Genomic DNA, 123,846 nt, shown 5'->3' with positions numbered 1-123,846 from the left:
AGGGGACATCATCCTTCGGGCATGCCTTGTTCAGATCCGTGAAATCTATACACATTCTCCACTTTCCATTCTTTTTCTTGACAGGCACAGTGTTTGCCAGCCAAGTGGGATACTTAACCTCCCGGATAACCTTCGCGCCCAGGAGGCGTTGCACCTCCGCTTTGACTGCGGCGGCTTTCTCATCGGACATTTTCCGAGGCTTCTGCTTTTTGGGTTTTACACCTGGTTTGATGTCGAGGCGGTGCTCGACAATGTCTCTGCTGACGCCCCGAAGGTCGCTTGCTGACTAGGCGAACACATCTTTGTTTTTGTTCAAGAACTCTAAAAGCTCTTTTTCTTCTTCTTCGGACAGTGTTGCACTGATTGTGACAACTTTGTCCGGTAAGTGCTTGTCCAAGGGTACCCTTTTAACTTCGCAACCCTCATCGAAGGTTACTTTTTCTTTGTTTGGCTTCCATTCAGCCTCGAGGGTGTGGACATTTTTCTGCCCCGGAGCTACTCCTCTCTCTATGTCTCTTGCAAGCTGTTGGTTGCCACAGACAGTGATAATGCCTTTCGAGGCTGGCATTTTCATGCAGAGGTAAAGTTGGTGCACGACAGCCTCAAACTTGTTGATGAGCCCCCTGCCGAAGATGGCAAGGTAGGGGTAGTTCATTTCGACAACGTCGAAGGTTACGTGCTCCGTTCTTGGGTTGGCAGTGTCGCCAAAGGAGACTGGGAGTGAAATTTTTCCAAGAGCTTCGACTCTTTTTCCTCCAAAGCCAATCAGCGGGATTTCAGCTGGCTAGAGTAGTTTTCGGTCTAGGTTCATTCTGTCGAAGGTGCTTGAGAAAATGATGTCAGCGGAGCTTCCGGTGTCAACTAATATTTTTCCTATGGTCCAGCCATGAATGTTGGCCTCAATGACCAATGCATCTGTGTGCGGATATCTGTTGAGGCTCATGTCCTCCTCTGAAAAGGTTATTGGCATGTTGAAAGCATCTAGGCCCCTAATTCGAGTTTTGGTAATTAATGACAACGGTTTGTGGATTAACGAATTCATTTGAGATAATGAGTATAGGTTGATCCACGAGTGAAAGAGATTTGGTTGTGAACGTATGGAGTTTTGGAGATGATAAGCAAAGCTCGGACTCAAGGCAAAGGTATAAAATAGGGCTTTTGCGTTTTACCGGTCACAAGGCGTTTAGTGGATGAAAAGTGACCGGATTTGTTGGATAGATAGCCGTCCTATCAAGAGGGGTTGCGTACTCATGCTTGACGGGTCTTTAGTGCCATTTTGCTCAAAATGTCTAGTTGCATGCATGAGGGCTAACGGCGTTTTGAAAAGTTTTGAAATAGACTAAGTTCGAGAGCTGACTGAGTAACGGCGGACAGTCCGCGCCTGAGGGGCAGACAGTCCGCGACCGTTCCAGAGAGCTTGCAGAGGCTCTGGTGGGCTGGCGGACAGTCCGGCCCAGGTGGGCGGACGGTCCGCCACTGTATTTCAAATTTGTACCAGAAAGGGTGTCTAACTGGTGTGGGCTTCAAAGTTGAACGGCGGACAGTCCGGCCATGGTGCGCGGACGGTTCGCTGGCTAATTTCAAACTTGTACCAGAGAGGTTGTTTCTCTGGTTTGGGCAGAAAAGTTAAACTGCGGACGGTCCGCTCCTGAGGCGCGGACGGTCCGCAGGCTAATCTCAAAGTTGTTCCAGAGACGTTGTTAGTCTCTGGTAGGTTGGAACTCTTAACTGCGGACGGTCCGCCACTGGGGCGCGGACGGTCCGCCAGGGCTTAACGGCTAGTTCTGACACGCATTAAATGCACTCTGACTCACTGGTTTATAATGGCGGACAGTCCGGTTTTTGAACCGCGGACGGTCCGCGACTTCGCAGAAAAGAGTGTAACGGCTAGTTTTTGAAGGGGTGTCTATATATACCCAATGCCCGGCCATTTGGTGGCTCTCTTGGCCATTTGGATAGCATTCTTGACATATTAGAGCTAAGGCATCCCTCTCTCACACACACTTGCTTAGAGATTGCATTTTTGAGAGTGTGAGAGCTTCCTAGTGCATTGCATCAAGAGGTTGAGCTTTGTGGCATTAGGGATACTTCAAGCAAGCGTCATCAACTTGTTACTCTTGGGAGTTGCCGCTCCCTAGACGGCTTGGAGAAGTGGATTTCGTGGAGCTCCTCCAAGGAGATTGTTGAGGAGCCCCGATTTCGGTTGTGAGAGGTTTTGTGCTCACCTCACCGGAGTGGTGAAGAGCAACTCTAGTGGAATCGAGGTGTGGAGAGGTTCCTTGATTCAAGCCGGCTCAAGATCAAAAGGTTCTTGATAGAGGAGCGGTTGATTCTTGGAATCCACCTCAACGTGAATTAGGGGTGACCGGCAAGTCATCGACACCACGGGATAATTTCTTGTGTCAAGCTTGGTTACTTCTCTTGCTCTCTTTAATACTTGCTTTTACTTTGAGCAATTTACTTTACTAGAGCTTGATTCGTGTCTTGTCACCCTAGGTTGCAAACCCATCTAGAGATAGTAATAGCATGACATAGGGCTTTCCTTTGTTACTAATTAAATTTCTCTAGTGTTATTGGTTTTAGATTTTAAACCGCCTATTCATCCCCCTCTAGTCGGTGTTCTTGATCCTACAAGTGGTACCAGAGCTAAGTACTCCATTAATTAAGGATTTAACCATCTTGGAGTAGAACAATGACTAGTGATCATGGGATTCATGTTGGGAAGCCACCGTTCTTTGATGGGAACAATTATGATTATTGGAAGACTAGGATGTCGGCTCATCTCAAAGCCATGAGTAGAAAGCTATGGAGAGTAGTAAATGATGGATATGTCATTTTGGACCCAAAGAGTTTGACACCCCTAGATGAGGAAAATGAGACACTAAATGATCAAGGGGTTAATGTGCTCTTTAGTGCTCTTGATGAATTTAATAGAGTCAAGAGCCTCACAAATGCAAATGACATATGGAAGAAGCTCATGGAAATTCATGAGGGTACATCAACGGTGAAAGAGGCCAAGCTATACTTGCTTAAAGGAAATTTTAGTGAATTTACCATGAAGAAGGATGAGAGCATAGCCGAGATGTTCAACCGGCTAAATGACATTGTAAATGATCTCAAGGGACTTGGATTTGAGGTACCGGATGGGGATTTCAACCACAAGTTTCTTAGATGTCTTCCGGAAATATATGACACAATTGTGACCTTACTTGTAAGGTCAAATGTGAAGACCGCAACTCCCACACAAATATTGGGAGAAATTCTCACCCATGACATGTTCAAGAAATCTCAAGATGAAGCTCATGGTGGAGAAATTGATATGAAAAAGAATAGTGTGGCATTCAAAGCTCAAGATAGCAAAAATGAAGAAGAAAGTGGATGCCAAGAAGAAGAATCGGATGAGGAGATGGCTCTCTTTGTCAAGAGATTCAATAGAATGATGAGCAAGAAGAGCTTTGGCAAGAGAGGCCAATCATCAAGAAAAAATTCTTTTGTTTACAAGACTTGCTTCAATTGTGGTGAAGTAGGTCATATCATTGTCAATTGTCCAAATAAGAAAAAGGACAAGAAAAATGATGAAAAGAAGAAGAAGAAGTTCATCAAGAAGAAGAAGAATGGCCAAGCTTATTTTGTTGAATGGGATTCCGATGCAAGCTCCGATGATGATGATGATGATGATGACAAGCCATCCAAGGGAGTTGCCGGGATCGCCATCAAGGAGGCTCCATCACTCTTCTCTACACCACATTGTCTTATGGCAAAGGGTGGTGCAAAGGTACAACAAGATGGTGAACTTAATGAATTTTCATATGATGATCTTGTTGAAATGCTTAATGATGCCGATGAATTCATGACAAAGGAAAAGGCTAAGTTGAAGGACTTGAAGTTGAAGTTTACTTCTCTTCAAAATTCCTATGAGGGGCTAAAGACTTCTCATGAGAATCTCAAAGAAACTCATGAGAAGCTTGAGGAAGCTCACAACACCTTGCTTAGTCATGAAAGAAAAGCAACATTGAGCATTGGTGTTAGTTGTGATTTAATTGATGATAAATCTTGTGGCTCTAGCTCTACTAGTTCTTTGTGCACTAAAATTGATAACCCTTCTTGCAATGAATCTCTCATTATGGAAAATGATTTATTAAAGAAAGAGGTTACTTGCTTGACTAATGATTTGAGAAAATGCTATGATAGTAGAGCAAAGTTTAATCATTGTTGGGCAAGCCAAAAGTTCACCTTGAACAAGCAAGGGTTTGGATATATTCCTAAGAAAGGGAAGAAGGCTTTTGTGCAAACTAAAACTACTTTTGTGAAGAGTAGTGGCAAGCTATATTGTGAGAAATGCAAGAAGGTTGGCCATGTTGAGAAGAATTGCACCAACAAGAAAGTCATATCCTTTGATTCAAGTTACATGCTTATGAAAAATTCAAATGGCAATATTAGTGCAAAATTTGTTGGTATACCTATAAATGGTGCTAAAAAGAATGCCATTTGGGTGCCAAAAGTCTTGGTCACTAATGTGGTCACTAACGTTCAAGGACCCAAGAAAGTTTGGGTACCTAAAAGAGTTACTTCCTCTTTGTAGGTAAATTACAAGTCCGGAGGAAGACATTGGGTGCTTAATAGTGGATGCACTCAACACATGACCGGAGATCAAATGATGTTTTCCTCTCTAGATGAGAATGTTGGTGGCTATAGTGACATCATCTTTGGTGACAATAGCCGGGGCAAAGTCAAAGGAGTTGGTACAATTCCTATCTCAAGCAATCATTCTCTCTCAAATGTATTGTTAGTTGATTCTCTCAAGTTTAATCTCTTAGCGGTCACTCAACTTTGTAATTTTGGATATAAGTGTAGTTTCACTAAAGATGATGTTGTAGTGACTAGCTTGGATGGAAAAGATCACATCTTTACGGGATTTAGACATGAGGATGTATATCTTGTGGATTTTGCAACTAAAGAGGCAAATTTGTCTACTTGCTTATTCACTCAATCATCCTTGGGTTGGTTATGGCATAGAAGGCTTGGTCATGTTGGCATGAAACAACTCAACCGACTTTTGAAGTATGATTTAGTAGTTGGCTTGAAGAATGTGAAGTTTTATAAAGATAAGCTTTGTAGTGCATGTCAAGCCGGAATGCAAGTTGCAAATACTCATCCCACTAAGAGTGTCATGTCAACCGAGAGACCATTGGAATTATTGCATATGGATTTATTTGGTCCTACAACATATAGAAGTATTGGTGGAAATTGCTATTGTCTTGTGGTAGTGGATGATTACTTAAGATATACATGAGTTTTCTATCTTCATGACAAGGCCGATACATATGACACATTCAAGAAATTCTTTACAAGGGCCGAAAATGAATTTGAGCTCAAGGTGAAGAAAGTAAGGAGTGACAATGGAAGTGAGTTTAGAAACACAAGAGTTGAGGAATGGTGTGATGTGAACGGAATCAAGTTTGGGATTTAGTTGAGAGGCCCAAGAATTATAATGTTATTGGCACTAAATGGGTCTTTAGAAACAAGCAAAATGAAGATGGAATGGTTGTGAGAAACAAGGCAAGATTGGTTGCTCAAGGCTTCACTCAAGTCGAAGGTTTGGATTTCGGTGAAACTTTTGCTCCCGTTGCTAGATTAGAAGCTATTAGAATTTTATTAGCTTATGCTTGCTCTCACAACATAAAACTTTTTCAAATAGACGTGAAAAGTGCTTTCTTGAATGGCAAAATTAGTGAACTTGTTTTTGTTGAGCAACCTCCCGGTTTTGAAGATCCCAAGAAGCCAAATCATGTATACAAGCTCTCTAAAGCTCTTTATGGTCTTAAGCAAGCTCCACGAGCTTGGTATGAAAGATTGAGGGATTTTCTTATCTCTAAGGGCTTCAAAATTGGTAAGGTTGACACTACTTTGTTCACTAAAGATATTGGTAAAGATTTGTTTGTTTGTCAAATTTATGTTGATGATATTATCTTTGGTTCAACTAACCCAAGTTTTTGTGAGGAATTTGGTGAAATGATGTCTAGGGAATTTGAGATGTCCATGATTGGTGAATTGAGTTTCTTTCTTGGACTTCAAATCAAGCAACTCAAGGAAGGCACCTTTGTGTGTCAATCAAAATATGTAAAGGATATCTTGAAGAAATTTGGTATGGAAGATGCAAAACCAATTAAGACACCTATGGCCACCAATGGGCATCTCGACCTAGACGAGGGAGGTAACCCGGTTGACCAAAAGCTTTATCATTCTATGATTGGTAGTTTGCTTTATTTGACCGCATCTAGGCCCGACATCATGTTTAGTGTTTGCATGTGTGCACGATTTCAAGCCGCACCTAGAGAATGTCATTTGACCGCCGTCAAAAGGATCTTGAGATACTTGAAATATTCTCCTAATATTGGTTTATGGTATCCCAAGGGTGCTCATTTTGATTTGGTTGGATTCTCGGATTCGGATTATGCGGGGTGCAAGGTTGATAGGAAGAGCACTTCCGGTGGTTGTCAATTTCTTGGAAGATCTCTTGTATCATGGTCATCAAAGAAACAAAATTCCGTGGCTCTTTCAACCGCCGAAGCGGAATATATCTCGGCCGGAAGTTGTTGTGCTCAATTATTATGGATGAAGCAAACTCTTCTAGATTATGGTGTGAAATTTGATGAAATTCTCTTGTTATGTGATAATGAAAGTGCCGTGAAGATTGCCTCTAATCCGGTTCAACATTCAAGAACCAAGCATATTGATATCCGCCATCATTTTCTTAGAGATCATGTGAACAAGGGTGATATCAAGATTGATGGTATTGGCACGGATGATCAATTAGCCGATATCTTTACCAAGCCTTTAGATGAATCTCGGTTTTGCAAGTTAAGAAATGAGTTAAATATCATTGACTTCTCAAATGTGGCTTGAAAACTAGCACATGTGGCATATGGTTCTTTCATGCACTTCTTGTTTCATTTTTATGAATTTTTGAGGTATTTTTGAGCCATTTATGAGTTTTCATGATTCTACTCGATTTATTTTTGAATTCTTGTTGAAACTTGCTCATATAAGTCATTTGAAGGTTTTCATGCAATATTTGAGATTTTTGGATTTTTATATGAGCAATGATCCCAAATTGGAGTTGGAATTGAGAAAATTGGCAGAATTCAGACTTGTCAGATTTTTGGTAGCGCGGACGGTCCGCGGGTAAGGGTCCGACAGTCCGCAGTTCATGGGACTTGTTCACCAGAGGCTCTGCAGAGAAGTTCTTAACCGCAGAAATACACTGCAGACGGTCCGCCAAAGGACCGCGGACGGTCCGCCAGAGGCTGTGCAGAATTCAACAGAGGCAGTTTCAGTCGGGCTGCAGTGTAAAGATTCAAAGGCGGACGGTCCGCCGGGATATCGCGGACAGTCCGCGAATGGACAGAAAGGTTGGGTCGGCCAGACTTGATTTATAAGAGGTGTCCCTCTCACTCTCCCCCACCAAACCACACATATCCTCCAAAAAGCTCTCTCTCTTTCTCTCTCAAGCACGTGGGGGAGACGACAAGGTCAAGCCTTTTTGGAGTGGTTCCCGGACGATCCGAGCACATCCCCGGACTCTTCTCAAGATAGTGCATCATGTCCTCTCGGTATTTCAATGAATCCCTAACTCTTGTTCTTGGATTTCTTTATTGGAAAGAGTTAGGGTTAGATGCTCCGATCTATTTTCTGACCATGGATTCGTGCAAATACTTGGGGGATCTTATTCCTAGTGATGAGGAGTTGCTAGAGTTAAAATTTGGTTGGTTGATTTGAATCAAAACTCAAAATGTGGATGAATCAAAGATGAGGGCGATTTTGTGTTCCTGTGCAGAACAGATGGGTCGCGGACAGTCCGCCTGCTGGACGCGGACGGTCCGCCGTGGTAGTTCATGAACCGCGGACGGTCCGCGTTCAGAAGTGCGGACGGTCCGCTAGTATCAGATTTTTCAGATCAGTGCTGAATTGAGTTATATCATTAAGGATTGATTCTATAACTTTAGTAATTGTTCTTATGGTTAAATCTTGATCTCAGGCCACCCCGGAAGATCATCAAGGCCACTGCTTCAAAAATTAAGAAGGCAATGACTTCCAAGAGACAAAGGGACAGTGATGACTCGGATGATGTGGACTATGCTCCAAATTTTAGTGAGATGGCTGCTGCATCTTCAGTGGGAGATATTGGTGATGAGTCTTCAGAGGAAGATACTGAGGGGGTTGACAATGATGTTACAGATTTGATGGGGCTAGATCTACCTAGCCGACAGTGGACTGCAGAAAGCTATGCAAATGCAAGAGCAGTGGATCAGTTCAGCTTGCCTCGTGACACCAACATTCTCTTCTTCAAAACCGAGGTACAAAAAGATGTTTACTTTGGTCATCTAGTTAAGAAAAATGTATTCAAACATCAGACCATTGACCTAGGCTATATGAGACAACATCAAGTCATGTCTGATCTAGTGGATAGATTTCAGCAAATGGGGATAGCTAATTTTCTGCAGCATAGATGTGATTGGAATGAAACAGTGATACGCCAGTTCTATGCCACTCTAGAGATAAACATGGTTGAGGAAACATTTAGGTGGACAACTGGCAAAAGAACTTCGTACTCGGTGGTGTTGTTTGTCGAAGGTGTCGACTGATCGAAGCTTAGACAGGCCGCGTATCTTATTTTTGCTCCCGAAGGTGAAGTGAGGATTGCTGCAATCCCGACACCCTCATTTTGCCAGGCTCCGTCGCAGTGTACTGTCCAGGTTTCGATAGGTGTTTCCTCTCGGGGTTCGGGTGATGTCCAATCTACAATGAAGTCTGCCAAGACCTGAGACTTGATTGCCGTTCTCTTTTCGAAGTCTACCACCAGTTCTGATAGTTCTGATGCCCATTTCGAGATTCTGTGCGAAGCTTCTCTATTGTGAAATAAGTCGTGTAGTGGTTGATCTGGGATAGCGATAATCTTATGAGCTTCGAAATAATGCCGAAGCTTACGGGAGGCCATGATGACAGCATAAGCAATTTTTTCGAGCTCTAAGTAGTGCAGCTTGGAGCCAGCCAGTGCCTCTGATGCAAAGTACATAGGGCATTGTTTGCGAGCGCCATCGATTTCCCTCTCGGCGACGAGGGCTGCGCTGACAGCTTTTGGAGAAGCGGAGGTGTAGAGTAGGAGTTCTTCCTTTGGTTCTGGTGAGGTTAACTTGGTCATGTTCCGAAGGTATGCTTTAAGGGAGCTGAAAGCTTCTCTTTGCTGTTCCCCCCACTCGAACATCTAAGAGTTTCGGAGGACTTTGAAGAATGGTAAGCTTCGGTCCGCTGAGCACGGGATGAATCTGTTTAGTGCCGCAATTCTGCCTGTAAGTTTTTGGACGTCCTTTACTGACTGTGGCTCTTGCATGTTGTGAAGAGCTGCAATCTTGTCTGGATTAGCTTCAATGCCCTTGGTGGAGACCAGGCATCCTAAAACCTTGCCTTTGTGCACTCCAAACACACATTTCTCGGGATTAAGGCTTAGGTTGGCCTTTCGAAGGTTAGCGAAGGTCTCTGCAAGATTTGATATGTGATCTTGTCGAGCTGCGCTGATGACAACGATATCATCAACGTATGCGAGGATGTTTCTTCTTAATTGCAGTTCTAGGACCTTCGAGGTCATTCTTGAGAATGATTGTCCGGCATTTTTCAGACCTTCGGGCATTCTTATGAAACAGTAAGTGCCGAAGGGGGTAATGAAACTTGTTTTTTCCTCATCCTCCGCTCTCATCCAAATCTGGTGATAGCCGGAGAAGCAGTCCAGAAGTGACATCATCTGACTGTTCGCAGCGTCATCAACTATTTTGTCTATTCGAGGCAAGGGGACATCATCCTTCGGGCATGCCTTGTTCAGATCCGTGAAATCTATACACATTCTCCACTTTCCATTCTTTTTCTTGACAGGCACAGTGTTTGCCAGCCAAGTGGGATACTTAACCTCCCGGATAACCTTCGCGCCCAGGAGGCGTTGCACCTCCGCTTTGACTGCGGCGGCTTTCTCATCGGACATTTTCCGAGGCTTCTGCTTTTTGGGTTTTACACCTGGTTTGATGTCGAGGCGGTGCTCGACAATGTCTCTGCTGACGCCCCGAAGGTCGCTTGCTGACTAGGCGAACACATCTTTGTTTTTGTTCAAGAACTCTAAAAGCTCTTTTTCTTCTTCTTCGGACAGTGTTGCACTGATTGTGACAACTTTGTCCGGTAAGTGCTTGTCCAAGGGTACCCTTTTAACTTCGCAACCCTCATCGAAGGTTACTTTTTCTTTGTTTGGCTTCCATTCAGCCTCGAGGGTGTGGACATTTTTCTGCCCCGGAGCTACTCCTCTCTCTATGTCTCTTGCAAGCTGTTGGTTGCCACGGACAGTGATAATGCCTTTCGAGGCTGGCATTTTCATGCAGAGGTAAAGTTGGTGCACGACAGCCTCAAACTTGTTGATGAGCCCCCTGCCGAAGATGGCAAGGTAGGGGTAGTTCATTTCGACAACGTCGAAGGTTACGTGCTCCGTTCTTGGGTTGGCAGTGTCGCCAAAGGAGACTGGGAGTGAAATTTTTCCAAGAGCTTCGACTCTTTTTCCTCCAAAGCCAATCAGCGGGATTTCAGCTGGCTAGAGTAGTTTTCGGTCTAGGTTCATTCTGTCGAAGGTGCTTGAGAAAATGATGTCAGCGGAGCTTCCGGTGTCAACTAATATTTTTCCTATGGTCCAGCCATGAATGTTGGCCTCAATGACCAATGCATCTGTGTGCGGATATCTGTTGAGGCTCATGTCCTCCTCTGAAAAGGTTATTGGCATGTTGAAAGCATCTAGGCCCCTAATTCGAGTTTTGGTAATTAATGACAACGGTTTGTGGATTAACGAATTCATTTGAGATAATGAGTATAGGTTGATCCACGAGTGAAAGAGATTTGGTTGTGAACGTATGGAGTTTTGGAGATGATAAGCAAAGCTCGGACTCAAGGCAAAGGTATAAAATAGGGCTTTTGCGTTTTACCGGTCACAAGGCGTTTAGTGGATGAAAAGTGACCGGATTTGTTGGATAGATAGCCGTCCTATCAAGAGGGGTTGCGTACTCATGCTTGACGGGTCTTTAGTGCCATTTTGCTCAAAATGTCTAGTTGCATGCATGAGGGCTAACGGCGTTTTGAAAAGTTTTGAAATAGACTAAGTTCGAGAGCTGACTGAGTAACGGCGGACAGTCCGCGCCTGAGGGGCGGACAGTCCGCGACCGTTCCAGAGAGCTTGCAGAGGCTCTGGTGGGCTGGCGGACAGTCCGGCCCAGGTGGGCGGACGGTCCGCCACTGTATTTCAAATTTGTACCAGAAAGGGTGTCTAACTGGTGTGGGCTTCAAAGTTGAACAGCGGACAGTCCGGCCATGGTGCGCGGACGGTTCGCCGGCTAATTTCAAACTTGTACCAGAGAGGTTGTTTCTCTGGTTTGGGCAGAAAAGTTAAACTGCGGACGGTCCGCTCCTGAGGCGCGGACGGTCCGCAGGCTAATCTCAAAGTTGTTCCAGAGACGTTGTTAGTCTCTGGTAGGTTGGAACTCTTAACTGCGGACGGTCCGCCACTGGGGCGCGGACGGTCCGCCAGGGCTTAACGGCTAGTTCTGACACGCATTAAATGCACTCTGACTCACTGGTTTATAATGGCGGACAGTCCGGTTTTTGAACCGCGGACGGTCCGCGACTTCGCAGAAAAGAGTGTAACGGCTAGTTTTTGAAGGGGTGTCTATATATACCCAATGCCCGGCCATTGGGTGGCTCTCTTGGCCATTTGGATAGCATTCTTGACACATTAGAGCTAAGGCATCCCTCTCTCACACACACTTGCTTAGAGATTGCATTTTTGAGAGTGTGAGAGCTTCCTAGTGCATTGCATCAAGAGGTTGAGCTTTGTGGCATTAGGGATACTTCAAGCAAGCGTCATCAACTTGTTACTCTTGGGAGTTGCCGCTCCCTAGACGGCTTGGAGAAGTGGATTTCGTGGAGCTCCTCCAAGGAGATTGTTGAGGAGCCCCGATTTCGGTTGTGAGAGGTTTTGTGCTCACCTCACCGGAGTGGTGAAGAGCAACTCTAGTGGAATCGAGGTGTGGAGAGGTTCCTTGATTCAAGCCGGCTCAAGATCAAAAGGTTCTTGATAGAGGAGCGGTTGATTCTTGGAATCCACCTCAACGTGGATTAGGGGTGACCGGCAAGTCATCGACACCACGGGATAATTTCTTGTGTCAAGCTTGGTTACTTCTCTTGCTCTCTTTAATACTTGCTTTTACTTTGAGCAATTTACTTTACTAGAGCTTGATTCGTGTCTTGTCACCCTAGGTTGCAAACCCATCTAGAGATAGTAATAGCATGACATAGGGCTTTCCTTTGTTACTAATTAAATTTCTCTAGTGTTATTGGTTTTAGATTTTAAACCGCCTATTCACCCCCCCCCTCTAGTCGGTGTTCTTGATCCTACACATGTGGGACTAGGGAGTTTTTTTTGCAGGACCCTCGACAAGGATGCTGTGAACCTGTCTGAAATAGTCTCTGCGTTGTTTCTTGTTTTGGAACTCCAGGGTGGAGCCCCCAGAGATGGGCATAATCGTGCCGAAGGATGGCAAAGTAGAAGACTGCGAAGCTTGTGAGCTTTGTGGTTCTTGCTTTGGGGGGTGGGCCTGGGGGTGGCGGAGGTAGCTCCTCCTGATCTTGTTGATGGCTTAGGGGCGGTGGTAAGGACAGCTGTTTTGGGAAAGCTTGTGGCTGGGGTGGCCAGTTGTTTGGGAAAGGGTTGTATGTGAAAGCTGGAGTAGGTTGGAAGATTGGGTTGTAGAGGGTTGCCGTAGGTGGGCAAGGTTGAGTTTGGTTGTAAAGGTTTGCCACTGGCGGGCAGGGTGGTGCCGAAGGTCCCGACCACGAAGTGTGGCTGACCAGCATGGCTTTTTTCTCCTCTTCCATTCGGTCGAAGGGTTTTCTTTTTCTCCGGACAGAAGTTAGTTGTGTGGTCTGAGTCTGTGCCATGGAAATGGCAGAAAAGCTTCCTGGGTCCATTTGTAGGTCCACGACCCTTTCCGCGGCCACGGCCGCGGCCTCGGCCTCTGTGACCTGGGTGACTGCGACCCTGATTGTTGTTCTGACCTTCGGGTGCTTTGTCTGGTGGCTTCATGAATGGATCCTGTTCCTGATCAGTGCTATTTTCCTGTGAAGGTTCCATAGGGAAAACGTACTGTGGGTTTTGGTTCTGGTAACTCCAGTTGTTTTTCTCTGCTTGTCTCATGATCCTTCACTTCTCGACTCTTCGCCTGTGGTCTGCGTCTGACCTGGCATATTTTTCAGCTTCGGTGTAAAGCTCGTTCAGTGTTCTAGGTGGCTCCCTGGACAGGTGTGAGGCCAGCTGCCCGGGAGAGACCTGCGATGCACTTGGTAATCACGTCTTTCTCTGGGAAGTTTGGTATCAAAGCTTTCTTCTGAACGAATCTTCGGAAGTAATCGTAGAGTGGTTCCTTGGCCCCTTGGAGGCATTGGAAGTTCTCGATGGTGTTTGCATTGAGTCGGCCGAAGCCCTGGAAATCTTGCCGGAGCTTCGCCTTGAGTTGAGGCCAGCTTGTGATGGAGCCCGGAGGTTGGTGGGCGTACCAGTTTGCTAGGGGATCTTCGCAAGCCATGATGAAGGATTTTGCCATGATGGTGCTGTCACCTCCGGCCGAAGCTATGGTAGCTTCGTAAGCCATGATGAACTGGGTTGGATCCCCAGACCCATTGTATCTGGGGAGCTGGGTTGGTTTGTAGCCCATAGGCCAAGGAGTGTGTTGCAGCGCTGCTGAGAGCGGCGAGTTTGGGTCGAAAGTGCCAGCGAGAGGTTGGACATAGTTTTCCTGGAAGTTGTTGTTTGTGTGGATGTTGTGTATCTCACGGTGTTGATTGTCTCTCGGCGGAGGTTGTAGCTCGTGGTTGGTCTGACTGGCTGCGCACTCTTTTTCCATCCTGTGAATTTCGGCCTGCATGGCTGCAACTTTGCGCCTAGCTTCGGCCAACTGGTTTGCGCGGTTCAGCGTGTTCTGCTGGATTTCCAGCTGCTTGGCGAGGGTCTCTTTCTGCTTTTCGAGGGCCCTAAGCTGAAGGCTGAGGGTGGTGAACTCATCCTGATTGGAGCCCGAGGGTTCTGTGATCTCGGGAGCTCCGCTGGGTGGCTGAGTGTCACTTGGTGGAGGTTGCGTGGTGTTGGCTCCCTCGATGGTTCGAGAACCATTCTGGGTGTCTTCCGTGGAGAGCTCGTTGTTCTCTCTCTTGGCTGGTGCCATCGGGGTTGGTTTTCAGGCTGAGAACACGGTGGGCGCCTTTGTTGGGATCGAGTTCTCTTAGTAGCCCAAACAATGTGCATACACGAAGGTAAACCAAACTGCAAACTAGCAGGGTCTTGCCTTTATGTTATAACACGTGTCGAGTACAGGTTGGTTAGGGGGTATTTATACCCCCAACCTTTGTTACATAGTGACAGTAATACCCCTACCTACCCAGAATATTCCTTGAATATTCTGGGCCGGAGGTCTTTTACAGGTTGGAATATACAATTTGTCTACTCTATCCGATTCGTGATCGGTACACTTCCCCGAATGTCCTATTTGACCTTCGGCGTAGCGCAGAACCTCCGGAGGCTTCCTCGGACCTTCAGCAGACCCCTGGTGCTTGAAACCTTTGGGTCATCCTTCGGGTGCCCCGAACCTTCGGTGGGCTTGGCGAACCTCCGGGCATGCCTCTCTATCTCTGGCGTGCTGCACTACTTGGAGCTTTTCGGTTCACCTTCCGCTTGTCACTGCTTCGCGGTGCACCAAGTGGGGGAACAAAATCCGATCCTCTGCAGTACTGCATGCTGCAGTTGGGGTCACTAACAATAGGAATCCGGCCTCACACCTAGTATCACTACACTACTGCAGAGGAACCACTTCCAAGTGGGGATCCTCTCGTATTTCCCCAAACACTGTCTCAATGACCAAGTAATATAATTTGATGGCATCAGTCTCCCATTTCTATTTTTTCAGTGTCTCTTCGCATATGGTGACAAGGACGCACGCCCCATATCCAAATTTGTTTACTTTTGTGCTTTGTCCGTGTGTGCCGCAAAAACAAACTTCTATGGGCGTCGGAAAGCGTCCGCCAGCAGGCGACGGTATCCTGGCGTTGCCGGAAACAGAAGCCACGGTCACACCCAACACCAACAGCAGCAACCACAACCGGCAGCTCAGCCAGCTCTCTCCGTCAGCGTCACAAGTTAGGCCTGAACATGTCTCTGTTTTTGCTGCAACTTGGGGAAGGAAGGCCCCTACGCATGCCCCAAAGGCCAGCCGGCTCACCGGGTAGCTCGCGTGATAGCGTGCTCCCTTGGACCGCCAATAATGCAGAAACTCGGATCAACAACAGACTCCTTTTAACAAAGACAAGCTGCAAAGCCATGACGTTACCTGTCACTCGTCAAGAAACAGCTGCGGGCGAGCCTTGTAGCTTGCACAAGAGAACGTGGAAAGGTTCAAGGATCACATCTAATTTAGCCACACAAAAAAAAGAGTATCCAGCCGAGCTCAAGAGAAAAAGAATTAGCGGAAACCGAAGTGTGCTGATGATTGCAATTCACATGATTCGCAGAAGTCCAGATCGTAAGGGCATCGTGGCCATGGAAATTTCAAGGATAATGTATCCCATTACCACCATCTCGTGCTGATAATACTATGAGCTTGGCTAGTTCAACCTTCGGGTCGATCAAAATATGTGAACTATATATACTAACAAGTAAATACCAAAATCTGGCCAAGAACTGGTGAGAGGAACAAGAATAACTTCAGGGAAAGCTCGTGCTAGCTCTCATCCAAGCACCACACACGATATTTTGATGGCCCATGCTCTAATCTACACTTATCTAGTAAGACAAGATTCCCTTGGCTCTTACCGACTGTCACCATTGACAATCAAGCATTATTGTTCAGCAACAGCTGTTACCTCCCCTTGCAAGCTTTGAGCCTAACCTGCACAACGTTAAAACAGAAGTCAATAAATATTCACAATCCAGGTCCATGGAGTGCAAATTGTATCGAAATGGAGACTCATATAATAATGGCATCTTCTCAGCAGTGAAAAACTTACTAAGTACTAATGTTCCAGTGTACAATATCACATTAGATCAGGGCGCCTGACTCCGGCAACTTTGTCCCATTCATCTGGGGAGAGCATGTCAGCCATGTACTTTTCCTGACCGCGCCAAAGGATCTGACAATCACACAACCTTAAGAATCTACTCATTTGGACAGACCAAGAGTCTGTATGTAGGCTATTAGACGCTTGTCTTCTAATAGGGGAAAAATGAATCATAATTACATATTATGCAAACGTGTAGTGCTGCCTAAACAACAACTAACAACTATCTGTCCACATTTCAGATATGCCAAGAACTAGAAGATGAAGATTAGAGAAATAACTGACAAAGAGATAAGATTACCTTGTCAATGACCCCAAACTCCTTTGCCTTCAAGGAGTCCATGTAAAACGGTCCTCTCATTACCTTGTCTATTTTCTCTGGCGGCTGTTACAAATAAAAATTATGTCCCAACTGACAGAAACATACAGTAATACAGATACAGAATAGCATAAGAAATACACAACAAGCTATACATACATTTCCTGTATGCCTAGCTAAAAGTTTGACCAACGTGTTCCTGTTGTGCACGACCTACAAGAGGCAGATAAGAACGTAAAGATTAGGTTATGATTAAAAAAGGCGTTTACCTTTCACAGAGCTGTAAGTAATAAAAGTAATCATGCGCAGATTGAATGTATGGATACATAAATGATTAGCATACACTACAATAGGAAATAGCATTCAAGAATGCTAGCTAATAAGAAGCAAAAAATCACAGCCCATACCTCCTTAGCTCGAATAACAACATCTGATGCTTGCATCATCCCATAAGAAGGAATACGTGGCTGCTGAATCATAGCTGATATGCAAGCATAATCTCAAAAAATAGCAGGAAATGACCAGCAAAAGAGAGTATTTCTCAACAAACCCAACAGATGTGGAAGTGGACATGTTAATACCTTTGGCATGAGGGAACATATAGCGTTTTCCTTTCTTTCCGGCTGCAAGCACAAGACAAGCATGACCTGCTGCAGCTCCTATACAAAGTGTGTGGATCTGTACAACAAAAAAGTGACTTCATCAGGAGAACTATACATAAAAAAAATAGATAAAGTTTGAACAAAATTAAAACTGTAAATATTGTAAGCTCATTTGCTACTAACACCCCATCCTAATCTTGCATTGATAAAAACAGGGATATGCCCAGTTCAAATGTCATTTCCCAGTGCAAACCAAGGGTTTATGGGAAATGCAAGCCCACATGTATATGTGCATACATGGCTTATCTTGATCATCCATTCCTCCCCTATCATATACATCCAACCCCTAATTTTCACACCTACCACATGATTCTTTAAACCTACCCTCTCTGACACGAATTTTAAAGCAAAGCGAGTGGCCATGTGTGCACAGAGGCATGTGAAAAATTCGCGTTTCGGGTTTATGATCACTCTCTTGTTGAACAAATAATGCATAAAGAAGAGTGAATAGTTCATCTTCGCATGCTAACTACTAGACTACTACTAATCGCTACCAAACAAGACACAGCGAAACTCCAATATGGCATGCATGGTAAAACATTTACAAGGTACTATATAATCTTCGCAGGCAGTAAATGTTTTCAAGAGATTTTTAGTGCATGACAGTCTGTACCATATGATTTATATTGAACTAATGAGCTGCAGATAGTAAATGTATAGCACCTCAGCTTTCATACGCATCATTGCATCGTAGATCGCAAAACCTTCACTCTCCATCCCGACCTGACAAATGTAGATAAGAACATTAAGGAACAATTCAACTATCATAAAAATGAGTAAATACTCATTGAGACCTCATATTTCATCCCATTTACATGAATAAGCTGTGGTGTACAGGTAGTTAACCACAACAGTAGAGAGACTTGAGAGCAAGTCACCAACTTAACAATTTTGCTTACCGGCTCACCATCATCACGAGCTGTTCCTGTTGAGTTGATGTATATATAAACAGGCTCTTTACTGTTCATCCATTCAAGGTACATCAACTGAGCAACAACAAGCTCAGTCACTGCTGGCACCAACTAGAAAGCAACAAGACAATCATGTGAGGTTATGGAATAGGATGAAAGAATTACCCATCCTACTCTTACAGCATACTGCATAGAATTTTTGCATTATAATCATATCACTTTGTTTCATATTGAAGAAGAATTGGTATAAACTTATAACAGAATGAGTAGATGTACACTGAAAACAGAATTTATCCAACCATCAAAATCAGAGACCTTTAGCAAATGATTTGTAAATAAGCAAGGTTCTTCTGCAGTATTGAACTGGACATGCTTATCAGATGTGAACTAGAGCTGAGCTTAAAGTGACAGTAGACAAATAACATCTTTTTTTTTTGTCAAAGTATCAAACTGAAGGTATGTGCCCAATATCCCAATGTGAACTATGTGAAGGAAATGTTTCCTTGTACGAGTTACTAGTCACAACAATATGGTAGAAATATGCTACAAGCAATATGTATTCAGATATCAGAAGTATCCACTCTGGTGAATGGAGCACAGGTGAAAAATAGTGATAAGCATATGTTAGACATGTGGTCGCTATCATATCCGCACCATTGATTCATGTGCTGAAATGCATGTCAGGAGGGGCGGTTAAGGCAGCACAGAATCACAGTTCTCAATTCATCGGCCAAAGTTTGACAAGAAAATGTATACAGTATGACTGAGGAGTTTTGCTTGCCAAAACTTCTGGTAGCCAACGCCAACAATTCAAATAGGTCCCAACTGCCAAACTTCTTGGGGCTTGCCCAATTTTGGCAGGGTTGGTTTCAACACAAACCAAACAACAGCGACCTTTTAGTGGCAGTGGCAAGTAAATTATAGCAAAGGTTTCTTAGCATGCTGCCAGATTTATGCTGGTACCAATCTGAACCTTTGACACCTAATTAAGTAATATAAAAAGGGTTAATTGGAAAAATACCATTACAATTTTTGCAATTTGGAGAAATGCCATTACAATTCACGTATTTTGAAACATGTCATTGCAATTCGATCATGCACTGAGATTTGCCATTTTATACGTCTTCGGCGACATTGGGCCCACTTACAGGCGTAGGTGTCAAGTGCTAAGACAGAATTACCCTGTCCCTTCGTCGGCTTGCTCCACCACTCGCCACCGTCGACCTCTCACCGGTGAGCCCCTCCCCAGGCCGACCCATCTCCCGAGCTCGGCATGGTGCGCCGCCCCCGTAGCCACCTCTCCCGAGCTCGATAGGTAAGCTCGCCCAGACCATGGCTAAAGGAAGGGGAGGAGATCTCCTCGGCGAAGGACGGCGAGGAGGAATCCCGCCACCGCCATCGCGCCCTCGACTGGCTTCGCGCGGCTCGCCGTCGATGCGCCTCAACGGGCCTCGCGAGAAGGGGAATATTCGTGTCTAATCTCTTTTTTCTATGGTGAACGAACAGATGAAACCTTTCCTCAATTTCGGCCATTGGGACCAAGCTCCGCCTCCTCCTGCAATTCCCCCAATCCGGTGAGCAAGAACTCGATTCCTCCGAGGCACAGCTTGCTAACTGTGTTGCGCATCCATTTGATCCCTTTTCAACAAAGATTAACACCTCACTTCATCGGATTTTGAAGCCATGGCAAGGTCGTTCGTAGCAAAATGGAACTGGCATGTCAACGAGAGGGACCTTCTGCAGTGCGTCAACGTCTCAACGAGATGGAGCAGGGCGACGCTTCAACAGGGCGGTGACAATACCTGGACTGGACGGGGAGAGGACGACATCGCGATTTGGACTAGAGCGGGACTGCGGGAGAGGACGATGTCGAGTTCTTGGCAGCGGCCATGGCGGGTGGCTCCCCTGGCACCAGTCCGGCGCGCGGCGCGCGGTGCGCTTTCCAACAAAGAGACGGCCTCCGCTGGAGCACGCCCCTGTCGCTGGACCCGCTGCTACCCTCCGCTGACTGGGGACGATGAGAAGGAACCCTATGGTGGCTGCATTAAGCTGCTGCCAGCCGTGGAGCTCGAGCTCATGGCCACGGGCCCCTCAATCCGCCGCGGTCGCGTCCTTGTTGCTGCGTCGCCGCCGAATCTTCCCTCGCCGCCATGGGCTGGCCACCGAGCAGCGTTGGGGGCTTAGCGCCGCCACGAGCAGCGTTGGGGGCTTAGCACCGGCGTTCTGCTTGCGCCGCCGCGAGCAGCGTTGGGGGCTTAGCGCCGCCCGTCTCGGTGGTGCTGAGAAAGAAGAAGTAAGCAGGGGCAAACGAGGTAATACGAAAATACGTACGTCTGCAAGTGGTCCCAATGTCGCCAGAGACGTACAAAATGGCAAATCTCAGTGTATGATCGAATTGCAATGGCATGTTTCAAAATACGTGAATTGTAATGGCATTTCTCCAAATCGCGAAAATTGTAATGGTATTTTTCCAATTAACCCATATAAACAACCCTTAACAAATGACATCTTGTTGTAATACAAAATGATGGTATGAGAAAACATTGTTGATGATTACTAGTGGCCAGCTTTGCCCATGGCACCGCACCGCACTTTCCCTTGCTTATATGTTGAGTGTGGAATGAGGTAAAGCTCAAACTACGAACTATAATTGGTCATAATAATGCACTGTCAGGTGCAACCAAGTTTTTTTTTTGGTTTTACAGCTCAGAATTTGGCACTGAGTCAGATTGTTTAACCAGTCTAATAGAGCTCCGTACAGTTTGTTGTCTTTGGAAGTGGCAGATGCAAAGAAATGAAATGATATGAATAAAAAGCTTCCTACTGAGAAGTGACCATGGTGCAAATGCATACCGGCATTCCAATATAAACAATTCGACCATGAAGAAGCAATGAAGGCAAATCTGGTGGAGGCCTTCTAGGTCTGTGTTGACTGTAAGAACTGCTAGAACGCTCCACCTATCAATTACAAAGCATAGGTGAGAGATTATATAAGTAAATTGTGGCTTATAATTAACTACAAACTCCAAAGATCAAGATGCATATAGCAAATATTGTGCATCACAACCATTTCAGAACCAAAGGGACATATGAAAATACAAGTGGTAAGGTTCATACTGTATATAACACGATTGGTATCTTCATATGGATAAGTTTATACTTCACAATAAGACCACCTTTCGGAACTATTGGGAAATACCCAACCTAATTTAAAATGTCAGCTGATGCTGAAACATAGCTGAGCAGATAAGTATTTTGCTTCGCATGTACGATTACAATCTTACGAAACAAGCAGAACAGACCGCTAAAACATTCTTATTTTGCTTCTAGAATAAGTACCCAACGAGCATCAGCGCCTCATACTCGAGCCATCGTTTATTACCCTTTGCAGAGACCTGCATCATACATCAGATAACAGCAGCTTCGTTTCCCCAGCCCAAACAAGCACGGCTGCACGGAACCCTCACCTGCGCGGGCGTGGCCATGAGCTTGGCGTTCTGGAAGATCTCGAGGAACGGCAGGTGGTCCTCACCGCGGCGCTCGCCACCAGCGGCGGCCGCAAGGTCCTCCGGTGAGGCAGCCGCGAGGGTGGACAGGAAAGGGTCGCCCCTGGGGTTGAAGAGCGGCGACGGAGCCCCTGGCGCCGCCCGCGCCACCAGAGCCGAGGACGCCGCCCCGCCCCGCGCCTGCCGGATCAGAGGCAGCGGGAGGGATGGAGAGGAAGCTGCGTGGGCAGGGGATGGGGTGGGGAGGCGCAGCGAGAGGAAGGTGGACGTGGAGGCCATGGCGGCGGCGGCGCTCCGCCGCGGCGTGCGTGCGAGCGAGCTCGGGGGAGTGGGGAGGCGGAGCGTGTGGATAATTTGGTCGGCAGATTGAGTCGAGTGCTGCCGTTTGTTTGTCGTGGGCTTTGGAGAGAGTGGGCCTCTTGGGCTTTACAATTGTTATCCCAGCGGCGGCGCGGGGGCCCACGGCCATGGCCCGGGCAGTACGGGTTCGTCTCCTCTCTAGATGGTCTGGCCTGCTTCGAATCGTGACCGAGGGCTGTGGATCGAACGGCTCCAGGTATCTTTGGGCTGGACGGTAAATGAAATACCGTCCACCCCTTGCCAGTGCCCGCGTCCATCTCCACCCGCCGCAGCGCCGGGAGATGGCGGCGGAAGCGGGTGGCGCAGCGACCATGGCTCAATGCCTGACTCTCGCAGGGCCGCGGCACCTGCAGACACCGCGGCCTCTGGCCGACTGGCCGGTGACCGGACGCAGGCCCGCGGCGTGCGCTTGGAGGAGCGCGCGACGCACGCCAGAAAGCAGCGCGACGCGCGATGCGGCGGCGGCGGCGTCTGCGTCTGGTCGCGCCGTGCTGGAACTGGAAGCTAATCGGTGGAGAACAGAGTAATTCGAAGGCGGTGATGCTGGAGGAGCGCAAAGATGGCGGATTCCGGGACCCGGGGCCGCGGAGCGGCGGCGGCGGCGGCGGCGGCGAGCGTGTTCATGTGGAGACGACAGGAAACTATCAGGACTCGGGAGATTCACGCCGGGAGGCGACAGAAGAAGCGGGAGGTGTGCGGTGCATATTTTCGTCCATGATGATGATCGATGCGCTTGGTGGTTCGTAAGATCGCACACTGCAGAACTCACTTCTTTATTAAACTGTCAGGTTTTCGCGTTGTTGATCAATTTTTTGTGTTAGACAACTACTAGGAATTCAGAGGAACGAGGTTCTAGGATAAATCTTAAGCTACGCTCTCCGCTGGCTTCCCTTTCCTTACATCGCCGGACGCCGGTGAGTTCGGCTCGGTTCAGTCCCTGACCTATCCATTTTCCGGTCAGCGAAACAAGTCATTCGAATCCTTTCCCAGTAATAACACTGCAAAATGCTCAATCACATCAACTTGGGGTACTTAACTACCATTCGGTTGGTTTTTAGTTATTATTCAATGCTTTTTGTTCCGCGGGAAAGAAATGGTTGGAAACATTCAGTTCGTAGTCAAATTATTTTTCGTGAATGTGCGTGAGCACGTAGTCAAATTATGAGGGGAACGAACCAGCAAAAGACAAATAAACAACTGGAAGTATGAGTTGAATTTTTTCCCCGGAGCACACAGAAACCGTCACTTGTGGAATAAAAAACCAAGCAAGATGAATAATACAGACAAATGCTACATGTATCACTGCGAGCGTGTCCTGCGTGATTCAGTCAGGAGAGGAATGAGCAGAAAAATTCAGTTCAGCGTATCACTCTAGTGGTGAACACTGAACAAAGACAGCCAAGAACAAATCGGGATGCTGATAGAACAGAAAAGGGACAACAAAGAAAAAGAGAGCTTCCAATCTATCTCATTTAATCAGTTTCTTCCATCCACGTAATAATATAAAGCGCATCAGCATTGCCCTTCAAAAAATAAGCGTATCAGCAGGGGTACTACAAATCTCTCCCAGTTTCTTCCCTTAGAGACAATGAGGCCATCAAGCAGATGACCGGAGAGAGAAGGAGAGCGAAGGGTACGGCAGCAGAAGACGGCGAGGCAGAGGAGCTAGCCGCGGCACTGGGTGATCTCGGAGCAGCCGCGCGTGTAGGGGTTGGCCTCGGCCCCCGGCTGGCAGTTGTAGTAGGACGCGCCGGGGATGGAGCACGGCACCGAGTCCCGCATCAGCGCGGCGTAGCTGATGTACTCCGCCGTCGGCAGCAGGTTCGCCGCGGTGTCCACGTCGTAGTACGCCGCGGCCTCCTGCAGCCGCAGCCGGGCCCTCGCCGCGGCGCCGGCGCCGCCGGCGCCGCGCTCGGCGTCCACGTCGTACACGACGGGGCATTCCTCCGGGGAGCCCCAGCACGAGTCGTCGCCGGACGCCCCCGCCGCCGACCACGCCCACTCCGCCGCCACGCGCGCGTGGAGGGCCGTGGTGAGCGTGAGCTCCCCCGCCGCGCCGCCGCCACCGCCACGCCCGCGAGGATGAAGAGGAGCAGCGGCGGCAGAGCGTGCCTGTGCTGCGCCATGTGTGGGCGCCGGGGTGGCTGCGCCTGTGCTTCGAGACGCGCGCTGCGGCGAGCCGGCGACAGGCCGGTGCACGGTGCGGGCGCGCGAGGCAAGTGAAGCGAGCAGCTTGGGCGGTGGAGGCGGGAACAGAAGGACGAGGCTTTAAACCGGAGGGAGTGCTGGAAGACTGGAGGTGGGTCAGTAGGAGATTACCATGTGGTGATGCAATTTACGTTGACCTTGCTCTTGGAGCATCGTTAGGGCAGAAATTTGCAGAAGAAAAAAAAAAGCCATGTAAACCTGCTTCTGGTATGCAACGAGACGCGACGGCCGACGGATGGGCATCGAGACTGCGTGGTCGCGTGGCGATGCACGAACATCTAGCACTCCCGCTGCTCCTGCGCGCGATTCTTGCTGCAGGTTGACCTAGAAATCTCCTCCCCCATTCCCCTTCTTCTAAACTGGTAAATCCACACCCACCCACCGCCTTGGGTCATTGCGACGCAATTAGCGGTAAATCCATAACCGCACGGTGATAATCTGCGTCCGTTCCCTGCAGAAGAAGCAGCACATGAACTCAAGAATCCCTTTCAATTTGCATCAAGAAGACCGATCCCCTTTTTTTTTGAAGAAAAAAAAAGCTGAGTACTGAGATCTCTGATCAGCTGTACTAATTTACAACTTGTGAGTTACAACATGATCGCCTGAGTTCGTGGATGCAAATGAAAAACGACGAAATGAGGGGCCATTCATTCCGGCCAGCATGCGGACTCCGAAGACGGCCAAGCCAGCTGCACGCCGGCACCAGCGTGGCCTGATGCAGGGCACTCGGAAGAATCAAAGCTACCATTAGTAAAAGGAAGCAGTTTCCATGCCAGATCTCAGTTTCTCTTCACCGTCTCCCAAGGCCGGTTAAAAGTGAAAACACCACATTGTTTAGTCAAGCACTGCAACAGGAACAGTCGTAAACAAACCAAATTGCCACGCATAACAGAGCCTCACAGCAGGTGATGATGAAAGGAAAGCTCCGCGGAGGTGTTGGAATATGGGAGAGAAAAAAGAATCGGCCACAAAATCCTTGATCCCTGAGGTTTGCAGCAACGCGATGATGGGCGCTGCACGTGCCCACGCGCACGGCACAAACACACATCAGTCATTGAACAAGTTGACGCCGGCTGGTTGTGCGCCCAAAAAGCATTGTTGGGAGTGTAGGCAAATTGCGAAGAAATCAGAAGTATGCTGGATAAAACGGTAGAAACGATAAACAGAACGCTTATGCGAATCAGAACAAATCGCCTTCGATGTTTTCCTACATTATGGAAAGAAATGGAAGTCACACACTCACACTGGATACAGAGAGCTGCTACTTTTTTATATGGCTGGGGAAAGTTAGTCAAAGTTGTAAACTCCTGCCCTACAGGAACTATGAAGAACCCTTAACCCACTACACTCTAGGCTGAAATGTTCCTACATGTTTCAGAATCAGCAGTTATCCTAAGTCCATGTAGTCTGCATATTTCAGAATCAGCAATTTTCCTCAGTCCATGTAGTGAGGTGTTGTTTGGACTAGAAGCTCCTCATCTTCATTGTCATCATCGTTATCATCAGCACCTACCCAGTTGCTCGGGTGATGCTGCGACCTTGGGATAGCACTGAGGACTTCTGCAACAAGATAAAAGCAAGTTATCAAAATATATAACTGATGACGTAATGGAAAGGATGATTTTGTTGTGATAATTAACCAGGATGCTCTTCCAAGTGATCCATCTGCATAGGCTGCATTCTGTGGTACAAGTTAATTAAGAAAACACAAAGGTAATAATAATACTCCAACATCTTATAGCTACTAACTTAAGATTACTAACAAATGAAAAGTCTGTCATCATCAAAACAAGTGCATGATCTATGTCTCTATGACTTCATTAAGTTGGTCTACCAATTCAGAATGTCGGATACACCAGACCACTTTTTCTCAGTAAGACAGTAACTATTTCCCCACATAATTATTGGCGATGCAAGTTTGTTATGGAATCAACACATCGTCTTAGAAAATTTCATTCATCAAACTCAGCGACTGTATATCAGCATAGCTTCTTCAATTAGGCCACTTAGCGCAACTATACAACTAACATGATGGTAGGTTCACTCCAACCATATAAGTTTGTCATTATCCAAAATGCTTCCAACAATTTTTCCTTTCGCAAGCCAGAAGTGTAACTTTAACTGGCTAATGCTAAATTAGCATAAGCACATTTACTCTGAGGAAGACAGGCATGCGCAGATAGAGGCTTTGCTCTGTCTAGATGAAAAAAACACAGGGCAGAAAGGTTCCATGTCGAGGGATGCTGATAATCCCAGATAAAGCATGCATAAAATTTTCAATGTCCTTAAGGTGCAGAAAACAGAGAAAAGCATGCCTTTTTAATGCGACTAATGAGCTATCAAAGTAGTGGTAGATTTACCTTAACAAAATATGCTGATTAGCTAATTGGAGGATTGGAAAGAAATACAACAAACTGAAAGTTGTCAGTCCATAATTTCAGGTGGCAAAAATTATAACATTGAATAGAACTTAGCAAGGATTAAGTGAAAGCAACTTATAGGATACATATTGTTTGCATTATCTGCAGCTGGTGGCTTCCGTGGAGCATTTGTAGCATTGGGCAAAACAGTGTCGTTCAGCATACTAGTGCCTGCATTGCTCTTCTTTGGGGCATGTGTTTCTCTGTTAGCTTCAAAGCTTTTGGGAGTATTGCCTGCTTAAGAAGGATTTGCTTATATTTAACTAGCCTGATGGTATAGCAACAAGACAGGAGGCGAAAGTAGTTTCACAGTCACTAATTAGTTTGATTACACCAAGGCATGCCATGGTCCATTCATTGTGGTCTGATACTGGCAATGCACCAAAAGTGGCCATTATGTTCTGTACAGGCCCTTTGGTTCTGCCATGGTTCCCATCAGACCACAATGGTGGTCATGCATGTAGTGTAACCATACCAATTGGTTACCTAAAAAGAACACTTGACTAGAAAGATACACACCTGAAAGCTCTGACCATATTTTAGTATGGTTTGAGACTGACGGTGTAGTGGCAGGCCTTGGTTCTCCATTGTGTTGTGCCGATGTAGCTGGCTGTTGGGCATCACTGCTGTCAACTAGTTGCGATACAGTCATAGTGGCCAGAACAAGTGTAGCTTCAAAATCAGAGGTTGATCCATCATCCAATCCAAATCTCGGAACCAAAAGAACAGGTCTGCAGTTCAAAAAAATGTCATGTGGATCAATTCGAAGAGATACCAAAATTCCATAAGCAAGGCAACTTACTCGCCAGTCTTCTCAAAAAACAGAAGAATGTCAACCTCACACCCTTCACAAAATGTCAAAAACGCCTAGAATAGAACAAAAATTGAGAAAGACATATGTGAAGACTCCATAATATTACTTGACATGAAAAGCAAAGCAATTATCAGCATCAAATATCAAACATGATTGATTTTTTTTCTCAAACAAATGAACAACAAAGTGTATGAACTTGCTAAGCATGCCATTTGTCATGAAGGAACATACTTCCAGCAACTAGAGCTACAAGCTAGGCAACCAAACACAATGTTTCCAATGAAGACTTCACTAACACAAGCAACCAAACACAGATCTCATACATTGCGCTAGGTTCCTAGCCAGGCCAAACTAGGCCACACAAACCAAACACACCCATAAGAACTAACAAACTTCTAGCAAGGAGAAATCTGTAGTCTAGAATGGCACTGAGTGGAGTTTTAACTTAGCTACTATGTTTATCATATTCACAATAGTGGGGAATTGAAAATGTAATGTATTACAAGAGCAAAAGATGGATCATGGATCACCTTTAGTTCTTTTACCCCAAAGGTGACATCCACCGGATCACCAGCATGGACATACTCCACGAACTCCTCAACAGGGTCGATCCACAGCTGCGTGTGCAGTCTAGTGTCACAGTCATCTGCAACTCCATGAACGATTCCAATTCACAACCCAATCACCACTCTAAACGCTTATCTCCATGATCAATCCAAGAACAATAAAAGAGAACTATGCTGCCACGCCACACCACACCAGAAGGAGCTACCTTTTGCAGGGTCATTGTAGCTCCGGAGCTCAACGGCCTTGCCCCCAACGTCCCCGCCGGCATCAGGCAGCCCTGCAGCAGGATCTGTGGCGATGATTGTGAGCTCCTGCAGCGAGGACTGGAAGTTGGAGAGCAGGCGCGCGAGCTCCCGGGGCCGGATGGTGAGGCGGCTCGGGAACCGCCCCCGGTCGAGCGCCAGCGACTGCACCTCGGGTTCCGCGCTGCATACGATCCAGTACGTCTTCCTGACACCTTAACAACGCAGCACCAGAAGATTTAGGGAGAAATTACACTTCAGCAATCAGCACAGCTACGAGTGGAAGAGGCACCCGCCAAAACCGTCAAAATGGCGGGAATGCAGAGAACGGCGGGCAGAGAGCACGAAATCCACAAAATTGGGGAAATGTTTCATGGTCGCAGAATTTCCTAGTTGAAACCTTAAGAGGCTAGATAGCCAGATAGATAGGGATCGCAGGATAGGGAGTGTATGCGCACCGTTGAGGCAGTGGAGGGTGAACTGGAGCTTGGGCGCGTCGGGTTCTGGGAGGGAGATAGCGAGGCGGTCGAGCGCGGCGTGCGGCGTGCGGAGGACGGCGAGCAGGGACTTGAGGAGGACGCTGCACTGCAGCGGCGTGGACGACGGCGCCGAAGCCGCGGCGTCGAGGTGGTAGCTGTCGAAGAAGTCGCGCGCGAGGGAGACCGAACCGTACGCCGACCGCGAGCTGTTGAGCGTGTGCAGCTCCAGCTGATGAAACGTCAGAGAAGAGAGCGCGTAAGAATCAGGTGGGGGAAAACCCCATGCGGCGGCCGGGAGGCGACGAGAGGGGAGTCGAACCTTGGCGGGGAGCGCCTGGAGGACGAGCTCGGATGCGACGCGCGCGAGGAAGGTGACGCACCGGCCGAAAGTCCGCAGCGAGCTGCCGCTCATCGACAGCTCCATGGCCGAATCGCCGCCGCGGCGTCCGCCTGCTCCCCTTCCGCCGCCGCCGCCTGCTCCGCTTTGGTTGGGGAGAGGGGAGGGAAACGGAACGGAACGGGAAGGGAAGGGAAGGGAAGGGAAGGTGGCGTGGGCCGTTTTCGCGTTTTAACTGGGCCAATTTTTTGATGTGCTAATTGGTCCAAAGGAATTTTTTATTTTTATATTATTTTTTTCGTTTTTTCAAAAATATATGGTGATATTATTTTTTTCAAAAATGTCACCTAGCCGCCGATTCATCCGGCGGAAGGTTGTTACCGCCGGAAGGCTCGTACCGCCGTTTGAATCGGTGGTAACCAGCCGGGCCCGTGGGCCGTGGTGGGCCGGATCTTACCGCCGGTTGAAACGGTGATAGGTGGAACTTACCGCCGGATGATCCGGCGGTAAGTACCTACCGCCGTTTCAACCGGCGGTACGGTCCGGCATATTAATGTCGTGCTCGGCCGCTCCCCCAGCGCCGCCGCCCGCCCGCTCCTCCAACGCCGCCGCCCGCGCGCTCGCTCGCCCGCTCGCTGCCCCGCGTCGCTGCCTGCCCGCTCCGCCGGCCGCGCGCCTCGTCAGGGCCGCCACCCCCCCCCCCCCCCCCCGCACGCACGCCCGGCCCCCGCGCACCGGGCTTTGGCCGGCGGCGCGGCTCGCAGGCGCTCGCCCGGCCGCCGCACCGAGGCGGCGCTCGCCACTCGGATCGCAGGTAAATTTTAAAATTTAATTTTAGTAATAATAGTTGGTAGATTAGGATTATAAATATTAGTGATTTGAATATAGTTTTAGGTGTAGAAATAGTTTTAATAAATATTAGTGATTTGAAAATAAGTTATTTTGATACAAAATCGTAGAACATGTAATTGAAAATATTAGTTTACATATGAGTATTATTTTACATATAAATATTAATAAGTTCAAATTGACATATTAGTGTCTTAGAAATATTATTAATTGATATTATATTACATAGAAAAGTTACGAATATATGACAGTAATAGAAATTCTAGAGAAATAATTAAGATAGATATAAAAATAGCAGAAATATTTATTAGCGTTCATTAAATTCTAAAGACGAGTAATTATTATCGTAAATGTTGGCAGACATGTCAGATGATTTGTATTTTCAAGTGTTCTATGGGTCAGGAGAAGTTAGATATGGTCCTGAAGGGGTAGATTTGTCAGAGTTTAGCTCGATCACAAAAAAAATACCCCGAGCTAGAGAGAGGACTTGGATTTCAATATCCAATTGGCTATTTAAAGATTTCGGTCTTAGTCGAGATGAACATGAGATCTCTGTCATGGCAGTGGTCAGTCGAAGAGAACCAGTGTTTTGGGAGCTATTGCCGCTTGAAGGGACGCAAAACTGGAGGAACTATGTCAATATAAGTAGTAGCCGAGGTTTACCGCTTGTGTTGTTTGCTCAAGCATTCGAGAAGATTAGTTTTAGTACTGAAGCGGGTGGGGATCATGAAGGGCAGGGAGACATAGTATTGGAAGATACTGAAACGATGCATGAACCTCATGACGAAGGTGGTGAAATCGAGATTTTAGAAGATGATAGACATGCTGCACACGAATCTCGTCAAGTAACTGGTCAGGCTGATGAAGGGGAAAACATTCCAGAGATAGTTGAAGAGTTTCAGAGGGAGGGTGAACAACAGCACAATGCAATGAATGATGACTCCTCGGATGATGATGATGGTGATTACCATATCCCACACAACTGGTCCGGTTATGATTTTTCAAAATTAAGTGTAAATGAAGGTGAAGCGGTTCCTTGAGAGTACAGGCAAAATGAGGTATGCATCGGTTCGGTGTATGCCAACAGTGACAATATGAAATAAACTATAAAACGTTGGTCGACTCTCTCTTTGCAAAGACAGTTCAAAGTTGTCAAGAGCAGTCCGAGAACATATGACGTGCATTATGTCAGAAGTGAATGCCCTTTTAGGGTGTACGCTTCTATGGGCAAGTGGCAGGATTTCTGCGAGGTCAAAAAAGTTGTGGAGCACACATGTCTGTTTGAGCAACTAGAACCACAGCACCGCAACCTGAGTGCAGGTTTCATAGCTAACTACATGTACCCTTTGATCGTTGACAATCCTAATTATGAACCTAAGTCAATTATTTGTGCTGTTGAGGAGGAGTTTAAATATAAAATTAGCTACAACAAAGCTTACAGAGCGAAGCAGAAAGTGCTGGAGATGTGGTGGGGGACGTATGAAGCTTCGTATCATAATATGCCGGCACTGCTGCACACCATATGTCTTAGAAATCCTGGTAGCTATTACGACTTGAAAACATATCCATGTGTCCAGAAACCTGGAAAGCAGGTACTCCAACGGTCGTTCTTGGCCTTGGGCGCTTGCATTGAGGCGTTTCCGCACTGCCGGCCAGTCATTTGCATAGATGGGACATTTTTGACAGGAATGCATAAAGGCACAATTCTCACAGCTGTTGCAGCTGATGGTAACAGGCAATTGGCATTTGGCATTTGCCTTCGTCGAGAAAGAATCTGGGGATACTTGGTATTGTTTTTTGCAGAGGGTGAAGCAGATGATTGTCAAAGATGTAGAAAACGTGTGTTTGATTCATGATCGGCACAAGGGTATATTACAGGCAATCGACGACATACAGAATGGTTCTACTGAGCATTGTAGGGCTGCACTTTGGCCGGATCTAAAGAGTAGGTGGTGCATGAGGCATATGGGGGCGAACTTTCATAGCCAATTCAAGAACAAAACACTTATGAAGTTGTTCAAGCGGTTATGCAGCCAGAATCAGGAAAGGAAATTCAACTTCCTATGGAAAAAGTTGGATGAGCTGACAAAAAAGCAGACGACAGAGCTAGCGAAGAGACCTGTCAATACAGAGGAGGACGACCAGGTGTCACTTGAAGACGTGGGCTTGGACGGTCCGAATGTCAGGCGCAAAAGGAGAAGGGCAATTAAGACATTCTCGGAGTGGATTGAGCATGAACCAAAAGAGAAATGAGCTTTACTATGTGATGATGGAGGTGCTATGTACGATTTAATTACTACGAACCTAGCCGAGGTATACAATTGGGTGCTGCGTGGTGTAAGATCATTGCCACTTGTTGGGATCGTCGAGTTCTTCTTGTACCACACTCGCGAGAACTTTAGAGACCGTTACGCTGTGGCACAGAAGGATATGACCGATAATCGCAAAGTTTACGGATATAAGATTACGGAGTATATAGAGGCGGCTTTTAAAAAGACCCATTTACACCGGGTGACTCTAGTTGGCTCTATGGAACGTCGGTACGAGGTGATGTGTAGGGACAAAGCCCGAATGGGGGGCCGACGTGAGAAGCATATGCAGGAGTGTGTTCTCCGTGCCGATGCTTGTATTTGCTCATGTCATAAGCCAAAGCTGCTGCACTTGCCGTGCACACATGTCATTGCTGCCTGTTTTGAAGCTAGTGTACTACAGTCTCGTATGTATGTCTCAAATTACTTCATGAAGGAAACCATTTGGATGACTTGGAGGCACGAGATTTATGGGTTCCGCATCCTGGGACACTTCATAACTGATCCTGGACACAATGCAACTTACATTCCGGACCCAGATCCAGAAATGTTTCAAGGGGTGGGCCGACGCAAGAAGAAACACATTCGGAATAACATGGATCGATCGGAGTTGGTCGAGACGTGCGCCTCTACTCGAAGTGCCATGAGACGGGTCATACGTACAAGGATTGTCTGGCATTGAGTTATGGTGGGCGAACAGATGGAGCGGGTCCATCAGAAGCTGCTCCAAATTCGGCAACGCAGCCAACGGGTCGTCGTGGCCGTCGTCCGAACAACGATGACCTTCTGTGATCGATGAAGATTGTCCTCTGTGTCATTCGCTATCGAATCATGCTCTATGTTTAATTATGTAATGTTAAGAACTATTATGTCATAAACTGATTTCGTCTTCGCGTACAAATATTTGTTGTAATGTGTGGCGCAATCGTATTTTCAAATTTGTTGCTGTAATTGTAAATTGAAGTTATATGATATGTATTTTGTTGTGCATCATTTATTAATTTATTATGTTACGGTTCATTTAGTATTTCATTTAGTATTTGTTGTATTATTTAATGTTATTATGCTTAATATTATTATTTATGTTCTGATATTTTTTCTAATAAATCCTATTATGCAGGTATGGTGCACGAGGAAGGAGCCACCCCTGAGTTGCTTGATGCTCTCGTCGACAAGCGCCACCGGTCGTACATGTCTGCGGTCCGTGGCATAAGCTTAGGGACGTTTTGGGCTCGTGTGCCCATGTCGACGATGCCGATACACTGTCGCTGGATTCTTAGGTATGAGATACATTTGTCAATAATTTTCATTGTTTCGGTAACCGTTTGTTATAACTTGATGTTTCATTTTCGCGCTGCAGGCTACGCGCTTCGGGTCTTCTCCCGATTGCGCGACTTGTGGAGGGAGATATGGCCGACCCAGCACGTCGACTTAGGGACAGGGCTCCACGGTTTCAATTCGACATGTCCCTCATCGCGGCACTTCAAGACCGTTGGCGTCCGGAGACGCACACGATTCACCTCACAGTCGGTGTGATGACCCCTACTCTTCAGGACGTGGCGATGCTTCTAGGCTTGCCATGTGCTAGACGAGCCGTGGGTGCAGAGGACGTGGGACTCTCGTGGCGCGACGACCTTTTGGCTCGGTTCGCCGGGGTTCAGCGCAACGACCTAGAGTTGCCGTACCGGCCCTTACCTGCGAACCACGCACACGGACCGACGAAGAGGTGGCTCCTACAGTTCAGTGTGAGTACCTAAATTTTTAATCTTTCCATAGTTATGTTTGTACGTATTTGCATTGATGACTCGTACCATTTTGAAGGCGGACTACATGAGGGCAGATGCAGGCGACTTTACGATTGCCGGGCACTTCGAGGCCTACTTACTGTGGCTGTTCGGTTGGGTCATGTTCTGCAGCTCCCAGGGTGACTCATGCCCCCAAACAGCTCATTCCTTTGGCGAGGTCGATAGCTGATGCTCCAGTCCACGAGGTCCCACAGTTCAGCTGGGCTTCTGCCGTTTTGGCTGCGACTTACAGAGGTCTTTGCTCAGGCGTGATGAAGGTCTCCTTAGAGGAGCCTATCTTTGTTGGGTGTCCTCTACTCTTACAGCTGTGGTCGTACGAGCGCTTCCCCGTCGGTAGGCCAGAGATGGACTTCGAGCCGTACGTCCAGTTGTCCCCAGATCACGACGACGTCGACAGACCTATGATAGGTTCGTTGTGGTGCCTCAGGAGGGTACGTTATATCGTTTGTTTTACTTATTGTTACATGTTCTCAGAACTGTACGATTTAGCGGTAAACATTTTTTTCATTATGCAGCCTTCTTGGGTTGGCGTGCAGATGTAAGGATCACCGGGGTGTCCGACCCTAGAGGGGGAGGGGGTGAATAGGGTCGCTAATCCCTTTTCTATCCTAGGGCTCAATCTAATTGCATAAGATAAACCTAACACGTCCTACACAAGCTAGTTATGACTAAGGTTTATCTATGCTACCCTCTACTTACCCCAAAAGACTTGCAACCTATAGCCAATCCTAATCAAACTAACTAGGAAAGTAAAGGAAGCAAGAAAGAGTAAATGCGGAAACGTAATGCGGTAAGTAAAGCGGTAAGGGAGAGGATATGCAAACTCCCGAGTAGACACGGTCATGTAACGTGGTTCGGCACAAACGCCTACGTCCACGGGACACCGAGGCTCTTCCGATCACCGTCTTGCACTACGCCACCAAGGCGATGCCGGCAAGCAAAGGCAAGTGCGCACAAGACACCGAGTCTAGTGCACCGCCACCGTCTCTCTCGGTCACCCGGCCGAAATCCACTACGGAGCTTCTCCACCAAGGAGGGGGCCTCCTCTTCCCCCGCACAAAGTGTCGTTGCCACTCCACACCAAGACGGAGGGTCACACGACGGATCACAAGTTGCTTGCCGCAGCAAGACTTCTCTCAAGGGAGCTCTCGCAAGAACTAATCCCTAAACAAGCACTAAGCACTCTCACAAGTGTGCTTAAGCCTATATGATGTACAATGAAGCTCTATGGTGGTTGGAGATGTTCTTGGGTGTGTATGGGATGTCTAGCAACTCCAGCACTCTTCAAATGGACGGGGTGAGGCGTATATATAGGCCACCAAGTCTTGTAGCCGTTGCTCCAACGGTCAGCTGAAAAACTGCGTATCACCGGAAGAACCGATGCATCTTGGTGGGGTAGCGTCGGTTCATCCGGTCACTCACAACATGAAGTAGCCGTTGAAGTCCTGACAGCTGACGCAGAGACCACCGGTTGAACCGATGCAATGCACCGATGCCTCACCGGTTCAACCGGTGCTGAAGGAATCTTCTCCTGGACGCTGACGTCATTACACCGGTGGTATGCACCGATGCACCGTCGGTTGAACCGGTGCTGAAGAAACTTCTCCTGGGCACTTGACATCGTCTCTGGTACAAAGGACGGCCAATGCACCGACGGTATGCTCCGATGCACCGTCGGTTGAACCGGTGCTGAAGAAACTTCTCCTGGGCGCTTGACATCGTCTCTGGTACATAGGACGCCCAATGCACCGATGCCCTATTTTGGACCGTCGGTTCAACCGGTGCCTATAGGCTGACTTGGCTTCGATTCCCTTCTGCACCAAGGTATTATGGCGTCGGTTCTTCCGACTACCACCGGATGCTCCGATGCCCTGGCGTCGGTTCTTCCGGTGCTCCTGAGAACCCCCGTAGGGGCGGCCCTTTGGGCCTAGCTACGCCTATCTTCTCTTTGTCATCACTTGAACCTAAAAGCCTGAGAATGGTCATCTTTAACAATCATATTAGTCCAAGTGTTGTGTGTGTCATCAATCGCCAAAACATTATATTGAAATATGGCACGAGAGGCCATTTTCGCTACAGCAGACGAGGAAGTCGTACCACGACTTCGTAGGACAGTTCGACGCTCTTGTGGACAGGGACGTGAGGTGGACTCCGTACACTGCAGCCGACATTTACGCCCGGGCACCGAGCGGTCTGTCTTCCTTATGCCGATACTTTACGACATCCACATCGAGGAGTACCACGTGAACCGGGTCATGAGGCAGTTCAGTCTGTACCAGGAGACCCCAGTCCCGGTTGTGCACTCAGTTGAGCCCCACGTCCACAGGTATCAAATATATAATTCTGTTAACAATTCATCTTTTTTTAACCTACCATGTAGCATAGATTGGCTCAATCTTTGTATTATAGGTGGACACGTCAGGGCCAGCCACCAGGCTCGCGGTAGGCCGACAAGATCCATCCTTACGCCGACTCCTGGGCCGCGGCCCTCGAGGACATCGTTTTCGAGGACCGGCCGCACAGCGACGAGGCATTCGCGGACTACCTACGGTGGTACTTGCCGAGGACGCACACACGGGTCGTGCACGTTCCACCAGATGCTCCGATCAAGGCCGCAGCGGTGTCCGAGACGTACCCCGTAGTTCGAGACCAGAACTTCGCCATAGCGGTACATTTCTATGATTGATTTTGCATTGTACAAAACCGATTGCATATGATGTTACTACTTTCACGGTACAGTATGATGTCATACGAGCGATTGAGTCCGAGGCTTCGTCGAGCATGGGCCACTACCATGACATGACGCCTGCGCAGCACCAGAGCACGCTGCAGAAGATCGTCGACATGTGCAAGCGGTTTCGGCGGGCTGTGACTTGTCGTGAGGATGACAGCTTGCTCCCACCTCGCACTTCGGGGCCGGTGCCTAGGGCCGGTCCATCGTCACGTTGGTCTGCACCCACTGCACAGTCCGGTCCACCGCCACCGCCACCCGTCACGATGGCAACACCTTCGGTTTCTGCAGCTCGGCCCACGTACGTGCCGCACCCAGCACAGCTGTACTCGACAGGTAAACCATACTCTAACCTCGTGTCGCTTATAATACTGTATCATGTAAAACCTTATTCATCAACTTATACTTGTTATTCGTGTAGTGCCCGGCTGGTCGCCGTTTCCGTCGATAGATCCGTACGGCGCCGGATCTTCCTCCCTTCGTCGTCCAATACACGATTTAGGTACGTCTAAGATGAGTTGTTAATTTATGATAACAAATACATACTTAATTGAACATTGATGGATAGTGGTTTGTGAATCAGAGTACCGGCAGGTGGGAGGGACAGACGATGATGAGGAGATTCAGGATGTGGACGACCTCGCGCAGACGGAGTGGGTGAACAGGTTCTTCTCTGCTGCACCGACGCAGGAGGTCGTCGGCACTTCACAACTTGTGGACGCCCCACCAGCGACGCAGGAGTACACCCAGGTGGAGCAGACGCCTATTCATGAGCCGGGTCGTCGGTCCACTCACGAGACCATCCCGCCGGAGCCACTGACGTACTCGCAGCAGCACACTAGGGCGGCCCAGGCTGCAAAGCGACGTGGCAAGAGGAGAGGGGGCAAGCGCGGACGCATTTAGTGTACATGTTGTAGCTTGTTTATTACTTTGTTCCGTCAGACTATGTTATGTAGGCCTGTGTAGACTATGATGGGATGTGTCCGTTATGTGCCATTATGACGAGCAGGTCGATGCAGTGTCAGTATGACTATTAGGTGTGTGCGATAGTACGCTCGATGGGATATGACATTGCACTGACAGTACGACGACTAGGCTGCATGCAATACAACTATGACCGGTGTCCGTTGATCCGAAGCCGCGGTGTCATCACCGCATATATGTCCACGGTTCGACACAATTTACATTATAATACAACGGTAATGAAACACACATCACACATGCAGTGGCATGGCAGAACCCGTTGCAAACAACGGTAAACAGATTCTGAACTAACCTAACATGCCTTTGGTAATTTTTAAAAAACACAACAAACACAACGATGCGGCATTTCACTAGCACTAGGGTACTCCTAGTAGCCGTACGCCCACATAGCAAACTGCGTTGAGCCTTCTCCGCAGTATCCACCCATTGCAGGTGGTGCAGGCGGTGTGGGCGGAGGTGCAGGGCTCTTCTTCTTGTGACAAGGGCAGTTGCAGTAAGGAATACTGCATGGTTCATCCTTTGAAGCGGTAGCATTACTGGTATCATCATCTTCGTCGTCTTTGTTACCCTCGCTCACTTCCTCATAATGGTTCACCTTGCATTCCAGATCTAAGATCTTTATCTGGAGGTACTCGATGAACTCCTGAACTGAATCAATTGGTGCAGGATCGACCCACCTAGTAAAACCACAGTTTTCTGGAGCATCGAAAGACTGCAAAATAAAATTCATGTAAGGTGTCTCAATGAAGATAAAGAAATGAAACAATCGAGTATTACCCATACGTGTGGGCATTTGAAGAAACGCCGACCACCATCCATCCCGTCCGTGCACATTTGCACTAAGCAGTCCTCACCATGTCTACATTTTGGCCACGGTTCTCTACGGTCATCGTATTGTCTAAGAGGAGTTTCATTGGTGAATTCACTCTTGTGCTGTGGCGGAAACTCAAACACTGGTTCCGGGAAGAAATCAGGTCCAAGAGGCCTCTCCCATATTATGGGTTCTCCCTTTCTTCCCCCTTTTCCTTTCCCAAAACCGTAGTAATTCTTCCCGCTAGACCCACCTCTAGACATTGAGTATACAATGACCTTCGGTGTTTGAGTGGTGCTGCGACTTCACAAACTTGGGAGTACTTATAGGCGCACAAATGTCTGATACCCGTAGTGTGGAGTATAAATGCCCCTGAGAAGCCTAGATGACAACATAGTGAAGATGATAGCTGACCGAACACTGAAAAGGCTAGATTCGATTCTCGAACTGACTACTCGTTGTATCTTTGTGCATGTAGAGCATCTAAGTGCATGCAGACTCATAACAATGCATCGCTGCCGCTCAGTCGATCGTGTCTAGATACCGCCTTCCCCACTACACAACACAGACCTTCGCTGTAGAACAACATGCCCCCCGTCCTCGCCGGAGTGTCGGCTTTGAAGGTGAGCTGGTGTGGTTCCCGTGTTGTCACATCTTGTTGAAATTGTGAAAAGGCACTGATATTGGGATGTCATCTTTTGTCACATCTGTCTGGGCAAACAATGGCACAAAAAGCTGTGGAGCGTGCGAGTGCTAAAGTGTGGACGACTGTGGAGCATTGAGAGGTCATGTCTGTGTTCAAAGTGCTTAGACGATGCTGGCAGGCCGGCGTGTATAAAAGATGAGCATGTGGTTGCCGACAACACAGGCTTGCAATTCAGGTTCCACGTATTTTTAGTTAGCCCAAACAAACGGCTATGAGCTCCTCATTCTCCCGAACAGCTTTCCGTCGGGAAATGGAGGCTAATTTAGGACCCTCTCCTAACGATCCCAATAGATGTATTATGGATTGTAAGGTATGGCCGAAAGGTGTAGAGCCACCCGATTGCTATTGCCAGATGCGTTGTGTTCCGAACATATCTCGTGATTACGAGACTTTTGGCCAGAGATATTGGTGTTGCAAGAATATCGAGGAAGTCCAAAAAAGAGGTGCAACATCACAGGTATAGATTAATTTTTAAGATGTTTGTCTAGTGATTTTGTTATTTTTAACAATTTTGAATCATTTCTTGTTTGCGAAAGTACGCTGGTGATGACACGCATACTCATTGGTGTCATTTCCATGAGTGGATTGACACGTGGATCATTCGTCGTGATCAACAATATATGGAGTGGTTGAAGAAGGTGGATGAAGATGTACGCAACTACGAGCGTGCGAAAGCAGACAGGGCGGGACGTGATAAGGGTACTGGCCGTGAATAATTGATGTTGTAGTGCTCCGTCTGAATAAGTAATGTGGCTGCCCGGCCAATGTTTTTATTGTCTATGTAATGTTATTTGTTAGAACTACCTAAGGCATGTTAGGTTTAGTTTAGGACCTCGTTACCGTAGCTTGCAAGAGGTCCTGACATGCCATGTCATGTGTTGTGTGCGGTGAATTGTGTGGACTACTACTTTGTTTGTGTTCAATGTATGAAGGATAATTGTTTTGTTTGTTTTTCTTGTGTGTAGTGGCCGATAGATGGCTCATAGAGTTGTCATATCTTGCTGATAAGCTGAGTACGCTACAGTATCCAGGTTGATCACGTCGATCTGAAAAGTTTACTTGTAGACCAATACTTCTGAAACGTCTAGTTCTACCTCATGTTTTATGAAACGGGTACTTGTAGTAGAAAGTATATAATGCAGATTAATTAGACACTGAAATTACACAGACAATTGCACTGGCATGTCCATGGAACACGCTAACGTCGTGTTCGAACTAAACCTAACATGCCTTAGGGAATATGAAATTCGGACATTAAATGATATTGATCTACTGAGTGCACTGAGGATACTTCCCCTTCCTAATAGCCTCCGGTCCCGCCTCCTTCGCACGACGGGCCCTCTCTCGCTTCCTCTCCCTATCAGCTTCACGCTCCTCCACCTGCCGACGTTCCACATCTGCGAACCTCTTCTGAATCTCTTCTTTATCTTTCTTGCGCTTCTCCTCCATTTTTCCTCTTGCAGCATTCGCTGCTACCTTTCCGCAGCCCACCTTTCTTCGTGCTCAACGTGTTCCTTAGCTTCGGTCGATTGCTCCGTGTCCAGCCACTGTATGAAATCACAAAGAGGTGGTGGACTCTATTTCCAAGCCGAGTTAGATTTAACTTACTGTACTCCGAATGCGCAAATTAGATAGTGCGAGGTGGTACCTTCGGTTTGTCCTTGCCGTAGCGCTTTGGCGGGTCGTACTCGTAGTTGTCACACATGAAGAAGCTCTTGCCGAAGTCATCGCCCAAAACTTTGGACTCCATCAGCTTGCACAACGAACCACAGAAGCACATTGGAACCTGCACTCCTTGAGGCACATGTTCTCTAACTTTGTTCCACAGAATGTAGGTAGAAACAGAGAAAGACATGGTGGTAGTGCGGGAATATCTAGTGGTTTCGTATGAGATGGGGTGATGTCCCTATTTATAAATGGAGATATTTGGTCTATAGGCATGGTTCACGTAACCCGAAAAGCGCGCAGCTGTCAATTGACGTACGAGTACATGCACACAGTGAACGAGTGGGGGTGCAGAAGAATTCGATGCAATCTGACAGGGCATCGAAATTGTAATTGGAACTCATGAAAATATCTCATTAAAAAATATTTTCACATTCTATTAGAGTTAAATTTATTAGAGTTAAATCTAATTTGTAGTAGTTTACGAAAAGTATTTTAATAAACTCTACTTGCTCTACTATTTTTTTGAAACTTATCTAAGCGTAATTAAAATAATTAGAGGTCAGGGAATTCAAAAATTAATTAGAAAAATCCCTCTGAGACTTATCGCCGTTTCAACCGGCGATAGGTTAAAGTTAGCTACAGGCCGGCTACAGACCGGCTGTAGCACGGCGGTAACACTTACCGCCGGATGAACCGGCGGAAGGTCGTTACCGGATGATCCGGCGGTAAGTTCTCAGGCCCACGGCCCATGTAACTTACCGCCGATTCATCCGGCGGTAACAACCTTCCGCCGGATGAGCCGACGGCTGGGTGATATTTTTGAAAAAAAATATCACCATATATTTTTGAAAAAATGAAAAAAAATAAAAAAAATAAAAAAAATTCGGTCCAAAGAAACGCGCACGGTGACACGGCCCAATATAAGGACCGGGACGCTGAAGGAGGGCCCAGAGGCAAACGCTAGGGTTTACGACCCGCCGTCTCCTATAAATTGCACCATCCCTCTCGCCCCGGACCCTCTCACGCCGCCGCCACAGCAGTCTTCGGTCTCCCGCGCATCCCTTCGAGAGATCAAGGTGCTCCTCCTGTCCTTCTCCCCGATTCCATGACGATCTGCTGCCTAGTCTCGTATTACTTTTCGTTCTCGCGAGCATGGCTGATTGTTAGTAAAGGGTTGTCTTTGGGATCTCCTCCTGGTTGTTTGCGAGGAATCGATGGTTTGTGTTTGCTGATAGCGTTTCAAGTAGAATGGTGTTACCATGTTTTGTTACTTCGATGGAAGGGATTAGTGAACCCTGTATATTTGGTGCTTTAGCTGCACGGATGAGTTTATTCCGATTACTTGCAAAGAAATGCCTTTTTCCGGATCCGATTAGTCCTGTATATTTAGGGAGTCCTAACTGGAGCGTATAGTGACGGACAAATCAGACTTTGGTCATAGTCCTAACTGGAGCGATGGACTAATAAGTTTTAGAGGTTCATTCGTACAGTTGGGATTGTTACAGCAGTGGAATCGATCCTCTTTTTTCTTCCTAATTATAAAGATATAGCAAGTGCATAGTGCTGTTATTTTGGTACGCATGTGGCTGATTGATTGTTGCTTTTCTTTGCTCTGCAGTTGCTGCTGCCGTAGTCCCACAACCGTCACCATGCAGAACGAGGAGGGTAAGATGGTGGACCTCTACGTCCCCAGGAAGTGGTACGTTTGCCTTGTTCAAATAGTGTTACTACTCTTTCTTTGTTGGTTATGTGGAATACTAAGCGTTTGACCTGTTCTTGCAGCTCCGCCACTAACAGGATCATCACAGCCAAGGATCATGCCTCTGTTCAGATCAACATTGGTCACTTGGATGCAAATGGCATGTATGATGGTCACTTTACCACATTCGCTCTCTCTGGGTTTGTGCGCGCTCAGGTGATTGTCAATATCCTTGCAGTCAAGTTTATTCTTATTGCGGTGTGTTTAGTCTATTGAATTCTGAGCTACAAAGTAATGCCTGGTTGCAACTTTCTACTGTGAATGAGCATAATATTCTGTGATTCAGATTGTTGGTCACCTGAATCCTTTAGTATTGGCCCTTTTTTCCGTAGCGCAGATTCATAATTTGTATTGAATATGCAATGTGTGGCTGTGTGGACCCAGATACACTGGAACACAATGATGTTTGTAACTTGGAGCTGTTGGTCGCTTCATTTTTCTCTTTATTTGTTTATCTGTCTGTAAATTGGATAACTGCCTACATGACTCAATATTTAAAGCAATATCCCCAACTAGAAACAACTGATACTGCTGAACTTTCTGAAATACTGAATCATCAACTAGAAAACAGATAACAATTAAGTTTTTTGGCATTAATTTCATAGTAATAATTTGCTTCTAACATTTCTGAGTGATGCCCACTAATTCAATCTCCTCATGGTTGTCATAATTTTATGTTCACACATAAGTAGCATAAGCAATCTATTTCTTAGCACTCTTGCTCAGCACTAAACAATCCCCAGTGAAGCTCGGTTCTCCTGATCTGATTCTCGCTCTCTGCTCTGGTTTCTTTCAGTTCAATTCTCGCTTGTTTTCCTTTCTGTTCCACTGTTTCTCTTGCTTTTTAGATTTGTTTGCTGATGGATTGACTGTTCTCCGATGATGATGTAAAAATTACTTTCGTTCTTCTGAAGTTGCAATGTTGAAGAACAATTTGGAGACATGAACTGAGGAGTTTCATACTTGATCTGCTTTTTTTTCTTTTGGATTGTTTTGGAAGGATCTGAGCTCTTGCAAGATCCCGATGAAGATGTGATGTTAAAGTAGTGGTCTGATTTACATCATTGATGAGCCGATTATTTATCACACAGAGGGATCTGAATTAATCATCAAGATTCATGGTGGTTCTATTTTTATCTTATTTAAAAAATAACTTTTTGTTTTTCCTTTTCACCCGATGAATGCACATGTTTTTAAGTTTCAGCCTTGTCTGAAAAACTATCAATCTGTTGATATTGTTCACCTTGTGTCTGAGGGTGCTCATTTTGCTTTTTTCTACTTTTATTAACTTATTGATCAAAGTTTTTTTAAAAAATCTTTTTGTCTTTGTCTCTGGTGATGATCAAAATGCATACTTTCGTTCTTCTGAATCGCCCTTCTCATGGCGCCGTGCGGAACCATCGAGACCTGAACTGAAGAGACAAAGCATGTTACGGTTTCATCTTGAATTATAGACAGACTACTAGCTTAGTTTTAGAAAATGTAGCTATGTTTATTATGTTGCTTCACGACTGGAAGAATGGCCTGATTTTCTATTGTCTGGTCATTCTGTAGAGGGAAGCATAGATTGAACACAAAGCCAGAATTAAACAGCATGATGTTTATTTCTCGGCATCCATGTTACCTGTCTCCTGGCACAATCCAAAGTACAGAATTTGCTTTTGTTTTTCCTCTTTTTGAATCATTTAACTTGTTTTAGATTGAGTAAAAATACTAAGTACCAGAGCTAACAGAGCTTTCACATTGACAGCTAAGGACTGGCCTGATAATAATCATGATTTAATTCTTAAGCTTTTGGATCTTAAGTTGTCCATGTAGATTCATAATTTTTATTGAATATGCAATGTGTGGTTGTGTGGACCCAGATACACTGGACCACAATACTATTATCATGTTTATAACTTAACGGTCATGGCATCTTTTGTTTTTTAATTATTTCTGTAAATTGAATAATTTGCTGGATTTAAAGATTTCCTGTATCCAACTTAGCCGGATGTATCCATGCTTCATATTTGGAGGTTCTGATTTGTTATTTTGTTTTGGCAGGGTGACGCTGACAGCTCGTTGGACAGGCTGTGGCAGAAGAGGAAGGCTGAGATCAAGCAGTAGATCTCGTTTGTAGTTTCACTAAGAATCGACTCTTGAGGGATCCTGCATTAGCTATGTTTTGATTTTATGTCTCCAGACCGTTGGGATACAATGCTGTGATTTCAGTTGGTATCTTAAATCTAAAGACTTAAATCGTCTGAGTTTTGATGTGTCCTGGTCTTGTTGTCAAATGAAAGTAGCTTAATTCCCTTAAGCGTCATGGCGTTACCAGATCTCAGAATTTATGATGATTGTGGATTCATTTTTTTTTTGTGCTAAACACAAGTGTGTTATCTCTTTTGCTGTTTGGTGTCATGACTCATGAAGTTTCTAGCAACGCACAGTTCATGTCAGATGCTTCTTTTGCAGCATCTAAGGCTTGGTAGTTGTTAGATGCAAGTACTTGGTTTTTGTTGATCTTTCGATCGGTTCGTGGTGAGCAGCAGGGAATTAAAAGGAGTTCAGTAAATAATTCTGAATAAACGTCATCCCGTTGACGATCCCCGGCAGTAAATACATCATCCTTTCATCCCTGAGCCGGGTGCCGATCCCCGAGTCGAATCGCCAGATCGAGCTGCCGACAGCTAGAACGTCCACAACGCCTTGGTGAACTACGTACATTCTACTTTGGTGTTTATGCCCGTCAGCTGGCTGGCTCTCTTCGTTACACACTGATTCACTGAACCACACAAACGAGTCGCATTTCTGTACATAATCATGCACCAATATTCTGCAACTTTTGCAAGTTCAACAAACCGTATCGAGTTGCAGCATTCTAGATCTTATCCGGTTATTCCTGCAATTATTTCGAGCTGGGCATAAACAGTGCAACATAACTACAACTTCAAATCTTCAATTCACATACCACAAACACAAATCAATCGCACACTACTCAAATCCACTTAGATTAAAATTACTCATCAATCATACTAAGCACCAAGAAGCTACCTAAGGGCTGGCAGCTCAGAGCTTTAGCTAGTTTTCAGGCGCTTCGTCAGCAACATGTGTGGTTTACTATTTGCCAAGAAACGACCTGGCGATCCTTCCGTTGGCTCCCTCCGGGTAGAACCCGCCGGGCATGTGCTCGTCGCCGGTGAGGTAGAGGGCCCTGAGCAGCTCGGCGGGCGTCCGGGCGTAGGAGAGCGAGTCCCTGTCGGCCGAGAGCACGTTGGTGCAGATGGCGCCCTCGGCGCCGAGCTCGCGGGGCACCGTGAGCCCCTCGTCCATCACCCCGCACCGCCCCAGCCGGTTGCGCAGCGCCGACACGCGGTCCGTGAACTCGGCCACCGTGATGTTCCCGTACGGTGGCACGACCTCGCCGAGGCGCTCGAAGAGGAGCCCCCGGAACACCGCGTCCTGCCCTGCCTCCACCCCAAGCAGCCCAGCTAGAAGCTGCACACACATTGCCCGCGCCATGTTTTTATCGAACATTGATGTGCGTTCTTGAAAGAAAAAAACAATGCTCAGAGATGTGACGATCATGGAATATGTTCTTCAGATGGTCACCTTCTTCGTCTCGTAGCCATCGATGATGGGGTTGGTGCCGACGTAACCGTTGAGGCCGAGGTAGGGGACCACGTAGGAGGCGAGCAGGAAGTTGAGGCTGTTGATGTAGGGGTCGAAGGGAGGGTTCAGACGGTACCCAAACGCTGCGTCCATGATCCTGGCGAAGTTGTGGGCGCCAAGGTCTATCAGTGGCCGAGGAATCCCGCCAACCGTGCGCTGGATAGCCCTGCAACAAAAGCAATACATTTTCAGCTGCTACTTGCAACTTTACCGTGTACTTTTTTAAAAAATGGACTTTACCGTGTACTTTAAAGTTATGATCGAAGGTACAGTACGGTGCATTATATCAGGTCCTCCTCACGAACCTGACGTGGCCAACTTCTTGGAGGCCAAACTCAGCTACGATGCGCCATGTCACCTCGTCGAGGTTGGCCTTCCTGGCGCCCATCGGCAGCGGGCCGCCCAGGGCCAGCTTCGGCGCGATCTCGTCGAGCCCCACGCCGTACGCCGCGTGCAGGAAGAACTCGGCCTCGGTGTACTCCAGGTTCAGCGCGAACTGCATCGGGTCGACGTCGTAGGGGAACACGGCCACCGGGATGTGCGGCGCTGGTGGCTGGCAGGACGGCTCGTTGTAGTCGGAGGACGTGGCCGCCGCTGATGGCCACTCCCGAGGGCAGGTCGGGTCGACGAGGTGACCGCCGGGCAATGCCTCACTGCAAGACCATAGTTGCAGGAGCAGCAAGAGCATGAACGAAGGGGAAGCATAGGATGCCATGGTCTAGCTGAAGCTTTGGCAGTGTCAGGAGGTAAACTGTTTGTTGCTTACCAGATATATAGTGGGAAGCATAATGTCGAGTCATCGGGCAGCTACTCTTCTCTTCTTTTCCTGAAGACCCACGCGAGCAGCTAGCTACCGTTCTTGGTGGTGATTGCTGCCAAGTTTTTCTGATCCTGCAAGATAAGACTGTGACATGCAGCTAAAATTGGATACTCGTACCTGAGAAGCAAGCCGTCCAAAGTCGAAGTGTGCTTAATTGTTGAAACAACTTTCTGCAAAGAGAGCTTGAAATTTGATTGCCCTGGCTCCATCATGAACTGACACATCAGCTTCTTCTTGGATGCTCTGCTACACACGCAAGCTGTAGCTGTGCCATGGCCAGGTGGAAGGCAGATAGGGCCTTCATTGTCATTTCTTCAAGATTCAGACCAGTTAGTCAAATTACCTGGCGATGATGCCATGATGGCTTCATATAGATTGTATGGTGTCTTCCCATATATATATATCATCATGGTAAGTGGTAGCCCCTCCAGGTTGGCACGAATGCCGTACCTAAACCTCCAGGATGGTCCGGATGGTGAATTTTTTTTTTAAAAAAAGAAAAAACTCTGCTTTGATTGAAAGCAATAATGGTGAAATTGATCGGTTGCTGTCAAGATGTCCTGAGAATGCAAGCTTTCCTTATTTTGAAGTCTCCCATTGGGATTTCCATTTCCTATATTGGGATTCTTAAGTTATCTAGCAACCGTGTCTGTAGCTCCAGTCGCATGCATGATGCATCAGCTAACTTGAGAACTAAATTTGAACGCGCAATTTAACACGAATTAGACTCATCAGGAGGTCCACTTTGGAAGATATGTGAAATAGGCGAGGTGCTGCACTTTACTAGCTGAAACAGTTCACAAATGTATTTATGATATGCTTATACAGTAATAATGAAAATATCATGGCACACCGTGTTTTCCACTCTCTAGTCATGCATGTTACACAGCTTTAGATGCAACCAGAAAAATAAGCAGGAGAGGAAATAAATGCTTGCACTGAATTATTGGAAAGAAATCATTAAATTTCTGTTTGTAAGTGCAAATCACTCCGTGCAATTATATGGCCTAGCGCTTTTGTTCTGCTAGGTAAGTCAAATTTCAATGTAGCTTCTGTTAGGTAAAGAAAGAAATATTACACACAAACTCCATATGAACTTTAGCTGGTAATAATATACCCATCTTGACGTAAAGTTTTGCAAAGCTAGCCACTAAGATAGTCAACGCACTCGCTAAACTTGTCTGTCCATGAAATGGGCCAGCCAGAGTTTTGATTCTAATTTGCATCTGTAAAAGGGAGATGAAATAAAAATGATGTATTACATTTTCAATATATATACTATCATCTGAAATTGCTAGCCAAGTTAGATTTTGTCCTATCGTACAATGGCCACTGATTTGCAGAACTTTGAGTTCAGTGAATTGTTACTGAACCTATCAAAGACATAGCACTAGCAGATATGTCCCTGAAAGAATTTTTTTTGGCAAACTTCTAATATGGTTATCCTAATATTAGCGTAAATACATTGATGACTATTGTTACAAATGAGCAAACTCAAGTATATTGCCATGCCCAAAGGGCTGATAAGGTCATGTACAATGTGCAAAGAGCACCCTATACTAGTGACTAAATACATAAGATGCATATACATCTAACACCCCCCCCCTCAAACTCATGGTGGGTCTACAAGACTGAGTTTGGAGAGGAAATAATCATGTTGCACCCTTGTTTGAGCCTTCGTGAAGAAATCTGCCAGCTGAAACTCCGAAGGGACATAGTGAAGGGCCACAACCTCATCATGCGCCTGCGATCGCATGTAGGAAGCATCAACCCCAATGTGCTTGGTGAGTTCATGCTTGACTGGATCACGCGCAATACTGATCGCACCAGTGCTGTCAGAAGATAGAGGAGTTGGTGTGGAAACCGTCACACCAAAGTCCTCAAGGAGCCATCGAAGCCAGGTGATCTCAGCTGTCACGGTCGCCATAGCCCTCAACTCAGCCTCAGCACTCGAACGGGAAACTGCTGTCTGCTTCTTGGTTTTCCAAGCAATCAAGGATGATCCAAGGAAGACACAATAGGCAGAAAGAGAACGACGATCAGAGTGGTCACTAGCCCAGGTCGCATCAGAGTACGCCTGAAGGTGGAGAGGGCTAGAGCGAGAAAAGAACAACCGGCGAGAAGTGGTGCCTTGAAGATACTGAAGAACACGAAGAAGGTGGGCGTAGTGGAGCTGGGTGGGAGCAGAGACAAACTGACTCAGTATATGGACAGCGTGAGAGATGTCAGGACGAGTGATCCCAAGATAGACAAGGCTACCAACAAGATGACGATAGCGAGTCGGATCAGCAAGGGGTTCACCATCCGTGACGCGCAAGTGAACACCCAGCTCCATGGGTGTATCAACAGTATGGTGATCTGTGAGAGCGGCACGAGAGAGAAGATCCTGAACATACTTCTCCTGGGAGAGGTAGATGCCCTCAGGCGTGGAAGAGACCTCAAGGCCAAGAAAGTAATGAAGAGGACCAAGATTAGACATCAAGAACTTATCACTGAGGCGCATCTTCACAAAATCAATGAACTGAGAGTCATCACCGGTGATGATCATGTCATCAACATAGAGAAGAAGAAGCGTGCGGCCACGAGAAGAAGTGTGGACAAAGAGGGCAGGATTGTGATCACTGGGCTTAAAGCCAGCATCAGTGATAACAGAGGAGAAGTGCTCAAACCAGGCCCGAGGGGCCTACTTGAGGCTGTAAAGAGATCGACGCAACCGGCAAACCATGCCAGCAGGAGCAGAATACCCCGGAGGTGGCTACATGTAGACCTCCTCACGCAACTCACCATTAAGGAAAGCATTCTTAACATCTAGCTGGGAGATGGACCACTGCCGCACAGAAGCAACAGCAAGGAGAGTCCGGACAGTGGTCATGTGAGCAACAGGAGCAAAGGTCTCATCATAGTCGCAACCATACTCCTGCTGAAAGCCGCGCGCTACAAGGCGAGCCTTGTAGTGCTCAAGAGAGCCATCAGATCGAGTCTTGATCTTATAGACCCACTTGCAAGTAATAGAAGTGGCGTGAGGCGGCAAGGGGACAAGATCCCAAGTACCGGTGCGCTCCAAGGCAGCAATCTCCTCAGACATGGCGTGCTGCCAGTCAGGGTGGGCAGCAGCCTCACGGTAAGTGGTCGGCTCAACAAGAGAAGCAACAGTGAAGCGATAGCGCTCTGTAGGGCGTAGAGCACCACGATCACGAAGTGCATATCGAGGCGACAACTCGGAAGGAGAGCCAAGAAGCGAGGGAGAGGACTCTGGTGAGGGTGGAGGTCTCGGGCGACGAGTGTAAACATGAGTAATCGTCCGAGGCGGCAGCACCACAGGAGGATGTCCAAGGATGGACGGGGAAGCGTCGGGTGGAGGTGAAAGAGGGGAAACTGGTGGTGGTGAAGACTCATGGGTAGGTGGAAGTGAGGAAGCTGGAGGAGCAAAAGGTGGGGAAGACTCGAGTGTAGGTGGAAGTAGAGAAGCTGGGGGACGAGCGGAAGGTGGGGGGACAGGTGGTGACGTGGAATGGGGCAACGGAAGAGGCACGTCAGGAAGAGTCAGGAAGGAGATAGACTCCACAGCAGTGGAAGAGGGGTTAGAGGGAGGACGAGGATAAAAAGGATGAGATTCATCAAAGGTGACATCCCGAGAGATCCTCATCCGACGAGCAACAGGGTCGTAGCAGCGGTAACCCTTGTGCTCCGTACTGTACCCAAGGAAAACACACTCAACTAACTGAGCAGTCAGCTTCGTGCGCTCACGAGGAGGAAGAAGAACAAAGCAGGCACACCCAAAGCATCGGAGGTGACTGTAGAGAGGAGGGTGACCAAAGAGGCACTCGTAGGGAGTGCAACCCTGTCGAACAGAGGAGGGCTGTCTGTTAATAAGAAAGATAGCCGTAGAGACAGCCTCAGCCCAGAAGTGAGGTGGAAGCTCAGAGGAAAGCAAAAGAGCACGAGAGGTCTCAAGAATATGACGATGCTTACGCTCAGCAACACCATTTTGAGCATGAGCACCAGGGCATGAGAACTGGGGAAGAGTGCCCTGTGTAGCAAGAAAACGACGATGTGCATCAGAGATGTACTCGCCAGCAGAATCAGCACGGAAAGCACGAATAGTCGAATCAAACTGAGTGCGAATCATGGTGGCAAACTGCTGATAGATAGACAAAAACTGACCACGAGAGGACATAAGATAGATCCAGGTAAACCGTGAATAATCATCAATAAATATGACATAGTAATGGTGGCCTCCTTTCGAAGCGAAGGGAGCGGGCCCCCATACATCAGAGTGAATGAGATCAAAAGGACGCTGGGACACAGAATCACTAGAGGGATATGGGAGTTGCAGCTGTTTGCCAAGCTTGCAACCCGTACAATGAAGAGCAGCGTCACCAGAAACAGGTCCTAAAACACCACTACCAACAAGAGTGGAAAGCCTGGAGCCGGAGAGATGTCCAAGACGGCGATGCCACTGAGCAAAAGTAGGAGCAGTGGAGGCAACTGACACGGAAGCAGTGGAGCTGGATGACGGAGAAGCGGGAGAACTTGAAGGAAGATGCAGCCAATCAAGCTCCCATAGACGCTGAGAGTCATGGCGTCTAGGTCCAGTCCCGACCAAGAGCCCCGTGCGGAGATCCTGAACAGTGAACACAACAAGAGTCAGACTCAAGAATAATACGACATCCATGATCAGTGATCTGACCAGCAGACATCAATTGCATGGTGAGCTGAGGGATATGAGAAACAGTAGGAACATGAAAAGAAGATGTCGAGAGAACACCCCGTCCAGCAACTGGAAGAGATGTGCCATCAGCTGTCTGAACAACAAGAGGTGGATCAACACGAGACATAGAGGACAACTGGCTGGAATCCGGAGTCATATGGAAAGATGCACCCGAGTCAAGAAACCACTTGGATGAGATACCTGAGGGAGGTGGTGGTGGCGGACCAGAAGCCTGAGCAGTAGTGCCAGAGGGTGAGGGAGGGACCACTGTGAGGCGACGTAGCAGCGTGAGGAGCTCTTGCTCCACGGCAGAAACAGAGCGAGTAGCACTCGAGCTACTAGAACCACCACGACGAGCTTGCTTATCGCGCTGTTTCTTGCGACAAACAGCCTCATGGTGACGACCCTTGCCACAGTAGCCACACAGGTCGCCGGAGGCAGGTGTAGAAGTCGTCGTCGAGGGTAGTGGGGGCGGTGACGGGCAAGAGGCACTAAGCACAAGGGGAGCACGAGCAGCCAAAACAGAGGACTGCGATGCCCCACTCATGCCTCCCGCCCGGAGCCGACACTCCTCAGCACGGAGCTCCGGCAGCGCCTCATCGAGAGGCGGGCGAGGTCAACGAGTCAGGAGCTGGGACCTGACAACCTCAAACTCAGGACGGAGTCGGGAGAGAAACTCGTGAAGGCGGAGAGTCTCCCGCTGACTCCGGTGACGATCGCAGCACCGGCAAGTGCAACTAGTACAGAACTCCGCACCGAGGATGTCCGGACGATGCCAGACAGTGGACATCTGACGGTGGAACTCCTCCACAGTGGAGTCGTGCTGGCGAAGTGACTGAGCCTCCTCGACCACCGCAAGGTACAACGCCTCGTTACGGATCTCGTAACTGCGCCGGAGGTGAGCCCACATCAGGTGGGAAGTGGAGAGACCACGAAGGGACATGGAAATGTCAACCTCCATGCTCGCAAACAGAATAGCCTTGGCACATGCCTCCTCGTGTAACCAAGCCGCCTGGCTGTCACGATCTGACTCGTACGTCTCCAGCGCAGCCTCGAATGCGTCGAGGAGAGGCTTCTTCACCTCATCGGTAGCATCTGGGGCATAAGTCGGCGGAGTGGGAGCAGTCGGGGTGGGTGGGCAAGGCCGCTCACCCGTGAGGTAGCCCCATAGCTGCTGGCTACCCATGTGGATCTCCATGTGAAAGGAAAACTCACCCCAATTGTTGCCATTGAAGATAACAGGGCACCGAGGAACCGGTACGGCACCCGGCCGGCCAAGAGAAGCCATGGCTAGCACAAGACCTCGCTCCCACAATCTCTGCTCTCTGCTCTTTTTTTTTGGGAGACAGAGAGGGGGAGGGAGGAAAACAGACAGCAGCGTTGCCTCTGTCCTCCGAGCGGCAGCAGAGGAGAGGGGCGCCGGGAGGGGGAGCAGAGGAGAGGCGCCTTGAGCAGGGAACCGACGCGCCGCTCGACCGACGCGCCGCTCGGGCCTGTAGGAGGGGCGCCTGCAGCAAGGGGCGCCGGGAGCAGGCGGCGCACGGAGCGGATCTGCAGCCGCCGGGCCGCCGGCGCACGGGGCCGCAGGGGCGCGCCGCAGATCCGCCGGTGCGCGGGGCTGCCGGCGCGCGAGGAAGAGAGGGGGAGGGGGAGAAGAAGAGGTGGAGCTGCTCGCCGGCCGGCAATGGGAGTTCACTGGCGACCAGCGACTCGCCGGTGATTCGCCGGAGCCGGCGGGATTTCAAGATTGAAAACCCTAGGCTGTGATACCATGTTACAAATGAGCAAACTCAAGTATATTGCCATGCCCAAAAGGCTGATAAGGTCATGTACAATGTGCAAAGAGCACCCTATACAAGTGACTAAATACATAAGATGCATATACATCTAACAACTATCACGCTAACCAACTACTCAGCTGGGACCTAAGCATCCCTGTGTTCTGCAAGTGGTACCTCCTCCAGGTTGGCACAAATGCCGTACCTAAACCTCCTTGGATGGTCTAGACAGCGAGATTGATCGGTTGTCGTCAAGATATCCGGAGAATGCAAGCTTTCTTATCTAAAGTATCCCATTGGGTTCGCCATTTCCTTTATTGGATTTCTTGAGTAATCTGACAATCATGTTTACAGTTCCAGCCACATGCACACGCTAACTTGAGATCCGAAGTTGCACACAATTTAACACGAACCAGGCTTATCACGAAGTCCAGTTTTCAGGATACATGAAACAATTTAACTGTAAGTTCAGATGGGTACAGAAAGAAATCCATACGTGCAACTCCATATGAACCTTAATGGGTAATGTACTAATCTTCACGTACAAGTTTTGCTATGCTAGCCAACACACTTGCTAAACTTGTCGTTCCGTGAAATGAACCAGAGAGAGTATTAGTTCTAATTTTCATAAAAAAAAGGAAGATGAAATGAAAATGATACATTACATGTCCACCGTATATTATCATCTTAAAGTGCTAACCAGATTAGGTATTTTTTGGGCACACAATGGCCAGATCTTAGCAGACCTTTCAGTTCAATGAATTCTTACTAACATTGCTACAAACACATTGATGGCTATCACACTAATCAGATGCTCAGCTAAGACCTAAGCATCCCTGTGGTCCGTAATTGATTGCAAGCATAAGGAGTTATAGGGACTGCGTTACTGTCACATCAAGTGGGAGTAGTAACTGAATTTTCAGGCACTCTTAAAAATAATGCAGCACATGCAATGTGAAAATCCTTTTCGCGCCTTTCCTCGTTCAATGCTGCCATTTGCATGATTCAGCTAAGCTGCCTGAGGATCCAGAAGGAAAGCAGCACGCCATAATTTTCTTCTAACGACATCGGGACAAGTTAGTGCATATGCAACCGATTGAATAACTGTTCTTCAAAACTCTGAATCACTGATCCAGATACAGTGGACCGGACTCAACCCGATCATGGAACAGGTCAAGATGCATGTGCCAGCAGTCCAGGAGGCAATTGAAAAAAAATGTAAACCATGTCCAAGGGAAACACAACCAATAAGCAAGCCAAGAACAAAAAACTCACTGTCGCGGGGCGCCGTCGGAAGCCTCTGTTGCGGAAGGCGGTCGGGATTTGTCCGCGTCGACGAAGGGACGGCCGGCGACGAGCGTGACAGCGTCGTCGTCCTTGCGCAGACACCGGGGGGTGGGGTGGGGGGGGGGGGGGGGGGAGGGTGTTCCACGTGAACGAGGAATTCGTTGAGGTGGTGGTCGGGGCAGGCGACAGCGGCGACGGGAGGGGAGCGGGATTTGCAGAGGCGCGTAGGGGGGGGGGGGGAGTGCTGACACGGCAATGCTTCCCCCACGCCTACCTCCGCGGGCGCCGGACCGCCGGTGGACATGCCGTGGTCACCGGCAGCGGAGGCGGCCGCCGTGACCGCGTCACCGCGCAGCTGGCGAGGCCGTGCCCGGCGAATCCTAGCCGTCTGAGCTGAAACGAACGGTTCTGAAAGAGCAGTACGGCTGGCGTGTGCTGATGTGGGGACGGCCTTTGGGTGGGCTGGACCGCGGGGCGTGTGAAGGTAATAGCTTAGTTGGGCTGCAATGTTGGATCAGGTGAGCCCATAGCAAGACCGGGCTGCTACTTTAGCCCATTAATAACTGATCTGCGGTTCCTTTCCGTTTTCCGTTGGAAGAAGAAAGAGGGGAGATCGGGCTTGGGCTACTCGGGAGCTCGCGAATGTTTGGGGTCTGGACGCGTCGCAGAAGGTCCATCGGCAGCCCACAATCGCAGCTCTTCTGCGATGCGGCGTATCCCAATCGCAGCTGCTACTCGAACAGCCCCGGGGAGCGCCGGGAATATCATGTCCATCTAGGACTGCGACCTCCCACGATCGTGTTCATCTTCCGAGCAACGCAAAAGCAACGTCGAAAAATTATTGCAGGTTGCCGAGTGCGACAAACCGTGGACTCGTGCAGATCGAGAAACGCATTCACTCTGCATCCGAAGGCCAGGTCCTCGGAAACGGACATCGTTTCACACCTCACCGGACTGGTGGTCCAGGGGCCACCGGCTGACCGGCCACCAGCGCGGCGGCGCTTCGTCGTCGGCCTGACCTGATGCGTGCGCCGTCACTGACACTGACTAGAATTATCGTCAGGCAGCGCGGAGGCTGAGCTGCCTGACGAGGGGAACGGGACGGAGAGCAGCACTCAACCGCGCGTTCAATGCGCCGAGACGGACGCGGACCACGCCGCCGCCGCCGGCGCGGCGTGGTCCTCCGGGGACACGAATAATTGGGGGCTGCGGAGGAAATGCGGCGACGACGACGGCCGGCTTCGATTGGCACCGCGCGCAACATATCTTCTCGTGGCGCTTGCCAAAGTATCTTTTTTTTTTTTGAAAAGCTTTGCAAAGTATCTCTTGGTCTTGCAGTCGAGATTTTTTTTTAACGGGAAGTGGTCTGAAAGATCTCCAGCAAGAGAGTGAGACGCTGATAGTCATTTCGCGTCAGTGCGTGAGGTCTTGCTGAAGCCAGGGAACAGAGTGTATCTGGGCAAAGTCAGGAAAATGTGTCATCATGTGGAACACATGCATTCCGGAGGTTTGGCATGCCTGCATCAGTAACTATCGGAAGCTCTAGTTACAGATGTGCATGATCCTGCCTGCGCACTGGGACTTCATTTGTCGGATAATTACCTGCTGAAACAACAAGCAGGTGGTTCACGACTTCGCATGCCGGAAGAGACAACGCATTCTGCATGCAGGCAAAAATGCAGTCCACCGCGTAACCTGCCCGTGAGGCCTGGGCGCCGGGTCGTGACCTGATGCTGGCACAACTTTCTCCTGCAGCTCCGGGGCTTGCACGCTGGTACTCCAGACAGCACGCACACGCATCGCTTTCTCCACTCCTGGTTTTAAATTTACCCCGAGATCAGTTCAAATCCTAACGCCCCACTTCGTAACCTTTTCCAGGACCGAACCCACACGGGGCCTTCCTGCAGGCACGATGTCGCATTGAAAAATACGAATCTATTTTTTTTTTGCCAACATGCCCCAATTTAAAATTTTGGGTCATTCACCTGTCCACTGGCACAAAAATACTCCACAATTAGAAGAAGAAAAAACACTCTTCTACTCCCAATCTGGCCATGAGCGCATGACACCGATGCCAGGATTAGCATAATGCACAGGCTCTTCGCTCCGTGCCAAGAAATTAAACTCGGCCCCCATTTTGGGTGATCAACTCGTGTTAACTACATTATCTCCTGGGTAAACACCGCAGTAAGATACACGAGACGCCGCGCTCGCCGGGCCCAGGCGTTTCACACGTCAATGCCGCCGCCGCCGGCCGCCGGCCGCCGGCGGTTTGCGGCTGGAAAGGTCGGCGGCTCTCGCCACCCGGGAAGAAGCTTCTACCGTACCCCCGGCGGCCGGCCTGCTGCCCAGCAGCCACGGTCGCTGACGTTGACCTGTGCGTGCGCGCGTGCGCTGAGCCGTGCACGCAACATGCGACGCCCACGACCGGCCGGCTGGGGCTGCCGGCGGCCCGGCCTTGCCGAAGTAGGACCGTTCTCTTGCATCAGCCATCAGGGTGCGCCGGCCGCCGAGTGATCGTCGTCGTTCTCGCTGCGAAAACCGGGTCTAGTTTACTGGAAAGCCACCATCTTTCCCGTGTCTGAACTTGCTTCTGGGTTAAGCCTAGTAGTACACTCTGGGACAACACGATGATCGGGCTCGGGAACCGAGGGCTCTCGCCGACCAATGGGCGACCGATGCCCATGCCGCCATGCCCGGCAAGATCTCTCTTTTTCCCGAAAGCGCCTTTCGAGAATTGTTAAGGTAAGCAATGTCGAAGACGACGGCTACCTCGCGGCACGTCCTGCTTTCGCCGCCTACGCGGCTCCATGTCAGCACCGTGGCCGTTTGCATCGCAAAGTCGCCACCTACCTGCCACTCTTCCTCGTTCTGGAATGTGCGTGGCCATCCATCCGATTCAGCGCTGAAAGGATCTCCCTCGCCTACCAATGCAAAAGCTTCTCGGCTCTCACAGCCAGCCTGTGCCGAGCTCGCAACCTCCGTTTTTTATTCGGAGCTCATGGGTTTGGTGGACTAGAAAATTGTTTCGGAGGTTTATGGAACAGAAGCTCGGCAATTTACTATCAGTTTCTTGAGAAAATTTGCCCGTGGAGATGAGACATCACGCATTGTTTCCAACAAGGACTGTGCCCAGTCAAATAAAAGCCAGATAAGGCGGATGATGCTGACAGAAATGTGTCGGTCAGAATACACAGTGGCTTAGACCTTGTTTAGATACCAAAACTTTACACCCAAAAAAGTCACATAGAATGTTTGAACACATAGATAGTATTTTATTTAGTGCTCCGAAATATTAAAGTTTTCTTCCAAAATTTTACACCAAAAAGATCTAAACACACCCTTAGAAGAAACTAGCAAGGTGGCCCGCGCAAATGGCGCGGGTAGCTAGCTTCTTTTCATTTTAACATTTAAGCTCTTTTTACTTTTAAAGAATTTATGCAAATATTCTTTGTTTTATTGTTATTATTTTATTTAAATAGCACAAACCATGGTGTTGTTTGTGGTGGAAGAAGAATTCTTAGTGTAAATAATACATTATACAGAGATATATCTTTTATGCTTACTAAAAGAATTGTAGTTTTGGTCTTATAATACGAACTCTTATTAGAGATTTTTAGGTACGGGACATCTCTGTTCAATCTTGCATTGGCGGATGCATTCATCGGCCTTGTAGCCATAGCAATTAGCAACGTTATGTCTTCAATTCTGGTGTCGTGTCAAGAGATATACTTGGCTGAAGGATGTGCTCGCCATGGCTGCATTCATGGTGCCTCTTCCCGCGATGGCCACCGATGTGGATGACGACATCATAAAAGTTGAGGATTTCATTAATGCAAGCTCCTTCTTATGTAACAGTATGGTCGTGATAATAAATTATAGATAGACCACATCGATTTATACCGATATACTTTTTTCATTCCCATACTAATGAAGAGTTCCTTCTATCATATCAGTCGTGAATTTTAATTTTCATATAGAATCAGAGTCATACCAATCCATACATGACTACAACAAATCAAATCTTTTTTTCATTTTTTTGCTTATATATATTCTTCTAATACACCTATTGGTTGTAATTTGCATCTATATTCTTACAAACAATATATATTTTTCTCTAGTTTCCGCCGATTAGATCTTAGCATTTTTCAAGTCAGGCCCAAAAAGTATGTGACTAAATTCGATCCAAACTTCGCACGTAATTCTATTCTATGGCCAACTTTGGGACCGAGGTCGATAAATAATTAAATTATAATATCGGGCCATGCTCTCGTGAGGCTCAAATTTCTCAAACCTAGTTTTCTCTGAACAATCCTGACTCTACAATGGTGTGGGCAGGGCAACACCCAATTAAGTTCAAGCAAAGCCTAAAATGCTTGTGTTAACCACCGTTATTTGGTCAAAGTTAGTTAAGTTTGACTTAGGACAAATCTAATATGACACGTAAATTAAAATAGAGGGAGTAGATAGATAAGGTATCTAGCTATTTTATTATTTATGTATAGATATGGACTCTTTAAGTTTTTGTAGACTATTAGATCATAATAAAATCCAACTTCATATGTTCTTTTCTTTTTCTAGATTAATATTGTAATCTCCTGAAAATTGGATCCATAAAAAAGTCCAATTTTTAGAAAAAATACTATCGAAAGAATGTATTGCATATTTTTAACATCAAAATATTACTCCATTATTTTCATCTACCATTCCCTATTAGCTTCAAGAAAAGAGAAAAGCTCACATACTTACCTAATCACTGGCCCTATAAGCATTTCATCCAGGCTTTCCGGGCTCCGGCACCATGTACAAATTCGTCTGCCAACTTCCGCACCGCTGTTGACTCAGCCTACTCCACTTATCTAATCACTATCCCTATAAGCATTTCATCCAGGATTTCCAGGCTCCCGCACCGTGTACAAATTTGTATACCAACATCCGCACTGCTGTTGACCTCAGCCTACTCCTTGACCCCACTTCTACCATATCTTCTGGACTTGTGCCATGCAACTCCCTTTGCCACCTACGACAATGGCTCCTCGATGATGCTGATGGATGCGTTCCCGCGCTATGAGGCCGACAGTGGACCTTGATCAGGCCACGCTCACATTTGGCCGCGTTGGAGTGCTCGCGATGGTCAACCCGGCGATACATCTTCGTGTGCCAACTCATGCACCCTGCATCCGTGACTGCGTGTGCAGAACAGGGATGGTGAGGATAGCTTCTTCATGGGCGTTCATGGCCGCTGAGGATTTGATGAGATGGACTGCGACTGATGCAAGAGGTGCTTGCCTTGGTGCCTTCCTCCATGTGTTTTGGTCTGGGATGCGTGGATGTGTTTGAGTTGGATAAGTGCTAGCTCGAGTTGAAATAACGGAGCAATCTTTCTCATGTCTTTTGCCGAATGTGGACTCCCTAGCTAGGTTAGCCTAGACCAAAATTAGCTTCTTATTTGTTATTATCTCGAGGTGGACTCTTTGGTCATGTCAATTTCCTTATTTTTAAAAAATCTGAACGGAGCAATCTTTCTCATGTCTTTTGCCGAACGTGGACTCCCTAGCTTGGTTAGCCTAGACCAAAATTAGCTTCTTGTTTCTTATTATTTCGGGTGGGACTCTTTAGTCATGTCCTAATTTTTTTTATTTTTTAAATCTGAAATTAGCTATTTACTATATATTTGATATGGAATCTTGAATTACTTTGGACCGTCGGATGTTCATAAAATCCAATGGTGTAAATTCTTCCCTTTTTTAGATTAACGTGGGAATTTTTAGACCCTCACGGCAACAACATATTTGATATGAACTCTTGAATTACTTTGGACCATCGGATATTCATAAAATCCAACGGTGTAAATCCTTCTCTTTTTTAGATTAACGTGGAAATTCTAGACCCTCTCGGCGAACGTGATGACTTCTTTTAACACTCCTTTAATAATATAATAGATAGCAACACTGTCATTGTCTTCGACTTCCAAACTCTTTCCCTGAATAACCACAGTTTCAGACAATTCAGTAAGATCTAGCTGTGGAATCCTGAACATCACTGCATCAGCAGCTACCCTCACTGTAAATTCTTTGAAATGCGCACACGGTTGGAGCCAAGTACACAGTTGGAGTGCTCATCTGTTCTGTAGTGTGTCGAGCCATCAAATAGACAGGGAAAATGCAGCCTGGCCATTCGTGCAGCAAAGGCTCCAATGTTTTCGTCTTAACCACAAGTTTCCTTTCCTGAAATGACACAAAGTTTTCTGCACACACGCATTCTCGATCGCCTAATCCGCCTGAAAACTACACTCATTTGCCGACTGGTGCAGTGTTATCAACATCACTAACAATTTTATGAAGGAAACATCACTACCGATTTAGAAAGCAAGACAACGAAGAATCACACTATGGGTGGCGTACTGGGGAATGAACAATTCATCACATGGTAAAGGCGGGCAAAACATCGAGCTTGCGCAAGGAGATTGCGGCTCGCGACCGGGACGCCACGGGCAATTTTAGGTCATGGGGGGAGATTGAGATGTTACAAGCTTTGGAGGAATTGCAAATCTCGCTTTAGTGTACGAAAAAGATTTTCCGGATAGGTACCGGACTACTGGTATACATGCACTTTGGTAGGGACCAATTGGTTGAGTACATGGCAAACCATGCATTCTGGACATTGTCCCAACATGATGGGCATTAGACCAGCGCACATTCTGAAACGAGGTGGTTTTCATGTTTGGTCGGCAGTAGCTCTTCATCTGATACGGATTTCAGGTCTTATTTTGAGTGTTCTCTGTGGTTACATCCGGGAGAAGATTACTCCAGCCCTATCTGAAAAAAAATCACTAAAGGTGAAGATGGTTCGACGTATCTAGAGAAAGATTTTGCTCTAGTGGGATAACAAGGGCTTGATGTTCAAGTGCTTTAGTCCGGGTTGAAATTTAACTTTGCACTAAAGCTTACAGCTACCTAACATGCATAAACCTTGACCAAATGGTTACGCAGGCCGCGAAAAGGGTGTGTGCCATCTAACAGCTGTGCAGTGAACAGCAGTTAGACCACGCTGAAATTGCCAACCGAACCCCATTACCCTGACCTCCCGATTCCCTATCATGCAAACAGCAAAGTGAATCGAGCTGCAGCATGAGAGACCCCAATGGCTGACTCAAAAGTCACCTTTTGATGCAGGGTCCAGCGTCTGATGCCGGTGGTTTGCAGCATGAGCATCTGCCAGCATCATGCAGTACCACGAAAAGAAGCCGACCATATTGCTTCCGCAAATATTCTTCTGTGTATCAGCCTTGTAAGTGTCTTGTAAGATCGATTAGTTGCAGCGTAGACCTGCCATGATAGGTAACCGAAAGCTCGACCGAAATCAGAACCGCACCAAGACAGAAAAAAAAAACTGCCCTGGAACTTTACGTTGCTAGAGCCAAAGTGCCAGATGGAACAGACTTGGCACTTGCCCATGACTGGCGAACACATCTCGGCAACCTCCAAGGCTCCACGAGATCTCTGGCGATCTTGGGCGAATTCGACCCGAGCCGGACGCGTCTGGGGCCTCATGGCCCGGTCCCGTTCGTCCCGAGGAATCCGACGACGCCTGCTGCGTCGCCGCTCCCACCGGCGACAGCGACCGAGGGTGTGGGGTGGCGGCCACGGGCCACCGCAGGAGGATCCCAGCCGGTGGATCCGCGGCGCCGGCGGCGGCCCGCGCTGAAACTGTGTGAATTCGAGGGGTTTTTTCTCTCGGAAAAACGGAAAGAAAAAAAAAATCGGAGCCAACATCCATCGTGCCGGAAGCTATTGCACTAACCATATCCTATCCCTTTCTCCAGCGCCCACTTCCCCTGCTCGCCCCAGAATCAGGTTTCGTCCAGCTCCGGAGTGGGGTGTCGACGGAAAATGCTGTCGCTGTTGGTTCTGAATCAGTGGTGCATCCGTGCATGCACAGCGCGCACACACAAAAAAAAACGGGGGCTCAAACATTTACCCAAATGGCCAAATGCGAGTGTGCGCAGTGGAAATCTTCGCAATTAGCATGTATGACATAGGGCCAAACTTTTAAACGTAGGTGTGTCCCGAAAGACGGTGAGAGCGGGGTATCCGGTCTAAGATTTTCGGTGAATTGGTCGGTGCATGTAACTCAAAATCGGTGCCGCGGTCACCAGCCAGGCATTTTCCAACACTGGCACATTGTTTTTTTTTCAAAGGAAAACACTGGCACATTGTTAGGTACGAGTGCGCAGCACTTGGCACGAGAAATGATATTCCTTCCTTCCCGAATTCGAGAAAACATTCGGCCAAATCAACGGAGCAGCGAAACCGCCGAATCTCGTGCTGTTTGGTGCATGGCCTCCCCCCCATGTGCCGCCTCTGTTGCACCGAAAGGAAACGAACAGCGCTGCAGTTTTATCAGGTACAGTTACAACCAAACACTAATCACAGGTCCTATGCCCACGTACACACACAGAGAAAAAAACACACCTGCTGTTAGAAGTTAGGGCAGACAGCAACATGTGTCCGCTGCTGGATTGAATAGTAGTCAGAGATTTGTGATTTGTCAAGCAGAGCGAGAGGGAATAGTTGTTGCGTTCCACATAGATAGAGGCCAAACACAACCAACCCACAGGGCAGGGGAAGCCAAGCCAGCAGCAGCAGGCGTGCTTTCGAGTCATTGACAGGCGCAAACAAACCACCAGAACCAGAGGCTGTGACCTCATCTACCTAAGCACATAACACATTTTCCAAGTGGAGAGTGCCCTACTTCCATTCCATTCCACCCATTGTCTCCTCACCCCAAGTGCCCAATTAACAACTACAAGCACCAGTTTTAGTAGAGGCCACTGATTCTCTGCTAATATGATACTACTTATCTGGTACAGCCCGTGGGGCCCACCCCCACCACTGATTTGCCCTCCACTCTGCTCTCATCATGCTCCTCAACCCACAAATAATTTGATTAGATTAGATTTGGAGGGGGGGTGCGATTAGCGACCGGACACTTATATAATCATGTGATGAGCCTGGCTGAGGCACGCAGGGGTGAATCATTGGCATGTGGACACGCCCCACCTGGGTGTATTCAAAGGCCTCCAAACAAACCGGCCAGCTTGGCCTGGCCCTGGGCTGGGACTGGGAGGAGGGCTCTAAAGTTAAAACTCCGCCCCGCTGAGCTATCACGCCAAAATTAATCATCATTATTGCGCTCGCGTCATGGATCTGCGAAAAGTTGAAGGGTTAGCATCATGGGTTTAAATTATCGCGCCTGGCGGAGGTAGCCAAAGTCTATGGGACTCCGGCTCATGTCACGCCGTCTCTCATGACACACCGGTCGCTTAGCGCACAAGGGTTACGGCTTGGGACTTACGATCACGGGGTGTTTAGATAGTAGAGATTAAAATTGAGTTGAAGATGCATTTAAAAATCACCTGTTTACACACAGGGAGGATCACTGGGAAATTCTTCGTGTTTACCCTCGAGTTTATTATAAGTTTTTTTTGTTCCGGGTGCTCTTATCCACGTTTGCATGAGATGTTACATATTTGATTCCTAATAGAATATCCGAGAGAGGACCGAGCTCGTGGTGAATATACTCCTTCATAGCTCGTACTACCTTCTATCTAAAGAGGAGCTACACATTTTTGCCCTTTTCAGAAAGAGAAATGGAACTTGGAAACGGACCACAAAAAAAGACTTCTAAAAATCTCCGGCTCACGGCGGGTGCAAGCCTGATGTCTCAACTGACGAGCAGGATCAGCAGGAATATTCTCTAGAGAAGAAGGCTTTGCATTTCCCTCTCTATATAAAATTACTACTAGATTAGTAATATGATGATCTGTCTTGGTATGTATTAGTGGTAGCTCGTACAAAACTCTAGTAGCCGGCACAGACGCAGTGGAAATCATCTACAAGTAAAGGCGTACGTATCTCATTACAATTTTCATGCTCTAATTACTTGATTAGAACAGTAAAAAGGATAGTGAAGAAAATGGACTATGGAGGCCCTGTCATGGAGAGAGGTTTGACCTCTTAGTGGAAGAGAGTAATACAGGTTACTCTACCTACAACCACAGAGAGGTCTCCGTCTCTATTGCGGTTGCGGCGCCGCCTCCCCCAACTACCTGCCCACGCCACGGAACGGAAGCCCGGCACGGCGGCGGGCCGGCGAACCCTCACATGACGCTGCAGGAGTTGGGGTTCTCGTCGTCGAAGATGCGGTACGAGTCCTGCATCGGCGGCGGCGACGCGTGCATCCCGGGCGGGCTGTAGTAGTCCTGGTGGTACGGCTCCGCCGCCGCGTGCGGGTACGGGACGTACAGGTACGACGGCGACCACTGCCGCATTGGCTGCGGCTGCGGCTGGTGCGCGGAGTACGCCGCCTGCGGCTGCGGCGCGAAGTAGGAGACGCTCGCGCTCGGCTGCGCCGCGTGGTAGCTCATCACCGGCTGCGGCGCCGGCGCGTAGTAGGGGTAGCGGTACTCCTCCTCGTACGCGTACTTGGGAGCCGGCGGCGGGGGCGCAGGCTGAGGCAGGGACCTCTCCGACGTCACGGCGACGGGCTCCGGCTTGCCGGCGTCCTTGGGCTTGTCGTTCTTCTTTGCCGCGTCCTCGTTCTTGGCATTAGCGGCGGCGGCGGCGGCTTCTTTCGCCTCTTCCTTTGCTGGCTCTGCGCCCTTGGCCTTGGTCTCAGCTGCCTCGCTGTCGCCGCCGTCCTTCTTCGCCTCCACTTTCTTCTCCGCCTTCGGCTCTGCTTCCGCTTTCTTCTCCGCCTTCGGCTCTGCTTCCGCCTTCTTCTCCGTGCCCGCGGCCTCCTGCTTAGGCTGCTTCTTCTCGGAGCTCTCGACCTGCGGCTCCTTCACCGCCTCCTCCGGTTTCTTGTCCGCCGCTTTCGCAGCAGCATCCTTGCCGCCGTCGCCGGCAGGCTGCGCCGGCGGAGCTGCCTCCGGCGCCGGCGCGGCCTCGGTCTTGTTGGCGGGCGGGTGGCAGTACTGCCACGGCACCCCCTTCTTGCCGGACTTGTGCAGCCTCTGGACGAGCGTGTTGGCGTCGACGGTGCCCGTCACCGTCACCTTGTGCTGCGCGGCGTCCACCGTCACGCTCTGCACACCTGGAACCAAAAACACAAACCGAGACCACCGCGATTCATCAGCAAAAACGCCCCGAAATGCAAGCAAACCAGGACGTCATCGAGCTAGCTTGCTAGCTAGGCACGCACCTTCGACGCTCTTGAGCACCTTCCGGACCTTCTTCTTGCAGCCATGGCAGTGGATGGACACCCTCAGCACCACAGTCTGCAAAGGACGAAGCACGAATCAAGAGGTTATTAGCATTCAGCTAGCAACCCAATTGGCACCTCATATGAGACCGAAGAGCACTCGGGTTCTCGGGGGAGAGGAGGAGAAAGGCATGGTCGTGGTGGTGCTCACCTGAACGGGGGCCGTCGCAGCTCCCGTCGCCATGGGGAGTGCTCTGGAGACCACTCTGTGTCGGCTGCTCGGGGGAGCAGAGGAACTCGGGTTTGTGGCTTTGGCGCCGTGGGGAGGGGAGGGAGGCGGCAACCGGGGTGCCCATCTTATAGTCGGATGAGGAAGAGACGGGGCAAAAGGTTCAGGGTCACTGACACGTGGGTCCACCGTTCAAATGGGTTCAACTTTTTTTTTTTGAGAAAATGGTTGGACTTCATTAAATATGCAACTGAAATGCTATGAGCTTAGGGACAGGCGGTTGTGTGGCGGGCCTCCGGTTTAGCCGCCGGGCAGCGGGCTCGGCGGTCCAACACTTAAACCCGGACTGTAGACTGATCGTGGAGAAGGCCAACCGGGGAACAATAAACCGGATTCATACTTTCAACATGATGAACTGATTTTTTTCTTTTCGAGATTACTAGAAGGCCGGTTCAGTACATCACATTAGGATGGGTATAGGTTGATGCAGGATCTACTCTAGTATAGTGTATAGACTTATAATTAACTACTATAAAGACAAAAGAGGGAGGTCATGAATGTAGTCTTAGATATTGCCTTTTTTCCATCATACATCTCTTTGACCTCAAAGACAATGGATATGACAAAAAAAAACCAAGAAATGATATGCAGCCCCAATTGTGCACGGAGCATGTTGTTCGATTGCGTCTGTTGTCAACTTGTATCGTTCAAGGTCATTATCATTCTAATTCTAGTGAGAGTTTCATTGCCTATGTCCCCCGATTGTTGATTTTGCAAGTACCTTGATGCTAATCAATGTTGCCTGACTACTTGCAAGTTGCCCAAATGAGGCAAGGAAAATTTAAGTAAATTTTCATCTACCACTGCTACTTGGCATGTTTCTTTTCCGGCAATTCCTAGAATAGTAAAATCTAGCAACAATATTATAAATGCATTTAATAAAATTTTATTACCTTTTCTTTGCTACGCAGTAAAATTTCGAGTTACTTCACAATGTGCATGACGATCCTAAACATCTCTTAAATTCGAGATTTCAAAAGCACTTGAACACAGTCTAAAAAACATGCAAACATAATGCCAACGATGCTCTTGTACGCCTAGTGACATGGTTCGCATTTTTTTTTCTCTTTTGACTGCGATAGAATGAGTTTGAATAAAATGTGTCAAGGGTACATTGATTATGTGGCACACGATTAGCTTTCACCTATAAACTAAGTTATCTATGAACAATCTTTATTATGGATGTTCTTTTTTTTTGAAAGAAATTTATATTTATGTTCTCTCCCACCGTGCTCTAATCCATTCCCCGGGCGTCGACTCTCCTCTCGTCTGTGCTCCACTCCACTCCACTCCACTGGAGGGCTCCACGCCTCCACCGCATGATATACACACGGGCACACGGCACACGGGGGCCCTACCCTGCAGCAGTACGGCGATCGCGTCAGGCCGTCAGCGCTGGTGCGCTGGGACCCCGCTGTCCATGTTGGGGGGCAAGGACGAACGAGGCTGACGCCATCGCCACAAATGCGTCCGGCGGAGGAGCGATGGCAACGGATCATGATGGCGCGCTGGACTGCACTCCCGGCGCCGGCGACGGCGAGCGAGCACCAGCAGCGGCTCCACTCCACTGCGATCCGACCTCGACGGGGAGCTTGGAAAGCCCCCATTATTGCCGCCTTTTCTCGGCCCCCGCGCGCTATCTCGATAAGGCTCGAGCTCAGCTGCTCAAGTGCTGCCCAGCATTCAGCAATGCCCCCCGCTCAGGCAAACTGTGCAACAAGGCAGCAGGAGATAGCAGCAGGGAAGGTTGGCAGGCAGAGGCAGGCAGGCGGGTCAGGATCCGGATAGCTCCCCGCCTGCCTTTCCCTCGCCACTGGCGCGGATCGATCGGGATGGCGTTCTCGGCCCCCCCACGGCTGCTCCAGCTCCAAGCTGCGGAGCAGGGAGCTCTCGTTTCACAGCCGCTAGTTTTTCCCCATCGCTGGAACTGGAAGCCTGGAAATAAACCCTCGTCGGGGAAAACGGGCCTGTCCGTTCCTTCTTTTTTTTTTTCTCCAGGGCCTGGCCTGGCTCGACGACGACGACGACGTGTCGCGCCGCGCCGCGCCCGGTGTATTAATTACGATGCCCGCGTACTTGTCTGCAGCGCCCGTCAGCTGCGCCACTTGCAGCTCGCCGTTCGTCGTCTCGTGGCTCCCGCGATGGGCATGTGGAAGATGTACGTCTCTGGGAACCGGCGTGGCGGCCGTTTGTTACTTCTCCCGTTCGTCGGAGGAGTTTTGCGTTGGTTTTGCCAGGGATCTCGCTGGCTTTGAGTGCGACGAAAGCAAGGCCCGGCGGCTCGGCTCGCTCGGCCTTTGGCCGCGCGCGCGCGCGCCAGCGGGAGCGGCCGGCCTGTGGACGCACGGGGGGGTTAGGTTTGGCTCGTCGCGGCGCGGGGGCGGGGCAGGGGAGGCAGCGGCGGGCACGCCTCTCCCTCTTGGACGTCCTCGTCGTCGCGGCGCGCATTGATGAGGACGATCCGCCGCTGGCATGTTGGTGATTGCTGCCATCCAGGAGCAGTAGCACTGTAGCCTGGAGCAGTGCTTGGCTAGCTAGCTAGCTAGCTAGCTACAGAGAGAAGTGCCGGCGGTTCAAGCAAGGGTGAACTCCTGCGCCAATCGCTGGCCGGGTAAAACACACAGGACTGGGGCTGTGTTCACTTCCCCACAATTCCTCCAAACTTTCTATCACCTCGAAATCACATCAAAACATTAATTATAGTAAATAATCTATACATAGAGTACTAAATGTAGGTAAATAAAAAACTAATTACATAGTTTTGATGTACGTTGCGAGACGAATCTTTTGAGCCTAATTAGTCTATAATAAGATAATATTTACCATAAATAAAAAAATACTACAGTATACTACAATGTCCAATATGATTTTTTCTACCGGATTTTCGCGCATCTAAACTGGATCGGAGGGCGTACGGGTCAGACCTCAGGCGGCGTACGTGGCGCTGCCGCTTTATCGCGGCCTGCGTCGGCGCGAAGCGCTAGGAACGAACGAACAGTCGACGATCGTGCTACGTGGCGTGGGTTCGGGCGCCTCGCCTCGAACTCGACGATCGGCGGCCGTGTGCAGCGTGGTCACAGGCGGCATGGAAGAGACGGCCGGCGGAAGCAGCAGGCCGGCAGTGGGGCGGCGGCGAAACCCGTCAGCTCGCTAGGCCATCGGTCGGGCGTCGGCGCGCCCGGGTACGGGGAATCGGAGGAAACGACGGCCGTGGGCGCGTGTGGATGGACGCGCGCGGTGGTCGACAAGCAGTGACGGCACGCCCGGGCACCCGCCGCAGGCCGCGCGCGCCATGCGTGCATCTGCTGCGCGCGGCGGCCGCCTCGAACAAGACTTGGTGCCGGTCCCGAGGCCGCAGACGGGAGCGGGTTGGGGTTTGGCGCCGGCGATCGTCCAGACAGGGCAGGATCGGAGCTGCGTGCCGTGCCGTCGCCGACGACCGCGCTCACCTTCGTCCGCACACGGGGTGGTTGTGGTTCATGCAATCATGCATTATTCCTTGTGCCTGGACGTAATTAGTAATTACCGGCCTCAGTAAAACTTTCACCAGTTGTGTGATCGTGATCTGTAGTAACCGGCCTCATGAATTAATACTAGATTTTTTTAGATTATCAAGGAATAATTCCGACCTTGAACATTCAAAAGCAAATGACGACAGCTAATAATTACTACTAGATAAAGTCTTATTGTTTGCACTCTTCGAAACTGCCAGGATACCCGTAGAAACAGTGGCCGGGATAACGTTAACAAGTCGGAGTCCCCTTTCGTCACGCATGAGCTCTGCGACGAGTGCGAGAGGCGCCGGAAGCGGCGACGGGGCGAGACGGGTACCGGCGAATGTAGATACTCCTGCGTCCTAGTAGAGCGTACGCGTACGGGCCGGCCGGGCGTCCTTGTAGATACTCCACTCGTCCAGAGCGTCGCGCGCGTCCTCGCATACGTACGTACGGGCCGGCCGGGCGGCTGCCTGAGATTATTCGTCGTTCGTCTGGTCCAGTCCGGCCCGTCCGGCCCTGGGGAGAAAAAAAAGACACCGGTGGAGACCGCCTGCGGGGAATTCCGTCGCCGCCGGCCGCCGCTGTGGTTCCGTGCACGCGGGCAACGCTGTAGTCTTGCGAATGCCATGCGCAGCCTTGTCCGCCATGTGGGGCTTTGAGGTTGTGGGCCGCGTCAGTGCCACGTCATCCCCGCACCCGTACAGCGGTGCGTCATGGGCCAGCGGCCCAGCGCCTGTGTGCCTCGCCTCCGCCTTGACTTCCGTTCCACATACGAATATGGTGGGCTCGGCATTGTTGGATCCAATAGCTCTGTCATAGTCGTACTTTTGCACAAGACACAGGACCTGCTTCAATTCATCGATCATGCATCGTGCCTCCTGCACATCGCTGAAGCTATCTCAACTCGGAGAGCAAGAGCGATCAGCGGCAGCAAGGTGCCAGCCGTCTGTAAACACGGTGGCGAGCTCACCGGCCGCCTCCATTGTCGCCTTGTCAGAACGTCAAGCACGTACGCAACCTTGGACACCGCAGCGGAACTATGATCTTGTCCGTTGTCGCCAACACCATCGATATATCCGTGCATCCTAGCAGCAATCTACTAAAACTTTTCGGGTGGTGGTGGTGATCCCCCCGATCGATAAAATCTAGTCAGGTGGCACCAGGGCGTGAATCGACCGGCGGGCAGGCCAAAGCTAGGGCGGCAAGCGTACATACATGGCCGCTAGCGCTGCTGGCTGACACGAATCGCCTGCTCCGATACGCCTCCCACGGCGACGTCACGGATGCTACTGGCCAGCGGTGCACAATGCACGCTGCTCGCCGCCCGTGGCTCGCCTCCCGGCGGCCGGGTCGCCGGAAAGATATTAACGGTGGCCCGTGGCTGACTTCCTCCGGTTTCTCGTGGCCACAGGCCAGGTAGACAGCGACGGCCAACGGTGCCGGAGGCCTTGCCGGGAGCGTTCGGGATTCACCCGGCGTTCTCGTCCGCACGCGCGCACCCTTGACACTTCGAGGTGGTGGATTTTATGTTCCTACTGCGGAGTGCGTGTGCATGCTGCTGCGGCGAGCCGGCGGCAGGGGACGGATGACCCCACCGGCGGACCGGCCGGCCCGCCGGACCGCCAGGTAGCCGGTAGGTGTGTTCTCGTGACCGTGCGCGCTGGCGGCTGCACGTACGCCGTCCGCCGCTCGCCGCCCGCCGGGTCGCCGGAAAGATATTGAAGATGGTTGCCCGTGGCTGCCTTCCTCCGGGTTTTCGTGGCCACAGGCGGGGCAGATAGCAACGGTGCCGGCCGGCGTTCTCGTCCGCACGCGGTGTGTGAATCGCCGCGGACCTGGATAACATCGTTGACACCTGACAGGCCGTGGTGGTGGGACTTTCCTACCGCGGAGTACGTGCGGCTGCGGCCACAGACGACAAGGGACGGACGGCGACCCCACCGCCCGGTGGAACCAGATCCTCTGACATAGTTGGGAGTATACCAGAGGGACGTCAACCTCCCTGCAGCGTTAGATTCATGATCGATGGTGCGTGAGATCAACAGAACAAAAACAAGACCCTACGGCCCATTAGACAGCCCAAGATCAACTTAAACAGCCCAGTTGCCTGCACACGAGCGAGCAGAGAGGGAAAAGACGCACACGGTCGCAGAAACGGCGCGAGGCCGACGGAAAAGGGCGCGAGAACCAGAGAAAGGGCGCAAGAACCAGACAAAGGGCGCGAAAAATACCATCGCCGGAGGGGACGAGCTCTGGCGACAAGCTGCTCTTCAATCGTGTAAGTCTGATCTTGCTCCTAACATCTTCAGCTGAATGGTTGAGATTGTTGTGAAGCGGTTGATCATCAGATTGTTCTGAACTTGATCAGGTGGTTCCTTCTCTCATGAAAGAACCACCTGGTTGAGATGGAAGAAGAGGGCAACAAAGCAGACAATGAGTCCAATGCGTAAGTAATACAACCCACTTTTTATGTGATATTAGATGGTTTTAGTTGCCCTATTGCCAAGTACTGCTGCTACTTGTTTGTTCTTTGCAATTGCACAAGTTTGTCGCTTATGTTAATTTTCTATTGCAGAGCTATACTACCAGATTTCATACCTCAAGTTGGCATGGAATTTGGAAGTTCAGATGAGGCTTGGGCATTTTGGCTTCGTTATGGTGGGCACAGAGGCTTTGAAGTTAGAAAAAGGTACACAAACAAAAGGGAGTCTGATGGCAAGATTACATCATGTAAATTTGTTTGTGCAAATGAGGGTCATCGAGTAGCAGACAAAAGGGATCATTTAACAAAGTGCCCTCGAGCTGAAACTAGAACAGACTGTCAAGTTCACATGAATCTTAAACTTGATAGGAAAAAGGAAATTTTTAAGTATCTTATGTGTTTTTGGAACACAATCACAAACTACACCTTCCTGAAATCTTACACTTAATGGTGTCGCGGAGAAAAATTCCAGATTTACAAGCATTTGAAATTGAAACAGCAGATGATGCTGGAATTGGACCAAAAGCTGCGCATGAGTTGGCTTGTCGCCAAGTTGGCGGACCACTCAATCTTAGCTACACCCTTCGTGATCACAAGAATTATTTACGGTCCAAGCGCCAACAAGAATTATTTACGGTCCAATCTGCAGGGACCAATTATTGATGACTTTGATGGTGAAGAGGCTTTGATGGACAAGGAGAAGGATTCCAATGAGAAGATGGCCCTCAAAAGCTTCACCCAACTCTTGACTGGACCAATCAGTGATGATCTTCTTACTGGAGATTTATTGTAGTAACTCGGGTTTGCTGTTTTGCTCCAAGTGGGCATATGCGTTCACCTTTCTTTTGCTATTTTGCAAGCATCCTAGAAGCATGGATAACTTTAGTTCTGTGTAATTTATGTATTTACCTTCCTGTGATTTGAATGTATGAATGCATTTGACAGCATGCAGAAATCTCTGCAGGAATCTCAACATTTTCTCAACATTTTGTCTGCTACTGCTTCTCAACTAGCTTGTGCTGCTGGCTTCTCAACTTGCTTCTGTTGTCCTCCACCAAAAGATTGTATGCAGTAGTTGTCCTTCCTCATTACGATGGTGTGAGCTTAGCAGCACCGGCCACCTCCCCTTGGCGATGTTGCAACTGGCGGCCAACCTCCGCCGCTGCCTACAGCCGTGGTCAGGCCCCCTGGCGGAGGCGACTCCACAACGGCGGATGGCAGGGCAGGGACGGCCAATGGATGGAGAAGCGAAGGTGCGGCATTTGAACGGCGACGAGCGATCCGAGACAGCCGGTGGCGGCCTGGTGCGGTAAGCGGCGGCGAGGTAGCCGGTGGCGGCGGAGCACGGTGGGCGGCGGTGAGGTAGCCGGCGGCCGCGGTATTTTTTTTCACGGAACAGAAGCATCTGGGCTGTTTAAGTTGATATTGGGCTGTCTAATGGGCCGTAGGGTCTTGTTTTTGTTCTCTTGATCTCACGCACCATCGATCGTGAATCTGACGCTGCAGGGAGGTTGACGTCCCTCTGGTATACTCCCAACTATGTCAGAGGATATGGTTCCCCGGCCGGTATAGATGGCCAGGGCTGGGTCAAATGGGCTGCACTAGGCACGATACGAAAAAAACCCTACCCTAACACAGCCCAGTCCATGACCTATAGGATCATGATCGACCCGACACGATGCATAGGATAGTACCTGGGCCTAGTCTCCGACCCATAGTGCTGAGCTGGACACGACACGACTAACAAGCCTAACCCGATCAGGCACGACTAATTTTCTATTTGGAACAATTTGGCCCATTAATAGCCCATACTTCCCCCCCTCAATCCTAAGTCCCCAATCCCTATCTCTCCCTCACTTCCATCCACTCAGCCGCCACACTCAACTCTCTCGATCCCTCCCTCTCTCGCACACCAGGGCCTGCAAGCGGCAGCGGCCGGCGCAGGGGAGAGCCGGCGAGTGGAGGCGGTCGGCGGGTGCATAGCCGCGGGCCACGAACGGCCGGCGAGCGGAGGCGGTCGGCGGGCGCACAACCGCGGGCTGCGGACGGCCGGCGAGCGGTGCCCGGCATGCGCGCGGCCGTGGGTTGCGGACGGCCGGTAAGCGGCGCGCGGCCGTGGGCTAGGACGGCCGGCGAGACGCGCCCGACGTGCGTAGGGTCCGCCAGCGGACGCGGGGCGACCGGCAGCAGCGAGCCGGCGACGCGCGGACGGCGATCAGGACGACGTGCAGGTGCGAAGCCAGAATAGAAGAGCATCGGGGTCTTACATAGAACAGAACGGGTCTTAATGGACTATTAACAACTAGCTACAGTACTTTGCCACTAGTTTTTCCAAAATTCGTCGGGGTCGGCAGACCCCAGTGCCAAGCTTTAGCTCCGCCACTGACGACGCGCTGCGGCAGGCGATGAGTACGGGGCGTCACAATTCGCTCGGGCTGACCGTGCCGTCGTGTCGTGCCTGGGCCGCGGCGGCGGCACGGCACGACACGATTAGCCGATCGTGCCAAACCGTGTCATGCCCAATCGGGTTAGTGTCGTGTTGGGCTGGGCCGCCCATTTAGCCAGCTATACCGGCCGGCGAGGCGGCGACGATGTTGGTGTAAGATACCCTTCGGGGTGAAGAGGTATCACAACAGCCCGGTTCGACGAGGGCGAAGCCCCGAGAAAGCAGTGTCAACCACAGCAACAACACGAAAATTGAGGCACAGGTGAAATCACTCTGTATTCAATGTCCCGTCACTGGCAGTTACGCGGGTATTTATAGCCGGCGGCTCAACCACCCGCCGGTGTAAATTCCCCGAAACCGTAATATCCCCCAACTGCTGCAATCACAGAATATTCCGTGAGTACTAAGGTAACATTATAACAACATTCACGGTGGTGGATTATAATTGGACTGACAGATGGGCCTCTTTGTAGTTCCCAAACCTTCGTTGTTTAACGTTTCCCGCCGGACCTTCGGGTCTGGCCTTCGTCGTTCAGGTCACTGGTCCCTCCTTCGGTTGCGCCTCCTTCGATTGCCGCCCTCGACAGAGGCTTCGTCTGGATCGTCCCATACGCCAAGACTTCGAGTCTCTGCTCCAGGCCCTTCGCCAGCAAGAGCACGCGTTCATCTCATCCTCGGTCTTGTGGTTCACGGGGCGTCGCACCTTCGCGCCTTGACCGAAGGTGGCTCCCCCAACAGACGGCGGGGCGTACGCACGCGCGCCCGGTAGGTGTTCTGTGACCGTGCGCGTTGGCGGCTGCCGCAGCTCGGCTTTGAGCCCTCTTGGACCCGCGCATAGCCATGAAAATGGACGGAAAAACCTCATTTCTACTTCTGTTTCTATATTTTTTTGATGGAAATGGGATCGGGTTCGGAAAATATGAGTACGGAAACGGAATCGGATTACGCGGAAGTATGGAAATGAACCAATACGGACGTTGAGCCGGAAAGAATAATGCGATCAAATATTCTCGAGTATACATTAACAAAGTCACAAAATAATATACACGTACAAAGTTATTAGTCCAATATTCACTAGTATGACATGTGTTAACATGTTAACATGTATACTTAGTGATTGGTATGTTTTTAAACATATCAATTTTTAGACATATCGTATGTAGATTAAAAACGGAATAAATACGGGTCAATTCCATATAAAAACGGGATTCCTCGGAAACGGACGGAGAAACCTCATTTCTACTTCCGTAAATACGAAAACAGAATCCCACAAATACGGAAATAAACGGACAAAAATAGAAAACAAAACGAGTCGGAACGGAAATATTTCCGTCCCTTTTCAACCCTACCCGCGCACCCACCCCGCCACCGTTCGTTCAACCTTTGCGACCCCTGCCGGAAGGAACCCCGCAGCCGCCGCCGGCGGCCGCCGCGGACTCCGATGACGACCTGTCCTCTGCGCGAGCATGCATGCGTGCATGGCGGCCGCAGACATTGCGGGGTGCGGTTTCCGCACGCCACGCCCACGCGAAGGCTCGTGGTTGCGCCACGTCGACGCCGCGTCATCGCCATACCTATACAGCAGGGCGGCATGGGCGGCATGGGCGGCCTCCTCTTGACTTCCCAGCATCATGCTCATACGTCCGGGGTTCTCTGTCTGAGGTAGACCTGGGCATGGGCTGCCCGACCCGACGAACCCGACCCAACCCGCCCGAAAATAGCCCGACCCGACCCGACCCGAAGAGTTTGATGGGCGGGCTCGGGTCAAAATATTTGACCCGGTATGACTGACGGGCCGGGCACGGGCTAAAAATTTTGACCCGAAACCCGAAAAACCCGAAGGAACCCGACATTTTACATAGGCCCGGCCCGAACCCGACCCGACCCGACTGGCTGTCGGGTCGGGTGCGGGCTCAATTTTACGGCCCTGCCACCGGGTCGGGTCGGGCACGGGCCGCTAGAAAAAACACCGGGTTTTTTTTGGCCCAACCCGAACCCGACCCGGCCCGGAGGATGCCCAGGTCTAGTCTGAGGCCCCGTTTGGAAGGGCTTCTGGAGCGGCTCTAGGTGAAGCCCTCCCAAATGTTTATTTTGTAACCGGCTTCACGTGTGAAGCCGGTTCTGAAGCCAGCGGCGGCTTACACAGGCAAGGTGAAGCCATGAAATCGTGGCTTCACGCGGCTTACACATCAATCTAACAAGTGAAACTGTTTTGCCAAACATTTTCTAAAACAGCTCCAACTCCACCAGAGAAGCCGCTCCATCTAAGGAGTCAGAGCCGGAGCTGTTTTTAGAAGAGCCGGAGCCCTGTCAAACGGGGCTGAATCATTGGCGCCATGGAGTACCGACTCGGCATAGGATTTTTAAGTCTCGTCGTCCTAAACAACGTTGGATCCGGAACCCACGGTCTAGATCTAGCTCGCTCGTCAGATTTTTTTTTCTTTTCTGCCTTCCTCCATCAGCGATGCATAAATATGGTTCCATATTTGATGGCCACCATTGTCAGAGCTCGCGGCCCGTACGCAACCGGAGGCAATGGCAACGCTTTGCCGTCGCAGTCCACAGCACCCATGACCGATCGATTGGTCTCGGTGCTAATCATTTCTCCTTTCCTCTATTCTTGCGACAAGATCTCGATCCCAATCCAACCCTAATCTAATCACAGGCACCTGGGGAGATCGACCGTGACGCGATGGCTCATGGCCGCAACTGTTTCGCCTTCCACGGCGACGTCAGGGCAGCGAAGCGGCCGCTGCTGGATCTGGAAAGGGAGGAGGTCGCTCGCGGGTCGCTACGAATTGCGGCCATTGACGCCGCAAGCAGCAGGACCTGCCTGACTATTACTGCTCGCATCGCATCTCGCCGGGCCGCAGCCCCAGCGCGCTTTTGGTCTGATCGTGATGACCGTAGCTCTGTTTCAGTGGCGGCGGGCGTCACAGTTGATGGACACATTACAAATCGTGTGGACGAATTACTGTTGCTGTAGTCGTGAGTCGGTGAGGAGAGACCTAAACCAAAGTGGACGGTGATAAGGCCGATCAGCAGCGTCATCAGTCATCACGTCCTTTTCCTCTTGGTTTTCTTCTCTCTCTCTCTTTTGTTTCTGGTTTCTTTGGCGGCCGTTGCTTCGTAAAAGCCTTCTGTGAAGAATGATTGTTAGGCGAAAAGGAATGGATCGAGTTGACCAGGATCAGATGGGGACTGGACCTCCCCCCATTTGTCCCTGCCGGCCGCTTTTGGCGACACATGTATCTCGTTGATCGCGCTTGCTCTCCAGGATAAGCAATTAGGCGCGCTAACAGCACGGCCTAGGTGCCGTAGGGTTTGACGAGAAAAGATTATCAATTTGTGGGATTGTGGCCTTGTGGGCAGGGAAACCCAAACACTGCAGCTGTGGGCTATGAACACCGCCTGCCCCTGTGGCTTTCGTCAGGCATTGTTTCATCTGCACAGAACCACACCTGATGAGAAGTGATGGGGTGTGTTTAGATGCCCAAAAACCCCTCAAAATCCAAATTTTCCATCATATTTCCATCACATCGAAATATTAAATATAGCAAATGACCTATGTATGGAGTACTAAATGTAGGTAGATAAAAAAACTAATTGTATAGTTTTGATGTACGTTGCGAGATGAATCTTTTGAGACTAGTTAGGTCATGGTAGGACAATATTTACCACAAACAAACGAAAAATGTTACAGTGTGCTACAATATCCGATATGATTTTCTCTCTCATTTTTCAAGGGATCTAAACACAGCCATGGTGACCTACTCTAGCTGCTGATCCGCTAGCTAGCCACTAGCTACTGCTAGCTCGTTGGCACGCTGTTCCGCGGCAGTTTTTTTTGCCCATAGCTAGAGCCCGTTTAGTTCCCAAAATTTTCACGCGCTACAGTAACTTACAACGTTTGACCACTAATTTAGAGTATTAAATGTGGATAACTGACAAAATCCATTCCACAAGCCCTGAGCAAAATCGCGAGACAAATCTAATGAACCTAATTATGCAATGATTAGATAATATCGTGCTACAGTAACCAATCTCTAATAATGAATTAATTAGGCTTAATAGATTCGTCTCGCGATTTCCCGTCCATCTGTGTAATTAGTTTTATAATTAGATCATGTTTAGTTCTAATCTTGGATTGAAAATGCTACAGTAACTTTCCCAAAAAAAATTGGAACTAAACGAGCCGCTAGATCGTGTAACTCCATGTCCCATCTCAAAATCGTGTAACTTCCACTAGCAGCTAGCTTCATCAGGGATGAGAGAGGGTGACAAAATGCAAACAGAGAACTGGACTGAAGACTGGAGTCCCAAGCAAGCGCAGCAGCACGATCGACCGTGACGGTTATTTGCCTGTTTGGCTAACTCCAGGTGGAGCTGCTCCACGCCAAAACTACAGGTGGAGCTGACTCCAGATGGAGTTAGAGCTGTTTGGCTACATTAGTGCTTCTAGCTCCAAAAAAGAGATTTTTTAGATTGGATTGCTATTGTTGCCCCTATTAGTGGCCCCACATGTCATTCTCTTACATGCAATTGTCTTCTCTCTCATGGCCGTCGCCGGCGCACCTTGGGGCCGCGGCGGCCCCCTACTCCGCCGCCGCCTTCTAGCCCCCACCTTCGGGGCCACAAGATGGAGGGGAGGATGCCCCTGCTCAAGCTGAGCGCGCGCTCGTCCAGGGAGGTGGCAGCAGTGCACGACGGAGCGGAAGGAGGGGGGTGGCAGCGTGAAGCGTCCCCTCATAAGAGGTGACGCAAATGTGATATAAATATCAATCCCAGAAGGCTGATAACACATTTATTATATTAGATGGTACATCACCATACAACTCTACGTGGTAATGGACAATGGAGCGCCACTATCGTGAGGACAAGAACTAAAACCCAAACAAGAACGTGAACCATGTAGAAGTCATCAGAGTCTTGCGCCATACGAAACTTCCTGCGGGTGACCCTAACCACATGCAAGGTTGGGTGCAGAACGGAACCCTACTCAACGTCCTCAGAAATAAATTCTGGATCCTCCTCTGTAAAAATTAAGTAAGGGTGAGTACAAACATACTCAGCAAGTCCAACCCCACCCCACGGAGGGGGGTAATACAGATTTCATGCATAGGATTAATCAAGGATAAGGCTATCGATTAATTTGTGGTAAAGCTAATTTTATGCAAGAGTTTATTTTGAAAGAAGAGTTTTCATAAAGCAATTTTTATCGTAGCCAAATAACAAAATGTGGTTGATTCTCACAGAATCCAAGATTTTAAAAGTTGCTACCGGACTCCTCATCCGCCGTAGCACATGGCACTGCTGCCGGACACTTTTAAAAAACAACTCACGCCATCCCAACCATCCCCAGAAGAAACGCTAGTTATGTGACCAAACTATAACCCGCTCAATACCGTAAGCACGGCTATTCGAATATGTTTTATACTCTGCAGAGGTTGTATACTTTACCCACAAGTGGGGTACCACAGCACGGTCATCTTAGTGTCGGTGTAGATCCCATCGAAGCCGTTACCCACCTTAGTTACACCTGACTAGCCAACACGGGATCCATCAATGGGTCATTGATCTACCAACAAGGCCCAACCGGGGTATAAGTCATCCAGATATTATCCCGTCTCCTTGACCACCCATTGCTCTCAGCTCTCCTGATGACTAACAGGCCAGCTAGTGGGATTTATGCTAAGTCGTTGCCACATACAACGGTCGAGTGGTTGCACGATGGATTGGGTTAGGCAAGACATCACAACAACTCGGTCCTTAACTACGACAAGATGGACATCTCCCAACCTTGCTCAACCACACATGTAGGAGCACACCATTTGGCGTTCCACACAGGAATCACCATCCATCTCATCTAAGCATGTCTTTTTTTCTTTTTTTTTTCTCCAAAAATCACATTTTTCCCATTTTGATACTCACGCTTTTCTTTGTTTTGAAAACACTATGTAATAATATTTGAAGTGTAATGAGTAACCGGGTCCTAAGCATTCTAGCAGGGTTTATCATCCAAACAGAGCAAATCATATTTAGAGACAAACCTAGGTTATCAAGAAATGGTTATAAAAATCAAGGGGTGGCTATCCAACCGGGTTTTAGCAGTAAAAGCATATGCAGTTTTGTAAAACAGACCAATTGGTTGTGTTTATAAAACTGGGACAAAATATGCATCTAAGGATGAGATTGAACTTGTAGTCTTCAAAACCTTCTGGGAGTTCCTGCTCGCGGTACTCGTTCTCGGGCTCCGGCTCACGGTACTGCTCCTCGCACACTTGCTCGCGGTACTGCTCGTCGACGGGTTCCTCCTCGGTCACTCCGTGATCTACAGCGCACACAAACAAACACACAATAAAGAAAAGAAATAAAAGCTTTTCCGTTGAGCTTGAATGAAGAAATGAAGGTTGGAAGATTATTTTCCGGAGATTTTCTAATGGCATGGTGGACATAATGTTGGAAGTGGCGTGGTCAAGTTTGGAGGTAATTGGAGGGTTTTTGGCGCATGTAATGATAGGTTAAAGAGGGGTTTAGGGGCTGAACAAAGGTTCAAGGGCCTATTTGCAATTACTTTTGAGACGATAGGGGCTTGATTAAAATTTTAGAAATATTCGGGCTACTCTGAAAAGGGGCAGGGATCTATTGGTAATTATCTTGAATGGTGGAAGGGTTGTTTTGGAATAATGAAAGATGGAGGGGGGTTCTTTTTAAAAGGAAATAGAGAGAGGGGGGTTCTTAAATAAAAGAAGGAAAGGGCAGGGGCCTCTGGGCAATTTTGCCCTTCTTCTTCCTCATGACCAGAACAGAGGAAGGGGGGAGGTAGGGGGGCGCCCTGGCCGGCGGCCCTAGGGGCTCGGCGGCGGCCGCGGAGATGGGGAAAAGGACGAGGGGGCCAGGGGGGTCCGATTCCCTTCCTCACCTTGGGCGGAGGCGGCTCGAGGAGGTGGCGTGGCTAGGGCCAGCGGGAGGCAGCGGTGGCGGGCGTGGAGGCGGCGCTGCAGGCCGGGGAGCGGGAGTTGCGGCGGTGGGTGAGGTTGTGGAGGTCGAGGGCGCGGTGGAGGCCTATTTATAGACGAGGAAAGGCGGTGAAGGGGAGGGGGCAGCGGTGGCCAGCCGGCGAGCATCTCGGGCGGCTATTAATGGCGCCCAGCATCGCGGAGCGGCGGTGCGAGCGGCGAGGCGGGCACAGGGCGACGAGATAGGTCGGGCAGGGGCGAGCGGCGCGGCGAGCATCCGGGGGCGCGTGGAGCGCGTGGGAGCACAGGAAGCCGTGCGTGGGCAGGGAGCAGGAAGGAGAAGAAGGAAGAAAGGAGAAGGAAAAGAAAAGGAGAAAAGAAAAAGGAGGAAAGGGAAAAGTGGAAAAGGGAGAAAAAGAAAAGGAGGCGCCGGCGGGGTTCGCGGCGTTGGTTGCGAGCCGAGCGTGGCGTCGACGAGAAGCGACGTGCACGAGGAACGAGGAGAATAGGGAAAGTTCAAACGATGATTGATTTCGGTGTCGGGACGGAGTTTGGGTTTGGTGTCCGGCCGACGAATCGCCGGAAAAGATTCGAGCTTGGCGATGAAAAGATTTTGAAAAAATATTTTTAGCGTGTAATTTATTTGGGTGAATTTTCGGGATGTTACACAGCGGCGCACGGCGGAGGGGAAGGAGGGGGGAGGTAGCGGCGCACGACAAGGGGGGAGGAGGGGGCGGCGGCGGGGGAGGGGAAGGAGGGGGCGGCGCACGACGGAAGGGAAGGAGGGGGATGCAGCGGCGCACAACGGAGGGCAAGGATGGGGCGGGGCGACGCACGGCGGAGAGGCGGCGCATGGGGCGGAGCACATCGGAGGGGAGGACGGTGTGGGGTGGCATGCCTTGGCTGGCGCCGGCGGAGGGGGCTGAGGTGCCGTTGTCGGGAAGGGGTCGGGGAAAAGAAAAACGAACCGGTACGTGTGTAACGAGTGGCAAAGGTGGGTAATTTGATCCGAACTGCATGTCTAGGTCCATACTTGATGAATCTGGAGTTGCAAAAGAGGTGCTCCAAAACTCTAGGCTCATTTGCACTACAGCTCCAGAGTTTGGGCTGCTCCATGGAGTTCTGGAGTTGGGGTGTTTGGCTACAAAATTTGTTGGAGTTGGTGGAGTTGAGCTCTGGAACCATGCCAAACAGACTCTTAGTACGATCCGGCTCCCGATGGCCATGACGAGACGAGCAACGTATCATTTCCTACGCTATGCTCTCTCTCTCTCTCATTTTCCACACAGGCTGCTACACCCCTAGAAAACGGCGTTTCGCTCGGTCGACCATGCGAACGCGAGTTTACAAATGGTTGGCGGCAAGATTCGCTGTTTTCAGTCACTAGTCACTACTCACTACTCAATAGGGTAGCCGGAGGATCCCAGCCTCCCAGGAGGGGTTGCCGGATCCTCACAGATGGAGAGGTTGTTCGGCCGACCAAATGAATAGTATTCGGCTGGTAGAATAAATAGTATTATGTGAGAGGAAATAAGTCGAGACAAACCGAGATTTGGTCAGCCGAACAGCCTCGGAGCCGTGGAGTCAGAAGTCCCGGGGCACAGTTGAAGGGGGCAGCGAGACGGAGCACCGGCAACTGCAAAGACGACGGAAAACCTGCCATTGTGGCATTGTTTACCCATTTTTTTAGGTACCTGATGTATATTAGCGCCATTTTTTAGCGGATATTTTATCGACCGCGCTGTGCCTGTGCGCGCGGTTTGCACCCTGTTCGTGTGGTAATCGGGAAAAGAAACGACACAGCAGGCTCACACATACAGATGTCACATTGCCGGCGCCCATCTTATTTCAAATGCAACAAACACAGAGGAGAAACGCAGTGGCAATGTGACGTCGGTGTTGCTCTAGCAGCTGTGTTTGCTGGGCCATTTGGAAGGCTAGAAATAGAGCTTGTTTCGAATTTAAAACAATAAACATGCTCTCAAAACAAGCTCTATTAATACTGTTATGAAACAAGCTCTGTGTCTGCTGTTTCATAATTTAATAGACATACAATTTGGTTTGGTTTGGTTTCAATAAACAGGGCCATACGACTACCGGTATGAAACAGTATTAATAGAGTTTTGCACTGTTTATGTGTGCGGCTGATACCGGTGGCTTTGACTGCTTGCTCCTCAACATGCTAATGATTTGGGTTAAAACCGGTTGTGGCGGTTTGGATTTTGTATTGGGTCCACTTCAATTTGGTGGGAAATTATTTCTTTAGCAATCAATTTGGTTTGGTTTGGTTTCACAAGAGAAATGATTTGTTTTGATTTTAGTCATTAATACTACTGAGTGACTGCTCTCTTAACGTAGGGTCCACAAGTAGATCTAGCTACACTATTTTGCACAGAGTAGCCACCAGTCATACTGAGTCATCTCAAAATATTTCAGTCAATTTCGATAAAATTTTATAGTGTGAATGCGAGGTTTTATTTTCGGGGTCCGGCTCTTGATGTGGGGTCCACGTGTAGTTTTAGCCACACTGTTTTGCAGAGAGTAACGGCCAGTCATACTGAGTTGTCTCCAAAAATTCCAATCAATTTCGATAAAATTTTATAGTGTGAACGCGAGATTTTATTTTCAGGGTCCGGCTCTTGACATGAGACCTACATGTATGTCTAACTTTTTAAAAAGCTCAAATGGTGTGGTTTAGTTTGATTTTTACCTAGTATGGATTGGTTTGGAGTGATTTATGTAAATATATTTAATAAGAATAATTTGGTGCGGTTTTGATTTGCATCCTAAACCATTAGCACGCTGACTTGCTCCGCACCTGGCTCCCCGGCCGTTCGGGCTGAGCCCTTGCGTCGCTAGCCCGTTCTAGAAGACGCTGCACTACTGCAGGCTTGTTTCCCTTGCTCGTTGTGGTCCAGCTTCCAGCCCATTAATCCCAACACAAAACAAGCACGCCCATTGCGCCTCACTGGCCTGGTGAGCGGCTAGGCCCATTTGTTCTGTTTTTTTTTTTGACGTCACCCATTTGTTCTGGTGAGCGGCTCGGCCCATTTGTTCTGTTGTTGCCTGGTCGCCCGGCCCGCGGCGTCCGTGGAACAACTTCCCCCGTGGCGCTAGTTCTTACCGGACGCCAAACGATAGCTTACCGTGGTTTAGACAAATCTTGCTAGCAGCTAGGTGCCTAGGTTTGGGTATTCAACGACGACTAGCGAAGGTCATATGCCTGAAACGCTGACTCCGGGGGAACCAGCGCCGGCGGCATCCTTGCCGACGACGGCCGCCCTCGTCGCCTCCCAGTTGAGCCCGGATGCAACTCTGTCGTAGTATGGCACGTACTCCTGGATGAATATACAGTATATAAACATGCAGTAATCAGTGTCTGTGTGTGTATCCTGTGCAGCCCACCAGCTATACCGACAGATATTATAGTAAAATACATGGACGGTCCTCAAACTTTATCTCGAGGTATCATCTAGGTTCCTAAATTCTCAATATATATTTTTAGATCCCTAAACTTATTCGAAGGTGTAATTCAGATCTCTAAACTCTCAAGATGCATCTTCAGGTCCACACACTCATCTTAATATGTCATTTCGGCTCCTAAACTTTCAAGATGAATTTTCATGTCCCTAAAAATTTCTATTAATTAATTGTATTTAAAATAGATTGTTTATTAAACTATTTTTCAGTCCATTCATTTAGAAATCTTACCACTAAGACCATTTTAATTCTAAATTAGCTATTTATTAATCATACATCATGGATTAATGTAGATCAACTAATACCAGCGATGGATATTATAGTTTTCTTAACATGGAGGCATCAATGTTAATTCTGAATAGAGTAAAATGCACCAGAGGTCCATCAACTTGTAGGAGGGTGTCATTTAGGTCCATCAACTTTGAAATTGCATTTCTTGGTCCATAAACTTGTAATCTGTGTCACTTAGGTCCACAAACTCTGAAAGTTCATTCCTAGATCCATAAACTTGTAATTTGAGTCACCTAAGTCCATACCCCTCCACCTAGCCTTCATGCACTGACATCGCACCAATATGAATCTACATGGTTCCCACACATTGCTGGAGTTTCGTCAATGGTGAAATTTGAACCCCAATTTCAAATCAAGTGCATAGGGAGGGAGAGAGGATGATGCAAGATTTACTTTGGAGGTTATTGACATGTATTGGGATTCAAAAGGGGCTTTCAAACTGCCATTGGTGAGTTCTGGAATTTAGATCTAGATAGAACTCCATAATATGGGTGGAGAGTAGGCGGGTGATTGCTTTGGAAAAACGGAGGAGGTTATTGAGGGACTCAGCAACATGTGTACCGTGGTAGGGGATATTATATCCTCCGTGGCGTGGGTGGCCGGATATGGTGGTGCAAGATGTTGTGATGAAAAATCTTATGATGATGTTAGACTAGGGTCAACCCAGAGTAGTTCTCGATGAGGGGTTGAAAGATATTTATGAACAGCTATATCGGGCCGACCTTTTAAGGGCCTATAGCCAATTAGTCATACGTTGCTCATGGATGAAGTTCATGAACCTAAAAGTGCATTTTCGGAGTTTATGGACCTAAGTGACACAAATTACAAGTTTATGAACCTAAAAATGCACTCTCATAGTTTATGGACCTACGTGACACGAATTACAAGTTGATGGACCTAAAAATGCACTTTTGAAGTTTGTGGACCTAAATGGCGCATCCTTACAAGTTAGTGGACCTCTGTTGAACTCTTATGAATATTTCCTATACTAATAACTATTTATATTTTACACAGTTTTTGTACTAATTTATTAAGTTAATTTGTTCTCATTCTCAATAAAATCAAAACAGAAGTTTTATTAAATTAAAGTAGCAAAAGAATTTTTCATTAACTTAAAATAGCAAAACAATATTTATATAAAAATTAAAAATAGCACTTTGAGAGTTTAGGGATTTGCATGACACTGCGAGACAAGTTTTTATGAACCTAAAAATGCATTGTGAGATTTAGGAACCTATGTGATACCTTGAAATAAGTTCAGGTACTAAAAATGCATTTTAAAACCTTAGGAACGTAGATGAGATACCAGAACAACAAGTTTAGGAACCGTTGGTATACACATTACATACCTCGAGTTTGGCCATGAGGTGTTGCGCCGTGGGGGCCTGGACGACGATGCCGCGGGCGCCGGGGCTGACGAAGCCTTCCTCCACGGCCCGGTCGATGAACGCCAGCAGGGAGTCGTAGTAGCCGTCGACGTTCAGCAACCCGACCTGCAGAAAAATCGATCTGGTACGTGTACGTCATTGCTACAACAAGGCATGCACACAACACAACACATGTAAGGGGCCGGGCGGGCCGGGCACACATCATTATTAACTCACTACTACTAGCTAGCTCTCCTACCGGCTTACGGTGGATGCCTAAGAGCAAGTATAATAACCAATGTAGCAGAGAGAGAAAGATGAAGCGAGCGTCTAGCACATCGCCCGTTCGGAACCGGCGAAATGGCTAGTTTGTGTCACTGCAATGTATTAATGGCCACTGGGGTCCGCCACTACCCGGAGTGCTCTCAGCCAGCAGCGGACGAATACTACTCTTTAACTGCGCCCATGTGATCACCTCCAGCAGCTCCTCCAGGGTTCCGTACCCTCCTGCTTGGTATCAAAGCGCAATGATCATGAATGATACTACCAAAATCATCAGGTCGTCGTGACATATGTGTACATGTACGGACGGACGCTGCCAGAGGTAGCTTGGTCTGGTCGTTTTTGGACCAGCACGCATACACAAACACAATGCATGCAGCTTTATTTGTTGGCTAGGTCTTCCGATCGATATCCGGCATCACGTGAAACCTGTATGCTTATAAGTGCTGCGCAGGGCCGGTCGGTGGTCCATCATCCATGTGCTGCGTCGACGTCCAGTGCTGATGCTGGTTCAGCGATCAATATGCGAGGTGTACATCAATATACTCACCGGGCAGGGCTACGAACGCATCGGACTGCCTCGCCATCTCCGCCTTCCGCTGGTGCATGCCCGCCACCCGCACCACCTCCCCCACCGTCTCCACGACCACCTGACCGACGACATATATATAGAACCCGTTTGGTTTTGTAGCGTGCTAGTAAATAGTGACACTTTGACCGTTAATTACGGTGTCAAATAAAGCTAGTTTACAAAATCAACTCCAGAACCCCCGCGCTAGTGACCCTGAAGAATCTAATGAGGTCTTTGACCGCGCGATTAGATGATGGTTAATGTATCATCACTGTAGCAAATCATCAATTAATTACCATCATTAGATTAATCGCGAAAAGTTACACCCATCTCTGAAAAGATTTTGCAAATAAACTTCATTTAGCACACCATGCATGCGAGATTCTTTTGTAGGGCTAGCTAGCGCTTTGAAAACAAACAAGCCATACTCCGTCAGTATATCTTTAGGTGCTAGCTAGAACAATAACAGAGGAGAGAGGAATCTACTGGTACGGTACTTGGCAACAAACGAAACTAAACATAGGCTGCTGCGACATACACACACAGTACATACCTCGGGAGAGGCCATCAGAGTCCTCCTGGGAATGACCCTGCATGCATGCGGCAACAAATTAAAAAAAGATAAATCCATGCATGGTCGGTCGCGGGCTGCCAGCTGCCCGTACACCTAGTACTCTATATCATGGTGACGTACGGTACCGTACCCGATGACGCGCCTGCCGCCGGCGTGGACGGTCCGCGAGACGAGCCCCATGAGCCCTATGCCGCCCACGCCGTACACCAGGTCGACGCCCCTCGGCACCTGCATGCGTCCAGCGATCAGGCTCCACTGATCAGAAGCTAGTGCAACATGCCCCAAGCCCCCAACGTGAAAATGATGACCAGTCACTATAAAAACTATCAGTAGGAACGTCCCGGTTATAAAAACTATAAAAGATAACATGTACCTATAAAGAGAGGGGAATGTAACAGCTGACCCGCCCCTAAAAATAGATTTCTAGAGACGAAGAATGATGGGAGATGGTTCCTCTTACTTCGGTCCATCTGTATTTAGGTCACTGATGTGTGGGGTCAAAACCACGTGTCACTGACCGGGGCAAAGTCAGGAAAGACTCATCCCGGATGATGACCCGTCCCTATAAATTAACTTGTAGCTGCGAGACCTTGGGACGGGTATGTACCCCACCTACCCCGTACATTTTTACGCGTTTCTAAAAATCCTTTTCGTAGTAGTGAGTGTTTGCTTTGCGTTTCATGGAGCTTTCCTTTTTCTAAACTATAAGATATATATACGTCCTCTGTTTCAATTAATAGTCATTTTGGCTTTTCTAGATATATAGATTTATTATGTATCTAATATATATTTAAGTGCATAGCAAAATCTATAAAATCTATATATCTAGAAAAACTAAAAACGACTTAAAATTCAGGACGGAGGCAAAACCCTAAATATGGAATCAATAAGCACGTATATATTGGGGTCGCTTGTAGTGCTAGCGTGCCACTGGAGCTAACCCCTGCACCTCTTGCAGGATGCAGGAGGTTCATCACCAATCCATTACTAATCTTTAATGAGGCGGGCAAAACAATTACCGAGGTGTTTTTGCAACCGATTCGGATCAAAGATCAAGGTAAATCTATTTTTTGAGACAGATTATTGCTGTCCGCCTCGTTTAATCAAATAAAAAAAGAAAATAAGACTGTCGAGGAGCCCGCTGAGCCTATTGATGGACCCGCCAGGCCCATCGCCGCTGCTGCCTGGGCGAGGCGCACTTCTGCTGCTGCAGGCCGCCACCGCGGGCTCCGTCCCGCCGCAGGCTGTCGCCGCTGCAGGACGCTCCGCATCGGTGCGGTAGACCACGCCTTTGCCGCTGCAGGCCGCCATGCGGGATGGAGGGGAGGGAGGAGTTAGAGAGGGAGCGGCGGCGGGTGATATAGGAGTGAGGGAAGGAGAGGAGATGAGAGTCCCAAACCCTAACTCGGGTATATATATGAAACTCTAGTAATGGACCTTCTAGGTCTCTTTTGGACCTCGATATTTTTCAAAGCAGATCTTATAGGGTGCCCGCCTAGGTTAATCGATTAACCGATGCATTTGGTTTAGAACAATCGCTTCGATTAATATATATTAATCGAGACAGTCATTTTAAAGGTGCTCACCTCGGTTAATCCTTTTTGAGAGGCGGTTCTTTTAACTGGCTCGGTTAATAGAAAATGACCATCTCGGTTAATCGATACCATTAACCGAGGCGGTTGAAGTTCCTGCCCGCCTCGAAGGTGTTTTAAGAAGGTCGTGGTTAATTATTTTTTGTAGTAGTGGCCATCAGCTAGACCCGATCATCTATCGGGTCGGGTCGGATCACTTCGAGTTTCGGGTCAAAAAAAAGTTGGCCCATGCTCGGTCCATAATATGGTTGGGTCGGGTCGGGTCGGGTTCGGGTTGGCCCACAATTTTGTGTGTAATTTTTGGGTTGGATCGGTTTTTTTTTTGGATTCGGGTCAAATATTTCAGCTCGAACCCAACCCGTCACTTGGTCGGGTCAGATCGGGTCGGGTTTTTTTCGGGCGGGTTAGTCAGATTTATCGGGTCAGGTGGCCCGTGATCAAGTCTAGCATCAGCTAGCGAGACTCTGACCATCTCGCGGACTCGCACTCTAATACTGGACACACGCATGGTAAGCGCCCTGAACGGGCAGAGGGTCTGATTCAGATTCATTTTCAAGCTAAACGTAAATCACCGAGCACTGTAGCGGTAACTTACCACCTCTTGAAAACCGTCCATTGCAAGATCAACAGTTAGATCCAAATGAACAGTTTCTGTGCTACAATATCAAACAGTAACTATACTATACAGTGTTTTCGATGCAGTATCTGCTACCGTGCCATCGTTGCGGTGATTATTTTTATCTTTTAGCGTGCTAGAGGCAAGTCACTGAATTCCAATCCGGAGCGAGAACCCTACCTATGACCTATCACAGAAATGCAACTCCAACTATGCAACCGACCGCATGTGCAGGTTGTGTGAAGTAGGCACTGGCCGTGGTGCTACATGTGCCGCAGCGTGCAGCACTGCAGCCGCAGCAGGCAGCGCAACCGGCCGGCTGTAGGCGTCTAGGCGACCACATAGTACGCCACGCGCAGATAGAGCCCGTGCATTTGAATGGGGCGCCGTCCGGCCCTCGATCGACGCCAGCCGGAGCCGCCGGACGCATGCGCAACCAATGCGACACTGCAAGCGGCCGCGCGCAGGAGGGGAGAGAACTCTGGCGCGTTTGAATGCGCGCGCGCAGCTCCTGACCCGCCTCAGCGCGGCAGTCGAACAGCAGCTAGCGCCAAGGACGAACGGACGATGCAGCGCTCGCATTGAATCCAGGGCCAGAGCCTAGAGAATAAGTTAAACAATTACTCCCTCCATACTCGAAAATATTGTATTAGACAAAATTTGGGTCAAACATTGGGAACATAAATCATGAATAGATTTTAAGTTGTTGAGTTTCAAAATACAAAAATCATATAAATGGATTTGTCTTGAAAAATATTTTCATAAAAGTATAAATATATCACTTTGCAATAAATATTTTTTTATAAAAATAAGAAATCAAAATTAAGTTTTGGAGACCGTGTCGCTGTCCAAAACGATATTCTTTTCAAGTATGGAGGCAGTATATCCATTCTTTGTTTCTTCTTTTTGACAAGCTAATAAGAATGACATAACACCAACAAATGTTTTCCATCGCACATCGGTGATCTAGATAAGCACAAATAGGGACTCCCTCCATCTCCATAAGCATACAACTCTGGCTCCCCAGGAGTCAAACAATTCGATGTTTAACCAGATTTATATAAAATAGCATAAATATTATTAGATTAATTATGTAATATATTTTTATACTAAATCTTTTTGGAGATATAAATGTTAGTATTTTTTATAAATTTAATCAAACATAAAATTTGACTTTTCAGAAAACAAGAATTGTATTTTTTTTCATGAACGAAGAGAGTAACTCGTATTATTCTACTAGCATGCTAAGATTGAGGTGGTTCACCAGAGCATTATAGGAACCTCTCGGCCCTCTTGTTGGGAAGTCAGAGGTCCTGTTTGGTTTAATCCAATATATTCTTTGGAAAAATAATAATTCAATGTAACAATATGGGTTATATAATATTTTAAATGGAAATAAAGAATCACAATAAGGAAGCCAAGGCTATGTAGTAAACATATGCACCAGACCAAATGAAAAAAACCCAACATAACACCATGTTCGGCTTGTCTATTTTTGGTTTATTCCGACTTATTCTCTGTCACAGAATACTATTAAATTAGTCGGTCTTTTTCAACATCTATTGTATATTGGAAAGTACATAGTGTTTGGGGAACCAAGAAGTACATATGTATCCAGATGGGATTGATTTAGGTTCCTGTCCCTCCCTAGTCGGCCTAATTAAGGCCATGTTTTGATCCCTTGAGAAAGAATCTGGATATATAGTGATACTGGAGAATTTGGATAGTGGATCATGGTTATCTAGAATATTGGAATCCTTGGATCACAAGGTGGTTGGATTGTCGATCGGTTGAGTCTTTTGTACAACTAATTATCTAAATAACAGGATGGAGTAAATAATGTGACATATTGGATTACTCCATTCCACACAAGAATATGATGTGTACATAAGTTTTGATCTCGCAGGGCCTTTTAGCTGATTTCTAGTCATTATTAAGAGATCCAAACGCAGGGCCTAAATAGATGCTTGGTAAACAGAAATGAAGTACAGGGATTATTTATCTTTATCTTGGCTAGTCTGTAAATTCGTACTCTTACTTAGTAGTAGGTAGTGTGCTAAAATAAAAGAGTGCTTATGTAAATACCATCATGGATTCGAGGCATGCGTGCATGATCATAGTGATGGTCCGATGATGGATGCTTGATATACCAATACGATCAAGGGACGGCGTAGCGGAAAGAGAGAATGATGAACAACGTACCGTAGTACATCCTAAAGTAGAAAGCCTGCGTACCGCTACTAGCTACTTCTACTCCATACATGGGTCGCCGCACTAGCTAGATAGTAGTAGGTTATTATTACTGTCGGTACTCTGTAGCAGGGATACCCACTCTTACTGCAGCAAGGCAGGACCCGCGTAGTTGTCCATAGCTGCGCGGGAAAGGCGGAGTAGCCAGGCCCCACAGGTCAGGCTCTTCCCTCACTAGGCCAACGGCCCCGGACCCGCTCCCCGCCTGGGGAAGGGTCCATAGACGCCACGTATCCCTAAAGAAGGGAAGCTCCGTGCTGACCGCCGAGGCCCGGACCCCCATAGGGGTCCGGGACCTCCTGCGCCCGTCCGGACTACCCTCACCATGTAGGGGTCCGGAACCGCCACGTGTCCCGAGGACGCGGGATCGTGCGCGAGTCTTCCGCAGGGGGACTCGCCCACCCACCGCATTTAATGTGGTGGACAAGGCGTGCTCTGTCGCCGCGGTACGTGAGACAGCCTTTGTCAGGCCTCGCTGAGCACCGCGTATTACCAAGAAGCACAGTGCAGCCGCCTGTGCCGCACCCGCGCAGAGCCCGCCTGCAGCATTAAATGGATACGACAGCACGGCACTTTTCCATCATGCCGCCTACGCCGCAAGCTACACCACCCGCTTAAGCAATGTGACGGGCGGTGCCACTAGCTACGACAGGCCCGACCTGACAAGACGACGCTAGGACATGATGGACGAAGGGCTCTGGGAGCAGGCAAGGGAATCCAAGAGAGAGATCTCCTTTGCCTGCGACGCCATAATGTATGAACAGTACGTTAGTTTATACTGCATCGTTGGACCCACCTGTCGGGGATCCAACGGCTGTGTACGCGCCCCCTTGAGATATAAAAGGGAGGCGCTCGCTGTGCGCGAGACAGATCCAGACAGATCCAGACAGATCCGGACAGACTCAAGCTCTCGCACCTTCTCACTCTCGTGGGAAGGCAATACAACACACAGTGGACGTAGGGTATTACGCTCCGGCGGCCCGAACAACTCTAAATCCTGCAAAGACTGGGCAACGACCTCCGCCTGGCAACGCGGTGGTACCTTACCACCAGCGTCAGGGCGGTGCGTCGGCATCTGTGCGCTCCCCTACCATGAGGGGTGCACGAACAGAAGACTTGCGGGCGGAGCTCAACCGCCGGCGCGCGGGGGAGGATGCCCGCATCGCTGTCGAGAGGGCGCGAGAGCGCCGTCTCAACATTGAGGGACGCAACCTCAATGTCGATCTGGACGCGGCGGCACCCAGGCCTCCGGTGAACGCCCGGATTCAGTCAGGTGCACCGGTGGCCGGGGTGGGCTGTGCTGCGCTTGCGGAGCACCTCCGCGCCGTGGCGTGGCCACCCAAGTTCCGCCCCCACCTGCCGGAAAAGTACGACGGTACTACTAACCCGTCGGAATTCCTGCAGGTGTACGTTACCGCCATCACAGTGGCTGGTGGCAACGGCGCCGTCATGGCAAGCTACTTTCATGTAGCCTTGTCTGGGCCAGCCCGGACCTGGCTCATGAACCTCACACCTGGGACAATCCAGTCCTGGGAAGAGCTCTGTGCGAGGTTCACAGCGAACTTCGCCAGCGCCTACCAGCAGCATGGTGTGGAGGCACACCTTCACGCCGTGAGGCAAAAACCCGGGGAAACGCTTCGGGCCTTCATCTCGTGCTTCACCAAGGTACGGGGTACCATTCCTCGTATCTCAGATGCATCTATTATTACTGCTTTCCGCCAGGGGGTGCGTGATGAGAAGATGCTCGAGAAGCTGGCGACGCACGAGGTGGAAAGCGTCACTACGCTTTTCTCCCTGGCAGACAAGTGTGCCAGGGCCGCTGAGGGCCGTGCATGGCACTCAGCCCCCCAAGACGGAGACACCAAGGCTGGTGGCTCCAGTGCTACTGCTCAGGGCGGTGGCAAGAAGAAGAAGAAGAACCGGGGTCGCGGGGAGCCGCATTCTGGCGGACCAGTCGTAGCAGCAGCAGCGCCAGCAGCGGCGCCGGCTGCGGCTGCAGCGGCTGGGGGCCAGAATACACACGGCAAACGCCCTCGCCCGCAAGGTGGAAACGGAGGTTCATGCCCAGTGCATCCCACCGCTCGCCACAGCGCCGCCGACTGCCGCGAGATCCAAAAGCTCGCGAAACGGGTCAGTGGGCGGCGTGAGCAGTCCTCTAAGGATGGCTCACCCCCTCCTCGCCAGCGGGCCGGCAAGGAGAGGGCCTCTGACAGTGGGGCCGCGGCCGGGGAGAAGGAGCTGGGGTACCAATCCCCCGCTCGAGAGCTGAAGGGCGTCTATCACGACGACGACTCCGATTCCGACAACGGCGACCGCCGCAAGAAGCTGTACGTAATGTATGGCGGGAGCTGGGAGCTTGTCTCCCGGCGGGACGTGAAGACCCTTCGCCGGGAGGTCCTTTCGGTGAAGCCGGGGGTCCCGAGGGCGGCGCCGCACCAGAGGTGGATGAACACCACCATCTCTTTCGGGTCATCCGACTGCCCGGAGAATATGGCCGGAGCTGGTGTGCTACCTTTAGTCACCACTCCTGTCATATCCAACGTGAGGCTCTACCACGTGCTGATTGACGGTGGGGCTGGCCTCAACGTCATCAGATATGCAGCATTTAAGCAGATGCAGATCCCAGAGTCCAAGCTGACTCCCTCTCGCCCATTCTCCGGAGTGGGCCCACACCCGGTGTTCCCCCTGAGGAGCATCACATTGCCGGTCACGTTCGGGACCGAGGAGAACTTCCGCACAGAGAGCGTCATGTTCGATGTTGCGGAGGTGAACCTCCCGTTCAATGCCATCATTGGCCGACCGGCACTCTACCGCTTCATGGCCATTGCCCACTATGGGTATTTGGTCTTGAAGATGCCTTCCCCTGCCGGAGTCCTCACCGTGCAGGGCGACCGCACCGCTGCCGTCGCTGCAGTTAAGAGACTGCATACCCTGGCGGCAGAGGCTGCACGCTCCGAGGAGGTTCCGTCCACCTCGCAACCCAGGGCGCCTGCAAAGGCTCCCAAGGTCCAACCATCTGATCCGGACCAAGTTCCCGTGAAGTCGGTACAGATTGGAGCAGACTCCACCAGGACCACCCGCATTGCGGGGAACCTGGAGGAGAAATAGGAAGACGCGCTCATCGCTTTCCTCCTGGCAAATATCGACGTGTTCGCCTGGGAACCGTCACAGATGCCTGGGATCCCCAGGGAAGTGATCGAGCACAATATGAGGATCTACCCCGACGCCACGCCGGTGCGCCAGAAGCCTCGGAAGCAGTCCGTGGAGCGGCAGAACTTCATCCGCGAGGAAGTCCACAAGCTCCTACACGCCGGCTTCATCGAGGAGGTCCACCATCCCGAGTGGTTGGCCAATCCGGTCGTCGTCCCAAAGGCCAACGGGAAGTTCCGGATGTGCATCGACTACACCAGCCTCAACAAGGCATGTCCAAGAGACCCCTATCCTCTTCCGCGTATCGATCAGATCGTGGACTCCGCCTCCGGGTGTGATCTTTTGTCTTTCCTAGATGCATACTCTGGTTTCCACCAGATTCAGATGTCTAGAGAAGATAGGAAGCATACTGCCTTTGTAACAGTAGATGGGCTTTATTGCTACATTGTCATGCCGTATGGTCTAAGGAATGCCTTACCCACGTTTGTACGAGCTATGAACAAAACCTTCTGTAATCTAATTAGAGATATTGTTGAGGTTTATGTCGACGACATTGTGGTCAAGACTAAGGTAGGGTCAACACTAGTGGAGGACCTGTCCCTCGTCTTCGACCGTCTTCGCGCCACGCTCACGAAGCTGAACCCAGAGAAGTGCAACTTCGGCGTCTCAGCAGGGAAGCTGCTGGGTTTCCTGGTCTCGCATCGAGACATCGAGGCAAACCCAGCCAAGATCAAGGCGATCGAAGCAATGAGGCCTCCTGGCCGCATCAAGGACGTCCAGAAGCTTACTGGATCTCTCGCTGCTCTTAGCCGCTTCATATCGAGGCTGGCTGAGAGGGCCCTTCCCTTCTTCAAGCTGTTGAGGAGGTCCGGTCCATTTTCATGGACCGAAGAGGCTGAACAGGCCTTCCAGGAGCTGAAGCAGCACCTCACCTCGCTGCCAGTATTGGTGGCTCCAGAACCTGGTGAGCCGTTGTTTCTGTATCTTGCTGCATCTGCGGAGGCGGTCAGCATGGTGCTGGTCGCCGAAAGCATGGAGCAAACTTGCCAGGGGAGCACCAAGGTCCTCTTGGCCAAGGATGGTGAGCCGGACCCCGGACACGGGGGCCCGTCAGCCTCACCCCAGCTTGAAGGTCCGGATCCTACACAGGCAGGTCCGGAGGAGCCTCATCCCAGTGGGAACCCAGAACCACTGGGGGCCCAAGGGACAGATGTGGTGAACAAGGGCGAGCCGAACCCAGGAACTAGGGTCCGGACCGTCCAAAAGCCAGTCTACTACGTCAGTGAAGTCCTCCACGAGGCAAAGGCTAGGTATCTTGAGACGCATAAGCTTATCTATGCAATACTTATTGCGTCCAGGAAACTGCGCCACTACTTTCAAGCACACCGAGTTGTTGTAGTGACCTCTTACCCATTAAGAGCGATCCTACACAACTCCAACGCCACAGGCAATATCGCCAAGTGGGCAGCAGAGCTGGCAGAGTTCCAACTGGATTTCCAGCCACGCCATGCGGTCAAGAGCCAGATCCTGGCTGATTTCATAGCGGAGTGGACTCCTTCCCCAAGCAACCCTGGGGGTCCGGTCATAAATGTTAGACCCCCGGAGCCGGAAATCAGGACACCAGTCTTCACCGAGCCTCACTGGACACTCTTCTTTGATGGGTCCGCCCGCGAGAAGTGGGCCGGGGCTGGTGTGGTCCTCATCGACCCAAACGGAGATCAGCTGAAGTACATGGTGCACCTTGAGTTCAAGGCCACCAACAACATGGCGGAATACGAGGCTCTGATCTTCGGCCTGACGCAAGCCCTCTCATTGGGGGTCCGGCAGCTTCTGGTGAAGGGGGACTCCCAGCTAATCATCAAGCAGGTCCGAGGGGATTGCAACTGCAACAATCCCCAGCTCGCGGCATACCTCATACACGTGAGGAAGCTCGAGAAGGACTTCGACGCCTTGGAACTGCAACACGTTCCCCGCGAGCACAACTCAGCAGCAGATGATCTCTCTGCGAGAGCATCTACCTGGGCATCTGTGCCTGAGGGTGTCTTTGAAAGACGGCTGCTGAAACCTACCGCCCAGCCTGCCAAGCCGGGTGAGGGGGATCAAGCTGGCACCTCGAAGCTAGCGGTGCCGGCAGCATTCCACCTATGGTGCCTAACCAGGGCTGTGTGTTCTGTTGAGGAACCTGGTGTCCTCACAGAGCCACCCCCCCTGCTTTGGGAGCTCCCGATGCATGGATCTCCGAGATCCGGGACTACCTGAAAGATAACATCCTCCCTGATGACGATGTGTCCGCTGAGCGCATAGTCCGATTGGCTAAACGCTACGCGGTGGTAGAAGGGGATCTCTACCGCCGTGGCGCCAACGGAATCCTCATGCGATGCATTTCCCAGGGAGTGGGCCGCGAACTGCTCGCGGAGATCCATGGAGGCGAGTGCGGAAGTCATTCCTCCTCTCGCATGCTTGTTGGCAAGGCCTTTCGGCATGGCTTCTACTGGCCAACAGCACTCCAGGATGCGGCTGAGCTGGTAAGGTCCTGCAAAGCATGCCAGTTCCATGCAAAACAAATACACACCCCAGCTCAAGCTCTGCAGATGATTCCACCCTCATGGCCATTCGCTGTGTGGGGTGTGGATATCCTGGGGCCTTTCCCCCGGGCTGTCGGCGGATACCGGTTCCTCTATGTCGCCATCGACAAGTTCACCAAGTGGCCGGAAGTTACTCCTGTGGTGAATATTACTAAGAAATCAGCAGTCGCATTCCTCAGGTCCATTGTGTGCAGATTTGGCGTCCCAAACCGCATCATCACGGACAACGGGACCCAATTCAAAAGCAGACTCTTCCAAGAGTACTGTGAGGACATCGGCATCCAGCTATGCTTTGCGTCCGTGGCACATCCCCGCAGCAATGGACAGGTTGAGAGAGCGAATGCAGAGATCCTCAGGGGACTCAAGACCCGCACCTACAACTGCTTGAAAAAGCATGGTGCCAAATGGGTTGACGAGCTTCCGTGTGTACTATGGGGCAACGGGACCACACCCAGCCGAGCTACCGGGGAGACTCCGTTCTTCCTGGTCTACGGGGCTGAAGCATGCCTTCCCCCAGAAATTCACCTGGGCTCACCACGGGTCCAGGCCTTTGACGAATCCATGTAGGAGCAGCTGCGGTGCGACGACGTGGACTTCGTTGACGAGCGAAGGTGGCGAGCAGCAATCCGAAATGCACGCTACAACCAGGCGCTCCGGCGCTATCATCAACGGTTCGTGCACAGTAGGGAGCTCCGGGCTGGCGACCTCGTCCTCAGACGGATCCTGAACCGAGTGGGGCTCCACAAACTCTCCCCCAGCTGGGAGGGGCCTTTCAAGGTTACAGAGGTATGCCGGCCCGGATGCGTTCGCCTCGCCACAGAAGACGGAGTGCCGCTGCCCAACCCGTGGAACATAGAGCATCTGCGTAAGTTTTACACCTAGGCAGAGCAGGGAAATAACTTTTCCTTTGTAATAAGATAGAGTTAGCGTGCGTCCGGAGCGGTTGAGGGCCACCCTCGTAAACCCGACCTCTGGCATCCATCGCACTAGCGGCTAACGCGCGGCTCAGAGCGGTAGAGGTCCGACCTCATAAACCCGGCCTCTGGCATCCATCGCGCAAGCCATGTACATCGAGATTGCAAAGGAAAGATTTTCTCCTAGTTCTGTCTTTGTGTCAAAGTTAAATTACGCATTTCGATTCTCGGAATTTTCGCTTTTTTCTAACCCCCGCGGGACCTCTGCCCTTGTTGCTGCAACTAAGATCTGCATTGAGCTGCTGGACTACCGTACAGGTCCGGACCCTCTTGCTGCTGGAGAGGGGTCCGGACCCCTAGGAACCTACTCTGGGGAGCGGGTACTTGTTTCATGGGGTGGTTCGGAGCCCAGTGTAGCCGCTCAGCTGGTTCCGTACCCAAAAGCCTGCACTCTCCACCACCCTGTAACGAGTGCTCTAGTACCTAGAGCCGGGTAATTGGGGGCCCGGACCTCGTCCCAGCTCAAGAGCTGGCTTCCTAAGTCCAACACGGCGTGTCCAGCACTATATCTCAAAGGATCGAGCACAACAAAGTGACCTCACCCACTGCTGCGAAGGGTCTGGGACGATGAAGCCAGGTCCGGAAAGATCGTGCTGTTTCCTGGAGTGGTCCGGAGCCCTGCGTAGCGCCTTAGCCTGGTTCCGACCCTAAGCCTACGCACTCCCCCACTCTGTAACAAGCACAGAGCTACCTGGGCCTACGCATCTAGAGTCCTGGACCTGGTACCAGCCTGGGATTGGTCAGGAATGAGCCCCGCGGGTCTGCTACTAAGCTATAACTTTGAAGTGGTACACAGGTTAAAACCTGGCCAGTGGTAGACAGTCTCAAACCATTGAGCCTACCTACCAGGGGGTCCGAGTATCTGCTTCAAAGCTTTCATGCAAGATAAGAGCCAATCTCGATGGTAGACAGACTCATAGCAACTGAGTCTCTCTCCCAGGGGGCCCGGGGCATCCGCTTTGTCCCAGACATCATGGATGAATTCTGCATGCGTCAAATAGCTAAGATGCAGTATCGTTGCTACTATATAAGCGAACTTGATTTTTCTATCTGTACTCCTGTATCCTACGCAGGGAACAAGGCGCTTGCTCGTCTTGCAGGCTATGCAGCCCTATGCCAAGGAGGTCCGCAGTATCTTCTACGGCTCAGATGGCAGACAGGTCCAAGCAACTGAACCTGTCTGCCAGAGGGCCAGGGCGCCGGGGTGCTGCATATTGCAAATCAACAACTGACAAACAGCTAAGTTGAAGTTTTTTCTGCTTCAAAAATTTCAGCTAGTACAAGTTTGTTACATAATGCAAAAGGAAAAAGATACGATGCCTAGCTCAAGAGTCTGCAGGTTCTCGCTTGAAGTAGGCGGCGACGAAGTCAACGACCTCCTGCACGCTGTCCCGAGCGGCGGCCTCCGTCTCCGCTACAGGGCCATCGATCACGGGTGCCAGCGAGATGGTCGGGTCGTGGCTCCGGAGGCAGGTCAGGATGTGCTCCGCCACCAGCCGGATCAGCTCGCGGCCCTCGGACTCAAGCTGTCCAGCAAGGACTGGCCCCAGGCGCTGGAGCCTATCCGAAGCAGAACTCAGCACCGGGAGGGCGTCAGCTACCGAAGCTGGCGGCACCGCCACCTGGATCGGGCTCAGACCAAATGGCACCAGCGCCAGGCTTGCTTCGCTTGCCCAGTCAGCAATCCGCTGGGCCTCGACGCGCTGGTCTTCCTGATGCTTCCGGACCGCCTCCCGGACAGCCTCCTGCACCCGGGTGTCCAAGGCCGCCTTGGCCACCTCCACCTCGCGGGACCTCTCCTCGAGCTCGCGGGATCTCTCCTCGAGTTCGCGGGACCGCTCCTCCAGCTTGGCCTCCTTCTGCTCCGCATATACCTTCCGCTTCTTGAGCGACTCTCGCTGGCGCCCAAGCTCTTTCTCTATGCCGGTGGCGTGAGCCTCCCGCTTGGCGAGAGATTTCCGGTCCTCCTCCAAATCCGCCTCGTCAGCAGTCAGCTGGCAGGCTCTTTCCTGTAGTTGTTCACGCCATCCCTGCAGAGTCGTAGAGAAGACGTCGAGCTCCTGCCTCCGGACCTCGAGGTCCTCGCTGCGAGTCTCCAGCTCTGACTGCTGGGCTGCGAGGTGGGCCTCGAGGTCGGACCGTTGAGCAGCGAAGCCAACAACCTCCAGGGTGAAGTCCTGCTCCCGCTGCGCCAAGGATTTCTCTCGGTTTGACACTGCGAGCTCTCGGTCAAACACCTTCTTAAGGTTGACTCGGTAGGCCTCTTGGTCCGCCTTGAGCTTTGACCGAGTTTCCACGGCGTGGGAGGCTTCAGCCTTCGTGTGCGCCTCCAGGCGGGTGTGCCAGTCGGAGAGGCGCTGACGCTCGCTCTCCAGCGCAGACCACTCCCGCCGGAAGGCCACCTCGGCGGAGGAGGTTGCCTCCTCGATCGAACGCCGAACTCGCAACAGCACTTGAGGAAGCGGAGTCGCATCCTCCTCCGGGGATTGGAGCTGCAGGAGCCGCCTGCCAAAGACCACCTCCAACTCTTCCTCCGCAACAGGACCGGAGCTGGAGGTAGGGGCTTCCGCTGCGGCACTTGTCCCCGGCGCCTCCGCTGCCGCCGAGTCGGGCGTGGCCGGGCCCAGCTCCGGCGCCCCCGCTGCTGCCGAGTCGGGCGCGGCCGGGCCCAGCTCCGGCGCCCCCGCTGCTGCCGAGTCGGGCGCGGCCGGGCTCAGCTCGGGCGCCCCCCGCTGCGCCGAGTCGAGCGCGGCCGAGCCCCACTCCGGCGCCCCCGCTGCTGCCGAGTCGGGCCGCGGCCGGGCCCAGCTCCGGCGCCCCCGCTGCTGCCGAGTCGGGCGCGGCCGGGCTCAGCTCGGGCGCCCCCGCTGCCGCCGAGTCGAGCGCGGGCCGAAGCCCCACTCCGGCGCCCCCGCTGCTGCCAAGTCGGGCGCGGCCGGGCCCAGCTCCGGCGCCCCCGCTGCTGCCGAGTCAGGCGCGGCCGGGCTCAGCTCCGGCGCCCCCGCTGCCGCCGAGTCGGGAGCGGCCGGGCCCCGCTCCGGCGCCCCCGCTGCCGCCGAGTCGGGAGCGGCCAGGCCCAGCTCCGGCGCCCCCGCTGCCGCCGAGTCGGGAGCGGCCGGGCCCAGCTCCGGCGCCCCCGCTGCCGCGAGTCGGGAGCGGCCGGACCCAGCTCCGACGCCCCTGCTGCTGCCGAGTCGGGCGCGGCTGGGACCAGCTCCGGCGCCCCCGCTGCCGCCGAGTCGGGCGCGGCCGAGCCTAACTCCGGCGCTCCCGCTGCCGCCGTGGCGGACGCGGCCGCATCGGGTGCCCCCGCCACCGATACGTCAGGAGCGGCTGCGCCCTGCACTGGCACCTCCACCACCGTGTCGGGTGCGGCTGCACCCAGCACCGGCGCCACCGCCGCCGCCGCTGCTGCACTGAGCACTGTGGAGACTGGAAATGGCATGACAGTCAGCATCACGTCATGTGCCACGGAGTAAGCAGCAGGACGCCGTACCTGAGGGTCCCGCACATGCTGCCACCGTCGCTGTCGATGCCGAGGTCGCCGCCGCCCGGGCACCTGCTGATGTGCCAACGGTGGTAGAAGAACCGCTGGGGCGGGAAGCCCTGGTAGCAAAGCAGAAAAGCCATCAACAACAAAAAAAAAACGAACAAACAGAACACCGGCGCAAGGGAGGAGAGCAGGATGACACTAACCCAGCAGTACTGGGTACCCAGCGTCCCCGGAGCCCGGGCCTTTTCTCTTGCGGCTGCTGGTGTTGCTGTTGCTGTTGTTGCCCCTGCAGCTGCGATGCAGGCGCAACCCGGGCCTGCACCCGTTGCTGCTGTTCCTGCGGCTGCGGCATGGGCGCAACCCGGGGTCGCACCTGTTGTTGCTGCTGCCGTCCGCGTGCCTCCTGCCGCTGCTCTTGCGGCTGCTCCTACTGCTGCTGCTCTTGCTGCCGGCGGGATGAATTCCTCGGCGGCGATGGTGGTGGTCCAGTTGTGCCAGAGGACCCGTGGGGGCCGGCAGCCCGGAAGCTACCCTGGCCTGCGCCCTCAGAAGACCTCTGGCGCTTCGCGGTGGGCTCCGAGACCAGGGTCCCGTCGCCCCGGAGTAGCCTCCGCCGGCCTACGTCCCCCGACGACGCACCGGAGCTGCTCTGAGCCCGGCTGGAGCCGGCCGCGGCCGCGCTGCTAGCCGCGGCCTGTTTCCCCTTCGTAGTGGCGCCGGACCCCGCAGCGCTCAGCGTAGCCTGATCCCCGGACGTGCCAGGGATCCGGAGCCCACGGTTTGGGTCACCCCCGGTCTGCCGTGGGGCCAGTCCCCCGTCGTCCAGGGTTGGCAGGGTGGCCAGCACCGCCACCCTCGCCGGGTCCTCGCAGAGGGGGACTATGCTCTGCGGGAGGATCAGGTTCTCTGGGATGAAGGTGTCTCCCGTCACGTTCCGCACCAGGACCTCCAAGGCCTCCTGGGACAGATCGCTTCCCTCCCCGCGGTGGGTCCTGCTGCAATCGTTGAGGCCGGTGAAGCTCCACGCCGGTCGCGGCCGCTGCTTTAGGGGGGCGATCCGGCGCTTCACGAAGTCGCCGAGCACGTGCCATGAGGTGAGGCCGCTCCCTGCCAGCGACCTGATCTTATCCAGCACGGAGTCGAACTCCGGCTGCAGCGATGGCTTGGCCCTCCAGGATGCTTTATCGGAGGCGGGCCCCGCGGTCGGCAGGACAAGGTGCTTGTTGGCTTCGGTGGTGGCGATCACCCAATCCCTGCGCCACTCCTCCCACCTTCCGCCAGCAAGGCCCGGAATGTAAGGAGTCGGCAGGTCACTCCTTATCTGGAAGTAGTACCCTCCCACTTCGTCCCTGCTCCTTCCGGACCTCACCAGGATGAAGAAGTAGCGGAAGAGGATGACGCAGGGACGCAGTCCCACGAACATCTCGCATAGATGCACAAAGATGGACGCCAGGAGGAGGGAGTGGGGCGTCAGATGCTGAAGCTGGAGGCCGAAGTCTTCCAGCAGCAGCAGCAAGAATGAAGAAATCGGCAGTCCCACACCGGCGGAGACGTGCGAGGTGAATAGCACGAACTCCCCGGTGCGGAGGTTGCCAAGGGGAACCGAGCCTGCTCGCACCCCCCAGCCGGTCTTGAATCATGAATAGATTTTAAGTTGTTGAGTTTCAAAATACAAAAATCATATAAATGGATTTGTCTTGAAAAATATTTTCATAAAAGTATAAATATATCACTTTGCAATCAATATTTTTTTTATAAAAATAAGAAATCAAAATTAAGTTTTGGAGACCGTGTCGCTGTCCAAAACGATATTCTTTTCAAGTATGGAGGCAGTATATCCATTCTTTGTTTCTTCTTTTTGACAAGCTAATAAGAATGACATAACACCAGCAAATGTTTTCCATCGCACATCGGTGATCTAGATAAGCACAAATAGGGACTCCCTCCATCTCCATAAGCATACAACTCTGGCTCCCCAGGAGTCAAACAATTCGATGTTTAACCAGATTTATATAAAATAGCATAAATATTATTAGATTAATTATGTAATATATTTTTATACTAAATCTTTTTGGAGATATAAATGTTAGTATTTTTTATAAATTTAATCAAACATAAAATTTGACTTTTCAGAAAACAAGAATTGTATTTTTTTTCATGAACGAAGAGAGTAACTCGTATTATTCTACTAGCATGCTAAGATTGAGGTGGTTCACCAGAGCATTATAGGAACCTCTCGGCCCTCTTGTTGGGAAGTCAGAGGTCCTGTTTGGTTTAATCCAATATATTCTTTGGAAAAATAATAATTCAATGTAACAATATGGGTTATATAATATTTTAAATGGAAATAAAGAATCACAATAAGGAAGCCAAGGCTATGTAGTAAACATATGCACCAGACCAAATGAAAAAAAACCCAACATAACACCATGTCCGGCTTGTCTATTTTTGGTTTATTCCGACTTATTCTCTGTCACAGAATACTATTAAATTAGTCGGTCCTTTTCAACATCTATTGTATATTGGAAAGTACATAGTGTTTGGGGAACCAAGAAGTACATATGTATCCAGATGGGATTGATTTAGGTTCCTGTCCCTCCCTAGTCGGCCTAATTAAGGCCATGTTTTGATCCCTTGAGAAAGAATCTGGATATATAGTGATACTGGAGAATTTGGATAGTGGATCATGGTTATCTAGAATATTGGAATCCTTGGATCACAAGGTGGTTGGATTGTCGATCGGTTGAGTCTTTTGTACAACTAATTATCTAAATAACAGGATGGAGTAAATAATGTGACATATTGGATTACTCCATTCCACACAAGAATATGATGTGTACATAAGTTTTGATCTCGCAGGGCCTTTTAGCTGATTTCTAGTCATTATTAAGAGATCCAAACGCAGGGCCTAAATAGATGCTTGGTAAACAGAAACGAAGTACAGGGATTATTTATCTTTATCTTGGCTAGTCTGTAAATTCGTACTCTTACTTAGTAGTAGGTAGTGTGCTAAAATAAAAGAGTGCTTATGTAAATACCATCATGGATTCGAGGCATGCGTGCATGATCATAGTGATGGTCCGATGATGGATGCTTGATATACCAATACGATCAAGGGACGGCGTAGCGGAAAGAGAGAATGATGAACAACGTACCGTAGTACATCCTAAAGTAGAAAGCCTGCGTACCGCTACTAGCTACTTCTACTCCATACATGGGTCGCCCCACTAGCTAGATAGTAGTAGGTTATTATTACTGTCGGTACCCTGTAGCAGGGATACCCACTCTTACTGCAGCAAGGCAGGACCCGCGTAGTTGTCCATAGCTGCGCGGGAAAGGCGGAGTAGCCAGGCCCCACAGGTCAGGCTCTTCCCTCACTAGGCTAACGGCCCCGGACCCGCTCCCCGCCTGGGGAAGGGTCCGGAGACGCCACGTATCCCTAAAGAAGGGAAGCTCCGTGCTGACCGCCGAGGCCCGGACCCCCATAGGGGTCCGGGACCTCCTGCGCCCGTCCGGACTACCCTCACCATGTAGGGGTCCGGAACCGCCACGTGTCCCGAGGACGCGGGATCGTGCGCGAGTCTTCCGCAGGGGGACTCGCCCACCCACCGCATTTAATGTGGTGGACAAGGCGTGCTCTGTCGCCGCGGTACGTGAGACAGCCTTTGTCAGGCCTCGCTGAGCACCGCGTATTACCAAGAAGCACAGTGCAGCCGCCTGTGCCGCACCCGCGCAGAGCCCGCCTGCAGCATTAAATGGATACGACAGCACGGCACTTTTCCATCATGCCGCCTACGCCGCAAGCTACACCACCCGCTTAAGCAATGTGACGGGCGGTGCCACTAGCTACGACAGGCCCGACCTGACAAGACGACGCTAGGACATGATGGACGAAGGGCTCCGGGAGCAGGCAAGGGAATCCAAGAGAGAGATCTCCGCCTCTTCCCCCTGCGCCCTCATTTTCTGCCCACGAGATCCAGAGAGGGGAGAGGGAGGGTGAGTGAGGTAATTCCACCGGCGAAGCCCCGCCGGATTTTGGATCCGAATCGCAGGTAACCAATATTTCTCAACTATTATAGACTTGTTTCTAAAATAATCATGAATTAGAATAGATTTAGTTTTTGGATAGTGAAATATAGAATAGTAAACTTAGAATGACTGTACCTTACTGTTATTGCAGCATAAGACAATGTCTGCCTCCAATTCTGTTGGATTTTCATGGACCGAAGAAAAATCTAGTATATTTCTTGAGATCATGACACGTCTTGTAATCAGTAAGAAGTTGGATCCATTAGCGGATGGTATGATAGAGATGGTGTTGTCCAAATTAGTTGACTTTAAATATTTGACATTGTTTCGAGGTATTACAATGCGAGATTTAAAGGAATACCTACTAGAACGTAGGAAGATATACATGAGGGTATGTGAACTAGCGAATCATCAACATGTTATTGGATTCTTACAAACTACTTGTAAGATATGGATGCGGCCAAAGGTGTATGAGATGCACATTAAGGTAACTCTTATTCAGTTCTAATCACGTCCGTTATTTGTAATCCATATTTACGAAATAGTAAAATTATTGTGTAATTATATGCTAGGATTACCCCGAGGACACGGAGTTGATTAACAAATCGATACCAAATTTCAAAAAATTGGTATGTATCTTCGGTGGAGTTATGCTGCAAACTAGACGAAAGAGGTGGAAAAGATCTTCGGGTCATAGTTCTCGGCCTCCGCAAGAACACGTGACCGGAGGTTCGTCAAGTCGTGCTGCACCACCTCGAGCACCTAGTTGTGTTAACTGGGATGACGATATGGATGACTTCATGCCCCCCAAATCATGGCCTCGAACACCTGATGTTCCTCCCCCTGTACATGAAAGTAGAACCATAAAAGAGAGAAAGGGAAAGTCAAGAGGTTCGTCAAGTCTAACTGCACCACCTCCAGCACCAAGTTCTGTTAACTGGGATCACGACTTAGATGACTTCATGCCCCCCAAACCATGGCCTCCAAGAGATGATGTTCCTCCCCCTGTGCGTGACTACCTAGATGTTCCTCCGTCCCCGACTCCGGTGACCTCGATCAGCCTGCCACTGCCACTGGCCCGCCGCTCCCCATCTCACACTCAGTCGTCTAATCCCCTCCCTTCTCCCTCCCTTCTCCCCCCCTCTCCCTCCCTCCCTCTCCTCTCATTCTCGCTGTGACTATGTGAGTTCGTCTCCCCGTTCGTCCCTCCTTCGCCGCTCGCCGTCCTTGCTAACCCGTGTGTCGCTGTGATTCCTCTGGGTGGGCATCGTCTTCTCCGGCACCGGGCTTCGGTTGCGCAGGTATAAACCCTAACCCTAATCCTCGTAAACCTGAGTTCTAGCTTGATCTGTCCCCGATTTGTTCTGTTCCTCCTCCTCATTCATTTCCTTGTGCAGGTCGGTAGCCGATGCGTCGTCCTCTAGCTGTGGCTTTGGGCGAGCAAGGCGGCCGTGCGCACCGTTGAGGAACGGGGCTGGAGAGCCCTCCGCGGTCGAGGGTGCCATGGCCAAAGACGATGTCGTCTATCCGATCACCGGCGACGACGACCTGATCGCGGCAGGGCTGCCCCCGAGGACGACGGCGACACCTGTGAGGGTGCTACTGCGTTGCTGGGTATCAATGTCGGTAGCGACTCTGCTCCGATCGATCTGGACGGCGGTGGTGGTGAAGGGGCGACAAGGACACGGACCACGGTCGGCTCCAACTGCAACAACACATATGTAGTTGATACCTCATCTGTTGGTAAGCGTAAATGTGCTGTCTTGGCTGATTTTGATGAGATCTATGAGAATGTGAATGGTAAAAAGGTTTGCACTAAAGCTATCTGTAAAATCTGTAAGCATACATTGAGTCCTAGATCTAATGCTCGCACTGGCCACTTGTTTAGGCATCAAAAATCTTGTAGGCAAAAGGCTGATCGAGCTGCTAGGGTTCGGTCTAGGCTTGCTTTTAATCATGATGGTTTTATGCATAACTGGGACTATAAACCTGTTGTTGCTAGATTTGAGTTGTGTCGGTTGATTGCTAGGCTTGATCTGCCGTTAGGTATAGGTGAGACACAGGCCTGGGAAGAGTACATTGTTCGTGCTCATAACCCTAGGTTTGTTAAGGTATCTAGACAGACCACCACTAGAGATCTTGCTAAGCTTTGTACTGAATGCCGTGATCTGCTTAAGAATTATGTGTTGTCTGCTGCTACCTCTATTGCTTTGACTTCAGACATTTGGTCTAGTAATGCCAAGGAGGACTACATATATGTTGTTGCTCACTATGTGAATGCTGATTGGGAGTTACAGAAAAAGGTTATTGGTCTTAGGTTGATTGAGGTGTCACATTTTGGTGAAAATATTGCTTCAAGAATTGCTGCTGTGGTTGAGGAGTATGGTCTGATTGACAAGATTTTCTCTGTTACTCTAGATAATGCTTCTTCTAATGCTAGGGCTATAAACACTTTGACACCTATGTTTGCTGGTTACTTGAGTCTTGATCCTACACCTGTGCCTGATAATCCTGGTAACCATAACTATAGTCTCGTACATCAACATTGTGCTTGTCATGTCATTAATCTGATTGTAAAATCTGGTTTAAAAAGATTGAAACCTTATACAGAAGATTTTTCAGAACTGCAATTAATTTCTTGAATTCCTCTAATCAAAGAATTGCTATGTTCAAGAACTATTGTATTACTCTAGGTGTTAGACCTAGAAAGTTTGGCTTGGATATGGATGTTAGATGGAATGCTACATACCTTATGCTTAAACACTTGGTTCCATATCAGGATGTGTTTACTGTGTTCATTAATTCCAATTATGGCTTACAATTGTTGTCTGCAAACCACTGGTATGTTGCTGGAAAGATATTGGAGGTCCTTGAATTATTTTATGACTCTACTGTTGTTCTTTCTTGTATTTACTATCCAACAAGTCCATTAATTCTGCATCATATTTTAGAGATTGCTTCTCATTTGCATGCATGTGAAAGTGATCAGAATCTAAGAGCTATTGTATATCCTATGAAGCTTAAATTCCTTAAATACTGGCAAGATATACCTCTGTTATATTCATATGCATTCATTCTTGATCCTAGAGCTAAGATGAGAGATTTCTTTAATGTTCTGCAATTACTTGCTGAGTACACTGGTTCTGAGTACAATTCATATTATGCTGAGGTGAGAACTGAAATATATAAACTATTTAACAAATATGAGAACAAGTTTGGTGCAGCTAGGTATCAAAGGACTGCACAACCATCAAACCATACAAGTAAGAAAAAACAGGCATGGGGAAGAATCTTTGGAGGTAGTGGAACAGGTGTTGTTGGTCCTTTCCCTTCCTCTGACCCCACTTCATCTTTATCTGCTTCTGCTTTTGCTGTTTGTGAGCTCTCAATTTATTTGGACAGTGACAATGTCACTGATTATGATGATGACTTTGACATACTTCTCTGGTGGCGTGACCACAAACTAACCTATCCAATTCTTTCTATAATGGCTAGAGATATTATGACAGTTCCTATTTCTACTGTCTCTTCAGAATCTTGTTTCAGTTTGACAGGCAGGATAATTGAAGAGCAGCGACGATGCTTGTTGCCTGAAATCGTGGAGATGCTGACCTCCATAAAGGATTGGGAGCTAGGAGAAAGAAGGGAACAACACTCTGTGCACAACCAAGATTTGGAAGACTCGTTCAGAAATTTGTATCTTGATGAAGAGGAATCTGGGGCTGCTGATGGTACTTAGTATTAGTGAGAGACTGAGAGAGTGAAGAGAGTGATTTGTATTTGCCATATGTGAGAATTTTGAACAATGGTTTGTAACGTAACTTGTAAGACTTTATTTAGAGCTGCCTGCACTCTTTTTTCCTTTCTAGGGTTTCTCACATTGGTGAGTTTTACCTAGAAAGGTTTTTAATGAGGCAGCATTGCACATACAGCTCATCTATCTTAATTCTGTTGTCTCCGTATTTTTTATTTTGTTGGATTTGGAGTTTGCCTATATTCTTGTCTCTTGAGTTCTTGACTTGGTCAGTTTTTCCTTGAGTTTTGACTTGTGAATGAATTGATTGTATCTATCAATCTGTGCAACTTTTTGTAAATGAAAGTATGAAATTCGTAAAGTGTTAGATGAGAGGATTCTTTTATGGTGCTGCAAGGTTACTGGGTTGTAGGCTAGCATGACCTGTAAATTTAGTCGTGCTTTGTGGGCTCGGGTCAGTATGGCATGAAAAACGCCCCGTAGTGTCGTGCCTGGGCTGAAGTGCCTGTGGGCTGAAGAGGCATGACCTAGGAGACATGATGTGCCGTGCCGGCCCGGCCTGCTTCGGGCCATGCGTGATGCGTAGCTTGTGCTCGTGCCGAGCTGGCTTGAACGATGGCCCATCAATTGGAGTGACTCATGAGCGAGGTCGCGGGTAGTCCAGGTAGGCCTTGGACTACCTGCTGATTTGGCCCAAAAAAAGTTTAGCGATTTGTCTTACCGGATCAGAGTCCCAGCTCAGAGCAACTCCAAAAGCTTCTATAAATCTATCTAGATAGATAAAAATGAAAGAAAACAGCAAAAAACGGTATCCAACAGTCTCTCCATCAATCTCGCTAATCTATTCTATTCGCTATCCTCGGCCTCCCGTGCGCTATTTTTGCCGGGCAGGTTCGTTCGCCATCCACGGTCTTCCGCACGTGGTCCCACGCCCTGCGGCCTCCCGTGCGTGCTTTCTCCTCCCGCCGCCCTGCCGCCGAACACCGTCGCTGCAGCACCGCCTCCGCCGAGCGCCACCTTGCTGTCGTCTAACGCGCACGCCGAGCGCTGCGCTGGTTGGCCGCGGCGAGGTCACTTTTCACCCACCTCTCTGTTTTCCGGCAGCCGCTGCCGCTCGCCGGAATTCGTGAGCTCCAGTCCACCTCGGTTCAATTCCTTCCATCGTGAGCAGCTCCTCTAGCCCCTCAACTGATTTCCAGCCCTGGCGGGGCCTTTCCTCCGCCGGAGAGGCAGTGGTGTGCAGCGACGCTGTCTCCATTGCCGCCGGTGAGGAGCTTCGCGGTGAATCATTATCTCTAGCGATTTTCGAGCAGCACCAGTCATCGTTCAGGCCCTAGTTGGTTTCTGTGATGCTCATTGTGTGTCTGTTCTTGATGGGAAACGCGCAGGATAGGCATCATGTGTCACCGCCGTCGCTGTATGAGGCCACATATCGCTGCCCCATTCCAGTCGATCCACGGCGAGCAGGGCGTGACAAACCCTGGCGGACGCCGACGTGAGACGGGAGGCCAGGCGGCGGCGGGAGCCCGGCCGGTGGCGGCAGCAGCTCGCCTTGTCAGTACCCTGCAACTAGGGTACCCACTCCTACTGTGCCAAGACTGGCGTAGATATCCGTAACTGGGTCCGACTCCATCTCACCGGACCAACGGTCCCGGACCCGCTTCCCGCTCGGGGATGGGTCCGGTGTCACCACGTGCCCCAGAGGTGGAAATGCTCAGCACCTATGGCCGCGGACCCGGACCCCCGCAGGTGGGTCCGGGACTTCCACGTGCCCATCCGGATCCCCGCGAGCCCTCGGCTCAGCACTCCGCTCGGGAGGGGTCCGGAGCCGCCACGTGTCCCACAGACGTGGGCGCGGGCGCTAGCCTTCCGATGGGAGCATGCCCGCCATGTGTCCCACAGACACGCGCGTGGGCACAAGCCTTCCGCTGGAAGCTCCCTCACCCACCCGCATTAAGTGCGAGTGGTTGAGGCGTGCTCTGCTGCCGTTGGGCACGGGGCAGCTTTTGTCAGTCCACACTATGGATCGCGAGTTACCGAGGTGGGCTCGAATGACCGCACAGCGGGTCGCGAGTTACCGAGGCAAACAGTAAAGTCTCGGGCGCTGCTCGCGCCTGTCCACCACAATAAGTGGAGGCGACAGCTCGCCTCTACATCATGACGCCTACGCCGCAGTCTACGTTGCTGGCACAACAGTCTACGCCGCAACCTACGCTACTGGAATCACGCCGACGAGACAAGGCAAGCCCGGAGGAGCTCTACGACAGGCGTAGCGTCATAATAGTGCTAGGCGTTATGTTGTTTAAATACATCCATGTTGGGCCCACCTGTCGGGGTCCCAACGGCTATGTACGTGCCTCCCTTTGACTATGAAAGGGGAGCACACGCTAGTCTCAGGACAAGTGGACTCAGACTCTCTCCCTCACACTCACAGCTCACCAGCTAGAACTACTCTCGAGCAATCTCTTGTGAGCACAAGCAATACAACACACATTGAACGTAGGGTATTACGCTCCGGCGGCCCGAACCACTATAAACCCTCGCGTGTTCTTGTGTTCTTGCATCTAGATCAGGCTAATCTTCTGGTTGCCCCCGAGTTCTTACATCCTCAGGGTTAGGTGGGTGCACTACGCCACCCGGCTGGGTTTTACCACCCAACACGCCTCGTCAGCGACGGGCGGCGGCGTAGCCTTGGTCCGGCCCCACCTACAGAGAGCTGGAGAGAGGAGAGAGGAGAGTTGCATATAAAAAGTGTAATTTGGCTAGTCTGTCAGAGAGAAGCACAATATAGAGATATAATATTAGTTAAATGGTTAGCTAAAATAAAATTTAGCTAATGTGATTAGAAGAAGCTTTTGGAGATGCTTTCAATCCGCACACTCTCGGCGTTGTCTTCCATCTCTGCATAGCGCAATCTGCACTCGGCGTCTGAGCATCTCCACCCAAGCCGTCGCCACCCGTATCTCCTCTCGTGGTCTCCTCGGCTCCTGTTTCCCGGCTTGACAGCACGGCTCCCGCTGTCATCCCCGGAGACAGCCCACCCATCAACCCAGGATCTCTAATCCAACCCAACCCCGAAACTCCTGAACCCCAACCGGCGGCGAGCGCTGTTTTTTTATTTTTATATTTTTTATTTCCGTTTTTTTACAATAATATATTTTCGATTTGGAAATTTACAGAAATATACCCCGCCCGCCCCGCTGCCGGGCGGCCGGGACCTGGCCGCCCGGCTGCCGGGCGGCAGGGACTTAAACGCAAAAAAAAGAAGAAAAAAAATTGCAGACAGGTCCCTGGGGCCGGTCGCCCGGCAACGGGCCGGCCGGCCCCCCCCCCCCCCCCCCCCCCCGGCCGCCCGGCAGCTGGGCGGGCGGCCCCCCAGCCCTATATAAGGTGTTGGCCCCCCTCACCCCCATTTGGCTTACTAAAAATCCAGAAAAAAAGAAAAGAGAGGGAGGGAGGGAGAGGGGTGAGGGATAGGCAAAGCGGCGAAGCCCTGTCGGATTTTCAAGGCGGCGACTTTCGGTAACTAAAATTTTCTACATTTTATAAATAGATTATGTTGTAATTTTTTTTGAAACAGTAGATTACCAATCAGTTCAATTATTGTTAGGAGTGATTAGTGGTACATTTAGATGCAGTTACTTATAGTTATTAACGTTGATATAGTACATTTAGTGTTAGATTTAGTATTAGAAAATACTAGAAAATTGTTAGAGAAGTATTAGAAAATAAAAAAATGCAAGATAATATTAGAAAATTGTAGAAAATTATAGAAAATGTTAGAAATTTTTTAGAAAATGTTAGAAAATAGTTTAGCAATCAGTTAAATTATTATTAGGAGTCATTAGTGATACATTTAGGTGTAGTTACTGATAATGATTAGCATTGATATAGTATATTAGCAATCTAATTACTCACTTGTGATTGCCAGGGCTCAACACCATGGCATCCTCAGGATCCACGTACATTCCATGGAATAAGGTGACGGAAACAGTCCCCCAAGGAGTCCAGGTGCATATGTGTTTTTTCGGATCCTTGTGCAAACTAATGAAATCAAGGGTTTTGGGGGACGACTTTGTCAAGAGATTCTTAATGTGCGAGAATTATGAGTACGACCCGCCCAAGCATTACGACAAGGACCGAGCAAAGGTACTACAAAACACTATCAGAGTTTGTCACTTTTTGATCTAGTAATGACTTCTAACATGATTTGGGGAAAGACTCCACCGCCTCTATGTGATTTCGTGCAGTGGTTAGACACCGAGCAATCTCAGTAGGATAAGGACCACGTGGAGCGTCAAGCAAGGTGGGCTGCACAAAGGTGACAACGAATGCTGCATGAAGAACAGATGGAGGAGAAGCGCAATAAAAACCAGGAAGACATTCAGAAGAGGATTGCAGAAGTGGAACGTCAGAAGGCAGAGGAACGTGAAGCTAACAGGGAGAGGAAGCGAGAGAGGGCCCGCCGTGCTAAGGAAGCAGGGTCTGAAGCTATTAGGAAGGGAAAATATCCCCGGTGCACTCAGTAAAGCACCACCATGTAATCCCAGCATTTTACATTTCCTAAGGCATGTTAGGTTTACTCACAACACGAGGTTATCGTGTTGCACATGCCATAGTTTTCATTGTTCAAGTATCTAGTAGTACAAACACCTTAGGGCTCTGCTTTGTAATCGTAGCATTGTTTACAAAACTGTATTGCAAACCGAAAATTTATGATTCGTAACTACCCTTCTATTTTCAGTACAATTTCCAGTTTTTCCAATGAGATATGAATTTTGAGTTACCACTCTCTTCTGTGTTCTTGGATTGTTCTTCCAACCATCATATATATATAATCAGGGAGCGTACAGTGGAAACTCTATTAAATGCTTGAACACTTCTCATCTTGTAAAAGAGGAGTCTTTGATTTTTCTTTTCATAATTCGTCAAGGAGAGTTGAAAAATACAGAACAACTCAAATAAAACAAAACACATAACAATTCAAATAAAGCAAAACACAGAACAATTCAAATAAAGCAAAACACAGAACAATTCAAACACAGAACAATACCTTCGTAATATTACATGCTACAATCTGGTGCAAATACATATCCATACATAACGAAATGTAATTATCACATACAGGTCGGAATACATATCCATACATCTGGTTCAAACACATATACACACATAACGAAATCTAGACGCGACGGGCTCCAAACTCCGGAGGCAATCCATCGGTGGGATTTCCAGAAGGTCCAACTTCAGCACCAGCATTATCTTCTTGCATTTTAGGGCACTTCTTGTAAGTGTGACCATCTGCTCCACACAGGTTGCATCTTTTTTTCTTCTTTCCTGCCTCAGACTCATCCATTCCGTTACGGATACGAAGTGTCTGCCGTCGACCTACCCCTCTCCTAGCATCTGGATTGGGAATATACATTGGAGAGATATTTGGTGTAGTGAATGATCCCAGACTGCCTATGCCATATATCTCATGGCCCCAAGTGTGCACAGCGGTTTCTTTTCTGTAATATTGTGAAACAAAAACCCCAGGATCCAACCCAGATTCTGAACATGCCGCAATGACATGGGAGCATGGTAAGTGAAGAAGCTGTGGCTTCTTGCATCTGCAAAAAACCTTGCCTTCTTGCATTATCAAGCAATCCTGAATGACCCTTTGTATGCGGACACCCTGCCCTGTCCTGTCCTTGCATGAAACCTCAAACCTTTGATCCTTTGTGCCCATAGAGACCACTCTGTGATATTGAGCCTTTTCAATCTTTTCTTTCATGTAGTTAGTGACCCTATTACAAAAAGTCACACCTGGATCATTAAGTAAGACAACAGCTGCCTGGTACCGCTCTCTGAAGTACCTTGTGCATCCGTATATGATGAATTCAACTATGCCAACAAGAGGAAATCCACGAACATGACGCATTACCATATTGTAACACTCTGCGTGGTTGGTTGTCTCGATCCCATATCGACGACCACCAGTGTCGTATAGAATTGATCACTTCTCCTTAGGTGCATCCTTAATCCACTGTGTGAAAGGTCCGCCGCCGGAACGTCTCCGGCTGGAGGTTGAGGTTTGTTCCTTTAGCAGCTCAGCGCACATGTTATCTAGTACCTGCCACAATGCATCAAACTTCCGCTGCTGATTCTGAGTGCACAATCTCTTGAACAAATTCATAAGTTCCTTATTCTTGGAGCACTCAAAAAAATTTGCACCCATATGCCTTATGCACCACCTACTCACAACATCTGGCCATAGAGGAGGCTTTTCTCGACTTCCTTCATGTAGTTGCCTTATTACTGCTAGAAGACCAGCATGTCTGTCACTGATGAGGCAAACATCAGGCGTTACAGCAACAACGTGAATCTTCACACGTTCAAGGAACCAGTACCAGCTCTCTGTGTTCTCATTCTCAACAAAAGCAAAGGCGATGGGAACCACCTGCTTGTTGCAATCAACTCCAATTGCTGTCAGTATTGTCCCCTTATATCTTTCTGTCAAGAATGTGCCGTCAATACATAGAACAGGAAGACAATACATGAATGCCCTCACACATGCACCAAGGCAGAAGAAAGCACGAAGCAGAAACCCAGGTCCCCCATCTAAACTCGGTACAATGTAGGTATCAGCCGCGCTTCCAGGATTTCTCTGCACAATTGCTGACAGCATGTGAGACAAGTTATCATATGATGCCTCATATGTGCCAAATCTCATCTCAAACACTTTTTGTTTTGCCCGCCAAGCCTTTGCATAGCTGATTTTGTATTGAAAACGGTCGTCGATGTCCCTAATTATCAATTTTGGCTCATAATCAATTTTGTCCAGAATCACCCCATACATCTTCTTGGCAACAAAAGTGGATGTGATATTACAGTGAGTTTGAGCAACAGCAGTTAATCTACATGTATGTGGTGTAACAATTGAACACTCCCAGTGTGTCTTGTACTTGCCCTTGTAGGCATGTACTCGCCATGTACAATCGCCATTGACACACTTCACCTCATATTCTTTGTTGCTAGACTTGACATCTCTGAATTCCTTCCTCAACGATATAGCCCAAAGTTTCACAGCATCTTTCACAGCTTCAATGCTAGGATACTTTGCCCCCTGCACGACCTCATTCTCTCTGTATTCGTACTCATTACTCCTAATATCATGTATCACTGGATTTCCAAAACCATTGCCTCTCCATTCACCTAGCAACGGGTAGTCCTCATCGTCTGATGAGTCCCCACATTCTTCCATTATTCGAGCCTCTTGGTCTTCATTCTGTACAGCTTTCACAATTCCAGGTATCCGCTCACCCTCATCAGCTAAACCTTGCGGCTCAGGTTGAATGACATGCACGTTCTGATCTTCTTTTTCTCCTACCTGATCAGCTATACCTTGCGGCTCAGGTTCTGTGACATGCATGTTCTGATCTTCATTTTCTTGTTTCACTGCTTGGTTCATATGAGATGATGTACTTGTTGATCCTTCACCGAAATGGCCTGCCTTCTGGTGAATCTGAATTAGCATTGCAAGAGGCCACCCACGGTCAAGAGATGTTTGCATGTAAGTCCGCCATTCTTCGGTGTTTGCTATAAGCATCAACTCCCAGAAATCCCCTTCAGTTCCCCAATTTGTCACAGTCTGAACGGTTAGGAAATGAGTCTTTGGATTCACATTGAATATCTCGTGAAGCCATTTGCGTATGGAACCAAAACTCCTCTCTAAGGGTTTATCTATTCCGCAGTCTCTTCGTTCAAAAACTGATAGATCTACTCCATACGCATCATGAGAAATATATCCGTCACCATAATGAATTTGAAAACGAAGCTTGCTCGACATATCTGGACACAGAATCATGATATTAAATTGATTGCTAATCTACTGTTTCAACAAAAATAATTACAACAAAAATAATTGCTCGACATATCTGGACATACAATCATGTTATTTGTAAAGCGTAGAAGAATTTTGGTTACCTGCAGTCGCCGGGTCGAAAATCCGGCAGGGCTTCGCCTCCCTCCCTCCCTCTCTCTTTTTCCTTTGTTTCCGGAATTGTAGTGATGCAAATGAGGGGTGGAGGGACCAGCCAACCCTTATATAGGGGTGGTAGAGCCAGCCGCCCAGCTGCCGGGCGGCCAGGGGGGCTGGCCGCCCCGCTGCCGGGCGACCGGTTCCAGGGACATGTCTGCAATTTTTCTTCTTATTTTTTTTGCGTTTAAGTCACTGCCCCCCGGCAGCCGGGCGGCGAGGTCCCGGCCGCCCGGCAGCCGGACGGCCGGGGTATATTTCTGTAAATTTTCAAATCGAAAATATATTTTTATAAAAAATGGAAATAAAAAATATAAAAATAAAAAAACCGCGCGGCGAGCAGCTGCGGCGCAAGCTAAGGGGAAGAATCTTACCTGGGCCGATTCCATCTAATGGGCTGAAATTAACAGTACTAGCTCTTCAAGCCATGGATCACATTTTCGTAGGACCAGCGATGCATAGCATAGCTCCTGGGAGTTAGGACCCTCTCCCCCGCGGCCCCCCCGCCTCCCTCTCGCTGCCGCCTGCCGGCAACCCTGGGCAGATCCCCAAATCACCCCTCCGCGCTCGGCTCAACCAGCTGCCATCTCCGTGGTCAGACCGGTAACTCCTTGATGCTAGCTTTCTCCTCTCCCTCGCTCACGCCCCCTCTCCTCCCCCCCTTCTGTGTTGCAGCTGCAGGCCGCCTTTGCAGCGCTCGCCCACGCAGGCAGAGGCAGGCACCACCCGCTTCCAAAATAGTCGGCAACCAGCCTAGTGCTGAGCTAGCTAGCATCGCGCACCACACCGCCACAAGCACCCACGCACTGCAGCAGGACTGCAGGAGGAGAGAGAAGAGAGAAAGAGAGGGGGAACTGGGGAAGGAAGGATGGATGGAGACTTGCAGCGCAGCCCACCCCCGCACCCGCGTCCGCGCCGCACGCAGGGCTCCCTCCCCAAATTACAGACGACCCCGCAGGAGCAAGCCCAACCACCACTTAAACCCGACCACCACCACCGCCACCGTTACGCTTTAGCCTCCCCGTCCAAACCCTAGATCCCCTTCGCCGCGGTGGTGGCGCCCGCGGTGACCCGGCGGGGCGGCGGAGGGGATGGCGGCCGTGCCGGAGGACCTCCGCTGCAAGCGCTCCGACGGCAAGCAGTGGCGCTGCGGCGCGCCCTCCGTGCCCGGCAAGACCGTCTGCGAGAAGCACTACGTCCAGGCCAAGAGGCGCTCCGCCTCCTCCGCGCTCCGCGCAACGCTCCGCTCATCCGCCTCCGCCGCCGGCGGTGTGCCCGCCACGCCCTTCCGCTCCGCCGCCGCCACGGCCCGCCTCCACGACGGGGCCCGCCCCGGCCAGCCGCCGATGGCGGTCGCGAGGCCCGTCTACGCCAGGGTCGCCGGAGAGAGGGTGTACGTGGCGGAGCCCGTGCCGGCGCCGGCGCTGGCGTGGAGGGGCCCGGCGTACGACGGCCTGCCCCTGGGCAATGCTGCTGGCGCGCGCTCCGCGGCGGTGAGTTTGGCTGCTGCCTCGTGCTACGTTCCTCCCTGCGCTCAATTGGGTTCGCGGTGCTGCTGGGCTCGTGTTGATTGGGCGCCGGTGATTACAGGAGCTGGTCGGGAGAGGCCCGGCGTGGTCGACGGACGCAGGCCTGGCAGGGACGACGAATTGCCACCAGTGTCGCAAGACTGGGGCCGTCCTTTGGTGCTCCAGCTGCGACAGGAGAGGCTACTGTGCCGGCTGCATCTCGAGATGGTATGTGGTGCCATAGTCTGTCAATAATCAGTCACAGACTAGAGCTAATAGTGCATTAGTGCATAGAATGTGCCTCAGGCTTTGTGGTTGTCCATTTTATGCTATTGTTAGGTGATTGCAGCAGTGTCCACCTAGACGTGCACCAGATCTCTATGACCATACTGAAGGAGATACTGCAATAATTACTGCTGCGTCGTTGTGTTGCATTTCTGCCTGCCAAACCACCTACAAAAATCAAAAGAACTTGTGCATGAAACTTGCAGAAAACATGAGCTGTCTCAGGCACTTGCGAATGGAACTTCAGAAAACATGAACTATCTATACAACATGCATCCTCCAAAAAATGCAAGGATATTTAACTACTCCCTGTCTTATTCGTTTCAGTAGCATAGCCTCTGGGTTGGCCTCTTAAAGGCAAAATTTGGCGTCAGTTCATTCCAAATCGTCAGATGCGAAAGCAACAGCACACAACTTCAGGTGCAACAGTCATCATCTTTTCATAAAATAGTACAACTTCTGGGTCATAGAAGAATTAGTTGTATGTTGTTTGGATGGAACCAGGATGATCCTGATTTTTTTTTAACTTGAGTTGAAGATGGTCTTGTGGTGCAAAAGTGCAAGGCTTTTCTATGGTTCCTTGTCTATATTTTGAGTTTTTACCAATAGTGTCTTAGTACATTTTGACTGTTTAGAATATATATTGATCAAAAGGGCGGCCTGGTGCAAGTGGTAGTGCTTGCCGCCTGTGAACCGAGAGGTCACAGGTTCGAGCGGTGGCCTCTACACATTGCACGATGTGTGGGAAAGACCTCCCGCTAATAACCTCCCCCAGACCCCGCACAGTGCGGGAGCCTACGGCATTGGGTACGTCCTTTTAGAATATATATTGATCATGTGAAGATACGACTAAATCTGTGGGTGAAAAAAATATATTTTGACAATACTTTAAATATAGCGCAATACAAACCAGTGGTCCTAGACTCCTAGTATACTGTGGAGATTCCTGTCCTCCACACCTTTTATCGGCTGTACTAAGGTAACACAAATGTAATTCAGGTACTCTGATATTCCGATAGATGATGTTCGAAAGGTTTGTCCTGCATGCCGTGGCATTTGTAATTGCAGAGTTTGCTTACACGGAGACAACTTAATAAAGGTACATAGCCTCTAATAGTTTTTCTTCCATTCATTACCATATATTTGATTTATGCTTTATTAACTTGTCCTAAATGTAACAATTTTTTTTAATACTTTAAAGGCCAGGGTGCAAGAAATACCAGTTGTTGATAAGTTGAGATATCTTCATTGCCTTTTGTCCTATGTTCTTCCAGTACTAAAGGAGATTTATTCTGACCAATGCTTTGAAATAGGTGTTGAAACAAGATCTTCTGGTACTCCAGTTTCCCTTCCATCTTCTCTGGTTATGTTCTTTTCTGAATCTTAGCATTCCTCTGACACTACTATTTGTGATAGGACCAAAGACAGATATCCTCAGAGCAAAGATAAATTTTGATGAACAAATGTGCTGGTATGGCTTTGTGTTGTTTTGTCATTGGTTCAACTTTTAATTCCAAGTTCCAACTATATATTATAATGTAATGGTGCCTTGAAACTTTTCCTTTTGCAGTGATTTATGCAAAGTGCCAGTTTTTGATTATCACTGCCACTGCCCAAAGTGTCTGTATGATTTATGCCTTGATTGCTGTCGAGACATACGGCGTTCTCGGGCCACTGTTGCAAGAGAACATACTGAAGGTCATGTTGAAAGTAAAAGTAGAGATTCTTTTAGTAGAAGAGCAAGACTGGAACCATCTGTAGAAAGTGTAAATGACGAGTCTTGCTCTCAGCCAATGGATCTAAATAATATTGACATTAGATCTTTATTCCCTACATGGAGAGTCAGCAATGATGGCAGCCTCACTTGTGGGCCTCATGAAGCTGGTGGATGTGGTTCCTCAAAGCTGGTGCTAAGGCGAATATTCAAAATTAATTGGATCGCTAAACTTGTAAAAAGTTCTGAAGAAATGGTCAATGGTTGCAAAGTATATGATCTGCAGGATGGATGTTTTTCTTACAGTGATGGCAGACAGTTAGCGTTAATTGGTCAGCAAGACCTTGGTCTCTCAAAATGCTCGAACAGTGATGATATTAGCAGGAATTGTGTGTACTCTCCTGTATTGGAGGACTTAAAACATGAAGGCATCATGCAGTTTCGTAAGCATTGGATAAAGGCAGAGCCTATTGTCATCAGAAAAGCATTTGAGCCTTCCCTGTCATCAATCTGGGACCCTTTAAGTATTTGGAGAGGTATCCAGGAGATAATGGATGAAGAAATGGATGAAAATGTAATAGTCAAAGCTGTGGACTGCTCAAACCAATCTGAGGTAAGAAAGAAGTGCTACTTGCTGTTTTGTCTTTCTGAACAAAAAGTTGTCTGTCAGAAATTGTTGTGACTTCTGCTGTGAGGTTCCAAAGTACTGTTCTGTTAGTTACACTGCTCTTACTGGTCTGTTTTAGCTTAGCATTAAAAAAGTTACCTGACCATATCATACCAGATTTGCAAATCCCTGGTGACCATCCTCTACCCATACCTCAAGTGGGATTTTGGAGAAGTGGAAAAATTGTGGAAGTAGAGAATCAGAAAGTAGCTAGAAAAAAATTGTTGGTACCACTATCCTAAAAAAAAATATATATCCTGCTTTGTTACTCCTGTTCAGGTGGATATCGAGCTCAAACAGTTTATCAAAGGTTATTCAGATGGCAACAAGGGGGGTGATGGCCGCTTGTTGATGCTGAAATTGAAAGAGTGGCCCCAGCCCAGTGTCTTAGAGGAGTTTCTGTTGTGCCAGAGACCAGAATTTATTGTCAACTTTCCTCTTGTTGATTTTATTCATCCTAGATGTGGTCTCCTAAATCTTGCTGCCAAGTTACCCCACGATGATGCATTACAGCCTGAAGTAGGGATGAAACTGCTAATTGCATATGGAAGTCGTCAAGAACTTGGTAAAGGTGATCCAGTGATGAATCTAACGATTAACATGGTTGATGTGGTAAGTTTGGTCTTACTCAGTTTTCACTTCAAAGTTCTAGTCATTATTAGATGTGAGCCTTTGCTTTTCATATGTTGACTTGCTGAATAACTTGAATATTCTAACTGCCAAAAGTTTAAACTTAGATGGCTAATGCTACTGGTCTCGTTTTGTAGGTTCACATGTTAATGCATGCAGCTGAAGTACATGACCAATGTCCCAAGAGGCCACCATCTAATGGAGCTGAAAGGATTGCGAATGGAACTAGTACGCATGTAAATGATCACACTCCT

At 49.5% G+C, this 123,846-nt stretch overlaps 9 protein-coding genes, 1 long non-coding RNA gene, 3 other non-coding genes and 1 pseudogene across 19 annotated transcripts in view; 7 read left to right on the top strand and 7 right to left on the bottom strand.

The window, feature by feature from the left end:
* Window positions 1-15,590: 15,590 nt before the first annotated feature.
* Window positions 15,591-21,973, bottom strand: LOC120690425 (ATP-dependent Clp protease proteolytic subunit-related protein 3, chloroplastic-like). Its single transcript, XM_039973064.1, has 10 exons — window positions 21,545-21,973; window positions 20,931-21,035; window positions 18,066-18,188; window positions 17,830-17,889; window positions 17,086-17,182; window positions 16,912-16,985; window positions 16,664-16,717; window positions 16,487-16,570; window positions 16,135-16,257; window positions 15,591-16,016 (listed from the first exon to the last, which is right to left on the bottom strand). The coding sequence occupies exons 1-9, from the start codon at window positions 21,860-21,862 to the stop codon at window positions 16,162-16,164; spliced, it is 1,011 nt and encodes a 336-aa protein (XP_039828998.1). The 5' UTR covers window positions 21,863-21,973; the 3' UTR covers window positions 15,591-16,016; window positions 16,135-16,161.
* A 1,415-nt stretch (window positions 21,974-23,388) lies between these two features.
* Window positions 23,389-24,785, bottom strand: LOC120692246 (annotated as a pseudogene).
* Window positions 24,786-25,286: 501 nt separating this feature from the next.
* LOC120691845 (cell cycle checkpoint control protein RAD9A-like) lies at window positions 25,287-29,209 on the bottom strand. Of its 2 annotated transcripts, XM_039975041.1 has the most exons (9): window positions 28,993-29,209; window positions 28,653-28,902; window positions 28,158-28,409; window positions 27,916-28,031; window positions 27,374-27,438; window positions 27,091-27,302; window positions 26,658-26,805; window positions 25,792-25,832; window positions 25,287-25,711 (listed from the first exon to the last, which is right to left on the bottom strand). In XM_039975041.1, exons 1-9 carry the CDS (start codon window positions 29,095-29,097, stop codon window positions 25,587-25,589), a joined length of 1,314 nt encoding a protein of 437 aa, XP_039830975.1. In that variant the 5' UTR covers window positions 29,098-29,209; the 3' UTR covers window positions 25,287-25,586. The 2 variants fall into 2 exon arrangements, with proteins under 2 accessions (XP_039830975.1, XP_039830974.1); XM_039975040.1 differs by having other exon boundaries at window positions 28,653-29,192.
* Window positions 29,210-41,826: 12,617 nt separating this feature from the next.
* Window positions 41,827-44,982, top strand: LOC120690818 (40S ribosomal protein S21-like). Of its 2 annotated transcripts, none has more exons than XM_039973647.1 (4): window positions 41,827-41,949; window positions 42,492-42,572; window positions 42,656-42,788; window positions 44,679-44,982. In XM_039973647.1, the coding sequence occupies exons 2-4, from the start codon at window positions 42,523-42,525 to the stop codon at window positions 44,739-44,741; spliced, it is 246 nt and encodes an 81-aa protein (XP_039829581.1). In that variant the 5' UTR covers window positions 41,827-41,949; window positions 42,492-42,522; the 3' UTR covers window positions 44,742-44,982. The 2 variants fall into 2 exon arrangements, with proteins under 2 accessions (XP_039829581.1, XP_039829582.1); XM_039973648.1 differs by having other exon boundaries at window positions 41,856-41,949; window positions 42,507-42,572.
* LOC120693644 lies at window positions 43,505-43,589 on the top strand. The gene has a single exon (XR_005683101.1). It is a non-coding gene; the product is annotated as a small nucleolar RNA Z159/U59 (small nucleolar RNA).
* On the top strand, window positions 43,961-44,054 carry LOC120693645. The gene has a single exon (XR_005683102.1). It is a non-coding gene; the product is annotated as a small nucleolar RNA Z159/U59 (small nucleolar RNA).
* LOC120693697 lies at window positions 44,132-44,274 on the top strand. The gene has a single exon (XR_005683152.1). It is a non-coding gene; the product is annotated as a small nucleolar RNA snoR137 (small nucleolar RNA).
* Window positions 44,983-45,448: 466 nt separating the features above from the next.
* LOC120689254 (desiccation-related protein PCC13-62-like) lies at window positions 45,449-47,001 on the bottom strand. Its single transcript, XM_039971563.1, has 3 exons — window positions 46,592-47,001; window positions 46,227-46,452; window positions 45,449-46,112 (listed from the first exon to the last, which is right to left on the bottom strand). The coding sequence occupies exons 1-3, from the start codon at window positions 46,999-47,001 to the stop codon at window positions 45,735-45,737; spliced, it is 1,014 nt and encodes a 337-aa protein (XP_039827497.1). The 3' UTR covers window positions 45,449-45,734.
* Window positions 47,002-48,718: 1,717 nt separating this feature from the next.
* On the bottom strand, window positions 48,719-49,654 carry LOC120689253 (uncharacterized mitochondrial protein AtMg00810-like). Its single transcript, XM_039971562.1, has one exon. The coding sequence runs from the start codon at window positions 49,652-49,654 to the stop codon at window positions 48,719-48,721; it is 936 nt and encodes a 311-aa protein (XP_039827496.1).
* A 15,019-nt stretch (window positions 49,655-64,673) lies between these two features.
* Window positions 64,674-66,459, bottom strand: LOC120688219 (heavy metal-associated isoprenylated plant protein 35-like). Of its 2 annotated transcripts, XM_039970415.1 has the most exons (4): window positions 66,299-66,459; window positions 66,088-66,163; window positions 65,642-65,979; window positions 64,674-65,611 (listed from the first exon to the last, which is right to left on the bottom strand). In XM_039970415.1, exons 1-4 carry the CDS (start codon window positions 66,329-66,331, stop codon window positions 65,045-65,047), a joined length of 1,014 nt encoding a protein of 337 aa, XP_039826349.1. In that variant the 5' UTR covers window positions 66,332-66,459; the 3' UTR covers window positions 64,674-65,044. The 2 variants fall into 2 exon arrangements, with proteins under 2 accessions (XP_039826349.1, XP_039826348.1); XM_039970414.1 differs by having other exon boundaries at window positions 64,674-65,979.
* Window positions 66,460-71,881: 5,422 nt separating this feature from the next.
* Window positions 71,882-73,339, top strand: LOC120688220. 2 transcript variants are annotated; one of them, XR_005681004.1, is made up of 3 exons: window positions 71,882-72,151; window positions 72,242-72,319; window positions 72,449-73,339. It is a non-coding gene; the product is annotated as an uncharacterized LOC120688220 (long non-coding RNA). The 2 variants fall into 2 exon arrangements; XR_005681003.1 differs by having other exon boundaries at window positions 71,886-72,319.
* Window positions 73,340-84,563: 11,224 nt separating this feature from the next.
* On the bottom strand, window positions 84,564-88,541 carry LOC120691868 (probable cytokinin riboside 5'-monophosphate phosphoribohydrolase LOGL3). Its single transcript, XM_039975068.1, has 7 exons — window positions 88,456-88,541; window positions 88,305-88,341; window positions 87,731-87,830; window positions 87,349-87,405; window positions 87,158-87,174; window positions 86,881-87,024; window positions 84,564-85,098 (listed from the first exon to the last, which is right to left on the bottom strand). Exons 1-7 carry the CDS (start codon window positions 88,503-88,505, stop codon window positions 84,976-84,978), a joined length of 528 nt encoding a protein of 175 aa, XP_039831002.1. The 5' UTR covers window positions 88,506-88,541; the 3' UTR covers window positions 84,564-84,975.
* A 19,603-nt stretch (window positions 88,542-108,144) lies between these two features.
* On the top strand, window positions 108,145-110,983 carry LOC120692799 (zinc finger BED domain-containing protein RICESLEEPER 1-like). The gene is made up of 2 exons (XM_039976186.1): window positions 108,145-108,315; window positions 108,412-110,983. Exon 2 carries the CDS (start codon window positions 109,680-109,682, stop codon window positions 110,751-110,753), a length of 1,074 nt encoding a protein of 357 aa, XP_039832120.1. The 5' UTR covers window positions 108,145-108,315; window positions 108,412-109,679; the 3' UTR covers window positions 110,754-110,983.
* Window positions 110,984-119,418: 8,435 nt separating this feature from the next.
* The window catches only part of LOC120693259 (lysine-specific demethylase JMJ25-like), a 13,056-nt gene continuing 8,628 nt past the window's right edge, over window positions 119,419-123,846 (top strand). The window contains exons 1-8 of one of the 3 annotated variants that reach the window (XM_039976668.1): window positions 119,419-120,281; window positions 120,379-120,524; window positions 121,581-121,680; window positions 121,783-121,915; window positions 121,998-122,052; window positions 122,152-122,908; window positions 123,242-123,574; window positions 123,730-123,828. In XM_039976668.1, coding sequence (XP_039832602.1) covers window positions 119,880-120,281; window positions 120,379-120,524; window positions 121,581-121,680; window positions 121,783-121,915; window positions 121,998-122,052; window positions 122,152-122,908; window positions 123,242-123,574; window positions 123,730-123,828 — 2,025 coding nt within the window. In that variant the 5' untranslated portion in view covers window positions 119,419-119,879. Of the gene's footprint in view, window positions 120,282-120,378; window positions 120,525-121,580; window positions 121,681-121,782; window positions 121,916-121,997; window positions 122,053-122,151; window positions 122,909-123,241; window positions 123,575-123,729 lie in introns of all 3 variants that reach the window. The other 2 variants (XM_039976669.1, XM_039976667.1) reach the window with 2 other exon arrangements.

Source organism: Panicum virgatum, chromosome 9N, assembly GCF_016808335.1.
Source record: "Panicum virgatum strain AP13 chromosome 9N, P.virgatum_v5, whole genome shotgun sequence".
In the NCBI taxonomy this organism is placed as follows: Eukaryota; Viridiplantae; Streptophyta; class Magnoliopsida; order Poales; family Poaceae; genus Panicum; species Panicum virgatum.
The sequence above is the reverse complement of the archived record's forward strand: the minus strand, read 5'-3'. Positions and strand labels throughout refer to the sequence as shown.

Excerpts from the sequence above, each read along its gene's own strand:
- LOC120690425 (XM_039973064.1), bottom strand. The coding sequence starts at position 21,862 with ATGGCCTCCACGTCCACCTTCCTCTCGCTGCGCCTCCCCACCCCATCC. Across the intron at positions 16,986-17,085 it reads TATGTTCCCTCATGCCAAAG|CTATGATTCAGCAGCCACGT; the intron begins GTATTAACATGT and ends CTTGCATATCAG. Across the intron at positions 16,571-16,663 it reads TAGCTAGGCATACAGGAAAT|CCGCCAGAGAAAATAGACAA; the intron begins GTATGTATAGCT and ends TATTTGTAACAG.
- LOC120691845 (XM_039975040.1), bottom strand. The coding sequence starts at position 29,097 with ATGGAGCTGTCGATGAGCGGCAGCTCGCTGCGGACTTTCGGCCGGTGC. Across the intron at positions 27,303-27,373 it reads TTTTTTGAGAAGACTGGCGA|ACCTGTTCTTTTGGTTCCGA; the intron begins GTAAGTTGCCTT and ends TTTGAACTGCAG. Across the intron at positions 25,712-25,791 it reads TCACTTGGAAGAGCATCCTG|AAGTCCTCAGTGCTATCCCA; the intron begins GTTAATTATCAC and ends ATCTTGTTGCAG.
- LOC120690818 (XM_039973647.1), top strand. The coding sequence starts at position 42,523 with ATGCAGAACGAGGAGGGTAAGATGGTGGACCTCTACGTCCCCAGGAAG. Across the intron at positions 42,573-42,655 it reads CTCTACGTCCCCAGGAAGTG|CTCCGCCACTAACAGGATCA; the intron begins GTACGTTTGCCT and ends CTGTTCTTGCAG. Across the intron at positions 42,789-44,678 it reads CTGGGTTTGTGCGCGCTCAG|GGTGACGCTGACAGCTCGTT; the intron begins GTGATTGTCAAT and ends TTGTTTTGGCAG.
- LOC120689254 (XM_039971563.1), bottom strand. The coding sequence starts at position 47,001 with ATGGCATCCTATGCTTCCCCTTCGTTCATGCTCTTGCTGCTCCTGCAA. Across the intron at positions 46,453-46,591 it reads CAAGAAGTTGGCCACGTCAG|GGCTATCCAGCGCACGGTTG; the intron begins GTTCGTGAGGAG and ends CTTTTGTTGCAG. Across the intron at positions 46,113-46,226 it reads ATGGCTACGAGACGAAGAAG|CTTCTAGCTGGGCTGCTTGG; the intron begins GTGACCATCTGA and ends ATGTGTGTGCAG.
- LOC120689253 (XM_039971562.1), bottom strand. The coding sequence starts at position 49,654 with ATGATCATCACCGGTGATGACTCTCAGTTCATTGATTTTGTGAAGATG.
- LOC120688219 (XM_039970414.1), bottom strand. The coding sequence starts at position 66,331 with ATGGCGACGGGAGCTGCGACGGCCCCCGTTCAG. Across the intron at positions 66,164-66,298 it reads CTGCGACGGCCCCCGTTCAG|ACTGTGGTGCTGAGGGTGTC; the intron begins GTGAGCACCACC and ends CGTCCTTTGCAG. Across the intron at positions 65,980-66,087 it reads GGTGCTCAAGAGCGTCGAAG|GTGTGCAGAGCGTGACGGTG; the intron begins GTGCGTGCCTAG and ends TTTTGGTTCCAG.
- LOC120691868 (XM_039975068.1), bottom strand. The coding sequence starts at position 88,505 with ATGGGGCTCGTCTCGCGGACCGTCCACGCCGGCGGCAGGCGCGTCATC. Across the intron at positions 87,406-87,730 it reads TGCGTTCGTAGCCCTGCCCG|GAGGGTACGGAACCCTGGAG; the intron begins GTGAGTATATTG and ends GATACCAAGCAG. Across the intron at positions 85,099-86,880 it reads ACCTCATGGCCAAACTCGAG|GAGTACGTGCCATACTACGA; the intron begins GTATGTAATGTG and ends ATATTCATCCAG.
- LOC120692799 (XM_039976186.1), top strand. The coding sequence starts at position 109,680 with ATGTTCAAGAACTATTGTATTACTCTAGGTGTTAGACCTAGAAAGTTT.